At 43.4% G+C, this 141,812-nt stretch overlaps 7 protein-coding genes and 1 non-coding gene across 16 annotated transcripts; 5 read left to right on the forward strand and 3 right to left on the reverse strand.

The window, feature by feature from the left end:
• Positions 1–1,073: 1,073 nt before the first annotated feature.
• Positions 1,074–69,057, reverse strand: SLC66A2 (solute carrier family 66 member 2). 2 transcript variants are annotated; one of them, XM_049824215.1, is made up of 5 exons: positions 68,755–69,057; positions 58,844–58,977; positions 54,481–54,534; positions 24,143–24,359; positions 1,074–4,208 (listed from the first exon to the last, which is right to left on the reverse strand). In XM_049824215.1, the coding sequence occupies exons 1-5, from the start codon at positions 68,955–68,957 to the stop codon at positions 4,001–4,003; spliced, it is 816 nt and encodes a 271-aa protein (XP_049680172.1). In that variant the 5' UTR covers positions 68,958–69,057; the 3' UTR covers positions 1,074–4,000. The 2 variants fall into 2 exon arrangements, with proteins under 2 accessions (XP_049680172.1, XP_049680173.1); XM_049824216.1 differs by lacking the exon at positions 54,481–54,534.
• Positions 69,058–74,947: 5,890 nt separating this feature from the next.
• Positions 74,948–75,019, reverse strand: TRNAW-CCA (transfer RNA tryptophan (anticodon CCA)). The gene has a single exon. It is a non-coding gene; the product is annotated as a tRNA-Trp (tRNA).
• Positions 75,020–81,595: 6,576 nt separating this feature from the next.
• On the forward strand, positions 81,596–86,620 carry HSBP1L1 (heat shock factor binding protein 1 like 1). Its single transcript, XM_049824220.1, has 4 exons — positions 81,596–81,719; positions 81,962–82,028; positions 83,007–83,101; positions 84,095–86,620. Exons 1-4 carry the CDS (start codon positions 81,675–81,677, stop codon positions 84,098–84,100), a joined length of 213 nt encoding a protein of 70 aa, XP_049680177.1. The 5' UTR covers positions 81,596–81,674; the 3' UTR covers positions 84,101–86,620.
• Positions 86,621–86,710: 90 nt separating this feature from the next.
• On the reverse strand, positions 86,711–95,511 carry TXNL4A (thioredoxin like 4A). Of its 3 annotated transcripts, none has more exons than XM_049824217.1 (4): positions 95,413–95,511; positions 94,945–95,118; positions 87,980–88,083; positions 86,711–87,300 (listed from the first exon to the last, which is right to left on the reverse strand). In XM_049824217.1, the coding sequence occupies exons 2-4, from the start codon at positions 95,095–95,097 to the stop codon at positions 87,129–87,131; spliced, it is 429 nt and encodes a 142-aa protein (XP_049680174.1). In that variant the 5' UTR covers positions 95,098–95,118; positions 95,413–95,511; the 3' UTR covers positions 86,711–87,128. The 3 variants fall into 3 exon arrangements, with proteins under 3 accessions (XP_049680174.1, XP_049680175.1, XP_049680176.1); XM_049824218.1 differs by having other exon boundaries at positions 95,342–95,452; XM_049824219.1 differs by lacking the exon at positions 95,413–95,511 and adding an exon at positions 93,738–93,815 and having other exon boundaries at positions 94,945–95,059.
• A 1,865-nt stretch (positions 95,512–97,376) lies between these two features.
• LOC126048789 (probable 2-ketogluconate reductase) lies at positions 97,377–105,251 on the forward strand. 5 transcript variants are annotated; one of them, XM_049824209.1, is made up of 7 exons: positions 97,377–97,732; positions 98,384–98,631; positions 100,859–101,243; positions 102,498–102,669; positions 103,497–103,672; positions 104,415–104,511; positions 104,887–105,251. In XM_049824209.1, the coding sequence occupies exons 2-7, from the start codon at positions 98,431–98,433 to the stop codon at positions 105,041–105,043; spliced, it is 1,188 nt and encodes a 395-aa protein (XP_049680166.1). In that variant the 5' UTR covers positions 97,377–97,732; positions 98,384–98,430; the 3' UTR covers positions 105,044–105,251. The 5 variants fall into 5 exon arrangements, with proteins under 5 accessions (XP_049680166.1, XP_049680164.1, XP_049680167.1 ...); XM_049824207.1 differs by having other exon boundaries at positions 97,378–97,732; positions 103,494–103,672; XM_049824208.1 differs by lacking the exon at positions 97,377–97,732 and adding an exon at positions 97,814–97,903 and having other exon boundaries at positions 103,494–103,672.
• Positions 105,252–105,507: 256 nt separating this feature from the next.
• Positions 105,508–113,963, forward strand: LOC126048791 (probable 2-ketogluconate reductase). Of its 2 annotated transcripts, none has more exons than XM_049824212.1 (6): positions 105,508–106,642; positions 106,836–107,220; positions 108,972–109,143; positions 111,356–111,534; positions 111,751–111,847; positions 112,716–113,963. In XM_049824212.1, the coding sequence occupies exons 2-6, from the start codon at positions 106,839–106,841 to the stop codon at positions 112,870–112,872; spliced, it is 987 nt and encodes a 328-aa protein (XP_049680169.1). In that variant the 5' UTR covers positions 105,508–106,642; positions 106,836–106,838; the 3' UTR covers positions 112,873–113,963. The 2 variants fall into 2 exon arrangements, with proteins under 2 accessions (XP_049680169.1, XP_049680170.1); XM_049824213.1 differs by having other exon boundaries at positions 105,508–106,496.
• A 3,926-nt stretch (positions 113,964–117,889) lies between these two features.
• On the forward strand, positions 117,890–122,520 carry LOC126048625 (probable 2-ketogluconate reductase). The gene is made up of 6 exons (XM_049823855.1): positions 117,890–118,016; positions 118,530–118,916; positions 119,545–119,716; positions 121,076–121,254; positions 121,808–121,904; positions 122,286–122,520. The coding sequence occupies exons 2-6, from the start codon at positions 118,535–118,537 to the stop codon at positions 122,437–122,439; spliced, it is 984 nt and encodes a 327-aa protein (XP_049679812.1). The 5' UTR covers positions 117,890–118,016; positions 118,530–118,534; the 3' UTR covers positions 122,440–122,520.
• A 585-nt stretch (positions 122,521–123,105) lies between these two features.
• RBFA (ribosome binding factor A) lies at positions 123,106–133,143 on the forward strand. Its single transcript, XM_049824131.1, has 7 exons — positions 123,106–123,239; positions 123,680–123,722; positions 124,380–124,556; positions 127,056–127,168; positions 128,358–128,442; positions 130,637–130,713; positions 132,416–133,143. Exons 1-7 carry the CDS (start codon positions 123,124–123,126, stop codon positions 132,804–132,806), a joined length of 1,002 nt encoding a protein of 333 aa, XP_049680088.1. The 5' UTR covers positions 123,106–123,123; the 3' UTR covers positions 132,807–133,143.
• Positions 133,144–141,812: the final 8,669 nt, after the last annotated feature.

Here is a 141,812-nt window from a genome sequence, read left to right on the forward strand (position 1 = left end):
TATTTACTGCGGTTGGCTCAGGTATCCAGGCAGCGTACTTATTTATTGGCATATTGTTGACTTACAACTTAATGTCTTCTTTCAGTTACAGAAAGCCACCAGCAAAGCTACAGCTGTCCACCAGGTCCTTGAAGCTTTCTCGGCACTCAAGCCTAAGCCAAGGGTCACAACCAAATTCAACAAACAGCATCTGTGCGCCAACTTTTCCCTTACTACGCTGTGCTGAATCCGAGCTTTGCCTTTTGTCTTAAAATGTTTTTAATTGCATCTAACTACACGTGTAGATGCACGCACCCAAACATCTAACCATGAAATCTGTGTCCCTGGAGCCACAGAGCAGAGCGCTGCCTGCCCTGCGCTGCCACGGGAGAGCATTTCCCTGAGGCTGAGGGAGAGCTTTTCCCCCGAGGACAGGACCAGCGCTGCCCCAGCCAGCAGGACAAAGCCCTGCTGGTGCAGCATCCAGAGGTGGCTGTGAGAGCTCCCGTTTACCGAAGGGGCTTCCCTGTTGTTTCATTTAGGGCCAGTTCCTCCATCAGCTTCCCCTCCATGAGTGCCAGAGCAGCAGCCACTAACACCGGTGCTATTTGGGATAGACGGTGCAACCACGGTTGAGTAATTGAGGTCCAGACTCCTCCTGGCACTGCCGCTGGCCATGAGATGACACACTCCATTTCCTCATCTTCCATGCAGAGTCTGCGAGAGCATGTCCCTCAGCCGTGTCCCGTCTTTGACCTCATTATGCAGTTTGCATGACACAGGGTTTTTTTAAAGCTACAGAATAATGTTAGTAATTTGGTTTTACTGTGAGCATCACAAGCATAAGAGAGTTAAGCGGTCACGAGGGTAAGCTTACCCCAGGATGTATGGAAGAGCAGGGGGCAGAAAACCAGAATCCCTGTCATGCATCATGACCTCAGGACAAATTACACCTTGTGCTTCTTACCCACCCATCAGGAGGAAAAAGCATGCTAATTATTCCTACAGACAATGCTCTAGACAAGATGAGTTAGAGTAAATAAGCAACGCATCTTATATCTGAACAAAACAAGCAACACTGCAATTTATAGATAACAGGTAATATTTATTAAAAAAAAACATTGCAACTGACAGAGAAAATAAATGCCATGAAATGTGCCATACATTCAAAGAGATGTATTTAAAGTAATTGATCTCTTATTCTCTGAGGTGATCATTGATACAGATACTTCCTGACAATTAAAGAACAAAACCAAAGTTCTGTACCATCCTGTCCCTAAAGTACCTTGCAAGATGAAGTTCAAGAGTTCCTGGCCAAGAGTCCTACCTTGCTAAATGCCACATACAGAAGATGACTTCAGACATGGTTTCACTGGCTTCTCTTCCAGCATTTGCAGCTCTGGTGTGAATGAGACTGGTCTGCAGAGTTCGCTGGTTTGGGTACTGCCCAGGAAAGAGTCCCAAAAGGAAAAAAACAACAGTTGTTTTATTCTCGGTAATACCTGTAGTTCAAAGCCAAAGAGGTGGCCAAAAGTGTGCACTCCCAGGTGAAGCTATAACATACAGAAGTATATGTCTTAAGAGCCATTTATTTCTTATATCCCCATTTCATAGAATATTAGAAAAAGACCACCATATACAAAAATCTGATCATTACAAGTTATTAAAAAAACCCTTCAGACCACTAAAACACACAAGAAAGTGTTTGTTTGCATACAGTAGAAATACAATCCTCATTAAAGCAGCATACCGGAGAAGCCAGCTGTTAAGTAAGTTTTCAATTAAAAAAGACAAAAGCCCAGATGTTCCTGTAACACAACCAGAACATTGGAGAAAAGAGAGGAACAAAACATTCATAGTCTGCCATGCCGGGTACATCATCTTCGTAAGGTCACTTCAGGCCTAAGAGAGTATGGTATCAAACAAAGAGCATGGAGTCACTGCCCGGGCAGAGCATTCCGTGCCCAGCCCTCGGAAACAGCAGGTCTCCTCGGCTCCGCTTTACTCACACAGATCCGACCAGATCTGCCCGGGCAGGAGGGACATCCCGAGGATGCCCCTTCCTTCCACCGCGGGCAGGACGGCTTGGCCCCAGGGCAGGACTTCTGCCCGCAGGTTTGAGCCTGAGCCCTCCGCCACCAACACGTCAGCTCCAAAACCAAATGGCACGTGCGGTGGGAGCCCCGACGTGACCAAGAGGGGCACCAGTCTGTAAAGCAGCCCGGGGACAGCCTGCTCTTCCCTGTCCCATGACGGATGTTCCCAACCGAGCGTCATGCAACCACCGCTGCAGCCTGCTGATGCTTCCCCTCCAGAGGACAGTTTGTCACCGATGAAGACAGTCCAGATTCAAACCATGAGATGCCCAAATAAAACAGGGTAGGGGAAGTATCTGCTTTACACACTGAAGTTACTCAACCGCAGACTTGCTGCCATCCTTAAGAAAACATAAGCTCTTGGACTAATCTTGGAGAAAAAGTGATTCTCGAAAACCTGTCCCAGCTCTAACACCTTGCCTGCAGTCAGACAGGATTCACCCGGCGGCAGGGAGGAGGCCTCATGAAGAAGCAAGCAGCTCAGGCATAGCTGCTGCTGGGACTAAGCGTCTTGCTCTGGCCGCCTCACACCAAGCAGGGCGGTTTATGACAGCAACTGGCAGGAGCCCAGGGGCTCGCTCGCAGCCCCCTGCGGGTCTGCACCGCTGCAGCTGCTAGACACGTGCCGTTCTCAGAACAGGCACGGTGACCTACGCTGGCGAAGAGCCATTATAGACAACATCGACATTTATAAATAAACTCTCCGCTCTTTCAGCTTTCTCAGTCCCTCCAAGTACAGGCTGCTGATTCTTCTAAGAGCCTAGAAGATCTTAAGCAACAGAAAAAGGAAAACAGGGACTCCTTCCTTGTTGGGTCAATGCAAGAAACACCCCGAAACAGAAACTGATTCTTGTTTGGCATTAAACAACATGAACATGAATCTCAGCCTCAACAAATCAAGCTGTCAGATGCTAGTCCTACTCTGTAGGATACGGCTTTTTCTCTGTCTCAAACTTTTTCACTTCCCCTTCTGAGGCAATGGAAGTGGGAGTTGCTTCTACCTTTGTGGCTCAATCGCCATCTAGAAATACTTGCCTGGCAATACTGGCCCCATGAAAGACATCCTCCAGCCCAGCTCTGCCCTGAGCACAGCTGCAGGAGCAGTAGCTGTTCCCAAACGCCATCGTTTCAAAGCACAGCTACCTAATTTACCTGCAGTCTCCTGTTAGATCCTCCTTTTGGCTGCCCGCTTGACTGGCTGTGCCTGCTCTAAACGTGGCTCCAGCACCATCCGTACTCAGACCGACCCCCTTCGTCACCTCCTGGATGTGTCCGCCTGCCACACTGATCCCGCAGCGGGGGTGAACACCTGCCAGTCGCTCTTTGGCATGTTGATGGTTTACACTGGGTATGACTGGTTCATTTCTGGCTGCTCGCCTCTTCGCAGGGCCTCCCGCCCTCACCTCCTCTGCTCACCACGCACCCTTCTTAAAGAAAAGAGAAAGCTCCTGCCTTTGCTCTTCAATACTCCTTCCTGCATCGTGGAGATACCGAACGCTAGCATATGCCACAAAATTCCTGCCAATATACAGACTTTATATTATATAAATAAGTAAAAGTTTCAGACAAAATATCCTATAATTTCTGTGGTGTAACATTTTTAAATAGCATTAAAACCACAAACCATCCAGCCCTTGTGATTAAATATACAAACATTTGTGAATTGATAAGGCTCATAGGTACATATGCAAAAATAAAGTGCCCCTCCCCCCACCAAGAAACAGTTCTGTACAGCTAAGTCTGAAAACAGAGAGAGTAAGTTATTTAAAATAAAACCTCCCGAGCTGGAAGTGCAGCCAGATTTTCGATCCTTGTTCTCATTTCTGCTTTCAACTCGGCAACACGGGAGTATTTACAAGCGGAAGAGGAGCTGCCATGGCTGACTCCGCAGCGCCGCTGACCTGTAACCTGTCCAGCTAAACGCCTCACAGGGCCTTGGTGCTGGCTGGGTGTGCAGTGTGGGACGCGGGCTTCTGAGGGTAGTAGCTGTACAAGTAAACCTGCAAGAGGATAGCGATGTCCACGAAAACCTGCAGGAGTCCGCAGATGGAGAACTGGAACGGGGCCTGATTCAAAATGAAGTAAACAGTCTTGAACGTGTCCCCACTGGTCCACATCAGCACCATCTTGACACTAGAAGACAGAAGAGAAGGGAAGAGAATTTATTGAGAAGAACTTGGCTTTGTGATTAGACCTGCAGTGCCAGAGGATCCCACCTAGTTCAGAGAGGGTTTACAGAGTGGGTTGGGACTCCCTCGACGAGGGCAGACAGCGTGCCTAGCCAAGACGTGCAGCACTGTACTTGGAAAGGAGGATCAAATTCTCTACCCCACAAACTGCAGCATTCTTATCTCAGCAATTACAGCTCCAAATGCCTGTGGCTATGAAGGTATCCAACATTTTTAAAATATCCAGCTAGGATATTTGACTCAGCGGTGCTCTGTAAACATGACTGCCACATGCTGACAGCACTGACCATAAACCAAATACAGGGCATGGAAGACAAAGGCAATTCATCTCAGCAGTGACTTCTTGTGCGTGCAACTTTGTGCTCATGCAAGGTGAAGTAACACGTAGACTGCTCTCTCATGCGTGCGCACTTTTTTAGCATCTGCTGAAAAAACACTTCTGAAAGAGACAAGGAACCGCTTCTTATTGCAGAAAATGCAAAACCAAAAAACCAGAAAGATAGATTGTCCGGTAATACAGAAAGAGGAGAAACGACATGCCTGCAGCTGTTACGGGAAGGATGAACATCACTAGGGATTTTTAGCAAGGACACAGATCAAGAGCAACGCTCAGACTTCCTTTTAATAGCCATCCTTGCTTTCATCTCGCTGTACTGCAGTCCAGCTCCTGCTCCCCCACATCAGGAGAAACTCTGGAAACTAGAAGCAAGTTCTTCAAATCGACCAAATTTTTTTCAGTGCCCTCAACAAAATGTGAACAACCAGATCCTGAAGGCTGTTTTCGAGCTTCATGCACTTTAACAAGAGAGCTTTTTAAGCAGCTGGATAAGCGGTGGTGCACAAAAGCTTTGTAGTTCACAGCGTGAACATTGCGCATGATTTGTCATAATTATGAGCAATTACATTTTGCCAGCGCCGACTCCAATTCATCAAATGCAGTCAGGCCCATGCGGCAGGGTAGGACTTCATTCCTCAAACATTCAGGCAGGGAGCTAGCACAATTTGTATTTTGGACACAAGTACACAATGCTATTGCAAGCCAAATGCTGCAGCCCACTCTCTCCCCATACGGGAAGGGTGGCCAAGAGCATCAGTTTATACTGCCCCATCGCACTACAGAAACAGAAGCCTTTTTGTAACTCGTGTCATGGGACTAAGAGCGTAAAACAGGTTTACAATCCCACAGACCTTCCAAAGAGAGCCTCTGTGGAAGTGCAAGCAAGGACATGGGGTTGAGTAAGCAGTCATTCCCCCCCAAGGTCATTCGAAAAATGTAAATAAATAATCAGAGAAGGAAAACAACTGCTGAACCCACAGTGTCACTTGTGCTTGGCGCAAACAGCCTGCACCACCTGCCTTGTGTGTGTTCCCAGTCACACCGAGTCACCTTACATCACGCTTACGGGACGTTTACAGACGCAGCCGGTGGTGAGGATTGTTTGGGATTTTAATTAGGAAGGGCGATAAACTCTGAGGGTAATAAAACTGGCACCTTGCTTGCCTACAGCCAACATTCCTCCCCCTCTGATTTTAAGCTTATCAGTGTTTGCTGGGCAGCTGATCACAATTTAATTGTGAATCTGTCCTGGCGTGGTTGGGGACCCTCACTAAAAGCACACGCTAAACCTGGCAGATCAAACTAACTGCTCGCTCTTGACAGAAAGGCAATTCAGAGATGCCACGAAATACCTGAATAGGAGTTTAACGTGCAAAGGATATTTGCCACACATTCCCCATGGAGAAAGCTGGCTGGGTTTAAAAGTGACCACATGGTGCAGTGCAGATGTGGAGGAGAAAAGACACACTGACAGAAGATGTACAGCCTACAAAAGAGTTTACTCCCACAAAGAAAGAATAATCACTGGGGGAAACCTTACGGACACATGCAGTTCAGCAGCGTCGTAGGAGCTAAGCACTAGAAGAACACGGCTAGCTGTGTCACATGCAGTGCCGAGTTTGCCAGAGTAATTCTGGGTTTTGCTAGAAAGCCACCTGTGCACTCAACAGCCTGCAGCACTGACTGGGTAACTCGGTGCATGCTCCAAGAGCCTTTGCGTGTTCCAGAGCCTCGCTCTTCAGCTCGTACATCAGACACTCAAGGAATCGAGCATCACGCCTGGGGGTCTCACTAGGACATGACAATGCTCTGTGCACAGGAAAATCTCAACTTGTGCTTGGCAAAAATGATTTAAAAAAATGTAATGGATAGTTTAAAGAGCTAACACCACTGGTCTGCCACCGAATCAAAAAATATACATCCTTCTCTGTCCAATAACTCAGACAAAACAGCAGAGAAAACCTGCAAATCACCAAGGTACTACGAAAATGCAGAATAAAAATATAGAAAACACTTGATGTTCCAAAAAAACTTAGTACTGCAGCTGCACCGAGGTTCTCAGAGCCCAGGGTTAATACAAAGCAGCGACTGCGGGAGTGCTGGTTGCTTTCCAGAGGAGAGGCTGGGACTGGACAACAGGAGCATGTCCAACACAGACCTAAAAGGTGCATGGGGTAACTGAAAACAGCTTGGCAAGGCAACGGGGACAGTGTTACGCAGGAAGTGAGAAAAGGCAATGAAGAGCCCCAGAGGAAAGCCGAGGACACATCAGAGAAGCAAAGAGGTCCGTCAGATGAGAAGGGGGTAGGAAAAAGAGGCTGGAGCAGAACAGGGAATGACAGGAATGGAAGAGAACTGGGAACGTGGGACAGAAGTCCTTGGAAACGACCTGAATTTGGGGTGGACAGACAGAGGAATACAGCCTGGGACAAGGGCATTCAGGGTTGTATTGGGTTAGTGTGGCAAGGTTTTGGTAGCCGGCAACTACAGGGGTGGCTTCTGTGAGAAGCTGCTCGAAGCTTCCCCCATGTCCGAGCCAACACCAGCCGGCTCCAAGACGGACCCACCACTGGCCAAGGCTGAGCCCATCAGTGACAGTGGTAGCATCCCTGTCATAATATATTTAAGAAAGGGGGAAAAACGGCACAACAGCAGCAGCCAGAAGAAAGGAGTGAGAACATGTAAGAGAAACAGCCCTGCAGACCCCCAGGTCAGTGCAGAAGGAGGGGGAGGAGATGCTCCAGGCGCCGGAGCAGAGATTCCCCTGCAGCCCGTGGTGATGAAGACCACAGTGAGGCAGGCTGTCCCCCTGCAGCCCAGGGAGCTCCACAGGGGAGCAGATCTCCACCTGCAGCCTGTGGAGGACCCCACGCCGGAGCAAGGGGATGCCCGAAGGAGGCTGTGACCCCGTGGGAAGCCCGCGCTGGAGCAGGCTCCTGGCAGGACCGGCAGATCTGTGGAGAGAGGAGCCCACGCTGGAGCAGGTTTTCTGGCAGGACTTGTGACCCCGTGGGGGACCCACACTGGAGCAGTCTGTGCCTGAAGGACTGCAGCCCGGGGAAGGGACCCACGCTGGAGCAGTTCATGAAGAACTGCAGCCCATGGGAAGGACTCACATTGGAGAAGTTCATGAAGGACTGTCTCCCACGGGAGACACCCCACGGCGGAGCAGGGGCCGAGCGCGGAGTCCTCCTCCCCCTGAGGAGGAAGGAGCAGCAGAGACAAGGGGTGAGGAACCGACCCCAGGTCCCGTCCCCTGTGCCGCTGGAGGGGAGGAGGTAGGGAAGTTGGGAGTGGAGTTGAGCCCGGGAGGAAGGGAGGGGTGGGGGGAAGGTGTTTTAAGATTTGGTTTTATTTCTCATTATCCTACTCTGATTTTGATTGGCAACAAATTAAATTAACTTCCCCAAGTTAAGTCTGTTTTGCCTGTGATGGTAATTGGTGAGTGATCTCTCCCTGTTCTTATCTCAACCCATGAGCCATTTATTTTCTCTCCCCCTGTCCAGTTGAGGAGGGGAGTGATAAAGCGGCTTGGTGGGCAGCTGGTGTCCAGCCAGGGTCAACCCACCGCAAGGGTGAAGCTAGGGAATTAGCAGAAGAGGTGTGTGCTGGCCCAGGACCCCCACTTCACTGTAATGTCTGCAAGCATCTCTGAATGCCCCCAGCACCCTCTCCAGTTATGTTCGTGTCTCCCTCCACCAGTGCCCGCCCTAGGAAGGGGAAAAGCTACAACTGCTGTCAGCTCTCCCCCATCTCAACCAGCACCCGTTAGCACACACAGCCTGAAAGTTTGAGCTTGCTGAGAAACCCATCGAGTGTCTGCGTGGCATCTCAGGGGGAAATAAAGCTGCCCATGCTCCCACTACCACACAACAGGCCCATGCTTCAGGATGCTGGGAGAGGGGCTGAATGAAGTCTACATCATCAGCATGGCTTCTGCCACGTCCTAATTTCCAGACACTTGGGTACAATAGTAATGGTCCTCCTCCCTTATTTGGGCTGTGCAATTGTCCTCGCTGCATATGCAGATGCCGTTCACAATAATGCAGTGGTGCGTGCATGACCGTGCGTGACTGATTGCATGGATACACCATCACTGCTCTCATACTCCCAGCTATCGTGTCACGTCAGGATGCCACACAGGATAGAAAAGCCAATTTTTGTCTGCAGCTTCTCAACTTCACAGACTCACTCAGGAAAGGGAGGTAATTCCTGTATTTATTCTCTCTTTTGGGGCAGAAAAGATAAAAAACAAGCTATCTTGGGCAGATAGCTGCCTCTCACCTGTGCCAGAGGAGAAAAGAGCAGTGTCTGTGCAGAAAGGGAGGGTTTCATTGCCCAAAAGAAACGGGAGTTTTCAGTTAGTTGCGGGGAAAGAAGAGGAAAAAGGGGAAAGCACACCCAAGCCCTTCTTCCACTGCTCTGCTGTAACCTCCATTTGCTGAATGAAGCTCCAGTCCTTTCCTGCATCACATGTAAAGCTCATTTTTAACAAGCTACCAATACAACGAACGGGGCAACCCTCTAGTCTCCACTTTCTTCCCCTGCAGGACTCAGCAAGCCACGTGTCAAAAAATCTGTGGGACCACAGCAACAGCATGAGTCTCCCGGAGAGCCACTTGACACAGCAGCAGCTCCAACGCAGGCTGCCAATGGAGGCGAACAAGCCCTCTGCATGGCTCTGCTCCTTTGCAATGCCAGGTACCAGGTGCCACCGGCTGGCAGATCGCAGCCCACTGGCGTACATCTGGCCCTTGGCTTCACGGTGCAAGAGAAAATGCTGCGCTGTTAACGTAGATGAGGCTTTGCTGCAAGATGCGGCCGGGCCCACCGTCAGTGCTGGCCGAGACTGGACAGCACAGCACAAGGAGGCTCCGTGCAGCAAAAATTTCCCAACCTGTTTCACAAAGACCAACTTCACGCTGCACCTTCCCGACATCTGCAAAGCCACGTGAGCGAAGCTGTTCTGCGGAGCACTGGCTACACAGCAAAGCAGGATTTAGGAGTAAATAAACTGAGATCTTTCCTGAAATAGCCGAAAGCTAAGCTGGGGATATGTGGAAGGCAGGAAATGCTCACCTTGTTGATACGGAGGATACGGTCTAGTAGGACAGCACAACTGCTCTTAGCACAAATGAGTGAGCGGCTTAGGGGTGAGCAGTGCCACAGAGCAATTTGGGGAGGCAGAAATAAACAAATGGCAGCATTTGGTTGTGTGACAACAGAGATGCCAACTGGAGGGGCAGGAGGCAGGAATTGCGCTGAAATAGCTGGTATTGCCAGAGGCTGAAGCAGACTTGTGGTAAAAATAGCACTCCCAGTAATGTAAATCAGTACTGCAGTATCCAATGACAACAAACCTCCTAAAAGCAAGCACCTTCCTTACAGCTGAGCTCGTTACAAGGAGTTGCTAATGTAGTAACAGTCGGTGTCAAGTCTGTGTAAGCTGCAACTGACCACAAAGAGGAAAATCTAGTATTTTTCAACTGCTCTTAAAATCTGAAAGAGGACTTACTTATTCTGCCATTGGAATTAATTCTCAGAAAGACACCATCACTTCTGATTAGGCACCAGACTACGGGTGGGTTGCTAAATGCTATTTTTTAATATGGTAATATAAAAATGCCCTACAGTGCTGCTGTTCTCTACCACTGATAGTAGATTTCATAAAGACACTGTACCAATCTTCATTTGCTAAATAAATAAATGGCATGCTGGAGAAAACAGCATTCACTTTTCTTAAGGAACAACTTGCTTTATTCAGGTTCCTTGTATATTATGTATTAACTCTGAAGTGACAGCTCCTAGAGGTAAAAAACACCTATTAGTACACCATATCTGCAGTCAGCCAACAAGCCATAACTTTTACAGAATACTCCTGAAATTATTCAGATGTAGGAGGAACTTGTAAAGTGCATTCAGAAGAAAAAAAAAAAAAACAAACCCCAAAACTTTCTGTTGCTTCTCTTTGAGGAACTGTACTAGAGGCTAAGTAATTTACAAAACAATGAGATTAGCCAGATATTTGGGCTCAACCCCCCTTATCCAGGACTAATGCTACTCAAAACAAAGCTTTTCAGCATCTTCATTCCTTCTGCTCAGAACCTGGCTGCGACAGTCTCAAGTCTCCAATTTTCCATTGGAGTCTTTGCACACTCTGCTCAACATTAGTCACGTCTTGGTCATTATACCTTTCTTCTTTTTTCATCTAAAAGAGCAAAAACTACCAAAAAAAAAGATCTGGTAAAAAAATACGAGATGTGAAGCCCCCTCTACCTCCTTCCTGGTACACCAGTCTGTCTTAAGACTAGTTGCAACCATCCATCAAAATAACTTACAAGCAGCAGCACATTAGCAGAGCTGCAGAGCAGCAGTCTGCAGAACACGGGCTGGTACTTAGTACAAAACCTACACAAGAAGAAACACACGACAGTACTCGCTTCCCGTTTGCGCTGTAGATTTTCTCACATCAATGTTATGACTCTGCATGTTTGTAGCTTAACACACAAACCCAAAAATACCCTCCGAGCTGGAAGACACAAAGAGAATCAGACGTTAGACAGTGACTTCCGCTGAGAAATTCTGTAGTGGTTTGACCAGACATTTCAGCACAAATAGCAACAGGAGGTACGTGTTGCCCTGATGTAATTACATCCTGCTACAGTCACAAACTCAGTGCTAATTGTGCTCAGACAGTCAATGAACTCAAAAATCCTAAGTTATTTTCAATAACAGAAAAATGAGTATAATTTATTGACCTTTATCTACTTTGAAAATTGATTTTTGTTTTCTTTCTATCTCGGGCAACTGGAACTAAAAAGAGGAGAATTGGCCTGGACACTTTTTTGTTCAAGAATCAGTGAAAATTGACCACAACTTCCCCACATCATGGCCAAGTGCTAGACCAAGCCACAGGTGATGCCAGATTCAAAAATCTGACTTTTTTGAGTTGCCACAGTTTCAGACATTTCTTCATATATTAGTGCTTGACTTTCATTTATGTTAAAAAATGGTGACAGTTCTTTAAATGACTGGGGATATAAAAGCAGAATAAAATCAATTAAGAGCTGACAATCTAGTATTTCCTTCAGGAATAAGGTCCACATCGAAACAGCCTGTCAATGAGTATTTTGAATACTGCATTTGGTTTTGGGAAGCAAAGAAGAGGGTACAGAAGGTATCTTTCCTGCAACCTTTTAAGCTGTTACCTCCCACAAGCCGTTTGCATGGGAATGTCTGGAAGAAAAAGCAGATTCAGTTATAACATCCTGACTTTGGAAAACTTTCAGCTCCCATTTGCAGCTCCAAAATAGTCTGCTTAGAGAAGACAGCAAGCATCCGTAACACTGCACTTCAATCAGAGGCTGGCCTGCCTTCAACAGTGAAACACAGACCGGAAAACATGAAAGCCAAATGCCATGGTATTTTTAACACTGCACAAAACAAACAAAAACTAATAAATAAAGCATTCGCTCCTAACAAAAAGCCATATGGCTTAACAAAAAAGGAGTTCTCCTGATGAAAGCCAAACTGTTTAGCCTGTCAAAAATTATTAAAACGTGAAAAAAAAAAAAAAAAAAGAGAAGAAAACATTGGGACCAGATATCCAAAGTGTCTGAAGTTTGAAAATCTGGAAACTAAACGTGCATACCCTAAGACAGGTCCTTCTGCGTGAGCAAGCATAGATCTTGTTTTTAAATACTGCACAGCCAGCTGGGAATCCAGGCACGAAACTGTTCACCAGTCCTGCGCGTTCTGCCTCGACAAGAGCGCCTTACCTCACTTCTCAACAATTCCTCTGAGGCTGGAGCAGACTGACCATCTCCAGAGGGAGCCATTTGTCCAGCCCCACAATGCGAGCTGGAGCTCAGAGCAGCATGAAGCAAGAGAGATCCAGCATTTATTTTGGATCTCTGGAACCGAGTTAAAGCAGTTGAGTTGAAGCTGGGTCCATGAGCAATCAATACCACAGAAGGCTGCAATACAAGAGCAAACTATCTGAAAGCTCCTGTGATTTTCAAGGACTGTATATGTCACTGAGGAAAGATGAAATGGAAGATTTCACTCTGGAACACTGTCAAGCAAACAAACCCAGAAAGATGCAGTCTAAAGTGATTGTTTGTTGGCAGCTTCTTTTTTAATATTTGCATTTTATGCAGACTCACAAATAAACAACAAAGTTTTATGGAAAAATAGGGTAAACAGGTATTTGTCAATTATTTTTCTTCATTAACATCTGTTTTCTAAACCCCCAAGAGCAGCAGGGAGTCAGGCATTTTGACGCCACTTAGCACACTCACCACCCAAAAGGCAGTAGTTGTTAGAACATGTCTGTCAACGGCGAGTCAAGGGCAAACTACAAGACACGCAACGTGGGGCTGGTGGATAGCCCAGGACGACTGGTATGGCCTCTGGCTATTTCAAGCAGCTATTCCTAAAGTTTAGTCTGTACAGGTCCATGAACTGGTAACCCTTAACAGCTACAAAATATTTCTAGTACTCTACAACTTGTGCTGCAGAAAGACGGGCAGCAGGCCCTAACAGCCTCAAACACCCCAAGTCTGTGCAGTAAGTGTCAAAATAAATCTCTTCTGTGGATCCAAGGAAAGACTTGAACCACGATTCCCACCAGTGCCCTTCCTGCCAGGAGACACAAATGGATGCTGGCCAGACTGCAAAGCTCAGGTCTGCTCTGACATGTGGTACAAACACGTATGAGACTGGCTCTGCTTCTGCTGCTGAGGGATTTGGAAGTTTTGAGACCTGCTGTTATGACAGGGAGCAGCTTTCCTCAGGTGCCGGGGCAGCAAATCATGCCCTGCACTGCTCGCAGTAATACAGTCAGCTGCCAACGCACACAGTAGCGCGAGCTTGACGTAAATGGTGTGCAGCACACCTAAATTACGCCACCCTTCACAGCATCTCACTCATGAAGTTGTTCTTGAGTATCTGTCCCCCTTTCCCTGTCTCTCACCTGCTGCTCAAGGCATTACAATCAATAGCGCTGTAGGCACAGCTGCTGGCTGATGCTGCTCGAGATGCTCTCGTGCTGCCCATCTACTCTCCAGCCGCTTGGCACAGCTGGCTGAACCAGTCACCTTGCCACTCCCGGGGCCCCACACCACCCACTGAAAGGCGGGTGGTGAAAGGGCCATCCCCACGTCCCAAATGCCATGCAGCCAGCCGGCAGCAAATCCTTCCTACGGCTCGTCTCCCTGCACGGAGAATTGGTTCCCCCGTGCCCTGGCTGCTGCAGCCTGCCCACAGCCAGGAGGGACACCGCTGCTATGTCCCGCAGTGCTAGTGCTAAGAGATAGCAAAATAACATCCCTGTGTAACACCATTCAGTGTATTTCCTTCTCTAGTTCTAAATAACTTGGGACACATTTGATTTGAAAGGTAATAAAAAGATGGGAGGGAATAGAGCTTTGCTTCAGCACAGCTGCGTATCCCAAGGCTCAAATCGTAACGCTTTTAAATCTTCCTTTCTTCCTGCCCTAGACAACAAAGAAACGATCGCACTCTTCATCCAATTTAACTTGAGGTAATTGCAGCACATTTTTCTCTTCATCTTCATATGGTAACCAGTACATAGGCTGAGTGTGCTTTTAGTATTCCAATTCAATAACTGCAATTATCACTTTAGTCTACCTATACAAGATAACAGTCCTAGCTCTAGTGCCTACCTTGTCCTGGATGACTAGTGTTCAGTGGCTGTCTCCAAAGCCAGCGCCCCTGAGGACAAAATCTAATGACGTTACAGTCATTACTTTTCATAAATTAATCACATCCTTCAGCTAGTAAAATGCTTCTCATATTCTAAGAAAACACTGGAGAAATGAAAATCCCAAACACACTAGTGTGTAAAATAAGTGATCACTCAGGGACAAAGTCGTACCTTCCAGTCAGCTTACTCCCTGGAAATAAGGTAAGATTTTTGCAAGAAAAAGCTCATATTCTCCTCAAAAACACTTTACCGTTTATAAGGAAACAATTCCTTGCAAGCTCTGTATGAAGGTATGTCAGTGTCTAAGTCTTCATATGAAATACCAGGTTTTCCCCCTTCCTTCCACATGCACGCACATGCAGAGGTACAGAAGTGAAGTTCATGGCGACGGTGATGCACCATACACGTGTGCTGTTCTCAAAGCAAAGCCCGGCAGGAAGGCTGTGCTTCATCAGAAGGTGCCACCACAAACCAACACTTTCTGAGCAACTTCCCATGTGCGTGCGGCATTACCACTGACCCACAGTGGTCGCAGAGCAGTGCTTTAAAGCCCTGCTGAGGACAGAACTGAATGCTGTAGGGAGGAAACAAAAGCATCACAATCACATCCCACGCACAGTAGTGTGACACAAATCTTAACATTTCAGCCCAAGTAGGGTCTTCGCAGTTCAGAAAGGACAGACATCCCCTAGCCTATCTTCATTCCCAAACTCTTGCCATCTGCCCCTTTGCACACGATGAATCCTGTTTCAGGAAATTCTCTAACACAAGACTTAGTAACTGAAGGGAGAGGGCTTCCACCTCTACCGTGAAAGCTTACCTGACAATGCCAGGACATCTTGCTTGGCATATAATTGCATTCCCTTATGTGGACATATATCATTCCCAGCCATCCTCCCCGGAACAAATTAAAACCCTACCTTTGAGCCTTGCTGAAACACTTTTTTCTGACAAGTTTTGTTTCTTTCTACATCCTACCCAAGAATGCTATAAGCACTTCCACCCCTGTCTCAGTTTTCGGGCAGATCATCCACCATGCCGGTCACTGCACTTCCCTCTCTTCTTCTTCTGTTTGCTTGCCCCTCTGTGTCTGAGGAGCAGGGGACCAAAGGCACCATTGCAGCTCAACTTCTAGTAGAAAATCTCTTGTCTTTCTGGACCACCCTGCAAAGTCACTTCCCAGCCTAAGTTCCACCAACCTTTTTCCTGCTGTTCTAGTTCATCTATTAACCACTTAAATGACTTACCACTCTGCTCACTTTACAGATCTTCATCACAGTCAGTATTACTGCTATTTGCATCCTTGCATCTCAACCTACATTTCTCCAAACCCAAATCTCATTTTACTTCCATTCTGTACTTCTAATCCCACTCAGTCCTACTGCACTGAGGGGGATAATTCTGCAACCACAAAGTAGATAACTTATCCCACTTACACAACTGGTTGTGGTGAACTCTGGCAAAACAATACAGGCGCTGGAATTTCAAGAACTGATGCACTTTTGTTCCCAAATTTGTTAGGGAACAGAGGAAAAAGACATTTTTAGAAAACTTTCATCTCTCAGGTGGCTCTGAGCTCAATTAAGCTCAGTTCTGACCTTTTGTGACTTGGCAAGACCTGACCTTAACTATGCAAAATACCTTGCACGACACTTCCTTGCCAGCAGAAAATAAGAGCGCCCAAACTTAATGGAATGTTTTTGTTACAGAAATACAATAAATTTTCTCTTGTATTTCAAATTTTCAGGGCACAGAGAAAAGCACCAACTGAAGAGAGCACTGATTAGACATGCCTGCAGTGCTTTATTCCTATTACTGTAAAGAAGCCTTGAACTATTTGTAAAAGATGAATGCTTTTGGTTTGAAGTCATTTGCTTTGAATTTGCTTTTTGAACTGATGGGATGAGGTGCCAAGGGAAGAAAAATGAGAAAGAGGTTCAATACGTGCAAGAGCTTTAGCAGTCCACACTGTGCTACAATCTGGACGATGCTGAAAGGAACTGGATACTGCTGCTCACACTGTCGGAAGGGCTGGGAGGGTGAGGGAAGGAAGGTCTCCCATTCCCTCCTGGGTTTTTCCACCTGCCTCTGAAATCCTCAGATGTGTTGAGTGCACAGGGCACAAAGAACTGTCTTTGGAGCCTTGTGTTGTGCTACTGCAGGTCTTGAGAGAACAGCTGTGGGGAGACACAGCAGGCAAGCACGGAGGTGAGCGCGATGCTGACCCCAGCACAGCAACCTGCAGGCCACGTGTCCACAGGGAGTCAAGCAGAAAGCACAGGTCCTTGAACCTGGAGCACTGATCACAGGTCTGCTGTAACTGAAAAAAGGGTGTGGAGACGAGGACAGAATCTGTTTGCTTCCTGGGGTCAGAACAAAATGATTTCAATCTATCTGTTCACATGCTGACAGGACTCTGCCCTCATCCTGAGTGCACTGAAGAAAGACCAAGCCTGTTCACCTTCCTGATGTAGTTAAGACTTGAAAGGGAGAAGAAACCAGAAATCTTCTGAGGACTAGAGGCCACTTTCTTCAACCTCTTAACTTTAAAACAGCCAGATTCAGGAAGGGAATCTGAAGTTCCTGCTACCTATTAGAACCACAAATGAAAAGGGGAAGAGAGAAGAGAAGCTGTAAGCGGTAAGCCTTACAGTTGTACAAAAACCTGGTCCATCCAGTCATGAAAATTGTTTACTGACTGCTCCCCAAACTCCTGCAAACCTGGATGTGTATGCAAAGTCCAAAAATTAGAAACCCCGGACTATTTTATATAAAGGCCACCATAAAGGACAACAGTAACCAGCTGATCAGTGCCACAGTAGGGAAAGAAGAAATGTCACTAAAGCGAAACAATGAAATAAGTAAAACTTCCCCAGAAAATTGTATGATGCTGGCTGAAGCCTCAGAAGCAATGACAACGATTTTTGCAGACCCACAGAGAAAACTAAAGAACCGAGTAGAAAGCAAGAGCATTTAAGGAGACAAATTAATACAATCACAGAACTACAGTAAATGTTAAGAATAGTTTAACATAGGCCATTTGTAAGCACACTGACAGACAGTTTTGACTAACTTAGTGCAATAGGAAAGGCACTGAAACTAAGGAATGGCCTAAACAACATTAAGTACAAACCACTTTTAAGTAGTGCTAATAATTTTGTATTTACCCAATGTATTTCTGGCTCACACTTAAGACCTTGATTTCTTCATTTGCCAGGGTCCCAGATTTACATTTTAGTTCCTAATTATTCTCTTGAAAACTACTTTGTCTTATATGACTTAGTCCCTTATGATTGTCTGTACAATGCTTTCTGTTCTGCTTCTCATTAGGTCAGCTGATTTAAACCCCCAAAACCATTCTGCCCCCCCCCTTTTTTTTTAAACTAAATGGCCCCCACTTCCCATACCCCTATTCCACCTTCTCTGTTTTCACTGTTTAATATATAAAGCAGCTACTATTTTAAGAATAAGAGTAGACACTGCTATACACTGTTATATCAGCATCTGGAGGCTACAATTCCAAAGCCTGAGAGAAACAGTTCTCTCTCTGAAGCAGCTTCCTTGGTGTCAGTCCCGGACAGGCCGCAATATACTACTAACTCAGGTCACCACTGTACTGGCCAGTGTCTGCTTTATGTATATGGCATACTCAGAAAAAGGAAATCTGTACGCATCCATTATCCCTACTCATACTTCTTTGATTTTGCTCTCATCCATGCAATTTCTGTCAGTGAGAAACAGGAGCGGGGAGGGGGACACGAAAAAATCAATACTACCATTGCCTGCATCACCCTCTTTTAACTTTCCTTCTGTTTAGCACTTTTTAAGTCCTTTTCCAGTTAATTTTGCTTACTCTCTCACTGAAGCTCCCCAAAGAAGCACAGATATCTAACAAAGTTGCTCTAACAGATGTCAATTGCGTCTAACATCTCTTTTCAATGGAACTAAATTTATTCTTTAGTTAAGAAGCTAATGCATAGTTAGTGCCTGAGCAGAAACATCCACAACTCTTGATACTTCTCTCTAGCTTAGGGGGTTTTCTTCTTTTAAACAGCAGAACTCCAAAGGAAGTAACTCACTGGAGCTGTTTTACCTATTCACTATTCAAAAATTCCCTCAGGCTAAAAATCCCAAGAAACCACAGCAGTGGCATTTTTAGAGCACTTGCCTGATCTCCTTAAATCTAAAATCTCACTAGAGGAGGTGGCCAGACATTGGTTAGCCGGTCCTGAATAAAGCCGCCTACATCTGTTCATCACAGCACCTGGCTAATCCAATACAGGCAGAAAATCTAGCAGCTCGCATTAATCTTCACAGAGTTTGAATAAAGCCAGGATTTGTCTCTGGGACAAACACTGTCTTCAAAAATCAAAAGCTTCTCTTAAAAAATAATACAAAGAGCTGCATGTGTCAAAGGAAAAAGCTATAGAGCGATACTAAATAAAAGCACCCCACAACAAAAATTTTATCTCCCTAAGAAATACTGTCTCTTAGAATTTTTAATATTATCTAGAAGGGAAAAGAGGAAATATCATCTCAGAATATACATTTAATATAATTTCTTTCTTTCATACCTCTTTACACTGCACTTATTTCACTGGATACATTTCAGATAAATGCCTGCTCATAACTAGCTCACAGCTGCAGTGCACATCATAAAACACTTCTGAATGGAAAAGCATTCTTAAAATTTGCAACTCTTGGCTCCAGCAGCTTCTGAGACAAAAATGCCAACTGTTTCTCCTGCAGTGACTTATGGTTTTTAAAACAGGGTAATCACGGTGACTGACCCAGTACTGCCACAGGAGGGACTAAATTAATATTTTCTTTATTTCATCACACAATAATCTGATTGAATGCAATACTGGGATTTTCCCCATTCAGCCTTTTCAGGTCAGATTTATCATGACAGGCTTACATCAACACACAAGCAGAATAACTGGTTGTGCCGACTGTCTCCGGGCGGCAAAGTTTTAACCCACATCAGCCAAACGTGACAAAGATGTTGCAGAAAGGAGGACCCTTTCAAGCCGACTGAAAACTGGCCACAGGCTAGAAGAGAGACCTGGGAGACAGCTCGCAGGGGGACGACGCAGCCCTTCCCTCCGACCCTGCAGCTGCACAAGCGGCCCGGAGCCCAGCACGGGCAGCCGGGAAGAGACAACAGTGGGCACCAGGAACTCAACAACCGCTGCAAGAGAACCTTGCTTACTGGACCCAGGTGCCTCCACGCTAACCACTGATGGGCACATTTGGGTATCACCCGGACTGTGGTTCCTGAGACTTCAAGATGTACAGCCCCGCTCAGTCCTACTGCCAGACTTTTTTCTTGGACTGGAGGAGATTCTGCCATCCAGCGGCTCCGAACTCCAAGCACTGACTTGAAAAGAAACCATTGCTCCATGGGGTTGGAGCAGCAGCTGACAGTCAAAAAGGGTCACTACCAGGTGATTTTGATGAGCTTTTGTGAAAAACTTTCAACAAGGGACAGTTATTTTTTGCAGATCAGAGCAGGGCAGCGCAGCAGATAGGAATGCACTACAACAGACTGCCCTGGAGCAAATCCACTCATGTACGGTTCCCAGGGTTAACAGATCCCTGGGTAGGGCAGCACACCCACGGCTTTGTCACAGACATACAGAGGAACACCGTCCATCCTCCTCCTCTGGTGGAGGGAGGTCCTATGGGATTATGATGAGTGCAAAATAACACCAGTGCCTGCAGGAGCCCGTGCCTCCCACAGAGATGAGGTTCTCCGCAAAAGCACACACTTCCCCGCTGCAGAAGCTCTGCAAAGCTGTTGTCCCCACAAGGATGTGATTTTCCCAATGAAACGACCAGCAGGTCCCTACCTCTGCGTGCAGCGACGCTGCTGCCAGATCCAGAGCCAACCTTCCCTCCATCTGCACTGCCTCATGTTGAACACTATCCTTTCTCATGACTGCAGTTTATTAGAAGAGGAAAGTATCTTAGAAGGAATGGGGACAGAAAGATAAGTAACAGAGGAAGTTCTTGTCTGGATGGTTTTTGTCACAAAGCAAAAGCAGTTAGTAACATGCGCAGCATCTGATCCCAACTGTACCTGAGTCAGCATCTCTGCCTCCTGAAGATGGGAGAGGAGAGTTGGTTTTGGTGTCAAGATCCTGATATATTTTACCGCATAATATAAAAAAAAAGTACAAGTGATGAGCAATCTTTTAGCCTCGTAATGCCTTTTTTTCCCATATAACAGGATGCCTCCTATATTCCACAGCTCTTAAGTTTTGAGGTTGCTTTCCTCCTTTTTCTAGCCGATGCAAACATAATCATTCTTATGATTCTAATCTATCCCGATAACAATTATGTCATTAAATTACTCTTTTACTAGGTGACTGGACAGAACTAGCTTAGTTCTTGAACTGAATGGAGATTAAATTAAGTGATTATTTCCTTGATAGGTATTAACACAAGTCATTAAAAAAGCACTTCTATCAAGGTTAGTACCATAATTACTAGAACTATTCAAAAGTACTTAAACGCTTGAACAGAGCTCTAAGTTTCTATAAAGTACTAATTCCAAAAGTAATCAGGTGAATTGTCAAAGAGAACATAATGAAACTTTCTGTTCCTTTGACTGGCTTAGTTCTGTTTACTTAATCATGGGAAAACTTCCACCCTTCAATCGTCAGCCCACCAGGACTTACTACACTGTCTTCCCTCCATAAAAACTGTTACTCAGCATGCTTTCTGCTTTTATTGTTTACACCTCTTTCCAACTTCTCCTTTGGTCTCTGCTCTCTGAGAACACAGGAGGAAACTACAGAACTTAGTAGTGATATTGCTACAAAAAGAAGGAAAATGAAAGAAGTAGGGAGAAATGAAAAAGTAAATAAAAATAAGAGGAACTCTATCCAGCAGAATAGAGATATGAAAGAACTGGAAGACTCCTTCTCAGGAGCACTACAATACACGTAACAGCCATGCCCTGTTACAATAAACATAACTGACTCGCTGCAGATGTCCTCTGGATGTATACCTCAGACACTGAGCACATTTTCAGTAAGGGACTTTTCAGACAGTAGCAGATTGAAAAACCGAGGCGAGATGATGGGACTCTTTTCACAACAGACTCCCAAAGGGCATCCTGCTTGTCACCACAGCCACCTGTCCCATTTACCTCTCTCATGGCCTCTGGTCTCCAAGTTTGTTTACCGGGAAATGACTGCTACCTCAAGCATGAGATGTCCTCAACTTCTCATTTAAACAGAAAGGGGTTATTCGTGGGGGTGGGGTTTATGGGGTTATTTGTTTGCCGCCTTGTTTTAGAAACAGTACAATGTCTCAGGAGTCTGGCAGGACACCCTGATCAGATGTGGCCACATACTGGAACCTTATTCTCCATTTCTATTTTGTCAGTTTACATTTAGGAAAGGAATTATTTGCTAAAGTAGAAACAGACTTATCACCTGCTGTGCCCCATTCTGCCCCAATTCAGAGACAGATACATGTTGCTGCTTTTCTCAGCCAAGCCACGAGGACCTCCAAACAAGCTATTCTCTGGCAGTAGTAAAGGCTGTGGTGTTCATCAGGGACATAGGCTCCACTCATGCACCACAGGTGACAGAACTACTGTGGTTTAAGAAGTTACCACCTCTAACCAGGATATGATAATTGTCCACTAAATAGAACAGCTTAATTCTCATTGCTCTGAAGTAAATAACTGCACAGAGCAGTAGGCATCAAATAGCCCCCATCTGGTAAATACCCATGGAAGCTCATAAAAATAAGTCATACGAGTAGCCTGGCTGGACTGTTACATGCTCCCTTCAGTGGTTCCAGGACCGGGGTGTCTTCTGTGACGTGCTTTTAGACAGAAACAGGCACAGGAAGGGAAGTTCAGAAGCAATATTTCCAACAGTTCCTTCAACAGAAGGTAATACGCTAGCGAATGTCACTCTCACAGTACTAACAGCCCAGTAATGCTTACAGACCATCGAGTCAAATCAGGATTGCATGGTGCTAGAAAGTATGTGTTTGGGGGGTGAGTGCGTGTGTGTGTGTATATATATATATAAGCTGAAAAAAGAAAGAGTACTAACATGCATTTGCATGAACATACTCCAACTGCAGTTTAGCAGCATAAACTGTATATTGTCTCATCAGTCCCCAGACCCATCGATGTCCAATGCCGTGCAAAGTACTGCTTCAAGAGTAGAACCAGAGAGGGGAATGCATTCTGGAAAACCTGTGGGCACAACCGATATGGAGGGTGGCTGTTGCTGGATCTGGTTCTGTTTGATGGCAAGGGAATGAGAGCTTTTATGCTATTTTCTCTTGACTAAACACAGCACTCTCTTGCCAAGCAGTTTTAGATGAGAATTCTGCCATTCTGTGCTTAATGCTTTACAAAGAAACTGTTGTGAAGAACAAAGGGGTTTTTTTTCTCCTTTTGCTAAATAGCATATACAGGAAATTGGAAACCTGAAACTCAGGTCCCCAGAGAGGAGCTAAGGAAAAGCAAAACACTATCTGGCAGCAGCGATCATAATATGGCATTATGATTCACAGATAAAAAACACAAAGGGAAAAGTCAAACCAGAGCATAAAGAATGTCTAGTAGGTAAATTGCCTTCTGGATATCACAGGTACAGAATTTTCCAAGGCAACGTGTGCATGAAAAACTCCAATATTTTGGAAGTAAATCCTGACTCACTCTGTACCAAAGGGGCTCCCAATCAGAAAATGCCTTAAGCATCAAAGCAAATTTCTGAACAATTCATCAACAATATTTCAAGCTAGAAAAGAACTTAAAGTAGCTACTATAAGCATCTCCAAGCCAAACAAGTAAAAGGAACAATGTCAACAAAGGACAGAATTGCTTTGGGGTTTGGGGACAGTGGGGAGTGGTTATTTGTTTTGACCAAGGTAAAAATTATCCCAGCAAGTTTAAAAGCAATGAAAGAGAAGTCACTGCACAACAATGAAAGAGAAGACAGAGTCTGTTAGTCACAAATGATCACAGCACTCCATGAACTGAATTTGCTGCTGTACTCTTTCTACAGACCAGTGCACAGATGCACCACAGTGAACATTTTCTCTCCTAAAAAGCTTTACGAGTTGCCTTTGCAATTTGGAAATCTTAGTGTTATCATTGAGATATCCAGTAAACGGTATGAATAGATAATCCAGTTTAACGCCCCAACAATGGGCACAAGATTAAAGTTTTCTGTCCTATACTTGTTTACAGAGGGTTTTCCTAGTCATGACTGTAAACATCTCGTTTGAGCTTTTTTAGATATCAGTTACAAGCTTTGACACAAAAATAAATACTGATATCATTTGCTACATGCATAATAATGTATTACAAAAAAGTGAGGAGTAGATATGTAAAAAAAAGTGATGAGCTAGTATGTGAGTTACACTGACAGAGTTACTCGCTGCAGGCTCAAAATATTTTCTTCCTCTTTATTACTTTGGATATGCAAGATCTCTTTAGTTCATTTCTAATTACCAGCATAGCACAGCTCGAGTGGAACTGCAATATGTTGCTAATGGCAACAGCAGTAGTTTTACGTGTTTATTACGCTAAAACGTGTTTCACCTTGGAACTGTCCGGCTGGACTTGGACAATGGGTCAAACTTCAGAGGTGTAACGCAGCTCCCACTGCCTTCAGCAGTGCTGCACCAGCTCCTACTGACAGAGAATCTACTCCAACAGCTGCTGTATTTTCAAGTAAAATTTAGAAAGATGACATTGCCCTCCCTAGAAGAGTATTCCCACACTACACAAAGATTTATCTACATGCAAGTGTTTTATGCAAGACAAACACCATACCTCATTCCTTCTGTAGACCTATTCTGGTAGTTACGGTAGAGCTGGGGAACACCTAACATCGCCTCGGTGAACACTGCAAGGAAGCCCAGCGTTTCCACAAAGAGAGATGAGTCAAGCCAGAGGTAAGTGATGTAACCGGTCACACCAGTGAAGGTCAGGACACACTGCACGTAGTCTGTAAACTTGCTCCAATGCCAAAAATAGTTCAAGTCAAAATCTGCAACAGAACAGGAATGGAAGAGGAATAAATAATGTTTTCCCAACCAGACTCAAAGTTAATCAGGGTGGAATTGAGAACTGGGAAGTGTGAGGCAGCCACTGTCAGTCTTCGGAGGTAGGGGGAAGTAGAAAGCAAGGGAAAGTATTAAAAAAATAAAACCAAACCAACCAACCACACAAACCCAAAAGAACAAACAAAAAACCCATCAAACTCAAAACCAACAAGAAAAATAAAAATTAGGAGTCTTGTTTTGGAAAACATTTTGGGGGGGTTATTCAATAAAGAAGGAATAAAACAAAAAACTTGCAAACTACCTTAAAGAGAAAGCATTGACCTTCAGGTATCAAACATGAAGAAGTCTGGATATAACTCTATCAGAGTTGGCATAGGAAGTGTTTCACAATACTAAGCACAGGCCCCCACAGGTGAAGGGTAAGCTGCCATGTGCAGCTGGTACAGCTTTACTGAGATAGGTGCAAGACCTTGACAAGAATCCCCGCTGGAACAAGGCCTCCCACAGATGTCACCACTTTTCACTCCAAGGGCAAAATGCACTTCGCTCTTGCCTTTGCCAGTACCAATGAGTGCAGGGCGCACAGCCATTTCTACATCCATCAGAACAAAACACTATACCACAAAACACAATATCCTCTCTTGAGAGAAGGACAGAAAGAACAAACCAACCATGGCATTTCCTTGGCACATTAACAGCATACCACTGGAAGATATGCATCTATCTTACTGATGAATAATAAAACCCCATTAACGTTGACTGTACAGCAAAATAACAACATAATTTTGAATAAGAACTCTGAAATAACTGTTCATTAGCAGGTGCTGTTCATGTCTCCCTTTCTTAAAAGCACTTGAAGTTAAAAATACTTACATCGGACCAACTGGATTCTGTTAATTATCAAGATGATGAACCATCGTCCTAACAGGGTTATTACAACCAGCCCAAATATGTGCAACACACTGGCACATCACTAGAAGGTTTCTGTGGCTGCCTCCTCAGCAGAAGTACAGAATGCTACAAAAAAGTCCTACTGTTAACTCAGGCAAGGAAGACATTGACCTCTGCTGACTAACACTAACAACAAATTAAGTGAAATGGGAATACAGACACTTAGCTGCCTAGTGATACATCTACATGTCAAATAACAGTTTCATTTTCTGCATCTTTTCACACTTTCATAGCATCGGTTTGGCCCTCAGACACTTTTATTAACTAGTCTCCCCTTTTTAGTACTTGGCAAACCCACGCCTCAAGACAACTGCATCCAGCTGAGTCATTTTTACTTTGCCACACAAAGAGGAAGGCAAAACTGGCCAGGAGCCATACCCAACCTGTAGCATTGTCGGCTGTCACCCAGAACTGCATTAAATAATCTGTGGCAAAGCCACTGTCAATATAATGTTGACCTTCAGTATTTTATGGCAGCGGCCCCTCAGCCTCAGAATTCAGGGACACGAGACTAAATAAAAGGTAGACCCAGTGCTGGCACAGCACACGCAGCATGTGAGCATCGGGCATTTCTGGAGCTTTGTGAAGGCTTTCTTTTTTGGAGGTGAAGGAAGAACAAAACAGAATGAGGCAGAAAAGGGAAGGCACAAGACAACCACAACCCAAGTCAGGAAAAACATTATCCATTTTAATTTATCTCTAGTGCATTTTCTGGAGAGGAGCAGAGGCAACAAGAATCTCTGACAAAGTAGAAGGAATAAGACACCCAAAATTCCCATTCCTTTCACTTTGCCTGATCTACTTCTAATTTTGCCAGCTTCATGAGCAACAGCAAGCAAATGGCCTGACCCAGCATAACAAATCTGACGCTACACAACTGTTAAATTTGCAAGAGATGCTCCCTGGGACAGATGCATTTAGGCTTACAATGGGAACAGAATAAAGTACAGCAGAAGAAAAGGGGATGAAGAGAAAAGTAAAGTTGGTGAGGTTTCAGGCCATTTAGAAAAGCAACCTCCATTCTGGAAAAGGAGAGCTACTGATGGCTTTTGAGTAAGACATAACTACTGCTTTTACCAGATTATTTCTTTAAACCTTCTGAGATGTTCTCACACAGACTTTAGTTTCTTCACAGACACCTAAAGCACTGGCTTTCAATCCTCAAAAAGGCAAGTGCTTCATTTTCATTCAGAGCTCTCACATTCAAGTATGCAGGGTGCAAAACTTGCATTTACTTTCCAGCAAGGGTCATTCAACTTTGATACAGTGTTCAACAGATACTGTCTCAGACCAATACCTGAAAACTAGCAACTGGTGGCAGCCGTAGGCAAGATCACATGAAGCACACTCTTCCAGGCAGTTCCAGTCCTAGAAGAGACCATCTTGGGCTCTCAAGATAGCTATATAGTCACTACAGCTCAAATCCTGGAATGAACAGCATTAGTTTGGATCTGGTTGCCGTGCTGCCTTGGGCATGCAAGACCCTTGGCCCCTCACTCATTAAACCCTCCCACCAGCTGTCAGGGCTATTCTGCATACAGTGTTTCTCCTCCTGCGTTCTCCACATGCTCAAGGATCCTTTTAAAATACCCATCCCTGTACACCAAATCCTTATTTCCCCAAGTTCATTTTCGTAACAGAAATGAAAGAACTAAATCTACATGGGGGTGCAGAAGTTTCAGAAGTTCATGGAACAAAAAAAGTCAACATTCACACAGCTACTCTAAGGCCAGCTACAAAACCCACAGACCCATGCAAACACTTAAACACGCAATTACCTCCTGCTATGCCAGCTTTTCATGTGCGTATTCAGTACTGCTGCACTGAACTCTATTTCCATTCATATAAGTATATCTAACGTCCCTGAACCTAGTATTAGGCAGCCAAGAAATCTGGTAATGATGATAATTTACTCATCACCTTTTGTCTGATAATCTTAAGTATTATTTCTATTATAATAACATGCACAGATGAGAAAACTATCGTGAAACAGGACTTAACTGAAGCAGGAGAGTTAATTACTAGCACAGGAAAGAGACTGAGATTCTCTTTTGCTCAAAACTATCACGATGCTATATAGTCTTCATTTCACTATACTAGGTTATGAGTAAGAAACTAGAACATTTCTGGTATAGATTTTGCTTGGTAATGTTTTCAAGAAAGAAAGAACAGAAAGACAGAAAGAATGAAAGGCAAGAAAGACAGACAAAATAAGATAAGACCAATCATAACCTTGGTAATAGCCTTACAGAAAAACAGCTGAACATTTTTAAAACAATCCAATAAGCAGAGCAATTAGCAATTGTGTAACAACTGTATTTTCCAAACCCAGATGTCTTTTTCAGGACACTACGCATCACCAAACTCTGTATTACCAACCACTTCCAGGAAGAAGTAAAAGAATGATTGAACTTTAAAAAAACAAAAAAAGAAGAAAAAAAAAGTAGAGAACAGTATACCTGACCTTTCATCCAGGTCGTAGTTTCTCTGGCCCTTACTTGAACTGCTAAACTGGTTTGCCACATGATTGCTTTTTTTCAACCAAGGCTGAAGCCAATCTTCTCTGACAAATGGTTTCAAAAATTCAGAGGGAAAAAAAAAAAAAAAAAAAAAAAAAAAAATCACATACCCATCACTTCAAGATTTGGGAATAAACTGTGACTCATTTTTCCAAGTGGCTCCTTTCTCAAGGGGGTCCAAACACATTAGTTCTGTAATAGAAGCTGTATACTTTCAAAGAAAAAAAATGTTGGTTGTGCTGAGTAGTGTGACAGATACATCAAAAAAAGGCTTTTAAATGCTTAAAAACAAAAGGGAATCGTCCCTTAAAAAAAAAAAAAAAAAGGAGTTTTGAAAAAAGAACAAAATCCACGTGTGTGTGCGCAGACCAGTCCCATTCCCCTCCATACAGAGCAATCTGCAGCAGAGGGGAGAGGTAGATACAGCCACAACTGTCCCAAGAAGATAGCCAGAGGACACCAATCAGTGCCCTGGGCCCTGTCATCTGAGGTGCAGAACTGAACAATGTCATAAATAATATTGCAAACATTATTCACATTTGAAGAAAATTATGAATAATAAGGACGATATTGGGATTTCTGCCCCGCCCCACACACCCCCACAAACATCATCCCTTTTCTTTAAAAGGACAAAACAAGAAATCCCACTGCACAACGATTTTTTTCTATCAAATGTCTTAAAATCTGTCCCACGTTAAATCTGGATGCATATCCTTCTAGTGCCTGAAATGGGAAGGCACTGCTTGCACGGCTGACTCCATTCACAAGCTCCCCATCCTGCCCAGAGAGAAATTCATGACACAAGTTTATAACCATACTCAGTTGATGCGGTTCAAATGGTAACTCCCAGTCACTAACGTCCTGGATTGATCCAAACTGGCATTACTGCAGTGAAAGGTACTATATCTTATTACACATGCCTGAGCTCTTTAATCCACTCAGTGAGTTGCATTTTAAACATGTTAATCCATTGATAGATGAGAGATTTATGTTGGAAAATCCTATTGATGCTGGGGGAAGGAGCAGCTCAGTAGGTTCTTTGTGCACTGACTGGAGAAAAGTCTACACAGCTTGAGGGTGAAGAAAGATGAGATTAAAAGACCTCCTCTGGGAAACATATTGCACGTCAGATACGAAAAATGTAAAGCAGGCAGAGACAGCATTGCAAATAACCATGGTTAGCACTAGTCAGGCCAAAATGCAAGTAGTAAATTCAAGATACTGGTGTGGGACAGATGCCAAGTGACACAATGAAGAGTCCACAGTATTAACTTTCACTTAAGGATGACACAGAGGTCCAAACAGATACATTATTTTTAGTCAAGAAGCATTTTATACCAAGTCAGCTACCATGCTAGTTCCTTTTGGGAAACTGAAGCAAAGACTTTGACATCCTAAAAATTATTTACTGTAGCTCTCAATTTCTCTTGCTCATTGCATCTTATTTTGTACTTTGACCTTTCTAATTCTGTACCTGCACCCTTGTGCTACATTCACTTGTACTTGCCTTAGCCATCTGACCTAGTTCCCACTTTTTGTCTGGCTCCTTCTTGCATCTGAGGTCAATGAAGAGCTTGCTATTTACATTCCGACTTTGCAAGGTGGGAGAGTTTGCATTCGAGACCTTTGTATAGCTTCATCAAGGAAATGAACTCTTTCCTTCTTATGAAGGCTACTGGTTTTATTTTACTGTGCTCCCTCCCGCTCATAAACACCATCAATTCATAGCCATTCACCCAAATTGCCTTCCATAATCAAACTCTTGACCTCCTGTACAAAACACACTGCCCACTACCTATTCTAAGAGCTTGCTGGACAGTCTCTACTCCTGAGTGCCTTTCTAAACAGATGCCTGGGTAGTTAATCCTCACCCCCCCCAGGGTTACAGCTAAGTCTTGTGCTTTGGGAGACTGCAGTGCTGTTCAGAGAACCTCCAATTTCCATCATCTAACTCTGGACCGCAGTGCCTGCCCACCTGACCTGACCGTTCTGTCACAGCCTACTTCTGCACACAATCAACGGAGTCCAGCCCCAGCAGTCAGACGTCCAACGCCTCCCTTAACACTGGAATCCAAAACCTGAGAGCTGTGAAAGAACCTTGTAATGGCAATTCAGCCAACCTGGAACAGTTACAAAATGCAGTCATGGCTGGGAATTACTTCAGGTTATTACCCATGGTCTGTTTATTATAAAATGTACACACAGTTTGAGGCTGCAGGAGCCGGAACCTACAACCCTCTGCCCTGCCTGTGGGTCTTAAACACCAGGCTATGGCACAGCAGGCTGCCCCTCACTTGCTCTTTTTCTTGTCTCAAGAAGCTTGTGGTCTCTGCTGTAAAAGAGGTTCAGCTCTGAGCAGCAGGCAGATACAATCCCCATCCTCACCCCATCCTGGCAACAAGGGCAACTCTTTGGACAGCCGGAAGATGCAGACTTGTATCCCCAGGCTCACAAAAGAAACTAACTCAGACCTCTCACACTTTGAGTGCTCTAAGCTACACACTGGTACCACACTCAGCAGTAGCATCTTAAAGTAAATAAATTTTGCCACATCCTCTGAAGGGGACTTGGGAGGCACCTGCCACAGGACGCGGGGCCAGGGCAGTGGATTCTGAAAAGGAGACTTTTACACTTGCAGTCCTCCAGCTGCAGCAAATCCTCAGGCATTTGCCTCAGGCCTTATCTGTCTCCCTGGCAATCCTGATTTCAGATGCCTCATCTCAAAACAGCAGCAGGATTACAGAGAAGCACGCTAGCTACCACTCCCCACCTTGCTCATTCCGAGCAGCTCCCAGCCAGCCGGCGGGTTTCGCCAGTCCTCTGTTCTGAAATCCCTGCGTACTCCACAGGGCACCCAGAAATAACTGGGGTGACAAGAGCAGGAAGGCTCTACGTGACCATTACTGGGCGATCTGTAACTTACTCTCTCATCAACTACATATCCAGCTAGGCACCTTCTTTTCTTCCAGAAAGAAGGAAGCAGCATTAGAGACAGGCAGTGAGAACTGATACATTTAGATTTTCTTTCTTCCTTTTTAAGAAGTGATAGAAGCCTGCAAAATGCTGTCTGAAGCCAGCATTTCTTTTACACTCACTGGGACTTAAAAGGGACTTGTTATGTTTCACTCATGGTACAAAAGGGAAGAAATGAGAGCTTAGCACCAAAACCTTCTGGCTCTGATCCAAACCACTCTTCTTTTGAAAAAAAAAAGAAAGGAATCCACCATCTTGCATAGTCTCTATAAAGATGCTAATATCACCATTCTCCTTCTCCATTCCCTCAGGGCTGTGACCTACGGATTTCTGTATCTCTGTGTACTTTCAAGTACCTGCACAACCCTGTCACCACAGTACCTGAACATCTCTCCATGTGCCTTTACCTTACAACATTCCCATCTACAGGCCATTGTCACGTGGCCTTCACACTGGGTAGTACCCAAACACTGTCACTTCTTCCTCTCTAGCATGTCTAAGATGGGAGTAAAATATGCCAGAGGGTCTTGAACCTTCTGAAAATATCACCCCAGCCTATACTAAACAAATCACTGTAATTTAATGAAATTCATTTTTGACATCCTTTGGCCTGTACAGTGCCTTTCCTTGGCCACATCTAAACTGATGTCAGAGTTTCAATAGAGCCAATCTTCTTAGTATTTGACTCTCCTTAAAGCCCCAGTTCAAAGTCCTTTAATTAACAAAAAGTAACCAGTAGATTTTCATGTGAGAGGGGAAAAATGGCAAATCTTAATTACAGAGAAAAAGGCTGAAAGCCTGACCCAAATAAACCTTGAAGATTCATACAAAGCTCAGTGGAAGTTTTCATACTTGGTGGAGGACTGTTAAAACACCTGAGATTAGAAGCTCAAGTCTGATAAAACCTCCTCTACATCAACATTATCCCTGTCTCCCTCAGTCATCTCCTGTAGCCTGAAGGCAAGAACTTGCCTTGGTTTTCTTTGCCTCATTGTATGTGATGACACCAGCTTCTAAAATCTCTTATACTAGGTCTCCGTTTTGTCACATCAGGTTCATGTTTTTCCTCACCATCAGGGTTATTACCCACTCTTCTTCATCCTTCTCAAAAAAATTATACATTAGTGGGCTGAAATTTTTCCAGCACTGTCTCCCGCTCTGGACTTCTCACTCATCTTCCATAGTGTTCCCCAGCACAACATACCTCTAAGCACCAGCAACTGCTCTGCCCTCCCCCTTCAGGTCCTATGAGGTCCACTCTACCTCCTCACCAAAGGGAATTAGTAATTGCAAGCTTAAGAGACACATGTTAGTTACAACTACTTTAAAAAAAAAAAAAAAAAAAAAAAATCACACACAAACACTTTGGTATATATAAAAACAGTCAAACAATCCACACTCTATTTCATAACACCCTGCCTTTCCCATTAATTTGCTACTTCCCTGATTTTATAGCCTTTGGCTTAAGGGAAATCTTTGAATACCACTTCGCACAGTGGTCTTGACCAGAGATAATTAGCAATAACAGCTATATTGACCATTTTGTGAACCTTAAAGAACAGCAATTAAACAGTTATACTTAGTCTGAAAGTTTTACCCCTGCTGCTAACACCACAGAGGACAAGTAAGAATGAAAACTAAACCAAAATATTCATACCCTGGGCACCTCCTGTACAGCTGACACCCTTTGCTCTGGTATCTGCTGTGTAATTTGCTTTGTACACAGCTTCAGTTTATGGTAGTCTCACAGTAAAGAGAAAAAAACATTTAAGAGAAAACTGCAGTTCTACAAACCCGCAAAATTAGGTTGACCTTTAACTCATCTTTGACGTTTTCCATTGTCTTACAAAAGGATGCAGAATTGTTTATATCACTTGCTCTGCAGTGTTACCAGCCCTGTCAAAATTTTAATTTGTGTGTGTGTTTACATATACACCTAAATATGCTTGCATACACATACATCCCCCTTCCTCACAGTGCAACTGCTGATGTTATAAGCATTAAAAAGAAAGGAAAATTATAAAAGCAAGCAGGGGAGAACAAAGTTTTTTCGTTCTATTACAGCGGAAGTTTTAGCAAGTATGGTATCTGTGAACAAGGCTCCAACTGTTGGGCTCAGAGACTGCTGGCGAATGCCAACTGAGCTGGGAAATCCACACGCAGCAGGACAGCTCAGCTCAGCCCAGCCGTCTCTGCACATTACCACAAAACGAGTGTAACCAATTCTGGGTGAGCCAGAAGCAAACTCCTTCCCTGCTTCCCCCCCCAAAAAAAGCCTGCAGAAGTATACTCCAGACTAGTCTCTTCCAAAGCAGGGACATTTCTTGGAGTTCTCCAGATGGCAGATGCTTTCAAGGCAATCTTGCACAGGGTACACTTGCAACCCCCTACTAACTTACCTCGTGCAGCACATGCCTTCCAAGTGCTGGTTTCTTCCCAAGTCCAGCTGAGAGAAAACACCAGGTCTGTACTCTTAGAGCAGGCCAGTAAGATTAGGAGAAGAAAAAAGACAGACAACCACTACCACAGATAGGTACCAATATTGCTACTAGGGCAAGGCACTTAGCTTAAGCCTAGATATACCTAAATCAACATAGTTATAGGACTGTATTTCCTCTGTGAAGATTCACCTCCTCAGTAACATCCCTACTGAAATGATGTTACTGTGTTACTGCTACTTTTGCCTGTTCAGCACACAAGAAGTCTCTGCTCTTTCTATTCCTATGCATTGACCATTGTTCTTAGTCACTGTCTTCCAAGATGACTGATGAAGGAGAACAGCCTAATAACTAGGCAGATCTTGGGGCTAGGAAAGCCACTGCAATGAGGTAACTGTGACCCAAAGGAATTAGTGCTACAGAAAATAAGATATGTATTTGAAAGGTGGAGTGAAAGCAACACCAACAGCTTCAGAAACCACATGAGACAGAGCGAGCATGGACTTCAGGAGGAAGTCCTCTTCTCAAGACACAGCACGGGAGTGAAATGGGAAGCCCAGGGAGCACCGCAGTAGTTTTTTGATGTCTCTGGGCAGCCAATGCTTCCAATACAAACACTCCCAATTCTGCTCACCTCCTATGCCAAGAGCGTCAAAAATCCCAAAGCAAGTCAAAATAAAGAAATAAATCCCCCAAGCCCTCACCTGCAAGCACAGTTCTGAAGTAAGCCCTTTGCTACCAACTGCGCTAATGATGGAGGCGGCAGATTAGAGCCAAGCTCACTCTTCTTTTGGCTAGATACGCCTTCCTATGCTAACTATAGAAAGAGACTTCTTTTTCTGACAGTAAGCTAAGCGGGGATGATGAGAATGTCACAGCAAGAAGAACGTGTAGTACCAAGTTACTATTTTTACAATCGTTTTAACAATATTTTACACTCTCCTCAGCATGGTGTATCTAAGCTATCACCCACAGCCCTACCAGGCAGTACACAAAGGCCTCCAAACAAAAGACTAAAAAGTCTTTGGAGTAAGTTAAGCACTGCAGAGCAGGCAGCCTTGGCTCCAAATTCTTGTAGTTGGAGTTACAAACTCTCTATGAAAACAGTTTAATTTATTTTGAATAGTACTGAAACTTATTCTTTAAAGTTTAAGCCTCAGAAGATACCAAGAATACTATAATATTAGAAACAATATGCACTTACCATACTCCTTCTCATTCAAAGACTGCAATTAAAGAGATGAATAAAAGTTCCTCTAAATATTACAAAACCAAGCTGTGCATTAGCCCAGATACAGGCTGCCCAAGATACTACCACACCAGGGATGGCAATGCTAAGTTGCATGTGTAACACAGCAAGTTACTCCCAGAAACTCTGGAAGTAACTCTCAGGTAATACTTCACCCTGCTTTTGAACTGTAGATCTCTGGGGAAAATGCTAAATAGCCAGTAAGTTGCCTAAAGATAAATGATCTCTCTCTTTTTCAGCCTTTCTGAGCTTGACACACCTGAGACCCTACCTCCTCTATTGTGAAGACGCCACAAAAAGAACACATGTATGGGGTTTTTTTTTTCAGATACTGAAATCAGGCATGCATACATGCATGTGTAAGTATATACACAACACAAAGTTAAACACTCTTCTTAAAAATATAAACTTCTCTCCTCATTTAGGATTGGGAGGGGTGGGGGGAGAGTTTAATCCTTGTTTCCTAGGTAACCCACCACCAGCCAAGACAAATTCTAGCCCCCAAACTGGCCCTATTAATTTAGCATCTGAACAGAATAATGCCTTGTACAGCTACTTCCTTTGCTAAAACAATGTTATGTGGCCTGCTAAACATCTCTTGGCAATTGCCTCAGTTAACCTCAGAATGACCCATTTTAGTACCGATAGTTTAACGTTTCAAAATCATCACAAGCTTGTAAGAAATTGTAGAAAGCTTTCTGCTCTTTTTTTCCATTGCCTCTCTCCTCTGCCCAGTCCCTGCTACACACATGAAAACATCAGATGTTTTCTTTAATGATCTGAAATGCATTACAAGGTTGCTAGTATCTCAAAATGACTGCACAATCTACTCCATTTCATAGGGCTTCCCTTCAAATATGTGTTGTAGTTGAGAATAATGGGGTAGGCTGGTGAACAAGCATCCCGTTTTGAAAAAAAGAAATTGGTATTTCTGGATTTTTGTTCCATGCTGGAACAAAAACAAGACTCTGGAAAATCTGGGGGAGGATGAAGAGAGGGGCAAACATACAGAAGGGATTTGGGAAATAAGTTCAAATTTTTAACATCTCGGATTTGAATTAAGGACCTTCTGCCTATGTTTTTCCATGTCCTAAGGGAGCACCCTGTCATGAGGCTATTGCCCAGTCAGGTCAGGAAGTGCCTCCTCTCAGCATAAATTCTGTCCTTTCCAGATGAACAATTTTGACCAAATTCACTGAAATAATTTATATGCGTGTTTGTGAAGATGTGACCATTCACCAGTGACAACCCTTACCCCCAACAATCAATTCACAAATTTCTGGCCAGTAGTAGCAGAAAAATCTCAACTTATAATATCTCATTTGCTACCATAAACATCATTTAAGCATACTGACATTTGTAAAGTTGACTATGGAAATTCATCCACTTAAAAAAAAAAAGTAGGTAAATGAAGCTGGGAATAATTTAAATCTCCATATGACTTTCTAGGGAAAGGGGAAAAAACGGACTTCTGGTAGCTGAAGGTTTTCCAGAACCTACATGCCCGCAGTGTTCTCTCACAACCTTTAAACCAAACTCCCTCTATTTACAACAGCAAGTTCTAAATTGCACAGATCTAAATTGCTGTATACAGTGACCAAACAGGAGGAATTTCCATACAAATTACGTCATTCCATTAACAGGAAGAATTCACAGGGAGGGAGACCAGTACAGAGTTTCACCTGAGTGCTCGTAGACCACCTTACCGATTACAGCACTTGTAACTGGAGAAGCCAAGCGAGACAGAGCTACCCTGAAACAGAACTTCCCCTTCAACTTCTCAGCTGTTTAGTTTGACCACAGATGAATCCCTGCTTTGACACGGGCAGTGGTTGTTATACAAGATGTACTTCTGAATACCAGTTTCTGAATACCTTGAGTCTGCAGTTTAATGCTCCGTAGTCAACATATCTTCACGATCTGGAAAGAAGGTAATGGTACTAGATTTAAGAAAATTGCTCTGTCTGTTGGTGGCGATACAGGAGTGCATTCACAAATTGTTCAGATTTCCCAGCACAAGTTTAAGCCCCTCTCGTTCCCCTCAAGGTACACCAGGACAACTGTTTAGCTCCCTGAAGCATTTCTCATTGAAGCCACAAAACGTGGGCTTTTCTTTTTCTAAGATTTTCCACACAAAAAAAGAACAAGCCTGCATTTTAAGCCAGATCTGTTCAGTTATTTGCTTCAAAACATAATCCCACAAACTGTTCTGTCAGTACAACTGAGGGGGCAAGAATGAGGGGGGGGGGGGGGGTAGAGAAAAAAAGATCAGGAATATCTTAGGCTGGCATTGCTGCCAAACATCCTGGCACCAAGCCACTGCTGGAGGCAAAAGACTTTGGCTGTTATGCCCCTTTATAAATATAATTAGTTTTAAAAAGGACAACAAAAAAACTCCACACAAAAAAAACCATGCAGAAGACAGGGCACTGGCAGCGTTCATCAGTGAGATGACTTTGCCACCACAGGGTACAGTCTTTTTGTTCCTGGGTGAGCGATACAGAGACTTGCCTTCCACTGCTGTGTCCCTTGCACATCAGGAGTGCAGGGGTGAACTATAAATAACGAGCTGCTGAATAGTCCTATCTACAAATTCCTCATTAAATTTCTATGTTCTTCTGTGAAGAAACAGTAAAGTTCTTCAAAGACTGAGCAGTTCTTTGGCATCTACTGTACACAGAAATTTAACGGGGAACTTGTGGATAAGACTATTTTAAACCATTTCAATACTAAGTTTGCTCTATTTCCTCAGTGCAGTTACTTGTTCTTGTACTACAACCTACTCCCAACAGGGGGTGAAGAAAGGCACGAGGGAGTAAATAGCACCTCTGAAGACACAGTACAAAATGTAAAGCAAAAGACATCTTCTGAAATAACTGCTCCTGATTTTTACATGCCAAGGGGTGCAAAGACAAGAAAGGGAAGCAGTATAAAACCTTAATATAAGCATGGAGTCATTTCAAGTGTTTAGTGGTTTGTATAAATGGACAAAAAAAATGGGGGCGAGAGAAAACAGAGCATTTCAGGACCAGCAACCGTTTCTTTTCAAAGGCTACACAAACTGGAGATAAAAAGGGGGAAAAAAAATACCTAGCAACAACTGCACAGTTTGTGACATTTACAAAGCAGCCTACTAAAAAGTCACTTCAAGTAAGGAGCGGATGGCAAAATTTTTATTATCACGAATATAAAGATAGACTTCAAATTTTAAAGATTAGCTATGCACATACACACACAAAAAAAATGCAGTGAGCTTGCAAAGGCTACTGAAGTGTGTATAAAAACCAAAGCAGTCTATGTATTTCAGAAACAGCAGTATTGGCCCTGATTTTGATGGGAAAAAAAATCCTGAAACTCATAGACCTTGAGCTAAGAAACAGTGATGTTCTGAATACTTAGAATGTTGCATCTACCAAGTTCTCATCAGGCTTTTGAGTTGCAATGAGTAATAGTAAAAAAGTCAGCTTTAAGCAGCTATTAAAAATAAAAAATGTTTCCCTGAAATACTGAGGATCTGTCTTCCTTACACTAGTTTCTGTGTCTCCATGGAATCGTCCAGGATGAACAAGACCCGTTTTTTTAAATGTACAATGCGAGTAAAAATAAATCTGCCAGAACTGAATTCTGGGGTTTGGATTTTTTCCCCTACCCATGGGAGGGAACATAGGATCCCCATGCAGTAGATGTAATGCATACTGATCATAGAGCAAAGAGAAAGTAGGACACATAATAAATGCATATAAAAGGAGATGTTCATAACTCCAGGAATAGTGGTGATATAGTTCCCTCCACAAGGAGGGAAACATGCTGATTACTAGCAATCAGAGTGTCTGGAGGGAGACTGCGTACACCCTGACCCTCACCATAAATTCACGATTCACCAAAAAATTACACCTTTTCTGCTGTGGATTCAAGAGGATGCAGGAAGAACCTTCTCATGAACAACTAAGTTACAACCCTTCTTCCCCAGCCTCGCTCAGTATTATGTCATCTCCTCATGTAGATGGAGACCGCATATAATTCTTTTAGTAACAAGGTAAAATTTTGAAGTTAAAAAGATTTACTCTGAAAAATAAAACAAATTAATATTTAAAAATGTGATTATGCACACTAATGAGGCCCATGTTTGCCAATCTATTAATTTCATTTAAATCACTGAGCATCTACTTCATAGCTTTAACAAGTCAAATACTAAGTCTAAAGAATTACTGCCTGATGCACGGGAACCAGAGCTTAGAAAGCTTTGTCTGCTTCTGCAAGAACAATTTTTTACTTTTTCAGTTTAGCTTAATAAAAATATCTCATTTATTCAAACAATAAGAACCTGGTTGGGAGCTGAGTAGCACCTGCTTTGTTCTGTGTCTTTGAATAGTGACTGAGAGTATAAAAGGATGAGATGACCAGATAAAAAAAGGAATAAATTAATTTTACTAAAAATCTACCTTAAAATACCTGTTTTATTCGGCTTTTTTAAAAAGCATGCTTCCCAAAATGGACCTTCAGTATAAACACTGCAGTTTATTTGCATTTTTTAAATTTAAATAAGTTATTCCACATTTTTATTTGAAATCAATTTTCAACCACAACGGCTTGATGTAAGTTATAAGTAAAAGTAATATAATACATGAACATTTAATGTATTTTTAACATGATAAAAAAATGGATCACATACTATGCTGTACTTTACTACAAAAATGTATAGGTATTACATTTCCTTCATCAGCAACAGAACCTATTTTAGCATAATGACTATATTGCCACACACATCACCGTGTGAACCAAGCTTACTTTAGTAAATGAAAGATACAAAATAAATTATTCCCATAATTTTTGCTTGATAATTTAAATCATGATTTGCAAAGGCAGCTTCAAACCCAACCACCCTCACAAAGACAGAGAAAAAAAAATCTTTTACCATGTAAGACTTCCTCATCACAGCTTCAATAAACTGGAGTCTTTGGAATTCAAAGCGAGATGGCTTGAGCCTTAAAGCAGGAACAACTGTGGGACAAGACTCTGGGGTGAATTCAGGAACTGATACGGCTTGCAAAAAAATCCTTCCACCTTAATCCTGTCTCTCCCTTGACACAATGTCCTGTACAACCTCCAGCAGTGCAGGCTGTGATCTGGAACGTAGCTGTAAGCCAGCGCTGCTGAACACTCTGCATTGTCACACCACTAAATGTCTAAATAATTGGTCCCAATATCTAATGTAATCACCTCTTCTGAAATAATCTATTTAGGGTGCATGCAATAGTAAAAAGCATCAAGCTGGGGGGGGAGAGGGAGGTGATGTAATGCCTATCTTTGAAAGTTGACTACCATGTCTCAGTGAAGATGAGAGAGAGTATGGTCACAAGAAAAAGATACTTACAACATGGAGTTCAGAAGGAACAAATCTCTTGTATTGTCAAAAGTAGAGCAGGAGTGTTCAGTTATTAACTCCTATACATAGGCCAAGTCTCTGCTACTGCAGCATTCCCATCAAACAGCCTCCACACTAAATGCCAAGGTCTATGCTGTTTTCCGTAACAATGCCCATCTCCCCAACACGCTGGAACGGAACCAATGAATAATTCATAAACAAATTTCTTCAGCATTTGTAAGTCGTTCTTTGGGCACCTGTTAACTGCCAAACATCAGAAGTGACAATTTGGCATTCACACCAGAGAGCTGTTTGGTTTGGGTTTTGTTCTTCAGCATGCCTTGGGCCTGCAGGTTCATAAAAAATGACTCAAAAAAATAAACATAAAGGCAACTGTGAACCTACTGTCACTAAAGAAAATTAGTAAGCAACACTTAGGAAGGCAGAGGGAAGCTTTCCATGATGCAGTGCTGCTCTCGGCACCACAGAGAGCAGTATCCATCCCACCAGAGTCCAATCCGCTAGCCTGAGCTAGGGATTCAGGCCCTTTGCCATCAATCCACGGAGAGAGACTGGCCTGCCTTCGGCTTCTGTGGACGACTTAGGGAGTCAAGGTTAGAACCACACAGCAGACCTTTTTCTTTTAGGGGAAACACTGAGATTTCAGACGTTTCTCCGTTCCAAGTCAGGAGGAATCATACTCTTTCAGGAGGACTCACACTCTTTCAGATATGCACATTCAAAGACAGGGAACCCTAAGCAGCCCAAGGACTAGCGTGCTTGCCTCAGGCTCCCACCGGGGCCCCTCTCTCCTGCCTGGAGCCTGGCTTCCCGAGGGACCATCAGAGCAGCTTTGCTCAGACTGACACACAGAACCTCTACCTCAGTCTCTCCTGTCCCACGTGAGTGCCATGATACTGGCTTATAGCCCAACTGGATTGTTTCAGCTCCAGTCTTTAAAAAGGCTAGAAACATTCCGGGGCAGAGGCAGACACAAACTAAACAGGGGTGAGGGCAAATCAGAGCCGACCGTACGCATCCTTTTAGACAGCAACAGGGGACCACAAACAAACAGGAAAGCAGGAGCACCTAAGCCCCCTGCCCTGATTCATCCTTGCTTGGCACTCCCACGGGATACAGATACAGAGCACCGAGGTTCCACTGCTCAGTTTTCCTGCTTCAGAGCCGGGACATATAATGGAATTTCCTGCGTTGTCTCCCAAAAGCAAACAACCCACAGAGACTGGCTAACTGGAGTGTAGCAAAGCTCTTTCTTCTTTCTCACTTGAAACATCCACTTCGGGCTTGAAAACCCTTTTCCAACAAATGTTCTTTGGTGCATCGCTGCTTGCAAAGTGGGAGTGTGCAGTGGGGGGAAGGTGGGAATCTTTCAGTAAAATAAAGCTATCGCTAATTGTTTTCAGTCAAGGATGGTCAGTGTGGTGCATTACAGGTTAAAAGCATGGTATTTGCATCTAAATAGAAAAGGTTTTATTTTGTTTTCCCTTGATACAGCAATGAAAACGGCAAAACACTGATGCTTCAGCAGTAAGTGCCTTTCAATATCCAGCATAAAGAAATGTCTTGTTAACATATCATTATTTATAAATAAGAGCTTCAGAAACGTAGATTTATTAAATATATTCCCTATTTCTAGCTCAGTAGAAACAAGTAACTTCATATTCCCAGTGCACTTTAAATAAAAGAAGGCTAATAAAGCGTATAGGACATAAAATGCAGTGAAAAAATAAATGAGGCTGAGTGCAACAATCAGGTTGTACCTTGAGCATCGCCTCCACATACAGTTCCATTGAGCACGGTATGTCAGCTCAGACACCCTACTGTCACACCAGCCCCTTGTAACACCATTTTAATTGGGACCGAGCAAGAGCTGCCACCCAGCTCAGCACTTCAAAGTACTAGACTTTGGGTCACCTCATTGTCCATTCCTCCACTCCATACACTGCAGTGGGTATGGTTATCTCAGTGGGCTCATTTCTAACAGGCCAAGACAAATTGTAGACAGAAGCAAAAGCCCTAAGCGAATTATGCCCGCAGGGCCTCAAAATACAAAACAAGCAGCTTTCCAGAGTGACAGGATGTGTGTCTTTCACATGGAGCCCATGTGCAAGCTATGCCCCCACCTCCTGTACAGGACAGAGTTATCTCTTGATGTGCTGACTCCAATGATGCGTTCACGGGTTAAACTGTTGATTCTACATCACTTACATAAAGGCAAAGATAACATTCTTTAAAAACACATGAAATCTACAAAACATGGATGTGCCAGGATCTATAACAAGATCCTAAAAATGTGCTGCAGCCAGAACTGTTTTTCCCTAGCAAGCTGTCTAGACAATCCACTACGTCTGAGCAGGCAGTGCTGGGCAACAGCACTTCTTTAAGCACACACCGTGTCATCCGGCATTACAAATCACTTACAAAAGTGAGCTATCAATGCATATGTACTAACAAATAAAAGCACCTCAGCTTGAAAGTTTATTCTGAAGTCTGTGGGGAGTTGAATTACCCTTTAAATGTTTCACTACTTATACCTTTTGCATTGAACTGGCAATTTAGCCATCATCTAGAAAATCATTGTTTCTCTTCTCACTTGTTTGGCTTAAAGAAACTGAAAGATATCAGACAAGCAGCTAAGCAGGATATCACAATGAAAGCCAGACAACTAATTCTCACCATGGCTTCAAAGTTACCTATTGCCTTCTTGCATTAATAATGCTTTATTGAGCTTTCACTGGTAAGGTCTGCCCCCTACAGCTCCTGAGCCCTACTAGCAAAGTTGAAGGAGCGAAGCAGATCCCACAGAACAGGAAAGTAGTAGTTTGGGAGCATCTAAATTAATGGAGTTGTGGCACACAGACAGGAAGCATCTGAGGGTGTTGAGGGTGCGGGCTGACATCTTTGCAAGGCTGCTCTATCACCTCTGAAAGGTCATGGTGATTGGGAGAAGCTCCCGATCACTGCAGGCAGGGAAAGAAAAAAAAAAAGAAAAAAAAAAAAAAATCACACCTACCTTCAAGAAGGAGGATCCAGGGAACTACAGGCCAGTCAGCCTAACCTCATCCCTGAGATGGTTATGGAAGAAGTCCACTAGGAACAGCCAGCATGGATTTACCAAGGGCAAACTGCACCTGACCAACCTGATGGCTTTCTATTATGAGATGACTGCCTTTAGGGACAAGAGGAGACCAGTGGATACTGTTTACAGAGCCTTTAGCAAGGCTGTAGACAGTGTCCTACAGTATCCTTGGTAGCAAAAATATCAACTGGCAAGTGGACAATAAAACGGGTAGAAAATTGGCTGGATCATCAGGCTCAAAGAATTTTTCCTCTCAAAGGAAATACATACAATTTATGGCCAGTTTACAAAGCAGCTCACAGTGATCAATACTAGGGTCAACACTCTTTAACATCTTTTATTAACAACCTGGATGATGGTAAATTCATGAATGATACCAAATTAGAGTGAGCGCATGATAGACTGAGGGACAGCACTGCTATTCAGAGGGATTTTAGGCTGGAAATATGGGCTGATGGGAATACCATGAAGTTCAGGGCTATCGCTCAGTGGGAAGGAGTAACCACACACCACAGTACAGGTGCAGGGGGCTGACTGATGAGAAAGCAGCTTTGTAGACTAGTGGAGGGTAGCCTGGCAAACAATTTGAGTACGAATCAGTGGTGTGTCCTCGTGGCAAAGGCAGCTAGCCGATTACTTACTGGGCTGTACAGCTGAGCAAGTATGTGGCCAGCAGACAGAGCAAAGTGTTTATTCCTCTCTATTCAATACCCTCAAGACTGTACCTGGAGTAACGTGTTCAGTTTTGGGCTCCCAAGTACGAGAAATAAATTGATCTACTGGAATGAGCCCAGTGGTGGGCCACCAAGATGATTAAAGGGCTGAGGTACATGGTGTACATGAAGAGGCTAAGAGAACCAAGTTTGTTAAGCTTTAAGAAAAGAAAGTTTCTTGCTGCCTACAGCTATCTAAGGGGAGAGTGTAAAGAAGATGGAGGCAAGCTCTTCATGAAGGCACATGGTGACAGGACAGGAGGTAACAGACAAGAGTTACAAGGAAAATTCCAATTAGATGGAAGAAAAACTTTGTCATCGTGAAGATGGTCAGACACTGGCACAAGTGCACGACAGGTTGTGGAATGTCCATCTTTGGAGATACTCACAACTTACCTGGACAAGGCCCTGAGCAACCTCACCTAACTGGACCTGCTTCAAGCAGGGAACTGGCCCAAATAACCTCAGAGGTCCCTTCCAAGCCAAATTATTCTGTGACCTTGTTTAAAGAACAAATCTAACCATTTGGATCTAGATGTGACCAAGTATACAATGGCATGTGATGTGCTCAAGAAGTAGGCAACTGCAAAATCTTCTCACAGCTACCAAACTGAAGCAGCAGCTTTGCCACGTACGTGTTCCCTGATCTGCAGGATGGGCAGACAAATCAGTTGTATTTGAACATTTAGATGTTTTATCGCGATGTTATTAAAGCACCTAATTGTTCTGGCTCCCACCACGAAGGAAAAGGTTTTTTGCAAAAAAAACAGTTTCTACAGTTAAACCCACCCCCCCACCCCTGAAAGCAAGATCAGACTCCTCTTCCAGGTTCCAGTTGAGTGCCTCAGCAGGCAAGATTTGGAAACCCAAGAGCACCCTCATGTGGCTAGGTGTTGCTATGAGCTCTCCCTCCTCCAGTTACATTACATGTAGCACAAGCAAAATTCACATTTTATTCACAGGTTAATTTCCCCACCACACCAGCAACTAGAAGCGGTACCTGCACCAGAAGTAATATTTCTGCTGCTGCCCAGTTCTTCCAACAGACCCCGTTCAAGTCGTCTTCTTTCCACAAGACTGGGTGACAGCCGTGCAGGGACTGTCGAAGGGCTGAGCAGGGGCACCAGCAGTCAGAGCCAGCGAGAACCCCGGGCAGCCCGCTCCAGAAACACAGCGCTGAGCCTGGCCTCCTGTGATACCTCTTGGTATTACTGCTCACGCCAAGCTGGAGACTCAACTTTACCACCTCTCTCTTTTCTCCCAGTGTTAAAGGACAGTTTTCCCTCAATTTAAGATTAAAACTAGAATTTCCTGGTAGCAGATAAGGATTTTTTCTTTTCCCTGCCCACATTTTTTTAAAAACAAAACAAAACAAAACAAAAAAAAAAAAAAAAAAACAGAGAGGCTGAGAAAACAGTTGCACTCCTTCTTCCCAGATCCCCCAACCACTGCAGTGTGCACTTCATGCTGCATGGCAAAGGAAAGGTCTCCCCACCGCACAAGCCTCGCTCGCTCCGCCTGACCTGCGTCCGTGCCCTGCTCGTCCCATTCCCTTTCTCCTTGTAGCAAGTAGGCTTTCAGAATAGGCATGGGCCCTTCACACGCTACATTCAACCTGGCAGATCATTTTAAACTATAAACACAAGCACTGTAAACTGCATTAGAAGTAAATAAAAAGAATGGCCTGCTTCCATTTTCATGTCGAAGTCATTCAAATGCAGCAGCAAGGCTGGTGCAAAAGGAGTGGTCCGAAAGCCGATAACTCAGGTCTGAACATACTGTTCTACCACCAATGTCTCACTGAAACCATTCTGACCCAGAAGAGATTTTACAAATCTCTGACTGGCTGTTTTCCCTACTGCCTGTAAGCTGAAAATCTAAAGGTGGCTAAATAATAATTTTCAAATGTGGTAGCTCCAAAAACATAACCGTCCTCCAGGTTCCCTGCCCTGATCACTAGTGAACACATGTAACAACTTCTTCTCAACTCCCTGTTTTAGAGATAGAGAAGACGTGTATTGTTTGATTAGCACCAATGACAGAAGCCAAATGAATTAACGTGTGATGCAAAACATTACAACACCTGAGAAAACTAAGAACATAGTCTATTTCTGATTATTGTAGAAATACTCTTCATTAGCTAACATATATATATATCCTATGCTGAAATGGACAAGTGAGTAAAAGGAACAAAAGGACTGTATTTTCAAATTGCATGTGGTGGTCTCACCGTAAACCATAAGCAGAATATCTTATGTACAATCCCACAGTAGCTTGGATTGGAATAGCTCTCTGCAGGTCATCTAGCCCAGTCTCCTATTCAAAGCTAACCTGTTAAAATTCAAAGACAAACAAACAAACAAAATTTCACTCTACTAAGTGGTACTTTGGACCCTTCAGATCAAGAATGGGTAGATTTTTAAATTATGATGATGAACCAGCTTGACTATAAGTTACTGTGTGCACTACAATAATATATAAGCAAAATGTTATTGCCCACATTATGCATGAGATAAGGATAATCCCTTCAGCCCTTAAGGCTTTGGAGATTTCAACTTAAGAACCAAAAGAATTTGTGGGTGGCAGCTCCAGTTTCTCAAGTCTTTCGAAAACACACTTTTTACAATGACCCTTCCAATACAGCCCTCAAAGTCCAGGAATGCTACTTATACTTACCACTGAATGCAAAATATTTCATGCAGTGTATCAAATTGACATGTGGCTAATATGAAACAAGCACTATACACAAACTCCCACATACAAACTCAAAAGAGAGAAACATTACCGGCCAGGTAAGTTTTTCACTGTCAAAGATGCCATCTCTAATCTCTGAGTGGAAGCCTCAAGGAAGAAATTTTTTTCTCTCAAGTTGCCAAATGACAAGCCTAGAAACTAAAATTAATCAATGATCATCAAAAATTATAGAGATCTAGAACTGTTGGCTTCATTGCATGCCAGAAGTATTTCCTGAAATGCAACTCACCCATCCACATTCCATGGTGGGTGTTCATCCCATTCTGTCCCACAGGGGACAATGACCTGACAGGTGGCAACTATTCTTCTCACTTAACTGGTCTAACTGTTAACAAGTGGAACTTGGAGAAAAGTAGCTTCCAAACTGAATGGAGCTTGAAGCGCACTGCTTCCAGATCTGCACAAGAGCTTGCACAGCTGAAAACATTTTTTCCCCCCAAGTAGTCTGTTAAAGGACATTACATCTCTGCCTACCAATCTTAGTCTCATCTTAAAAGAAGGTAAAATATGTAAATTCCAATCCAAAGCCTGAAATCAGCAGGAACCTGGTCAACCATCATTGTGCTAACCAAAATTCTGAAAATAGGATTAAGTGCTACCACCCAAACAAGACCCCTCTCCTCCCTGAATTACGCTACCTACACAAAGAAAACAGCAGGTCAGCAGTCAAGACAGCTGTTTACCTGGCAGATACATGTCATTCCACTTTCAGATGATAGTCAGACCCAGTAAGAATTCAGCATGAACTGTGCTAAGAACCAAGACTGCAACTTGAAAAGAAGGACCCATGCGCTAGCATGAAGTAACAGGCTCTCCATAGATCACACATACTAATAAACCAGAAAGCAGGATTAAGACATGAGTCCTTAGCATTTCTCAGTCTCTGGAAAGAACCAGCCTTTTTTTTTTTTTTTTTTTTTTTTTTAATATAAACCACATTCCATCACCTTACCTTTCTCCAAGAAGAAACTCAAGACAAAACATTTGAGGCAAGAATGCCCAGACATCTAAAAACTGACTACTCAGTGTAACATTGGTATTTAATCAGTCCAGACAAATGGCGTTTATGCAGATGTTCATTGTGGGAAAATAACAGAAGATTGGCGAGGAGGACTGTAAATACGCTGAACTGACTTGCAGCTGGGGTGTCAAAAAACGCATCTATCATAGTACTCACTGTTTCATCTTGTGTGTTTGACAAGTAGAACATCTGTGTTTAGATAACATAGGCCTGTGATAGACTTAGAGGCACCCTATCAAACGTGCTTGAGATTCCTGCCCTGCTGTGGGACAGATCAAAGCACAAATTACGCCTGCCCAAATCCCTAAAATACAGGCACAAACAGCAGGTTCGGCAATCCTCTAGCACGGACCAAGCTCCATGGTGCCTGCATCCCTGCTTGTGTGCCTCTGCCTGGGTGCTGCTTCGGGGATCCCCCAGTTAGCAAGGTAACGAAAATAAATTTACTCTTTGGATTTCATCCGTGGTTTTGTGGTTGTTCCTGTGTCCTGCCTGTGCTGGCTCACACATTCATCAAGTGACCACAAGTGTAAGCAGCATGCTCAGGAGGAGGAAGGGGGGATGTTTGGAGCTACAGAGTTTGTCTTCCCAAGTAACTTTACATGTGCTGGAGCCCTGCTGTCCTGGAGATGGCTGAACACGGGCCTGCCCAGGGGAAGTGGGGAATTCATTCCTTGCTTTGCTTTGCTTGTGTGTGCAGCTTTTGCTTTACCTATTAAAGTGTCTTTATCTCAACGCACGAGTTTTCTCACTTTTACCCTTCTGATTCTCTCCCCCATCCCACCAGGGTGTGCGGGACTTCGCTGCCTATCAGGGTAAACTCACAACACAGGGACAGCGTGTTATTCCCCGTGGCTTTACTACAACTACTCACGTTACATCCGTAGTTCATGAATGGAGCAGCAAGACTTTGAAGCTGTTGCCTCATACTTTATGTATCGCTTCTGCAGGTAATGTCAGTCTCTTCCCCTTCTATTGCTGAGCTCATTCATGTCTCCCATGAAAAGAAACAGCTGGTGATCACCGTTACTCTCATGCCTCTCACCACTTGTCTCTCCTGTATAAACCTGCTACATGCCATGCATTCCCAGAGCGACCTGCCCACCTGGATCCCTCACCACAGCATCTGTAAGCCTGTGGACAAATTTCACAAGTGTCCCTCTCCCCTCCTTGCTCCACCACACAGCCAGGTGGCCCAGTTGCCTCCGGCATAGGGAAATCGGGGAATAAAAGAAAAGCCAGCACTGCACTGTGGCCAGGAATGTGCTTTCACATAGAGCTGTGTGTTCCACCCTGTAACAAGCACACAGGGCATGCAGCAGACATACTGGCCTCATCCCACCACCTCACTGCGGGGGGGTGCATGTTTCTGGGTCCCTCATGTTAGGGAAACTGCAAACCACCAGAGGCAGGGTTCATGGTTGCACAGAGGCTTCAAGAATCATAAACTATTATTTGGGTCCCTCCCTTCCCAGCTGTCTTTTCTAAAAGGAAAATGTCTCTCTGGAATATAGAATTTAAGTAAACTTATTCCTTCCTTTTATAACATCTGAATAATACTAGATAAGGCTGCAAAAAGGTATGCCCTCCTACTGAGTAACTTCTAACACTTTTCAACAGGACAGAAAAGGTCACAGTACAACTTTTCATTCGAGGCCCATTAGCCCGAGGAGCTGAAGAAAGATTTACACTAAATGGAACTTTGAAGCTTGAAAAGAGTATCTACTGAAACATAACACTAGCCCCAGAAAACAGACTGACCCAAATCCATTTTTTTCAAGTTTTCTGAAAGAAAAGTATTTTAGTATTGGTTTTGCAATGGTTCAAGAAACATAAATTCCCCATGAAAATAAAAGAACAACCTTTTTAATGAAACTACTCCCCTCTCTGTCTGCATCTGTAGTTAAAAAAAAAGTTATCCATTCAGTATGCAAAAGATTTGTAAGTTTCATTATAAAAAATTAATAGTGTTCTATTTGGACTGAATTATTCTAAAATGCCTGAATAGTAACTCCGACCTCCCACACAGACCCATGCCTGGATAGACAAATTATTTTCCAGACTTCTGTTTCTTTCATCTGCAACATCAGTTACGAAGAAACCAAAATTATATATTAAAAACCCCAAAGATTCTACAGTTTTCAACTTACGTATTTATTTATAACAAATTGAGAATTGCCACTTCATCCTTTGAATCTCTATTTCTTATTTCCTTTTGTGTCATGAAAAGGTCTAAATATTGATGCAGAGAAAGACGAGGGGAAATAACTGTTTCCACCATCCAAAGAACTACAACTGCTGATGCAGCCAGGTGCCATTTCCTCACACAAAGTGGACCTGAATTCCTCAACAACTAGAACTCCATTAATTAAAAAAAAAATAAAATAATATCCTTTTGGCATCCTGGTTTCACAGAGACACCGTTATAACCCCCTCTCCTCAATATTCTCCCCAAAAGATCAACAAAAGCACTCTGAAAGTTGTCTGTTAACAAGGATGCATATAAACCTGAAGAGAAGGGATCTAAACCCCTTCACACCCGTGCGCAGTCTTGCACAGACAGAAGTGGTGGCAGCTGAAACCCAGCAACAACTGTGCTTTTATGTATTTAACTGCACAGCAGCTGTACAGAGAATTCAACTACTAGAGAGCACAGTGCACGGTGTAAAAGTCACATACTTTCAATGAAACCAAAGTGCTGCTGCCCACAACTGGCCAAGGAAAACCACGTCTCTGCCGGGTCCTCAGCTCCGCTCAGGATGTCGAGGCCCAGACAGAGAAGCACATTGTGCACCTTATTTACAGAGCACCCGCAGAAAAATCACACCACACGCCTGCACATTTGTAAGCCGGATGCCTCTGCTGAACCCAAACAGACCAAACCCTCTGAACAGAGCGAGCCAGAGAGCCAATTAAATAAAGGTTACACCCTTCGTGGCACATGTAACATATTAGTGCTGTTCTAGAGTACACCAACACTTAATGTATCACAAGCCAACTGATGCCCTGAGTTAAGTAGAGAGTGCAGGCAAAAGAAGAGGTTAAAGTGTGAGTTATTTACCAGGCTGTCACACTGCCAGTGGAACCCCTGTAGCAGATGACTGCACCTTCACATTACTATTTTCTCTTCACGATTATGCAGATACTAACTCTGTGAAAGTAATTATACATTTTACATTTTTCCCCTAAAAAAAAGTAGCTTTAAATATTTTTGCAACAGGTGTTTGGTGAATCTAAGTTTTTATCATTTTATTACTACTATTTTAAATTGTAATGTTACATGGATAACTTTTTGTTTGGGCTCAGGATTCAGTAATATGGCAAGTTTTAAAACCAACTTCAGAGAAGGAAGGAAAACCCTTGTGATCCACCAGAAGTGTCCTTCAAAACATTTAAACACCTACTTGGAAAAAATCAAACAAGTCACATTCACTTTGAGACTTGCCTGCCACACCAATGAGACTACTCCAAACAACTTCAAAAGATATAGCCTCTTTGGAGTGATGCCTTTTTTAGTGTTTTGCTACTTCTGCCCCAACAATCTCCAACACTCAAAGGGCTCAAAAAACATATATAGGAAACTTGTATTTTAGTGTAACAGATTAAGACATTTATTCTAAAAACACTTTTTTTCTAAAACTTCTCATCAAGAGAAACAAACATCACTCAACTGCAGCTTTGCTCAGGCTCAGCGGTAGCCATCAAATGCCAGCAGGCACTAGGTAAAACTAGATACTTGCATTAGTAAACAAAGGCAATAAAGCATTATTCCTTCAGAATTGGAACTACTTAATCCTTTCTAATCCTTCCTTTGCCTAGAAAATTAGGGGAATAATTTTATGTTGTGGTTTAACCCCAGCCAGCAACTAAGCACCACCCAGCTGCTCACTCACTTCCCCCCCACCCAGTGGGATAGAGGAGACAATCAGGGGAAAAGGAAAAGAAGAAAAAAAAAAAAAAAAAAGGTAAAACTCATGGGTTGAGATAAGAACAGTTTAATAGAACAGAAAGGAAGAAAATAATAATTATAATAATAACAATAATAAAATGATAACACTAATAAAAGGATTGGAATATACAAAACAAGTGATGCACAATGCAATTGCTCACCATTCGCCAACAGATGCCCAGTTAGTTCTCAAGCAGCAATCCCCCCCACAGGCAAACTCCCTCCAGTTTATATACTGGGTATGATGTCACATTGTATGGAATACCCCTTTGGCCAGTTTGGGTCAGCTGCCCTGGCTGTGTCCCTCCAGCCTTCTTGCTGGCTGGGCAGGAGAAGCTGAAAAATCCTTGACTTTATTCTAAACACTACTTGGCAACAACTGAAACCATCAGTGTGTTATCAACATTCTTCTCATACTGAACCCAAAACATAACACTATACCAGCTACCAGAAAGAAAATTAACTCTATCCCAGCAAAAACCAGGACATTTTATTTCTGTATGAAATCAGGAAACCCTACACTCTGGGGCCCACCATACTGTAAATTACATTTATTTACTCTAGGTCAGTGAAACTGCAGCAACCTTCCCCCATACTCTCAATGCCCCTCAGCACTGACTGCTAGAAAGTCAGTTTTCAGAGTCATGTGCCAGATAAAGGCTTTTTCAGATAACGAAAAACAGTGGCATTAAGTGGTTTGTTGGATTACTGACAAACATACCTAAAAGCAATCCCAGGGAGCACAGCAGGAGCTATTCAAAAAGAGGCATCAAACAAATGTCTTGGTATTTATCTAACAAGTTCACCTGAAATTCATTGGTAGACCAGTACATTTTCAGATTAACAGTTCCACAACAAAATAGCGTTCATGTATAGCCAATCTTCAATTACAAATGCAGTATACAGAGCATTTACTAAGTAACCAGAAGAAGAAAGTAATATAATAGTTTCTGAAGTCTAAGAACATATTGAAAAACATTTTTTACACCACTGAAATAAACAGGGGAAATGAAAAAGCCAATTTGTTCTTCTTGAACCAAAGTTTAATCAAAACTCATTAAAGGACATTGTAAGAATGCACTGCCACATGAAAGTATGGCAAATACTCCCCTTACCTAATGTCTAAGTGAGCTTCCCCAGAGCTGTAGCAAAACATAGCACTGCAGGACATAACTCAGTTAAGCCCTTTGTAAATTGAAGTATGACATGCTGTGACGTAAAGCACCATGCATCCCACTCTTTAAACCACTGGGATATACTTCTGTATGTGCATTATAAACAAGCACCTCAAAACACTTCTCATTTGTTTACCCCAGCAAGAATTATCACATTCAACAGACTTGACCACGCCAGTCTTGAAACTTCTGAGCAGTAGTGTAAAACTGTCCTGTTCCTTAGTGATAATTCAATTCATCCCATTTTGCTAAGCAATTCCAAAATGAACTTCAAGTAACATTTATTAACCAAATGCTTCAGACTTAAATCAGTTGGATTAAGAGGTGTGGTGCTTTTTTTCTACAAACTCAACTTTTTAAGCTATCAAACTACCAAGGCAAATGACTTTTTAACCAAAAAAAGACAAGAAAAAAAAAAGCTGAAATGAGTAGAAGGTCACATTAAATAACTTATTTAATTTTAACCACTTGAAGCATTTTTAAATAATCCACTCAATCATAACTAGGAGCACAGACAGCTGTTTCTAGCTCTGACACTGTAAATAAAGCATTGCTGAACACTAGCAAAAGACAACAGGAATACAGGCACAAGGAAGACAGGACTGCTTGAAGTTTACATTCCCTTGGTTAGTGTTGCAAGCCAGTGAGAATGACTAAAAACCAGAATTAAAGACAAACAGAAAAACAAAATAGTTGGATACTGAGTCCAGAAAAAAAATGTTTTGAAAACACAAAAGGAAAAGGTGCTTTGCAAAATACTGGTATCAGACCAAAAAAAGGTAAATTTCCCAAAGTGTGCATTTTGTCCCTAAATCTGAAAGGGAAGATCCAGAAGATGAATCAGTAAAAGTGAATCTATTTAACCTTAGCAGGAATGGTCTTACAGCTTCAACAAAGTACTCACGTTAATATTACTCTTTGGTAGTGTTTCTCAGAACTAACTCCAGTTTAATTAACTGTGTGTTGAAAAATCTGGAAGTAGAGACTCTCCTTTTGCATGAGTAATATTCTTCTCTACCCTGTATTTTTTCAGCTGACCCCTTACTAACTCAAGAATTGCAACAGAGCATAACTAGTATCAATATGAGATTCTGTATTGGTTCAATTAAAGTCAGTCTAAAAGTTGACTGTGGGGAACTTCAGTATCTCTAGTCAGTGTAACTTCCTTAATGCGATACCCCAACTAATTTAAAAGACTAAAACTGTCTTTCCAAACTACTAAGAGTTGAAAATACTGCAAAGCTGGTTTGCACCTAATATTTCCTCTTCTTCAGGCAAATTAAAGAACAAAGATTCCAACTCTGATACTGAAGATTGGAAGCTCTCACCTTAGGTGTTACTAACTCCCAAATAATTTTGAGGCTGCTCTAATGAAAGAGAGGAACAAGCCAGAAAATTTCACAGCGATGCAGGCATTTTGCTTGAACACCAAGTGTTGTGGGAAATTTCTTATCTAGCATTCTGAACAATGCTGAAAGATACTCCTGTATTTTTCATAGTTTCCTCCTGAGTCAGAGCTGGAAGAGGAAGAACATGAGTCTGAAGAGATGGATCCTGTATCATGTAATATTTTGCTTGTCTAGCTTGGGGAAGGAAAAAGGAAGATATCACTGAAACGCACAATGCGGTGAATTCAACTGCCTTCAAAAACCTGGTTTCTGAAATACAGCTGAAAGCATCTTTTCCTCTATGAATGTTAAAAGCAGGGAGGGAAAAATAAAAATTTAAAAAAATAAAATCACGCACCAGGTTTTAGTATGTCAAGAAAAGGTAATGCAAACATTCTCTATAGAAATGATCATGCAATCATTTCTAAAAATGTTTATAAAAAGTAGTAAAGCATGAAATACGTAGTTGAGAGGATAACTTCATGCAGAATGGGTTTGCACAGTACATACCCAGATAGGATCTCTTGGGAGGTGCTTTGATTTCTTCATCCTTACTATCTGCAGCTACGTAAAAAACAGTTGAGGGGAGAAAAAAAAAAAAAAGAGGAAGGAAAGACAAACAGACTTGTATGATTAAATGCAACAGTGGGTCTTTTAGTTACAGTTTAGTCAGTTAGTACATTTGCTTATAAAAAAATAGCCAAAACAAAACATGCCAGAAATTTTAGTCTCCATGCTTTCTGTAAGGCTCCCACCCCATGACGTTAAGATAGGGTCAGGCAGTAGGAAGCCCCATAACAGTCTCAATGCACAACCCAACAGCAGTCTACCGAGAGGAAGAAAATGAAGACTTAAAAAACAGTGAAACAGACAGCTTAACTCTTACTTTATACACTTTTCATGATGAGAGAAAACAGGTTGTTACCTCAGCAACATTGAGTGTGTAGATATGTATATATAATCAACTAAGACAATACAGTTGCCTTGCCTCCTGTGGAAAATGCTGTTCTAAAATAGTTTCAAAAAGCCTGAGCTTAAACCAATCGTATCAAGGACAGAGTAGATCCCATCTGCAACCATTCTGCATGTTAAATTTTTTCACACTAGCCTTCCTTTGCCAGCTGAAAACCATGTATTATGCAAGAGTGCTTTCCGGTGCCAAAACCAGAGCTCTTCAAGGGATCAGAGTGCTATAATAAGACACAAGTTATAAAGCAGGTTAAGACAACCAGCAGTTGGAAGGAAGACCAAACGGGATCAATGACCAGAGGAAATCACCTTCATGTGAAAACAAGAGCCCATGTTCTACTTAAGGAGCCTGAACTGTACTATAATAAGAAGAGATGACTAAGAGCCCGCTCTTAACAAATTATGTCCACTGGTTTTTAGTATAGTTATACATTGAGGGTGCTCAAAATCTGCCACAATGTCTTGGGCATAACTGAAATTGAATCTTTGTGAGAAAGAGGTGGAAGGCTTGTTTGGGGAAACAAAAAGAGGACTCTTCATAAGAGTGTCTGTCTCTCCAAGAATATGAAGAGACTGCCCTGACCTGCCAGCATTTTCAAGAGTGAGGAGGTGTTTTTAGTTGTCTGTATCTGTGAGCACCTGGCTTCAGCCTCCTCTTGATTCTCAAGTCAAGACATGGCACGTGCACATTTTGCTCTTCAATATTTAACTCTCTAGCATGGTAGCACCATCGTGGCCCGGAAATACTACAACACTTTTAACAATTACAACAAAAGAAACTACCAATGAACCTTGACCCTTTCTGTACTGAGCCAACAATACAGCATACATATGGCTGCACAGACACCAATTTAAAAGTGGGAAATGAATAAGGAGAGCTGTTGTTACCACAACAATGGTACCAGGAGATCTGCATTAAAGCAGTCAAGATGCAATTAAAGTGGTGTTAAATAAGGGATAAAAGATGAGGAGGTATTGTTCATGTCTGCCGATTTCATCTGAAGACTCTTTAACACAGCTTTCAAAGTATTCATATGCAGGAGAGAGAGAGCTGTTCTGTCATGGAGGAGGTTTTAAAATAAAGTCGGGGTGTTTTGTTGTTTTCTTGTTTTGCTTGTTTTGTTGTTTGCTTTGTTTTTTTTCCAATTCAGAACAGTTAAGAAACAGGCTATACACTCCACGTTTAAAAAAATAATAAAACAGTTGGATATATAAAGAAGACTTACTCTGTTTTCAATCGGTATGTGTAATTGAAGGTTAAGGTTCTTGTATCCAGAACAAAAAGTCAGAGAAGGCAGCAGCAGCACAAGATGGGCTCCACCAATTTCAACTTACTTTCACTTTGCAAGACTAAAAGGGGGGGGGGGGGGGGGGAATGCCATAATTGAGAACTAACTGAGAGAAAAAAAATAAAATATTATATGAGTTTTCCTAACAAGTTCTCTATGTAGAGCCTAAAAGAAATAATCAAACATTACTGGAAAGCGTCCAGGGAGACTGTATTTTTCATGCTATGATAGTTACCCTACAAATAGAAGTACAAGCATTTTGACTGAATTGCTTTATGTCTACTTTCTGAATTGCTATTGATATGTATTTTAACCCAGTAACACCACAAACAGGCTACAGAATACAGAACTTGTCAGGATTAGGATAGACTGCTCCTTAATGCTTCAAGAAATTTTAAGTAGATTCCTTCTGAACTAGTTATTACTTAAGGGACTTTATTTGTGAGAATAAAAACAAAAGAAAAAAGGCAACTCCCACATAATTCAAAACACACTGGTAAACATATACTAACGTGACTCAGGGGGAAATACTGCATTTAAGAGTAATACAAGAAAATGGCAAACTCCCTTCCACAGAAATATTCTATTCTGTTCCCTTCCTAAATATTTTGGATTATTTTGCAGAAACATTCAGAGGGAGGATAGAAATTAAAGAAGAAGAATGTTTAAATTGAAGACCAGCCATCTGAGAAATAATAAATTATATTATCCTGCAGAAATGGTATACTTTTCCCTCAGGATTCTGCAAGGTTAATCAAAAACACTGGCTTCAAACCTAGCTTCTCACTGCCCTGGTAAACTATGAGGAAAGAAAGTAAGTACACAGATTTATCAGCTTGCCTAGATCACCATAAAACTTAAGAGATAAGATTAGGTGTAGGATTAGAAACACGTATCTGGCAGTGCTTGAAATACAAACCTATCCTTCTGCCTCGCTTGAAAGGAACTTTGTATGCATTTATATGCTTATTCTGAGCCATTGCATTATAGTTGGCCTTACTAAAAATGAATCATAGGTAAGAAAAAGATTTTAGCTGTTCTCAAAGCTTGTGGGAGGATGCAAGCCTTTCAATGTAAACAAATAATTAAGGTCCACAAGTAGGTAAAATCAGTCTCTCTAGCTAATTAAACCCATGACAAGCTAAGGTTCAGAAAAAAGGATCAAATGGCACAATGCAACCTTGAGGAGTTTCCATTACCTTGTAAGTGAAAGACCGATTATCCCTTAGGAGACTGTATGTCTTTCAGGGAGAGTTGTTTGAAGAGGGCTATATACTAAACTGAATAGTCTCCCTTTTTGTCCAAAGGTTACCGAAGGAGTCTGCAAGACGGCGTCTGTGTGTGTAAATGTGCATGAGGATAATTTCCCCTCAGAAAGGGCAAACAGAGAAACCTTTCTGCCACTTCACAAAACGCCAGCACAGAGAGCAAAGGAGGGAGAAAGCATACGTGCCCCTCCCAAATGCTTCCTGGATTTTAACTGCTGCTAAATCTGACTGAAAGTAGTTTTAAAGTCATTCATCCTGCCAGATTAACAACCCCTGTGAACACAGCAGCTTGTGTTTGGGAGCTGGAGTGCAGCTGCTCTTCCACATGAATTCACTTACCTGAATAGTTTCACACTACACTCCACAATGAGCAGGAATGGAAGTAGCTTCCTTAGCTATTAGATAAATTAGCCTACTGCACAGCCAGTAGCTGCTGCCTTCTACTGATGGCTGTGGATATCTGGAACTGGATCAGACCCTCAATTATTAGGGAGTGAGGGAAGAGAACAGATGGAGAGAATAAATCCTAAATCCATATTGGCAAAACAACTGACAAAAAGCTGACAGCATTAATTCTGTTCTTGTTGGTAATAAGCTGTAACATAAAATGTTGTAAGTCAAAGTCAACACACAGAAACACAAAACCTACCTCTCTCACACTTCTTATCTGGGAAAAAAAGCAGGGACTCTCCACAAAGCTTGAACATTTCATTAAATGAAGAATAATACTCTGGCCCTGACCAAAATTATCAATGCCTCAAAATTAACAAATAACCAAAATAAAAAGTATGTGAAAATTCCCACAAATCCCAATTAATCCCACACTAAAGCCCAACGAAATGGTATACAAAAAGACATAGTTTTGCGGCTATGATATGACAGCACCTCCTATTTTGACAGCCAGTAACTCAGTAAGTAGAAAATAAGTTATGTACAAAAGCAAGTGTTTGCAATTGCAAAATAAAATTTCAGATAATATTGTATGATCATACCTAAGAACTTGGTAGAAAACACCGCTGAAGAAAATAACTTCTTATTCTGGCCAAAATCTTAAAAAAAAATCCAGGCTAGCACAATGGCATAACAGCCAGCTCTATATTCAGGGCGTGGTGTGAAATATTAAGGAGAACTCTGATTTCTACACTGAACCAAGACCTGTCTGAAATAAAATGACAGGTTTATATATTTATCTGGAAAAAAGCAGTTTCAAAAGAAGTTCAGGAAATGCTATGCTGAAGTAAGCAGAAAGGAGACTGGATTGCAATTCAGACAGAACTTTTGTCCAAAACACAGCACACCATGCTTTCAAAAAGATTTATCCTGCAAAAGCCAGTTCCTGTCACTAACCTGCAAAAGAGCGGCGTTTTATGTTTAGCTCGTTGGACACACGTACTTCAGTGCACAGTTTCAGCATCAGTAACATAGTAATGATCATGATAATGCTTTGCCACAAAAGAGGGGATTCAAAACGCCTTCCAAACCTAAAAAAAAAAAAAAAAAAAAAGGAAAAGAAAATATATAAAACATCTCAAAGGTGACAAGTGTTGTACTCAGTTACTTTCATTCTTTGATCCTATCTAAGCACCTGAAAAAGGAAATCCTAGCTGTAACAGGTATGAAAGGCTCAGGAAGAAAAAGTCACCAGCCAAATTTAGATGCACATACAGTAGATCAGAGTCACAATCCCCTTGCAGGAGTATCCAAGAACCTTATTACAACATCACTGTTGACTGATCCTAGAAATTCTGAAGCCAGAAGCTTAAGTCTTTGTTTCCAAAGCCAGCAGCAAACCTACTATTTTGAAAGAAGATTCATCGAGCAGTCAAGGTAGTACAGAGAGACCAGAGAGTTATGCCACATAAATAACCAGTTATGTGTTCTCTCCACATACACACTCTGTAGATTTCACAAGGACTTCTGTGCAAAACTTACCTTTCTCAATTGTCCATTTTTAAGGTGAAGTCATAAAAACAATAGCACTTGTCCTATAAAGAAATACGTACCCACAGCTACTAGCTTGCTACATTTAATGTAATGTCTTCCAGGGGCAGGTGGAGTGGGGGGGCTGCAGTTTGCCTTCCTTTGTCTGCCTCTAGACATCTGAGTGGAAAGACTAGGTCTGCAGAACACACCAACCAGTTAATCAATTTGTGCCAAATTTGGACCAAGGTTGGGGGAAGTAAGGAAGTCCAAAAGATGTGTGAACCAAACATACATGATTTGTCCTCTCCTGCCTCCCCCCCCCCCCCCCCCCAGTTTAATTTCTGCTCGCTCACAGATGATGTTTGGTGGGAACTACTGAGCCCTTCCTGCACATAACACAGAGGTGATCTTGGATTGTGGCCAATCTTGACTTAAGAGCTTACTCTTATGTGATTGCATGACGTTCTGCCGTAGGAAAATGAGACTCTTCGGTGAAGACCGGTGATGCTCCGAGCTCCTCTTCCTACATTACTTGATGAAAGATCAGCAATCCCCACCAGACAGACTCAATAAGTGCATTAGAGGTAAAGGGTGGAGGTTTTCATATGCAGCCCTCAAAGGATATTAGATTTACAGCACGAAGGCTGCACATCATGGTGAGCTGCGTCTCTGTGCTCAGTTCTGTCAGTTTTTACACCTTGAAGACAGGGATGCTGAGGGAAGGATTTGGTGAAAACACATTGCTATGCTCCCCAACTCCTTCAGCCTGCACCGTGAGGCATACAGGCTTTCTAAATTTCCTCGCAGCACAGTTACTAAGGTCATTCTCCGAACACATCGTGCTGCCCAAGTTCTCAGCCTCACAGGCATGACAACCATTGCCCTCTTCTTGACAGCTCCTGTTTTATAGCACCCTGGCAAAATAGAATTTCTTACGCTTGGGCTACTTACATGGCCAAGCTCCATGTTAGTAAAAACCAACTAGGTTCACCATCACACTCTCTCACACAATACTGCATTTCCAGTATAGCCATTTCACCAGAGAGATATTTTTTGTTACGAGTCAACTAATAAGGATCAGGAGAGAGACTGGGAAGTCCTTAACTAGCTTCCTTGGAAATCTTTCTGTGCAGAACAGCCGAGCAGCCCACACAAACAAAAATGGCCAAGTATTTCCTGCCTAACGACATACAGCTAAGGAAAAGTACAACACCTTGAGCCTCCACACCACTGCCAAAGACACCACCAGTAGCTACTGGAAGAAGAGCAGTTTTACGTACCTTAGTCACCCCCTTCTTTCTAGCATCGATGGATTTGTGGTGGGCCACATGACGCCATTATTGTAACAAATTTGGAGGACACTCTGAGGCAGAAAACAAAGAACACAACTGATGCATGTAGGGAGATGCATGTACTCTCATAGGCAGAGTGCACTCTGGATAAGGCCTTCACTGCACCAGGAAAAAACGCAGGGGAGAACAAAAGTTTGGCCCAGCCTATGCCTGATGCCCCTGATCATTCAGCCTGTGTTGCTGACCATGAGCAAGTTCCCCTGAACTACTGGAATTCACTACTGTTACATTTGTCTCTTATTCAAGGAATGAGGAAAAAAAATGTGAAAGACTTACTCAGAATTACAGAGCAGTTAAAACTGCTTACATCAGGTTTAGAAAAACATCTCCAGTTACAAATGCATTTTCATGTAAAAATATAGTAATGCATTTAAGAGGGGCTGAGCTAGCAGCACAATAAACTAGAAGCTATTATGATGGTAAATCCAGCCACAGGTCACTGCAAGGTTAGTTTCTCCCTGCTGATATTATTGGCCATTCAGTAATGGATGCCTCACAGAAGTATTGGTTGCAGTATAAACATCCACCCACTACAAACACACCTAAGCCTGCACACCTGCTGTCTGATCATAGCAATTTGCCATCACCACAGCCTTAACTGGAAATGAGGCTGGAAGTATTACTACAGATCCTCAACCCCTTAAAAACTGGGGGGGGGTGGGGGGAGGTGGGGTGGGGGGTGGGGTGTAAAACAAAACTCACAACACAGGAGAGGTGAACTGGAAATTTAAAAATTCTTGTAGGGACTTCAAGCAACGCACAACACCTGTAGATTTTTTTACAACCCTCCAGCCAAAGACAACAACGGTTACACGACAAAACATACTTATGTGAAATACATCTCCCCAAACACCAATCCCCAAATTGAGTCTCACAGGCAACACAACCCTCTAAGCTATGTCACGTCTACAGGAGACCAAAGAGCTGCCACAGAGACCAAGAGGCAGAGCAAACAGGACATGGCCTCCACCACACTACCTGGACAACAAGACTGAAGAGAATAGCAGTGTCAAGGACCACTGTCGGGTTCTTGAAGCATTAAAAGCAAAGCCAGAACGCTCATTTTGCTCAGGACAACTGAAACAAACACCACTCCAAGCTGCTTACTCTACTTCGCACTGATATTAGGGCCTGCCAAAGCAACACTAATCTAGTTTAAGACTCCTCAAGCCAGCTTGAGCTAGGAGCACAGCAAGATGTGAGCCCTGCAGGTAGAGCGTGCTGTTCCATGTTCTGTTTACTTTCTGCCTCACAAACGCTTTTCCTATCTTTACCTAAGCAGAAGCCGGGAGGGGAGGAACATCAGGTTATGAGAGAAAGATGAAGAGCCTTAGGATACTAGAACAGGCTCACAGAAAAGAACAACTCTGAAGTCCCGGGGATGAGGGGGTCACCGTCATTATTCTGCATTTTCACCCCACTACTACAATGTTATGTGACAAAGTGAACAACAGTGACATTTGCAGTATTCAGGGAACTCAGACTTCATATGTCAGCCTACAAAGAGACAAAGAGCTTTTCACTATTTACTTAATACTGTAAAAACAAAAGAACTCTTTCTTTTTCTTGTGCTAGTCAAATGTGCCAATAAAGGGGTGGAGGTGCTTACATTTTCTTAGTGTTTCAACAGCCTTAAAACGATTAATGCATGTTCAAGGTGATAAAGACATGAGAAGTGCACATTCAAGCCAGAGGAGAGACTAACTAGTCATTGAGCAAACTACATCATTCCATCGGTACAACTCAATCCTGTTGCAGTAGTCTTGCTATTCCAGCTCTGGGCCTACTCAAAACAGCAAATGCCAGTTGTGCAAAAGAAGCCCAAACTAGACCAAACACAAAAGGCTTGCTTATCTCTTTTCCTAAGACAGCTCTGAAAAGAAACCAACTGCTGTTGGTGCAACCAGATCACCATCACCCTGACCACACTGTTCCCTCCTACGCTGCTGGACACCATTCCAGCTTCCACCCCCTGGCTGCTGTCCCAGGCGGACTCCCGTCTGGGGCAGGGACTCCGTCCCGTCCTCTGCCCGTACACTGGCAGGGCTAACACGGCACCGCTTCAGCTCACAGAGCCGGTTCCGCTTACCACAGGAGTGGAAACCACCGAAGTTCCTACAGGCCTCACTACTCTGGGTCCACTTTTCCAGCTCTTTGCGAAGTTACAAGTGCTAGGGAACACGGAGAGCATGCGGGATACCGCACACACCACCGGGCCACGACAGGTAGCCCAGGGTAGCTGTCTTGAAAGACATCCCATAAAATTACAGAATTTAATCATCAGGAAGAACAAGAAACAAATTAGTGTTACAATGGGATCTCTTGATACAAGTTTCTCCTTGACACTTAAGCTTCCAGGACTTTATGGAGCACCTGAAACAAGCTTCTCACGTGGGCATACAAAATCCTGCTTTACCTTTACTTTTTGTACAAAAGAGCAGTGCATTTTATCCTTGCTCTCTGGCATTTATAAAAAGGAGGAGGAATTGCATAACTCTCTTGCTTTCAATATCTGAGCAAGATTCCACCAGCAGGCCATATGTACCGCAATCTTTCAAAGTTGTAGTCGCTCTGTCAGCTTGGTTGACAGCATCATCCCACCTTCCCCACATGGTAAAAGCTGGCGAGATTCATTTTAGTAACACAAGTCTTCAAAGCAAAAGTTTCTCCTTCCCACAGGAAGTCCTACAAACAGGCACCACTGGCCCACCATCTGAAGCCAGAGCAACAGCTGACAGCAGGGACCCGATCCACAAGTAGCACTGTATGTGTTACAGCAAAATAAATAAATATGTAGGAATCTACCCCAGACAACAGCAAGTCCATTTTCCTATAAATTAACTCCAGCTGCATACGTCTCAGTAAACCTCTATTCATAATAGGGAGCTTATTCCACTGACTCCAGCACAGAGAGTTCCCAGTCCTACTGCTATTACAGTCTTCAGAATCTGCTTTGTTTCAGGTGAACTGATGTGGAATGCATAGAGGGTTACCTTTGCTCAAAAATAACAGACTCCATAGCTTTCACCTTTTCCCTGACTGTCTGAACTTGTTTCCACAGTTTGTCTTAAGGCAACTATTTTGTAAGAACAACTCCAAAATTGGACAGCTTTATTTTCTGTTGTTTGGATTTCTGTGGTGTTGCTGTATGAAGTTTAGGCCAGTGGCCCAAAGAATTGTATCTCAAAACCTTTGGAAAGAATATTGTCTTCCTGGAAAATATACAAACCATATTATACTACTACATAAAATATTTTACAGACTGCAAAACTGACAAAAAGTCCAAAAGCCTCTGGGAATAGCAGGGAGCATAAATACTTTTGGCTGAACTTACTCAAGATACAAATAAAAATGCCTACTCCTGACTTCTACGAAATCTGCAGTTCCCTTTCATCTACCTATTTATTCTGATTCTAATATTAAAAGAAACTATAATTTATCTCATCATAAGCTCTGTTTTTAAAAAAAATAAGAGGGGGGGAGAGAGAGAAGGGGAAGAGAAGGAGAACTCACAAGTAAATTTTTCTGCATCCTCCACCCCCAACTGATTACACAACTCTCGCCCACCTTCTTGTTCCTGTTTTGATCATGACAATGCAAAGCTAATCAGCTGGCAGATTGCAGGCCACGTGAACCAAGAAGATATGTCCATCTTGGCTGCAACTGAGTTCAAGTGCCACGGTGCACTCTGAAGCCGGCCCACTACTTCAAACCAGCCTAGGACAGCTTAACCAGATGACTGACCACCTCAGAGCTCAAGCATCAGTAAGACTCACGGTATCCCTTCGATATTTTAACCAGTCTTGAACAAGAAATCAGAGCTAACTCTAGCAAGAACAGTAAGACATTAGCTAACAAAAATGTTAATGAAGTGTCTTACTAGAAATGCAGAGGGGAAGAAAATTGCTATCAGATTTTTTTGGCGCATGCCAAGCATCTTCATATGTACCAGAATTACAAAGGCGTTGAGTTTTGCACTGCCTCTTCCTCTTTACCCACAGCGCAGACCTTCTCCAGGCTGATCAGTCCAGAAGTTGAACCAAGTGGAGAGTGAGAAACAACGACCTATGGCATCTGGAGAAGACAGACAGGAGAAGCAGTACGGACAATGGCAGAAGGACTAGAACAAAGGAGTAGCTGATACCAATCATAAATGACAACCAACAGCTACACTGCCACCCCAAAATAAATGCTGCTTTGGAGTGTTATATAAAATTACAACAATAGATTATTATTAAAGTAAAGCTAACTTGATATCAAGTCTAGTCACAGCACAAAATCTGCTTTTCACACTGGTAAGCAGAAACCCCATTGTGTGATACTGTGAGTACAGACTGTCTACTTTTCAAAAACTTTTTTTTTTTTGTCAGAGTCCTCTTTAAAAGGGCCAAAGACTTCACATACAGTCAACACACTGAACCACAAGTTTGCATGGTCAAACTTCTACTTTCTTTTTCCTCAACAAAAGCCATCTGTGCATAAACAAAACAAAGTGGAATCATGCCTGTTGATATCCATATGCAGTTTTCATTCTTGCAGACCAGTCCTCTCCCACTGCTTTTCCACAAAGTTCTGGCATATTGTTGGAACAGAGCAAGGCCAAACACACATAAGTGAAAGCAGAAATGTCTCTTTAGAGGTCACATTTTGAGACATTGTGAAACAGAGAAGCGTGAAAAATGGCTTAATAGATAATGTGTTACTGTCATCACTAGCAAACAGAAGTTCTTTGAGCACACCCTGAAACTAAGGGATTAGGTGGGAGGAAGACAAGGAGGAGAGGCATTGCACTGAGTCCTCCTGACTTTAAAAGACGGCTTACCATAGGAGACAGTCTTATTGGAGGAAGAGAAACTGTGAAAACAGGTAACTGGAAACAGGATTGTTGTCCTTGATCTCAGTAGTATTTTGTTCATTGGCTACTGTCACAGTGCAATACACCAGCTGCAACTCTATTGACACATAAAACATGCCAAGGAGATTAGGAAGTAAATACTCTATTTGGAGGGGAGGTGAAAGGTCAAACTTCACCCTCTGCAAAACCAAATGTCAAAAAAAAAAAAAAAAGAAAGGAAAAAAACCCCTCAGAGATAACCAAGTACAGTTCTACGAACACATGGAATCTGCCAATTCACAAAGAGGAAATGAGGGAATTGCCCCCAGCGCTGAGGTGAACAAAGTATAGTAGAGCCATAGGGGAGTAGTGGGACTGGGTCTGTTTTGAGTGACAGATACAGAAAGGCCAGCACTACTCAGGAGTGAAAATACAGACAAAACATGGCATAAAAGGCAGGAACTGTCTCTTCCTGTTGCCTATGCACCTGAAACAGGTAATATTCCACTCTGTGAGTCTCAAATTCAAGAATATATGAACTTCAGGGAAAATCTGGAAGTAACAACAGAAATGAATTACAGAAATGTCTTTTAAGTTAAAAGAAAGAAAAAAAACCAACCATGAGCCATCCTAAGAAACAATTAAGGCCTGAAAAGCAACACTGACAGTTTTTTAAGGCCTATCACTTTATGTACTTATTTTTGGAGCAGGGTGGAGGGGAAGTCGGGAGGGATGAATCTGGCACAAATCATATGCTTATTAACCAGGGGTAATGAAGAAAAACTAAAACCAGTTGAAAACAGCAGCTACATGTCAGTAAAGTTTTCTGAAGAGAGACTTGGGAGTAAGGCCTGGGCTGGTGTGCTAAAGGGAAGGAGGAGTAATCTTACCAACTGGTACATTGAAAGTCAGATTGGGGAAAAAATTTACACAAAACAAAATTACTTGTAGGAACAGTTCTGTTCCAGCACAAGAATGGATCAAATTACTTAATAAATTGAAAACAAAATAAACAAAAACCTTCTAATTCCCTCCAATGAATACTACATACACAATTAAAATAATTCTGCTGTTTACGTCAAATTATTTGGAGTGCTGTGTCCCAGATAATACATCAGCCATAGGTGACATTAAACAACTAAAGCAAAAATTGAACTGCCAAGATGCTCCATGGCTGCATTTTAAACATGTTCACAGAAATCAGAGGCTCTTGCTCTGCTATCTTCCTTTAATCATCCATATGCCCAAGGATAATATCCACTCTCAATGCTGCTTTCATGACTTACTGGTGTTTATAACGAACTACCAGGGATGCCTAACCTTTGTAAGTAGAGAAGCAAAATATTCTCTCTCAGGGAACACTGAATTATCATTATGCGAGTCATCTTTTCTGTCTTTTAGTTCAACAGAACTAGAAAGAGAGGATTCATTGTAAGTACAGGCAGAAAGGTTTCTGCAACAACCCTTCCCCATAGAAGCGGCTGCACCACGAGCCAGCAGCACACCTTACACTCCCACTGTAGCCAGACACACCTATGCACGTGCTGTGTGAAGCCATTCTGTGCCATCACCGAGCTCCAAGATGACCAGACCCTACGCAGAGCTAGTATGTGTCAGGGTCAGGGAGTGTTAACTATTACGTGGCTTAAACACTCACAGTAAAAAATTACATAATCTTATCAACGTAACTGCATTCTCTCTCTTTTGAGGTGTTGACAAATCTTTTAACATCGACATAAATTACAACTTTTCATTACTCGTAGTACTTATTCTTCTGCACATCTCCTAACTAGATATACTTAAAATCAATTCAAATTAAAGAGCTTTCAGTTCTTCCATAGTCCAAGTCTTATTTGACAGATGTGCTCGCCTGGGTTACCTAGAAACTGCCAGCATCTCCATTCAGGTGCAAGTCATTTGTACATTTCAACTACCTCCAGTGAAACAAAAAACTAGACAATTTCTATTTATCAAACTGTCAACTCAGGGTTTTCACTTCTCCTCCCCCTGCCTGTTCTACTTCCCTTCTGCTCTATGCTTTCTCCAACAGCTGCTCCATACACTTCTCCCCAGGAAAACATAGGTCCAATGCAACAAGTAGCTCTGATCTAGTGATGACCCCTCAGTTTGACTGCCAGCTGTGGTGCCAAGAGAGGGTCCCCCATTTTCTCCACTCCAGCACAGCACTTGCATGTTACATTTTGCTGTGGAAGAATCCAGGAATCTCCTTACACTTAAAGAGTCAGAGGAGCTTTAAAAAGAAACTGGAAACCAACCAAAGGATGTAGCCTGCTGTCTATCAGTTCTTTGTGGACTACAAAGCAGTATTTTGTAGTCAAAATATTCTTGGAGTAACTGTTCTTAGTTGCAGTAATTTCCCAGACTATTTCACCTTTGGTTTCTCAAGTACATTCCCAGTGTTGTAGCATCTATATTATACGAAGCAATGAGGAATGTAAGTTACTAAAATTCACTCACAGCAATCACGCCCTAATAACATTTTCTTTGTCCAGCAGCACAAGACCTAAATATGGAAACAAACTTGCTTTTAAATATTTAAAGTGGTGCTGAAAACAAAAAGCATTTGCTTTGAAAGGTAGCTCACCTATCGAGGAATTAATCACAGAATTATCAAAGAATGAATATTTTCATCTGTAGTTGTGCATGGAGCTCTAAAAGTGGGCCCCCTCTGAAGCCAGTCAGCATCCTGGGAAAATGCAAGAACATATGCAAGTGTCCCAGTGATGTTAATACCAACTAGATGCTAGAGTACGCATGTGGGACTGGGGCCTTCACGCTGAGAACGGTGCTAAAGGGGCAAAGGGAAATGTAAAATACAGTCAACAAGAAAAAGAGATCCGACTTAGAATAAACCTCTTTTCTTTACCAGCGAGTTAAAAAGTTGCATCTCGGGACATCAGAGCACTGATAATCGGATCTGGCAAGGGTAACAGACAGCGCTCCTGAGCCCAGTTCATTGATGCAGATTCTCCTGCTTGCGGAAAGAGCATGCTGATCTTCAAGAGAGGAGAAAAAGCACGCAAAACGTATTACTTCCTCAAATACTCCGAATCAAAGCTTTACAACCAGCAACCAAGCAAGAACCTTTAGGGCCGGGCAGGCACAGCACGCAGGCAAAACCAACTTACCAAAAAAGTATCCGCAAAATGTTCGCGACCAGCAACACCAGGCAGACGTAGGTGGAAAAGCCCTCGGCGTTCTGCGTCCGGCGGATGTCCCTGTACTGGGGAATGTAGGGCACCACGCCGCCGAACACCATGGCCCCCGCCGCACCCCACGACACCAGCTGCTGCATGGGGACCAGCAGCCACTCCAACCCACTCGCCTCCATGACGGGGAGCGATGGGGTGGGAGTAGGGGGGTGGGTGGGGGGGTCTCCCCCGGGTGGGGGGCGGTCAGGCTGAGGGATCGCCTTCCGCTGCAAGTTCTCCCGGCGGAGAGAAGGGCGGCTTTAGCCACGCAGGGGCTCCTGGACGGGATGCGGCACCACGACTGCGCCCGCTCTCGCCGAGCCGGCACCTGGGGACACGGACGGGGCGTCAGCCTGGCTCTGCCGCCGGCCACCGGCGAAACCTAAACCGCAACAACCCCCCGCGACCCTCCCGCCCTCACACGGGGAAGCGAAGAACCCCGGCTCCGGCGGACACCCCCCCCCCTCGCCCCAGCCGCTGAGGAGACGACAGACCCCCCGCCACAGCCGCTGAGGAGACGACAGACCCCCCCGCCCCAGCCGCTGAGGAGACGACAGACCTCCCGCCCCAGCCGCTGAGGCGCGGAGGAGAGCGCGGACACAGGCCGCCCCCGGGTCGTTTCTCTGAGGGAACCTCCCTCACCCGCCCGCGGTTCCCCGCCGCGCCCCGCTCATCCGGAGCCACGCGAGTCTCTGTCTCCCTCCCCACCTGCTCCCCGAGCTCCGGCCGCCGCCATTCCCCCTCCTCCGCCCGCCGCCGCCGCTCCGCAACTGGCGGGGAGGGGAGGCGGAGGAACGGGCCGGCGGCAGCGGCGGGCCCCGGGCGGGCCGTGACGCCACCGATGACCAACGGCGCCTTCGCCAATGAGCGACGGGGCCGCCCCGCCGGCGCCGCCGCTGGGTCTTAGCGCCCGACCCCGCGGCGGCAGCCCACGCCGTGTCACCCACGCCGTGTCAGTGTCACCGGGGAGGCCGCCCGCGGGTGGGACCGGCCCCGCCGCTGCTGCTGCTAACCTGGGGCATTACTGCCTGGCCGCCGCCCGGGTGCGCTTTGCCAGACACGTACCGTCCTGGTTTGCGTGGGCTCCCGCTGCTCACGCAACAGGGGAGAAAATCGCGACTGGAGGTGATGTATGGCTTCGTGTCGCGGATCAGCAAGTGTAAATGGGTTGCTCTGAGTCTTGAAAGGGGATGAAGTGAAACTGGAAAGAAATGTTCGCTTCGGGGCTTCTGCAGCCTTTTGTTTATTTCCCGCACGGCGGCACCTTAGGCAGCTGCGACCGTTCCTCCCACCTGGCGAGTTTTTGCCGCGTACACGCAGCACGTGAACCTGCCCCGTCGCTGCAGAGAGTATTTTTCAAAGAGCATTTTTGGGGAACCGTCACGCGAACATCCAAAACACTCTCCTACGTAGATGAGGTGACCGGTGACAACATTGGGACTCGCCTTTCCCACAGGGAACTTAGTAGCTCTGCTACTCGAAGGAAGCTCTGCTTCGTTCCAGAGACCTGAAAGTTTCGTTGTCGAAGCTCAAAATACACAGTGGAAATCTTTAATTCCGGTTTTTGGATGAGGAGCATGAAGTTCTTGCTTTCAGAGCATCTGACTCATTCAGAGACAGCGTAACAATCAAATCGTGTATAAACTGCATAATTTAAAACCTGTTCTATTATTTAATGGCTCATATTCCATATATCACTTGTGCATTGTTATACTCGTGCAGTTACGCCAACTTCTTTCCAAACTTTTCTTGGGAGCCCTCGCCACGTTATTTTTCCTTAAGCACAAAGGTCTAAACAAGCCTTAGGCTGAAACTAAGAATAGCCCAGATTAGGAAGCCAACTTTTGTTCGTGTAAGTACAAGCGTTTTGAGAAATTATCTGGAGAAAATAGATATTTTGAAGTAACGGTGACCTACATCATAGAATAAACTGCCCAGGCTGACACCAGTTCTCCAGGTTAGCTTCCAGCGTAATTCCAGGACACTTTTAAGTCTATGCGATAACAAATTTCATACGATATTAAGATTCTAAAGGACTCAACTGGAAACAGACAACTGCCTTAACATAGGTTCTTTACCCTTACTTGAAACTGTAAGGGGTATAAATGCTGAATTGCAGCATGTTGCTGTGTGAATGTAGTTCAGTTTTGGTCACTGAAAAATGTCCTAGTTGTTCTGGAGTTAATCCCCTGATGTAAGCTAAACTGACTAGTAATGCCAGGCGCTGGGTAAGGGGAGGAATGACAGGGTGGCTTGAACTCCTCCGGCTGAGCAGCTGCACGAAAACTCGTGCCAGCACCAGGGAGGGACCGTTCAGGTCTTGGAATATTCTAAGCAGCCAAGGGCAACTTTCTTTGGTGGCAGTGCCAGCCGAAGGCACTCGCTGACTCCAGCATGGCACACAGCCCAGCACGCAGAATATCCAACCACAACAGACCCGGCAGGACTCCAGTAGGAGAGTCCCCTGCAGAAAATTTATCTAAAGCTTGGGTGATAACAGGTGATTGAAGAGAGTCTTGCCTCATCGAGGAAAGGTTCCGCAACCTGCAGCTCTGAGTGCAGCCGGAGGAGAATGCTCAGCCTTGTGAGGCTTTACATCAAACTAGTTTTCTTTGTCCAGTAGGTAGTAACTGAGAGGGAGCTCAGAAAGACCGCTTCCTTGGTGTAAAAGCAGAGCCTACCGTAGAAACAGCAGTACTGCTTCACTGCCAGACAGCAATCCTCTGTTTCTGAGTGAGGAGGTGCATTTATTTTTCCATATGGACTGGCAAAATTCCCCATTTTAAAAAAAAATAAATAATCTCCATTTGCTGGAACTGCATTACCCGTTCAGAAAACAGAAGCAGGCGGTATGTTTCACACCAGGTCTTTGAAGACATGTTAATCTTTTAATGACAACTGCTGTAAGAGAATTGAAATTGAGTATGTGAGCAGCTCTAGCCACCTAGTTACGAACTAGCTCCTAGCAGTTAACATGTTGGTGACAGAGTAGTCCCTAAACCTCCAACTGTAACGAGAACTTTGATTTATTCCAGATTAAGAAATCTGATAGAGGTTATACTTGTAAAGAAATGTTCCTATGGTGTCTGTGGATACAGTTTAAGGAAGCTGAAAGTGGTGAACAGACATGGGATGTTTTCAAAGGGATTTTAACATTGGTAGAGGTCATAAAAATTATTATATAAGGTCTTGTTTTGCAAATAGGTCCACTGAATTAGAAGAATAAGCAGAGGCTCATTTCAAGAATTGGCTCCATGTAGTCATATTCCTAGCAGAAGGACACTAGGGCCCATAGGACACAGGAATCAACTGCCCAAGTGGGACCAGTTTCAAGACTGAAGCCTTAGCTCCTTCTTTGCGGTTTTTTATAGGAGGAAGGTGGCTGTTGATGCTTCACTTGTAGTTACTGCAGTAGCAAAAATAGCAGATTGTTGCAAGTCTTCAAACCAGTCTGTTGTTCTGTCAATTGATTTTGAAAGATGACTATTAAAATTATTTTGTATTCTACGTTAGAGAAATGCTGTTGCACTGCAGCAAGCCTAGGAAGTCCCTGCAAGGCATAGGCTAAAGACTCAGTGCAGATAAGCTGTAGGTCACTCCTTGAACACATTGCACAATGAGTGTTGTCATAAGGATTACATGAATTCCTACGGTAGCCAAATTCCCTTCAATTATCACATTATATCTCATTCTACAACTATAGCCACAGCAAGATTAAAAAGAAATATTCACTGTACTGTTCATAAAGCAAGTAAATGGGTCTTGAGTACCTTGAAATTTGTCCATTTCTGCCCAGATGTATTATCACTAGATCAGTTGTCCTCTCCACTTTTGATTTTCTAAAGCAACCCCACTGCAACTGGTCGCAGTAGCTACCTCCTGGCCCCTTCAAACACTGGTGAGCCCTGGGTTTTGCCGCTGATGCACAGAATCAAGCAAGCGTTAACAGGAGATACTGTTCTATTGCACATCTTCACCGCTTTTGCTTTCTCCTTCTGCACTGGTCTTTGTAAACGGAGCAGTGAGTATAAGCACGGGTGGAGCACCCGCCGACGTGCCAAGGAACTCCCTCGCCACTTCCAAGGAGGACCTCTGACCAACATGCCCAGCCCACAAGCACACCTCCAGGCAGCAGCGGCATGCTCTGCACCAGGGAGTGGGAACCAGGACCCCTTCTCCAAACCATTCCAGCTTTGAAACGACGGGCAAAGTTCAGGCGAGGGGAGAAAATAACAAACAACAACATATCACACCGGCACGAAGTTGAACCAGGACCGCTTAACTCACAGCCTATTCTTCTGTCAAAGGGGTCCAGCTGACTGTGACCGTTTCTTCCACAGATGGTCTTCGTGTGCCGTTGCCTGTGTCCCCTGGCCACGGGGTCACCTCAGCTGGTTGGTTGCAGCAGAGGAGCCCACAGGCAGCTCCCGCTCAACATCAGCCGCTGCACCACCTGCGCATCCTTGCCCGCATCTAACAGTGCAGCCAGAAGTTCTCACATCAACAACCTTTGGAAGTAGAGTTGTTTTCTCATAAGAAAATATGCAATAACTCGAAGGACCAGAAACGAGGAACATCTCCACAGATGGGACCTGCACAGCGTGCCATGGGAGAATCCATACAGGCTCCGTCTAGTGCTGAACCATGGTGCCTAGGACCAGAAGGGACATAAGGTTTACTCACTATCTATATTCCTCTTTTTATTCTGTCTTACTAAAATGGTTATTTTATGAAGCCATTTTTTGTTGGACCTTTCTTGCTGAGGTGCAGAAAGAGCCCTGCACCATCTCCCTCTCTCCCACACTTCACCCCTCCCTGGGGTGGAATACTTACTAATTACAGGATCATTGCATTCAGCAAGAAGCTGCTGATACTGGGGAGTGAGATGGGAAAGAGGGAGTGTGGTGGGTTGATGCCAGCCAGCAGCGAAGCCCCAGTGCAGTCACTCATGCTCCCCCTCAGCAGGATGAGAGAGAGAATCAGAAGGGTGAAACCAAGAAAAAAAACCCCTCATGGGTTGAGATAATAAGTGAAGAAAAAGAATAAAAATAAGTGATGCGAAGGCAATCACTCACCACCTCCCACCAGCAGACCAATGCCCAGCCAGTCTCCAGGCAACAGCTACTTTGGAAGAAACTACCCCCTCCCAAACCCATTTTTATTGCTGAGTGTGATGCTGCAAGTCCGATATGTCCCTTTGGTCAGTTGGGGTCAGCTGTCCTGGCTGTTTCCCCTCTCACCCTCTTGCCCACCCCCAGCCTATTTTTGGGGGGAGAGGGCAGAGTGAGAAGCAGAGGAAGCCTTCATGCTGTGTAAGCACTGTTCAGCGATAGTGAAAACACTGGTGTGCTATCAACACGGTTTTGGTCACAAATCAAACATAGCACCATACAGGCTGCTATGGAGAAAGTTAGCTCCATCCCAGCCAGACACAGCACCGGGAGTGAAATGCAACTGGGGAAATCCTTAAACTGTCTTTATCTCTGAAGAATGAGTGAAGGTGCAAGTGCAGCGTCTTAAGTCTCACCAGAACTATCCTTAGCCGCCTCTGACTCATTTTCTTTCCCTCTTGGTGAAGCTGTGGAGTGGCTTGGAAGCACAGAGAGAAAAGAAAAATGACAGAGAAACTATAGCTTCAGCATGATTCAAAATACCACCATATGATCTGGAGTCAGTAGCATTACAAACTACTTTTTCTTTCTCTGTTCCAGGACAAGAACAAAGCGCTTCTGGTGGCATTTACACACTGTAGCACACTCCTGTTTTGCTTCTGTTGAGATAAGCTCAGCATCTGTTGTACACATAAGAACGTCTTCTACACAGAAGGACAAAACAAAACAAATTTACGCTGCCCTTACTGGGGGGGGGGGGGCAACCAAAACACAATTTTATTGTGTGAGTAACAACGGAGTCCAAGACCATTGATAACCCAGATGAGACAGCTACAAAAGTTGCAGTCTCATTTTTCTGAAACCCCAAAGAGCTGCAGTTATAAGTCCTTTTCAACTAACACAGCATTTATCCCAGAGAGAAGCTGAACGTCCTCACGTGTCCTCTGAGCCTCTCCGGCCAGCACCAAAAACAGGAGCAGCCTTGAGAGGCGGGGGGCTGACCCCAGTGTGACCGGACCTGACCCCAGTGTGATTCGAACACACAACCTTCTGATCTGGAGTCAGACGCGCTGCCGTTGCGCCATGAGGCCATGCTGCTGCCCCCACTGCCCCCCCCCAGAGGACCCAGTCCCCAGAGCTGCTCAGCCTGGGGGACACTTGTGGCAGCCCACCCTGGCAGAGACCCTCGGCCGGTCCCTCTACGTCCTTGTCACTTCAGACGCCTTTTACCAGGCACGCTCGGAACGTGCACCCACAAGACTCCTGCTGCCGAACGCCGTGGGAAGCGCTCGCTGGAGTTTGAGGTGGGAAGGTGTCCTTGAGCAGCCCAGCTCCACGAAAGACTTGTCCTACCCTCAGCACTCCCCTCTGCCGCAAACATCTCGCAGAAGAAAGGGAGCAAAGTAGGCCAGGCCACCGTCAGTAAAGGTTTTGGTCTTAAAAGCATGTTTGCAAAAGATCTTTGTTTCGGAGAAGGAAGCGCAAGCTTTTTCTCCTGACAAAAATAGCCAAAGGATCAGATTTCCACACCCTTGGATTTTGATATCATGCTCCTTGCTCACTGATTCAAACTTTGTTGTTAGAGCACATAGCGTTTATCCTATGGCTGACATTGCCCAGTGTTATTCTCCATATTTGCCCAAATCCACCCATGTTTTCTGCAACCGTAGTAAGTGCTTTCCACAAATTCAAGGTGAATTTAAACTGCCTGTACCAGGAAAACATTCCAATTGTCTTCTCTGGGATAAATTACCTCCAAAGCTGCAAGGAAACATGAACATAGCTGCAGTTTGCTCACAGGAAACTTTAGCCATGGTTCTTTACAGCTTCTGGAAAAGCAAAATGTGCATCTTCAAATGAACCATTCCCTCATTCACCCAGCTTCCAGCCTTTTCAGCACAGGCTCCTGTCATAAATTGCGACCACAAGGGATCATAATCCAATTAAAATTTTATTAATTATAGCAAGTAGAATATGAGCAAATACAGCGCTGGACGGCAGGGGAGTCTGCGCTCCACCAACTGCCGTACTGAGCAGTTTAAACAGTCCCTTTTTATACACCTTTATTTCCGTGTTCGTGAAGTTAGTGGAGATACTCTGGGCATGTTTCAGTTGTTGTTGGGGGGTCGTTGTCTGTCTCTTTGAGGCCGAAGTAAGAAGTCTTTCTCCTTTGTCTCATAGTTAATCCCTTACTCATATGTCCTTATATGGGGTTGTCTGTCCTGTTTCTGTCGGTTCCTGGATACCTGGCGGTTATCTTGCATAATGGTAAAGGATTGTGGTTATCTTATCTTATCTTACACAGGTGGTGTCTGGTAGCTGCTTGCATGAGCGATTTCCTGACCTTTACATTGAGCTTTACATAAATCCTAATAACAATACCCTAGTCCATAGTTTCTCACACTCCTTTACCAAATTTTGTAGAAAAATACTCTTCCCATCACACACCCCGCCACATGCCACGTTTAATCTCTGTGTACAAAACACACGCTCTGCTCTGGACCATGAGGTACCTGGAAGAGAGCCACACAAGGCTGCGGGATCCGAACACGTGGGGTCGGATCACTGTCCTTGTGCTGCAGAGGCTGCCTCGTCTTGCCCTCACAGTGGATGCTGGCAGAGCCTTGCCTGCTACACACTACATTTTCTTCAGGAAAACTCCACTATGCACGTATGACACCCAACATAAGGAGCAAGGCTGCGGAGTGATTTCAATGCAGCCTCCAGATCCAACCAGGCATGCCACCAGGCCAGAGAAACAGACCCTGCTGCCTTTTCCAGTGGGGACAAACACCTCCAGCTCCCTCCTGCAGCCTTTCAGGAGAGAAACTACTCAATGAACACTCCTCCACCTTCATTGTCCAAAGACCCCGTAGGAACAAGGCTGGAGCAGCCATGCCCAGGAAACATAGCTAGAGATTTCTGGATTGCCACATAATAATTCAGTCAACAGCAGCTAGATGGGTGATTTCACACAGCCACAAATTACACACAACCCTTTGCAGAGCCAAAGGATGCCACCACACCAGCTTCTGTAGTCAAACCATCTGCAGCGGCTTTTCTGCTGCTCCTACATTTATCCCCCAATGCAGAACACTTACAGGGAAAACTATCCCATTTTCTGTTACAGCTACTTAGCGATACATGATGTCCATAGTACACACAAGGAACTTCTGATAAAGAATATTCTTAACCGTGTCAGTTTGCTTTCTGGAGAAACTTGCAGAAAGGGGCTGACTGAACAAGTTTCACAATAAGGGGATTTGTGAGCAGCAGTCCCAAGCAGCAACACTTTGACTGAAAGCAGAGCACCTCCATCAGGGATCGGGTTTCCCGACGGCTGGAATTACCCTTTTCTCTTCAAAGACACAGAACCTGAAATTCGAACCATGCACAAACACCCAAGCTTTTAGTATTCACCTCAAATGACTTGTCTTTCAAAGAAGCACTACAGTTGTCAGACACCATTGACCCGAATGCCTTTTCCCCACGCCTGAAGCATTTGCATTTCACTCACCACATCTTTCCATGCTTTTAAATAACAGCAACTTGTTACTTCTACTGATGTTACCCGATGAAAGGAAAATGATGTCTTCACCAGTAAGTATTCCAGCGGAACAAGCTTTCAGTGAACTACACTGTGCTGAGTCAAGAGAAACAGGTAAATGTTAATAGTTTGCTTGCAAGAACCATTCAGCACCATTTAGGATTTCAGCATACAAAAGCTGATGACCTAGCAAAGCCAGACGCTTTCTCTGCACATTGTGTCCCTCTGAACAACGATTGCAAAGTGACACAAGAGAAAATTCCTAAGAGAGAGGGAAAGACCAAGCACAGCATGACTCAAAGACCCAACCCTACAATTTGGTAGCAGAAATACCATGACTGTGGTGCAAGAACTATCTTGTACCTAGTCCTTTTTCTCTTCAGAGAAAACTTTACAATTGGCCATGCCTCTGCCAGCGGGGGGGGGTGGGGGGGTGGGGTGGGGGAACAAAACCCCAAAATTTGCAGTTTGATTTGCATCCTGCCTTCTGATCTACAGCCAGACAAGCTGTCATGGTGGCCCAGGAATACTTGCCTTCTTGTCTCCTCCCAGGACTAAATTTCCTGTTTTCTTTCTTACCACACATGTAATATTAGGCTTTTTTTTGAGACACCCTCTCTCTGTTCTCACCTCCATTCTAAAACAGCCCTGAGCCAGACAGGCATGGAGAATGTGACTGGAGGATTCCTGACCCCTGGTATATAAAATCTCATTTGTCAGCAGAGAGGAGAGGGAAGGGGCTTTAAGTAACATCCAAAGAACAAGAGTAATGCATTTCTACAAAAAAATTCCTTTATCGCTCCACACCACAGGCTCTTACAGCACGGCGTCATATAGTAGTGGCATTGAACTTGGAGCTTAGGACTATAAATGTTTAAACATACTCTTATTTCCTATCCTACTACCCAGATTTCTCCTTCCAACATTGGAGGGACTGGAATTTCCCTAGGAAAGAGCAAGAGAAATAGGCTTTGGATACCATTTAAGCATAAAAGCACAATGGGAAGTGTTCACAGCACAGAACTGCAATTCTGAAATAGGATGGAAGCAGATGGCTATCCAGCCTCCAGGTCGCCCTGTTTTTTTATTTTTACTTCACGTGATTTATACCAAGAGGCCATATTTAAATTGAAAGTGACTAAAGTCTAAGCTTTTAAGTGAAAGGAAGTAGCACAGAGCATATTTGGCATGGAAAAGGAATTTCTATTGTCAAATCTTCTCTTTTGTTCCTTTCTCTAACCCTCTCAAGACCTGTTTTTGTATTCATTGCCAATAGGAACTTCTTGGTACCCTTTTAGTAAATGAAGTATTCTTTACTTACTGCAGTAAATACTGTTATGAGCACTGGTAGCACTGGTTGTTTACTGGTTCTCAGCTAAACCTCTGCTTTTGAAACCACCAAGAAAAAAAAAAAAATTTTGCCTAGCTTCCCTTAGTCCATGGACACATGCCTAACATGGATTACTGCTTTTAAAATATGGCTTATCTTACATTCCCAGATTTCAGACCCTAGAAATGTATGTAACAGCTCAACTCTGAAAAACTGAGCCCTCTGAGGCGGGAGAGAATAGAGGAAAGCAGGGCAAAGCTGAGAGCAGCAGTTCTATTTTAAATAAATTCATTGTTAAGCAAAGTAGTTCTGTTGTTTGTCTCTTCTATCCTTAGGTTTTCTGAACTTTGGAACTTTTCCATGACAATTTTTGGATTTACAGACAGTTCCATTTTTACTCCATAAACCCAGCTGTGGACTATTGGCCTAATTCAGCTCCAGAGTTGAACCAGGAGGGCCATTCAAATTAGCTGTGGAGGCCACGAAGTAAAAGAACCAGACCTTTGGAGGCAGAAATATACAGTAAAATATTTCCTTCAGTCTCCTTCACACTTTTAATTGCCCTTCCTCCATTGCTATGCTGGCTGGATACCATGGGGGTTTTTTTCTGACTCCACTGACCTGCCTCGCAAACAAGAGAAGCTAATTACAAAAAAACTTTACCTAGTCATGCTTGGTTTCAGTTGAACTGTAACCTAGCCATTGCTAAAATGTGGCGCTACAAAGATTTAGTGCAATTCTTGCAAACTTGTTGGCTGTATAATGTTTGCAGCTCCACATTTCCAGCTGTTTCTTTACCCCTGCAAGCCCTTGAGTGCAAATAGGACTCTCTGACTTTGTTCAAGATATCTGGACACAAGCAGCCAGAGCCACCTCAACTGCCTCCACGGGAAAATACTGCTGCCTTAGTGGGAAGCTTATGTAGCTGTTCTGGCAGGAGGGAAAACAAGGAAGACTATGTCTGTTACCAGGAGTAAAAATGCAAATAGTACAGCTATACTATCTAGCCCAAAGGGAAAGGAGATTTATTAGCAAACAGGTAAGAAGGAACAATTGTTTCTTATTATTTATGCAGCAGAACAAAAAAAGCTATGTGGTTACAGCTAGTGGCTATGTACAAATGCAAAGCATATCTATATGCATATCATTGTTCAAATTGTTTTATCTAGAAACTTTCTAGAGCGGTAACACTACTAGAGCACTCAAGCTTTGCAAAACTTGCTTGGTTTTTCTTTTTACAAGGAGAAAGGCTGTCCTGGATTTGGCTGGAATAGAGTTAATTTTCTTCTTAGTAGCTGGTACAGTGTTATGTTTTGGGTTCAGTATGAGAAGAATGTTGATAACACACTGATGTTTTCTGTTGTTGCCAAGTAGTGTTTAGACTAAAGTAAAGGATTTTTCAGCTTCTCCTGCCCAGCCAGCAAGAAGGCTGGAAGGGCACAAGAAGTTGGGAGGGGATGCAGCTGGGACAGCTGACCCAAACTGGCCAAAGGGGTATTCCATACCATGTGATGTCATGTCCAGTATACAAACTGGCGGGAGTTGGCCTGGGGGTGATTGCTGCTTGGGAACTAACTGGGCATGGGTCAGCAGATGGTGAGCAATTGCATTGTGCATCACTTGTTTTGTATATTCCAATCCTTTTATCAGTATTGTCATTTTATTATTGTTATTATTATTATTTTCTTCCTTTCTGTTCTATTAAACTGTTCTTATCTCTACCCATGAGTTTTACCTTTTTTTTTTTTCCTGATTCTCTCCCCCATCCCACTGGGTGGGGGGGAAGTGAGTGAGCAGCTGGGTAGTGCTTAGTTACCTGCTGGGGTTAAACCACAACAAAGGCAAAGAAGAGAATCTACAAGAGTGGAAAGATCAGGATGTACAGAGGAGAAGCTGTGATTATGGGAAGCAGGCAGCAATGTGGAGGTTTGCTTTGATGCCAGCATCTCACCACAGAGATTTAACATGCTGTCCCAAATGAGGCGGGGAAGGTCAAGAAGGAAAACAATTAAGTTTATTACGAAAGATTGTAAGTGGTAGGCTTACAGGAGATAATCTTTCCAGCACATGAAGTCACTACTAACTCAGGAGAAAAACTTTTTGTGGATGAAGGCACTGTTACGTGTTTGGCCTATCTCTAAAGTAATAGGCTAAGGAAAGCTATTGCCCAACAGTGATATTCTCCTAAACGTACAGGCACAGTAGATTGAAAACCTCGTCATTTACATCAGGCAAAAGTTACAGCACCCAGGACATCTGCGTGGGCAACAAGACACCTCTGCGATAGATGCACCAGGAGCTTTTTGTGCTCTGAAGCTGAAAACCGCAGGGATGACCTACATGCTAGCACGACTGCAGAAGCCACGGCCCAGCTCTTGCTGATGCCTTCGGTCCTGCCTCCTTAGACATGCCGGTGCAAGGAACATCAGCAAGCACGGTATTTTTACCACTCTGTGTCAGAAAACTAATTACATGGGGAAAAGGAGACAAACCTTATAAAGTAAACCAACCCCAAACTTGGGCCTTTTTGGTCGACGAGCATCTTTCTGCGTTTAATTTGTCCCTTCCATCCTACGAAATCGTAAGGCCTCTTGCAGGTCGACCCTTGACATCCTTCTGTAGTCACCGCCCCGCAGAGTTACGATTTCTCTGGAAAACAGAGGGAGAGGCACCGCGCCCTTTAACGACTCACCCCGCTCCCTTCAGAGCGCCCAGCCCAACCTCACCCCCACACACACCACCACCACCACCATTATCCTCCCTTTCCCGCTGCCGAGCCCGCCGGCGGGGCGGAGCAGGCGGCTCCGGGGGAGCGGGCGGGCCGCTCACCTGCCCGCCCAGCCCCGCCGCGGCCGGGGAGCCGGAGCCGATGGCGGCCGCCGACCCGCCGGGCGCCGGGGACCTCTCACAGCTGGTGAGCGGCGGGGACGGGTGTTTTTTTGGGGGGGGAAGGAGGAGGGGTGTGTGTGTGTGGGGGGGCCCTGGCTGCGGGCGGGCGCTTGCCCGGTCCCGGTCCCGCCTCGGCGGCGGGTCGCCCCTCAGGGCTGAGGGGAGAAGGGCGGGAAAACGCCGGCCTGGGCCGCAGCTGCCCTCCGGCCGCCGCCCGGGGCTCCTGCTTTTTCTCTTTAATTCCTCTTCCCCCCCTACCCCCGCCAGGCGGAAAATCTGCTGTATCAGCTGCAGGAGAATTTTCAAGCCCTGACTGAGAAGATAACGCTGAGGAATATCCTCTTTCGAAGGCGGGTTAGGAGCTGCGCGGGAGAGGCGGCCTGCGCCGGCGGTTCCTCCCCCGGACCGGGCTCGGGGGGTGTGTGTGTGTGTGTCCCCTCGGGCGTCGATGTAAAGAGGGGGTTTTGCTTTTTAACATCAAATTCAGATACAGTGACTGACGTTGCTGCACCCCTATGAAGTAAAGACAGCTGAATGGCACCCCCTTCCCCCCCCCAGTTTGTTTTTCCCCTCACCAAGAAGGAAATGCTAAAAAAAGGTTTTACTAAAAGTCCTGTCAGCTCCCAGGGAGCTGGTCTCTGTGCGGCAATTCTGGCTTTCAAGTAAAAGAAGCATTAAATTGTGTGTAAAGATTTTGAAGGTATATTAAAAAAGCAACCGTCTTCCAAAATGCCACTTAAATCTGCATATTGCCGCACATTGTTGGTTTAAAACCAGCTGTTGGCTGGGCGGCAAGCCCTCAAAAAGAGAAGTTGAGACCTGAAGGGGCTCTAAGCTTTCTCATTAGATGTACTGACAGAAACTAGCTCTGCTCTCTGAAACTGCGAATGTATTACACTTTCCATTTTTTATGAAACTCTACCTTTCAGGAAGCGGCTGCTTTAGTGTCAGAGAATAATGTTTTAGCAGCATTCGTATTCTGATTGTTTAGGTTGACTATATGGTATCACCTAAAATAGTCCCTCAGAAAGAAAGCAATCTCTCATGCAGAAAATACTCTAGTTCACTCATGGGCATACAGGAAGGCATTTGAAAATATTTAGAACTTGAATGCTTATCTGTTGCAAGAGACAGCGGGGTTGTCTTGTGATAATGCAACTTTGTGCATGTTTCATCCTGCATTAAACATGAATAAGTAAGAGGCTGAGACATCTGGAAGAAAGCTGCTTGTTTTTCTCACAGAAGAAAAAAACCTCCCACCTATAGAATTCTAGAATTCTTATTTATAAATAAGTTATCTTTAACTTTTTACTGGAAGAAATGGGTGAGCGCATCGATGACCTCGAGAAGCATGTTGCTGACCTGATGACAGAGGCTGGGATAGAAAACACCGACGAAGAGTTGAGAGTAAACAAACTTAATTTTTACTGTATTTTATGTACTTCCACTTAGTTTTGAACTATGGGCAGCACCTAGCATGAAAATATTGTTTATGTATTTATCATACCTGCATTCACTTGGATTTTAAAGTATACTGAGATTTAAAAAAAAAAAAAAGTAAAACTACCTTGGCTTTCTTTTTGCCAAGAGCCAAAGAATGCTACCACTTTGAAAAACTGTAGCTTGCTACATCTCTTCCAGCTGAGTGCCACTACAAGGGGTAGCGCAAACTAATCCCAAACATAAACCGAGGCTGGACATTTGTAATAAAACGTGTGTGGCTTAAAGCACTCCCACCCACCATTCCTGTCCCTCAAGTATGCTAACCTAGCTGATTGAGGATTCCTGCTGGTCTAAATTTATGTACATCTGCTTTTAAACCTGCTTCAGCTTCCCAATGTGGCTCAGAGCACACCTCTTAAATACATTCACCCCACCACAGCAGTAGTTCGTTCTCACAGCACTAAGATGGGGGATGGAAGGAACAAGGATAACTTTAGTATTATTGTCAAACACTCTGTAATATAAAATCATGCTACAGTTCAGGATTGCGTGCTAGATTTTAAGTCGCTATCTGTTGAAACTGCTACCTGTCCCATGAATGCCTTAGTGTTCTTGGTATTTAGGAGACAGGATTACTTCCCTGTTCTTGGGTGCAAGTGATGTAATCTTCCTGTTGTTTTGCATTTTCCTGATTCAAACTGAGACACACCAATTATTCTTGTCATTTGGAGACTGCTCACACAGTGAAAAACAGGAGTATCTGTAAATATATTGAGCTAATGTAGGCATCCATTCATTCAGATGCCTTTTTCATGATAAACTATGAAACAATTTTCAGAAGTATAGAAGTACAATCCATGAAAATGTATTTAACTGCAGAGATCGTCCTACTTTTATGCTGAATCACATTCATGAATAATTAAACCACTAACCTACTTACGCACTGTTTCTTTGCAGCACTGAAATGAGGGTGTGATCAAGAAAGATAAAGGGAGAACAGCACTGCACTGAATCTGGGAGTTTACAATCAGCGTCACTAGTCACAAAAGCATTAGTGAAAACAAACATGCTTGCATCATGTCACGATAAAATCTAAAATTTTATTATTATTATTATTGCCCCAGGGAAAAAGGAGCAAGCTGGGTTTATTCATCTAAATGGGACACTATTTCCTGTAACTGGAAAAGAACTGTTAGTTTCAGGGAAGGCAAAACCCACTGTTTTGGATAGAAAACTATATCCTATATAGTGAACTTAGGCAGTCACAAACTTTTTCAATGTATGAAAATGTATTTAATTTATTTCAGCAATATTAAATTTTTCATCATATTTCTTTGTTGCGTTTTTAACTTAAATGTTCTCAAATAACAAGAGCCTTCTATGACAAAACTTTTCCATTTGTATGTGCCATTTTGATGCTTCTTTAAATGTTTTACGTTACAAAATGCACCTTACCTTATTTGATGTTATTACAAAGGTGCCTTTGCAAAATTTCATAGGTCCAATGAATATAAAATGTTCTGCACTAAAAGAAATAGCAGTATTTGCACAGATCACAGCTATTCAGTTGTTAATCTTTCCACAAGTCCACCCAAAGCTGTGCACACCTGTGCAGGTAACATCAAAGTTTGCACAGTGCACCAATTTCAGTTCTTTAACATTAGTCATTGATGAAAGAGCCTATTTTAAAGACTTGGAGATAGATGAGGAATTCCAGTTACTAAACATGACCTAAGCAAGACATGGTAGAGTCAAAGAAAACCGGACATCTGCACCAACTTTAAGGTTCTTGTACACCAAAACATTGGAGCTTTTCACAGGAAAGATTTTGTTTGAAACTTAATGGAAACCTCTTGCAACAAATGGAAAAACTGAGGCACTACCAGGTAAATACCTCCGCTAATGAAGGATATATATGCTGTTTAAAACTTTGGCAGGTGTTAATACTTCACATCTATTACAGAGTCTTCATTAATATCAAGAAATCATTCTCATCAATGCTTTAATCAGTGTAGATCTGCAATGTCAAACTGCAGGGAGAGGTTGATATGCTAGAGGACAGGCTGGAGAAATGGGCCAACAGGTACCTCATGAAGTTCAAAGAGGCGAGTGCCAAGCCCCCTCTCTGGGACAGGGTCAGCATACGCTGCAGGGCAGTTGCGGGGGGCTGGCTGGCACGCAGCTTTGTGGGAAAGGAGCAGGGGCCTGGTGGGCAAGCTGAACCTGAGTCAGCAGGGTGTCCTGGCAACAAAGGCTGCAGCCACATACTGGTCAGTATTAGCACAAGTAGAGCCAGCAGGTCAGTCCCCTCTATTCAGCTCCTGTGAGACCACACCCAGAATACTGTGTCAATTTTGGGGCTCCCAAGTTCAAAAAATACATAGTTATGAGGATGTTAAAACAAAGCCACCAAGATAGGGTGGAGTACAAAGCATACAAGGGTTTGAGAAACTTCTGTTAGTTCAGACTATGGCTTCTTGCTGGCAACAACTACCCCCATGGTAGAGCATGGGTAAGAGTCAGACTCTTCTTGGAGGTGTTTTACACAAGGGAGTTAATAGACACAAGCTGGAACACAGGAAATTCCAGCTAGATGCAAGGAAGACTTTTTTCAACTACAAAGGTGCTCAAGCAGCAGAAGAGGCTTTCCAGAAAGGCTGAGGAATCTCCATCCTTAGAGATACTCAAGACTGGACACAATCCTGGGTAACCTCATCAAGTGGGACCTACTTTGACTGGGAGGTTGGTAGTCCCTTCCAACATAAATGATTCTGTAAGTAATAATCACTGTAAACCAGATTAATTCAAGCAGAAATTAGGACCCTGTGTTTTACTTCCTTAACTCATTCTAAACCTTCTAAAACACACTTGACAGTAAAAAAAGCCATATTCTACTTTGTCTTGTGACAAACAGGACTAAAAATACAGGTATCTCCTTTCTGCATAGCCCGGCTTGGTTTTTTTTAATCCTGTAAATATGCATGTATCAGTTTAAAAAAAAAACAAACAAAAAACCAAACCAACCCAACCAAAAAACCACACAAAACACTGGCTCCATTACCACAAAACAAAAGTTGTCAGAAATGCAAATGGAAACTTCAAAAGCCATGCCACAGTGGAATCCAATCCAAGTCTCAGGAGTATACACCCATTTTTTGTATACCATTAGACAAACTGGAAGTCAAATGAGAGAAAGCACAACTCATCCTTTCTTCAACTGTTGACTATGCAGCCAGCTCCAGAACTGCGATTACCCTGTGGCACTGCAGAATCTTGAGTACTTCAAACTTAACTACTGTATGCATAATCACCATGAAAAAGAAGTCCATCACCAGAAGTCAATTAAGTTTGGGGAGGGGCATATGCACAAAATCATGGAAGATGTTTTCTCTGAGTTTTGCTAAATATTGATAAATGCACCTTAGCGTTTTGTTCCTATTTTTAGTGGATACAGAAGACCAAGATACTATGCAAGAAAATCCTGACAGAAGTGATAAGCCTTCATCTTCAACATTATGACTTTGCATCCAATTACATTTGTTTTCATTCTCAAATTTAATGAGCTAGAGAAAATTAAGGTGAATAAGTGGAACTCACTTTATTCTTTTAAAAAAGCTATAGTATAGTTTTCCCAGTTATTTGTGTAACAAAAGCAAACAAAACCAGTCTAAATGTTTTTCTGCACATGGGCTTTCGGTGTACAAAAATACATAGTACCAAAAGGACAACACAGAGTAAAGTCTTTAAAATAATTAAAATAAAAAAAACAACCCAAAATTCAGCTACAGTATTACTGCAGTCAGACAGTTCCAGGCTTCGTGTCTTCTACTTTTCCAAACAGAATTCAAACCTTTTAAATAATTCAAAATATGCTCAAAGTTGAAGGATTTGTAGGGTTTTTTTTTCTTTTAATATATATATATGTACACACATACACAATAATAAATTTAAGTGGATGTAGGGTTAAAAAAAAGGCATCTGCAAAGAAACGTCAGTATCTGTATTTAGTGGAATAATCTTTTGGCGATACCACCAAACCTCGACCTTTGCGGGCTCCTCTGTAAACAGTTTCTATAATGTCAATCATCTCTTGCTTATCTTCCATTGCCCAGTTGATCTTGTTGTTATTACCTGTACCCAAATCAATCATGATGTGTTTGTTCCTTTAAAGGGAGAGAAAAAACAGACAAGTTAATATGGTATTTTAATTCAGAAAGAAACTTTATATCCCCCACAAGAATGGTTTGTAGGATTCAAAAAAAAGCTCTTACAACAAACAAGCTTGCAAAATAAGCCTCAAAGAAAAGAGGTTGTCTGTCACTCAAGTTGGCATTTTACTGCTCATTTCTTAAGCTAGAATAAAAATTGCAAACATGCCCCCAAGACTGCTACTCAGTGCAATTATCCTTCAGCATATTCCTCATTGTTGGTATTTCTTTCCTACTACTGTCTTAACACCAAGAGAGAGTTCCACACTTGTCAGCAGCACATTTTATCTCATCAGTGTAGATGCCTTGGCTCCAAAAAACCGTAATACTTTGGGTATATCTTTAAAAAAAGTTTGACAAGCTTGGCTGCCGTATTACTGCAGTATTCTATACAGGGAGTTTCAGATTTAAAACTAAAACCAATGGATAATAAAAACAGTTTCCACTATCACTAATTTGTACTCTATTATATTGGCAAACAAGCCATTTTCCTATTTAATTAGTTTACTCTTGTAGAACAATGAAAATATAAGCATCACTATGCTAATATGCATTTAGAAATAATCTACCTAGACACTGTATTTGACACACACAAAAAAATTTAACTGAGTTACATTCTAGAACCATCACGTACCTGAAGAAAAACATGACGGTACAGGGATCGTACAACTCGTACATCTTGTTGAAGTCTGGTACTTCAGTGATATCCACAAGATAAATAACAGCAAAGTTTTTTACCTAGACAGAAGAAAACAGGAAATATAAAAGCAATATATATTACCAAGCCTTTGATTATTTGCATTACCAATTAAAAGACATAAGCTTTCATTATTGCAACATTTATTTTCCAAAATATTAACTCATAAAATCCCAGTATAGCTGCTATACAGTATAGCTGCTATTTTCAACCACAACCACCAATTAACATGGAAAATATTTTTAAATATAGCCAAGATGCTCATTTCACATCCAGTATCAACTGGAAAGATACGATGCTAAATCAACATCCAGAGAAACAAATGCCCTTTATATACAACTGAGACCTCACAGTGACACGCACAGCTCTAAACAAGTAGAGTAACTGCTTTGTGCAAGCCAAGCTGACACATGTTGCCTCTGTTGTCAGCTGCTTATAGACTTCAGAAAATTAATGATCTAAAATGCCCTGGTGCCTGCCTCCAAGCATTTTTTTCCTCTCTAAACCATCCGATTTGTTTAACAAGGCTCATTAAATGAAAGTAAAACTGATAATTTAATAATAAAACCTGATAGCTTTTTTGAGAGGTGTAAAGCTAAAACAGGAACTTAAAAACTTAATTGATGATAAAAAAAAGACCTTGATGAGAAGCTATTCCCTGGGCAATTCTGGTAAAACAGGCTTTCATTTTGCAGAGTTACTGAGTTAAATGCACAAGAATCCTTCCCCTTTAATGTCACAGTTAATGTCTTCATTCCCAAAAGAAAACCATGTCACATTTTTATTTCCTAGATGTAGCATATTTGGCCTCAAGTGGAATTAGGGGAAGTTTTAGTTTCTAAACTTAGCTTATGCACGGACAGTAGAAATTAACACACACACACACAAAAATATAAGTCAGCAGACATCTAAATTACACAAACCTTTAACTGTAAGGTGTATTATCAAGTACTCCGGCATTATACCATGAACACACAACCTTGCATCCCCCGTCCTTCCTTAAATACAAATACGATTTCGGTCCTTCCTATGTGACTGTGCAGAATTGCCAGTCTGAGGTTAACGCGTGGTCTAAGATTTATGACACCTTACTGTTTGTCACAGTACTTCCCACATGTTAATTTTGCTATCAAGGTCTGGAAATGCTATGATGAGTATAAACTTCTGCGTGAGGTAAAGATATTTTATTTTAGTCCACAAAACAGTATTAGACTGTACCAGAAAAATGTTATATATGGTGTACCCTGTAATTAAACATCCTAGCAGGCACTCTAGTTGAGAAAGAATGGAGATGTTTGTTTACAAAAAAACAGAAGCGCACAGTAAATAAATTTTGATGGACTACTGCTTCAAGACAGTTTCTAAATTACAAAAAAAAAAAAATCCACACTTCAAAGATGTAAATAAGTATTACTAGTGAAGAAAGGAAAAACTCTTCTGGAGTAAAACAGCATTTAAATAGTTTTTACTGTGCTTTTATGGATCCAGTTATAATCCTAGACTCTGTCAATAATCTAATGAAAACATCCCATTTAAGCCATGTTCCAAAACAAGCAAGACGTAAAGCCTTGAAAACCCACGTTAGTCATGATACCAAACTCTACCACCCTCTGAAGTCTTCATTCATGCCCATTTCAGTTTTATATGAAAGATTTCTAAGAAATTTAATGAGTCAACAATTTAGCTGAAAAGTGGCTGAAGTTACTCCCTGGTTAGCCTTAGGAGGCAAAAGACAGTTGTGTTTTTCTGTTTGGTGTTTTTTTGGTTGTTTTTTTTTAAAACACAAAATCCGAAGGGCCATTTTCATTTTCTCCTATCATTTCTTCTTCCATCCTGCTGGCATTTTGAGCATCAGCAGTACAGCTTTGCTACACGGGGAAATTTCTGCAACACATTTGGCAATTCCGACAAACTAAACATAATCTTTGAACAATTATTTAATTTGGAGATTAGAAAATAATTTTAAGTTAAACCAAGCATTAATACAACATTCTTAGGACCTGCTTTGTTCACTGAAAGATTAGTCCAAGGAGGTTATATGTTGCACCAGAAGACCACTATGAAAGCACTGCTAAACCAAAATTTTACTTCCAAGACCTGTGTACTCCACATAGTACTGGAACAACAAAACTTTTAAATGAGCTTTACACTATATACATTTAATTTAGTTGAGCTGTTGCAGAACCAGAAACGCTTGTCACTAGCAATGAACATCAACAGCCTGAGATTTTAGAAAAGAGAACCAGACTATTCAAGTCTTAAATAAGTTATTACATAAATCTTACTCAAAAGGACTGGATCATTCAAATCACCTTTGCACAGCACATCCACAAGTTACCACTGTTATCCATGTATCTCAGACATTAACTGAATCTTCCTTCTCTCCTACCTACTTTTATAGAAGTGAAACTGATGACAGTCACCTGCTCAAAAGCTTGTATGAAGTCTAAAGCAGACCTCAAAGCTAGACACGGACTCTGAAATTTGAATACAGAACTTTGAAAGTGGGTCTATTCTTTCCCCCTTGCTTTCTTAATTTCAAACGTGACCACATTACCACTCTACAACCACTCAGCTTGCAAGCGCATTGAATAAGGATGTGTTTTGCTGAGTCTGGATGCTGGCTGCTGAAGTAACTCCGATATATGTAGCAGCAGGAGGTTGGGATTCAGGCCTAAGAATAAGCTAGATAAAAACATGGGTAAGAGGCTAAATATGGAAAGGGTGATGCAGAAGCGCTGCAGTGGCCGTAATACCTACTGTTTAGTGGCCATGGCAGGCTGGGCAGGCTTGTCACCAATAGGCATTTTATTTCAACGCAAGACAAGCCCTGCAGAACTACTCAAATGTGTCTCTCTGCACAGTATTGACCAGTTTTACAGTCTGAAGCAGCACTTGCCGTCTCAGGTAGAATACTGGAGCCAAGATGCAGTACAGGGCCAGCTTCACAGCACTACAGAGCAGCACCTGAGTCAGCTTCACACACAGCCGGTTCTAATTCACAAGGCTTTAGCTTCTTTTGAAGCAAAAGCAATTGAAGTATTTCTGGATTCAGGCTGGTATGGATGCAGCAATTGATCTGTACTTGAGCTAGTAAGTCTGTGGAGACAAACCAAAGCTTAACCTCTCGCCATCCATTGGGACATGAATCCATTCCCCAGACAGAGCTGTCAGTTCAAAAAGCACATTCCTATATAGAACAAGCTTCACTATCATTGGAAGGCAGTGGTTGCTGAGCAGTTCTCTTCCTAACTTTTGAGTTATAGCTGGGCTTACAGTATGGAGACCTCAGAACAAGAATTAAATACAACTCTGAGCAAGCAAACCACACTAAATAAAAGCAGTTGCAGCTGCTGAGGTTGCAGCTGCAACAGTTGAGACTACACTGAGGTTGTTAGTGTAAACCAAAATTTTACCATCCAGACAATATGCAAAAAACCTTGTGGTATTTTATAAGTTGAACACATAATAACACAAGTTTATTCTGAAAGTACTTAACCTCATAACATACACTAAAATATAGTAAATTTGTTGCAGTAAGTCAGCTGCTTTCTGGAAAAAAAACCCAAACAACCAACAAACTCTAGTGATAGACCTCCTTTTGGACAGCTTGCTCAACACCTGAAGATAAAAACATTTTCAGCAGAAAAACAAGACAGGTATTAACTTTCAAATGTATTTATTTCTGACACTCTGACTTCCTTTAGCCATCTTTCAATTCAAAACTTTCTCTGTCTTACCGGGCCATTGTAGCTGCTGTCCATGGGGACAGGATGAGGATGAGCAGGAAACTAAAAATCAAACAGCAGCATGAATTCAGAATTTTGGCCTCAATTTTGATTGGGGTTTTTTATTCTTAATTACTGTAGCTTCACAGATTAGTCTACGTTACTCAACACGCATATACAAAACCCAAAAGTACAATATTGCCTAGCCACAGTTACAGACTATTTTAATACCTGACAGACCTGTATCTGCTTGGGTAGACTACTATTAAATCTTTAAACTGAATGGCTCAATATAAAGCAGAGGAATCTATGGGACCCTTGACATCAGATAGAGATTCTGTATCCTATCTTGATGAAGACCATACACTTAGCTGGTAAATAGGAAACACAGATGTAGGAAAAATCATATGCCAGGTGAAATAAATCTCATTTGTCCTGCGAAGTTCTCCCTCCTGACCTTCTTCATTAACAATGTCATTCCAAAAAAATTAATGCATTCCTACAACATAAGATTGCCACAGAATATGATCAATAACTAGGAAGAATGGCAACCATCGTGAAGTTTCTTTATACTTCTTGTAGGGGTAAGGAATACTCTTCTTTTGTTAAGATTTCAGCTCCCTTTACGCAGCAAATCTCACAGCCATACGTTACCTTGTGGCCCAAAGCTCATACAGCAAATACCTAAGGAAATCTGAGACAAGATCTTACAGACTATCTTCTCAACTTCCTAACCAGTCTCTAGACAATGTTTTTTTATGTTTAGAAGTTTTTACGGACATGGAAATCACAGGAAAAAAACCAAACAGGAACTAAGACTAGGTTTTGCAACACATCATTCAAGCTGAAGGCGGCTAGCAGACTTGCATTACTGACCTGAAAGAGGCTGCACACACAGTAAGTGCAAACTTGAAAGTCTGTGCTGTCAATGTTTATTTGAATTTTTTTTCTTGCTAATTATGCTGTAAGTTTAAGTGATAAATTTCTAGGGGAAAAGAGAATGACATAGTGCCGAGAGCAATGCTTACAGCTAATAATTTTGAAAATACCATAGACTAAATGGATGAGTAAATGGATTAGCTTTGCTCAGCTTTAATTACAAACACCAGTAACTATAATACCAATACATTTCTTATAGCTCCCTCTTTCCCTGCCCCCCCTTCTTTTCCTCTCTCACTTTTCATGTAACCTTAACAGAAAGGCAGAGGCACAACTAATGTTTGAGTGAAAGCCACAGCTATTCACACTTCTGATTATGGTTAAACAAATGCAAAATATTTGAACAATCCTTCCTAAACCCACATTGACCCAATACAACCTATTGGTTAAAGTGACCTGGCTTCACAAGAGGTTATCTGATTTACAGTATCCAGTCCTACATAAATCATGGTTTTAACATATTTCTTTAAAAAGGGGGCATTAAAGTAATTTAGCAGCCAAACCCCTGTATTTCAGGGTATGGGTTTTTATATTTGTGAGCCTCCTTTAAAAAAAAAAAAGTGTATTTTTAAAAAAGGTGTTCCAGAGGAATTTTGTGAAACTCAATCCTTAGATGTTTGGCTGAAACCCTGACAAAGCAAGAATCTAACATCTTACAATTATAATTAGTTTTGAAACTCAGTGAAACATTGCTTCTTTTTCATGTAACATTGGGAAAAAAACCCACCAGTCAACTGTAAGTGGAGTACATTTCAGTAAAAATAATCTGCTTTGTATTGTCATATAGTGTTCTAGTTTATTTTCCCCCAAAAGGATTCAAACGGAAAAAATCCTGTTTTCCTATTATAAAGTACAGATAAACATTACTGCTACCCAAAAATATACTGCAGACTAAAAGAATATTGCACCATGGTAACAAATGTAAAACGCGGCTACATTTTCTTCAGATGTAGCATGCAATTACAGCATGTTAACATTCTGTATTATTCTCTAGTAAAAACACCTGTACAATTGGAACTTTTACTCACTCTTTAAAACAGCAGAGATCCAAACATGGCTTGTAAGCAAGAGGATGAGGAAGGATTTCCCCCTTTAATATGCCATTTCTGCAGAGGGAGATTTTTAAATAAGAAGTTACATTGTTCTTTCTTCCCCCAGTCACCCCTAACTGCCAATATGTCTGCCAAATTGCCAAGCATCCTGCCAAAAGTTGATACTAACAGTATCTGAGCATAAGACACTCCCACCACGTTAAACACAAAACAACTACATTAAACCATGTCACAACTCCTTACTGTATTCCATTATGTCTTAGCTTTTGGCTATGGGTATAAATCTTTCATTGTAAGGGTTTTAGAGACAGAAGTTTGTTTATTTAAAAACAACTTTAAAAGAGAAAGGAGTCCACCAAAAAAAGAACTCTGTACGCATACAATTTTACATGAAGATAGCAGACTCCTTTTCCTACCCAAGTTACCTTTTCTGGTTCAGATTTTTTTGCTTCATTTTCTACGTGGTTCAGTTAAAGAAGAGCTGTCAATTTTCTTTGTCTATCGCTATGCAAGACCTCTACCAAATATAAGAACAGGTAAATCATAGCTGTTCATAAACAGCCCAGTTTTTCTTCAATATCTGTCTGTCTTGAGTGAGTGACCAGCCATCAGCAGGCATTCAGTTTCCATCTGAACACAGCTTCAGAGTTTGGCTCCTAAAATTTAATTGAGCCCATGCCACTCAAGGGAATGCCATCTGCCTCCACGAATAATATCGCCGATAGATTAATCAAAACCACCCTGTATATTTTAGGATGTCGGCATTTTTAAGAGTCAAAATGAAAGCAACTTTTCAAGTTATTCAAATGGAAACCTGAAGCTACTATACATTCTGATTGTGAAGTGACAGTGCTGCACTTCCTACGGCTACAGCAGTCCTACTACCAAGTGCTTTTTTTCTGCTTGAATGCTGACGTTCGTTAAGCAACGGATTACTAACCAGCAGCGATTCTACCTTCAGAACTTGCAACGCTCTTTTCCCCCCCATTAAATACTACAAACATCAGAGCAGTGGATGACTTTAGGAGATGCTCACGAAAGCAAACCAAACAGCTCTCTCGCTGCCTCCTAAAGCAGGAATACCTCTCCAGAAACCGAGTTATAACCTGCCTCAGGCTTCGTGTCAGCCGTTTGAAACGCTGAGCGCAGAAAGCAACCGTCCCAGGTTACCGCTCCGCTTTACCTTCTCGGCGATGCTGTATAAGACTTCATCCATTTTCATGCAGGTGGGGTCCCAGTCGTGCCCGAAGCGGATGACCACGACTCGGTCCTCTTCCGAGAGGATGGCCTGGTCCACCTGCCAACCGTTGTGCAAGTGCGGTAACATGTACGACATCCTGAAGGCGGGGAGGCGGGCCTGCGGGACGACAGCAACCACCCGGCAGCTGACAGCCCGGCCTACCTTCGCACGGCCCCGACAGACCCCACGACGGCACCCTCGCCCCGCAGGCCCAGGCCCGCCTTCAGCGGCCGCGGCCTCCCGGGGCCCAGCCGCGATGCCACCTCGCCGGGCTCTACGGTCGGACCGGGCCAAGTTCCCCCCTCCCCTCCCCTCCCCTCCTCTCCTCTCCTCTCCCCACCCTGTCCTGTCCTGTCCTGTCCTGTCCTGTCCTGTCCTGTCCCGTCCCGTCCCGTCCCGTCCCCGCCGCACCCCGTGGGCGTCCTTCTTCTCAGCGAAACGGGGCGACGGAACCACAGCGGGAGCGGAAGCGGAAGTGAGGACAGACGTTCGTACGCTGGAAAACGCGCTTCCGCCCTGCAGAGGGGGGCGGGGTTTCCCTTCAGTGGGCGGGACGGAGCGGAGAGCGCCGAAAGGGCGGGGAGGGGGGAGAAGGGGAGGCCGCTTGGAGCATACCAAGTGTGAAGGCGGGCGTGGAGGGGCGGAAGAACAGCTTGGATCGTACCAAGCGGGGAAAGGGGGGGGGGGGCGAGGTAGCGGAGGCCCGAGTGGGACGTCACCGCTCATCGCCGCGGGTGTGACGTAGCAGAGGCCTGCGAGAGCCCTTTGCGTCACAGCCCTGCCCAGGGCCAGGCACAGGCGATGTCCTCTCAGGGGTCTCCGTGCCCCCATCCCACCCGCTGCGGAGCCAGGCCCAAAGCGAGGGGGAGGCCCTGGGCTGGGGCCTGGGGCCTGGGCGACGGCCAAGAGGGCAAACCAAAATGGCGGGTGGGCCTGTGGGGGTGTCCCCGCTGCCCGAGAACCTGGCTGCACCCAAACGGGTGGGCAGGTTGTGCTCCCCGTCTGCTGCCTGGGGCCTCGGGCCTCTCCCCTCAGGAGCAGGATGTGGAGCCGTGCGGCGGTGGTTGGCGCAGGTGGGCCGAGGGGTGCTGCTGGGTGGCACCGGGAGGATGGAACGGAGGTCACCGCAGCCTAAATCTCCAAAATGTCTGCTGCTGACCGCTCTGGGGATGTTAAAACACTTCCTGTGCCTCCGTTGGAGTTGATCAAGGGGATCCTGCGACAGAGTGAGCGGCTGCATGCATCTCCTGGTTATGGAAAATTCTGTCACTGTATTAACCCGCAGCAATGAACATTTTCATGCTTGAGCCGGTGCTAGTTGTGGCTTGAGTGCTGTGTCAAAATGCAGGTATGTTTGAACCTGCTGGGTCACAACTGCATGTCCATCTTCTGTGTTCCTTCCTGATGCTGTGTCGTGGTTTAACCCCAGCCAGCAACTAAGCACCACACAGCTGCTCACTCACTTACCCTCCACCCAGTGGGATGAGGGAGAGAATCGGGAGAAGCAGTAAAACTTGTGGTTTGAGATAAGAATGGTTTAATAGAATGGAAAAGAAGAAACTAATAATGATAATGATAACACTAATAAAATGACAATACTAATAATAAAAGGATTGGAATATACAAGTGATGTACAATGCAGTTGCTCACCACTCGCCAACAGATGCCCAGTTAGTTCCCAAGCAGAGACTTCCCCCCGGGCCAACTCCCCCCAGTTTGTATACTGGGCATGACATCACATGGTATGGAACACCCCTTTGGCCAGTTTGGGTCAGCTGTCCTGGCTGTGTCCCCTCCCGAATTCTTGTGCCCCTCTTGCTGACTGGGCACGAGAAGTTGCAAAGTGCTTGACTTGGTCTAAACACTACTCAGCAACAACTGAAAGCATCAGCGTGTTATCAACATGCTTCTCATACTGAACCCAAAACATAACACTGTACCAGCTACTAGGAAGAAAATTAACTCTATCCCAGCTGAAACCAGGACATGCACCCAGCACCCAGAGCTAACCCTGCCCGTGGGAGCTGCACTGCACAGCCCTGGGCTGTTCTCGCGCCTTGGTACCATTACGCTCTCTCATCCCTCGCAGTCAAAATCCCAGTGCTTGGAACACGCTGGGTAAATGGTTTTGGTTGTTTTGAAACTAGGACATTTCAGCATTATGTTTCAGAATCGAGCTGGCCATGGAGATAGGGCATCCCAGGCCAGTCTTCCTGCTTCCTGAAAGGCATTATGTGTTCTCCACAGGACGCTCGTTTAACGGGCTAGCTTGCAGCAGACAGGGAGAAAAGCATAGTTCCCACTCCAAAAAAGTCCCCACCGGCTTGAGCTGGGGCTGTGGGGAGCAGTCGTGGAACAGCAGCCTGAATTTGCACCACACTACTTTCCCCTAGAATTGCGGAGCTCCCCCCCAAAAAACTACCAAACCCCTCCTTTTGCACTATCTCCTTTCTGGAAAATTCAGTGCCGGGAGAAAAGAAGAAGGTAGCCATTTCGGACCAAAACACTCCGCCTTCAGCCGTCCCCGCAGAAGCGGGCGGTGACACCCGGGCACACCCCCCTCTCCCCGGCGGACCGCAGCCCGGACATGCCGCTGCTTCCCTGGAAGCGTTCACCGGTGTTACCGGAGACCTTCCCCCCGCAGCTGGCAGGGCAGGAGTTAAACCCGGGTCCGTAGCAGGGTGCCGGACCCCCCCACACACCCCCAGTTCGCCGCTGGAGCTGGGCAGAGGTAGCCCGGGGCCGGGGGGGGGGGGGAGGTTGCAGGGGGGGCTGGAGCGGGTACACCCGGGTGGGAGCAGGACCCGTGAGCTGAAGGCTTTTCCAGCTGAGCTAGGATGGAGCTGTGAAAAACATCGTCAGAAAGAAACCAGCCCTGGTTAATTCTTTGGTTGTTATTCAGGTAATTCGTTTTTCTTAATAGAGAAGTTAGTGGGATGAACTAATTCTGGGTAACGCGTGCTATTCGTTTGAAAGAGAGCTCGGAAAAAGGACGTGGGTTTGTTTTGCTATGATTTGGCTAAGTCCAAAGTCGTACAGCGGTGCCAGTCTGCCAGGAAGCAGTGAGTCAAGCTCCACAGAAGAAATAAGGCCAGCTTCAGTTAGCGCTGAAGTTAATACTTCAATGTGGTCCTTTATTTGCCCACTTGTCTCAATCTGAGTCATATTTTCCAAGTTTTCTCTGCAATGCAAGGACCAGAACTTAGTACAGATACATTATGTCGATGTGTTACATATGATTATAGATGTGTACATACACAGAAGCAGATAATCTTAGGCAAGTAGAAAATGTGAGGAGACGCAGCTTTAAAAAAAAAGAGAGAGAGCTAGCGACACTGCAGATGATACTAGTCCAAAACCAAAATTGTCGTATCCTTAACAGGTGTCACATTTAGCACACTGGACAAGACATCTGATAACTGAAGAATTATGCTCAGGAGGAAAGCATTCAGTTTGTTAAAACCGATTCCCTTGATGTCTGGCCAGTCAAATTTGGCTTATAAATTTATTCATCCAGCTATTGCTTCTCATGGACATTGCTGTCACAGGAGAAGTGTGGATTATAGACAGAGGTACAAGACACACCCCGGTAGTGCTGGAGGACGAACAATAAGTGCTCCTCAGACCAAGGTTGGTATCTGGAGAGCCCCCTTCCCTCTGCAAGGTTCCTTGAAGTGTTTTTAGTTTACTGCTATCAATGTAATTTTTTAAGATTGTACCTGGTACTAGCAGAACCCCAGTTCTTGAACCAAAGCTGCAGTCTGTTAGGGGTTCACGTGCGCATCAAACGTGGCTGAAATTGTGGCGCACTCAGCATATCCACGCTAATGAAAGGATTAATTACATGCGCCTAGCCTGTCTGTAGTGCACCAGCTGGTTTGTTTAAAGCTAAACCAGCTCTGCTGCGCTGCACTGTACTGTGGCTTCCTCACGGATCACCTTTCTGCTTGTGAAGTTCAGGAGGTGCTTCTGAAATGAACGCAGGTCTCACTCTGACCTTCGTGAGTGGTGTTTTGTAATGGAGGAGGAAGCAGTGATGAAGGCAAATAATGTAATACAGTGCCACCTTACTGGTTTCTCCCAGTCAATTAATCTTATCTGGTGCCCAGTCTTCCATCACTTAACAGCATAAGGTTTAGTTGCCATCCAGTCTCAGTAAGTTGCTGCAGGAGCATCAAGTTGTGACCATCAAGAAGCTGGACAATGCTATCACAATATGACGTCAAATCTTGTCTTTTGTTCTATGCCTCATTCCATCTGGAGGACGAATCTAGTTCATCCTTCTAAGGTCACGTTTTGTAATACTCTAAGCAATATACAGACTACAGCTGGGGAAATTTGCACAATTTTCACAACCATATGGGGCTGGCAGGGTTCAAAACACTTCAGTTGGCAAGAAGTAGATTAGATATATTTAAGAACATGGTATTCTTTTGCAATATGGTTCCACTATTCATCTCATTTCGTTGTTTGCTGCTGTTCAGAACCAGTTATCAGAGACACTGTTCGTGGTGAACTGCAGACCTGTCCTAACACGAAAGCTCCTTCTAGCCCGTGTAGAGCAGCAGACTGGAACTGAGGCAGAAATGCAGGTCAAGGCCAGGATAAAGCAGTATTACTGGTGTTGAGATTGAAGGCATTTAATAGATGCAGTTGGCATAAGCCTGAGTTTGCTCAGGATGAGGGTAAATACGGTTTAACAGAAACTACCAATCTGCATTGACACCTTTTTGTCACCGGTTTGAATTCTGGTTACTTGCTGAAAGCTTGTGTGAGAGGACTGAAGCAGCAGGAAATCTCTGCCCAGCACTGTGTGCCCAGAATAAATCAGCGTACTGCTGTGGAAAATTGTTCTGATTCAGTTACCACAACGTCAGGTTTCCTGGACCCAAGCCTAGGACACAGTATGGGATAGAGACCTAAAGCGAGTGGAGCACAGCAAACAGAATTGTAGGAAATTGGGCACGACTGTTGTTAAGACATGCAGCAAATCTTCAGCTGCCATTTTTGTCAATAAGCGCTGCCTCTAATTAGGCGTGTGGCTATCTGTGGAGCCCCTGTCTTATTGCAGGATACAATACATTGGCATGAGTGTTGCAGAAAGGACTGGGCTCAGAACTGTCTGGGCAGGGGAAAAGTTCTAGTATGAAGGACCGTGTTGTCAGTGGGACTTACAGTATCACCTCCAGTGCTCTTCCCCACTGGTTCAGCTTCTAGGCATGGGTGTGCTAAATTTTGCGGGAAGTAAGTTCCAGTACAGATCTGGATGTTTAAAACACTGAAGGCAAGTAGTGTTGGAGCTGTCCAAAGATAGCCCTTCATCGTGCAAATTTGTTAGACCTAAACCATTCCTGACGGATGTTTGTCAGACCCATCTGAGCCTCAGTGCCTCCCTACACTACCTGTGGCTTCACCAACCGTAATCAATAGGCAAGAAACTTTGAGTAACTTTCTAGCAGCCGCTGTTTCATACCACTGCTTACAGAAGTTAATTTGTGAATGAAGTTGAGAAGCTACCAGATTTGTATGAAATCGATATTGATTCAGGACTAAATTGAAACTATTTGAGAAGAACACCTTGTAGGACTGGATTTAGATCTAAGGGGGTGGACATTCCTTGGTGCTATAGTCTAGGTGCTGTGATAGTAAATCAGCACTTAGTGAAAATACTGGGAAGTTGTCTAACGCACCACGCTAGTACCAAGTGACTGTGGATTCATTCTGTATCGTTAAAAGCAGTATTGAGTTCCATCAGTTTCCTCTTTTACAGGTGTGAATTTAAATGATCACTACAGCATCACTCCTTTAAAGGTGTTCTCCTAAACAAAGGAGTATTTCTTCTATTCCCCTGTTGCAGGTCATGGCAGAAGAAGAGTTACCAGGGGTTTTGATTCTGGATATAGGAGGAGCTTATGGTGTGCTAGAAAACCTTGCAGCACTTTTGAAGAAACACTTTCACCTTATCACCATGAAGGAATTTCTTCAAAACAAAAAAGAAATGAGCAAAAAAATCCAATCTATTTTCGTGTTTGAGTGCAGGCCGACTATTGACCGAGAGCTTCTAGAAAGCCTGCCTAATTTAAAGGTAATTGGAAACTCTGGGGTTGGAGTCGATCACTTAGACTTGAAAATGATTTCTAGCTTTGGGGTAAAAGTGACCAACACCCCACATGCCGTGGCGGACCCAACAGCAGACATAGGAATGGCCTTGATGCTGGCCTCTGCCAGAAGACTAGTGGAAGGTAATGTTTTAAATTTTCCTGGATCTTAGCTACTTCTCTGGCATATCTCACTTTTACTGTGATACAGATGATCTGTCTGAATCAATACTTGGGATGCTTTCATGGGGAAAAAAATTCTGAGGACTCCGTTTTCAGAAGCCTCTGCTTTTCCTATGTCCTGCTTCTTCATAAGGCGATGGTGACAAGAATAAGGGCTTTGTCTAAATTATGCACTTTAAATTCACTTGTGATAGCCTGTTCGGAATGAAGTCTGGGGCATAATTCTCCTCTGGCTGTTTGCTGGGTGGGTTGTTTATAGCTGTAAAAACTGAATACAAAATGCATCCAAATCAAATGTCACCACTTCTCCATTTCCCTTGGAACAAGTGTTAGGAGCTACAGGAAGGTACAAAGCATTAATGGCCATGTCCCCATCTCTAGAGCAGTAATTAGTGTAACTCTTCTTTTTTTTTCCTGCTTCTGTGAAGAGTTTTTCTAAACCAATGAGCTGTACTTCTAGAAGAGCATCATCACTATTATTAAAATAGCTGATAATCCTTTTGACAAAGTTATTCCAAACTGTACCACCAACATTAGCTTGTGTCCTTAAAGGTAGGTCCTTTTCCCACATACCCTTGCTACGCGATGCCTTTCAGGGGAAGGAAGGTGTCAGTAGAGCCTGTCACAAGAAGTTGCCTCCATCTTGAGGGACTCATGGTCTTTCTGTCACTGCTGCTGCACCACTGAGCATGAAATAACACCTCTTTCCCCGTGATGTTTTCTCACTGTTGCATCTTGCCGGACCTCAAATTCTTTGTATAAAAGCTCATAGAGATCTGTGGCTGAGCTGGAAATTGCAGCTGTCACCCCCATTCAAGCAGTGTGGGTGCTTTGGGTTGTGGTCCAGGAGAGAAAGGGTGAGATTTACCCCAGCTAAAAAAAAAAAGTGAATTCAACGCTTGCGGGGTGGTAAGTGTGAAAGAAGCTATTTTTAAACTTTCAAGAAAATGCTCCAACCGTGGAAGAGTTAATTCCCTGAGGAGCCATTCTTCCCAGCACAGTACCTGCCTGGCAGCCCTCCTGTGCTTCTGGCTCCAGCCCTGGCTGCAGGGAATGGCACCATCCAGGCCCTTCCATAAACTGGTCAAAATTAGCAAGGATGTTGTTTAAGGGGTGCTCCAGAGCCCCACCACTGTGACAGTGAGAAACTTTTTCTTTCTCCCAAACCGATGTTTATGGTCGGTTTGTACCCATTTAGCATGTATTTACATTCAGGCTGCCAGATTGCAGTTTCTCCAGACACGAAGTATTTTGCTGTTGACTGGCTGGGAGTGGAAGTAACCAGAGCGACGCTTGGGATCATCGGGATGGGCAGCATTGGTTATAGAGTGGCTCAGAGAGCCAGAGCCTTCGATATGAGGATCCTGTACCATAATAGGAACCGGAGGTAAAAACATTTGGATTCTGCGTGTAATGAGTCAGGGGGCCGTGACGGAAACCACAGCTCTGCTGTGTCCCCAGTCTTCCTAGGCACTCGTGACAGTTGTGAGCAGCGTGAGGAGCACCAGCGTGCCGCTGCTTCTTCCCTTGGGCTCCCTACTGCTCCCTTCCCCCTCGCCTCCGGCGCTCGCTGTGCCCTGGTTAGCTACTAGCAGTTTGGAACAAGGGCCGCGTAACCTCTCTGAAGATGTTGTCCAAGCAAACGAGGCCTTGTGCCCTCATTGTGCCCCCTGTCCTGCCAGACTCTTCTTACGGCTTCTGGCAGCATCCCCGGCCCACCCAGCCAGTCACCCCTCTCCTCAGCCCAGCCAGATCACTCATCACACTGGCATCGATGACAAGGGTCTTAACTTCTGTTAGTTTTATAGTTCCCTTTCTTTCAGACTTCGCTTCCCCTTCATTCCTTTTCCACCCCAAGTCCTAACTTACATGTCAGGGAAGGAAAGGCTCTACAGGGATTGGCATAGACGGAGGAGAGGAGCGTGGGGTCTGACTGCATCCCCAACCTCCTATACCTAATATTGCCTACGTGCTTTGCTTTCACACATACATCACGCCTTCAGTGTCCCACCACTCCTAGCCTCTTGCTCCCTCTAGCCCACATGCTTCCTGCCTCCTTCCAACATCTGTACCTATCAATGACTTTTCCTTTACTTTGGCCTCAAACCTCTCGGTCTCTGTGCTGTTCCCGATCTCTCCTAGGGTTGATTGATTGTTAAAGCCAGTTAGAAATAGTTGTGTCAGTTTGGGGGGGGTGTATTTTTCCTTCAGAAGAAAGGAGGAAGAAGAGGCAGTTGGTGCCCACTACTGTGAGAAGATGGAAGACTTGCTGCAGCAATCTGACTTCGTTATGGTGGTTGTGAACTTGACTCCTGAGACTCACAAACTGATTGGGAAAAAGGAGCTTGGGCTGATGAAACCCACAGCTACTCTTATAAACATCAGCCGAGGTAGGATGATCTAAAAAGACTGACTGTGGCTCCACAGTTAAGGTTGTGTTTTGTCTGATTGCGTTGACATTCCCCCCTCCAACCTGAGTCTGTGATATCCCTGTATTGTTTGAGTCATGAAGTAGCTGGCAGTCTACAAATGAATGACTTATCATAGATCAGATGCTATGTGTTCAAAGGTCCTATGGAATTTAGGGATGCTCAGCAGATGTTCTGTTCTTTTTAGCCTTATCCTAAAGACAGCTTTTTTTAGTGGGAATAACTGAAAGGTTTATCATCACCGATGATGAATGAGGTGCAAGGAGAAAGCTAAGTTTCATTTGGAACAGCTATGTAGAAAAGAAACTTCACGTGGGATTACAGATCTGTTGGCACTGAAGAAGCATACGAGAGAGATTATAGTTTCAGTAAAGAAAGCAGAGATTAAAGAGTGGAAGCCTTGAAGAGATTAAATGATTTGTCTATAATAATACACGAAGTCAGTGTCAAAATGAGGAAAAGACTGAAACTGGTCACATCACAGGAAAAGCCTTACACAGTGGACCATAATCCTCCTCTAACTAAAGATTAATAAGTAAAATCTCGGTTTTGTTTGGTTAATGGTTATTAGAAAGACATTCTATTTTCTAACAAGATGAAGATCCTGTAATTTTTCTCACTAGACCCTTAAGACCTTTCCCCACTGCCAGGTAAAAACATGTTCATTAACTCATCACAATAGCAAGATTTCATTTCCATGCAGGTGCAGTTATTGATCAAGGTGCATTGGTAGAAGCTCTCCAGAATAAGGTTATTAGGGCTGCTGCTCTGGATGTGACATACCCTGAGCCTCTGCCAAGGTAAAGAAACCTGTTTTCCATTCTATTAATCTGAAATGTCTTAAACTGCGTGCAAAAGTGTGCTCATAATCTTGGTCTCCATGGGGAGTCTCTCTCACTGTTTAAGGGCAAAACCTCAGCCTGTCTCACACAGTCATAAGTAAATGACAGACTATTAGCCTTTCCCACATCTGTCAGTTCTTTGCCAGCCTAACTGACAGGCAAGGCAACGAGACCAATAGAGACAAAGAAGAAATGGGTAAGCAAGCTTCCCACAGCTTTCTGCTGGTTCTGTGCTTGTGGCCCTTTTATCTCAACAGTTCTTAACAACTAACATGGGATAACTGCAGAGTAAATTCCCTGTGTAAAACATTCTGTTCTTTCTGTTTCTTACAGAGATCATCCTTTGTTAAAATTAAGTAACATCATCATAACCCCTCACATCGGAACTGCAACAGTCCAAGCTATCCATATGATGGCAGAAGAAGCAATAACAAATATGCTGGCTGTTCTTAATGGCCAGCCCATTCCAAGTGAAGTGTTTCCCAAATGATGTGTGCCAGATGATATCAGTAAATCTCATATGTGTGGGAAGGCGCTATTTCTTACAGTAGCACTTCTAAACTAAAAAACCCCAACCTGTTCCTGCACTGCTCTTGTCGTGATACTGCAAAGCTGTCATCTCACTAGACTTGATCTGTACTGTTATTTACAATTCTGAAAAATAAAGTGGAACTAATAAAAGGGACTTGTTGGAAGATTTTAAACTGAGCAGTGATGCACTTCGATATCTTCAGTCCATTATTTCAATGAATACCTGTATTCTCTTCCCAGTACTGGCTGCTACATAATGATAAGCAAGTACACCAAGCAGTTTGTGTAACACTCTCAAATATACTAAGGGTGAATTGAGCAGTAATTGCCTGCAGAAATTTGGCTGTATCCTGAAACACTTTTCAGCCAATATTGCAATATTCTGTTTTTATATATATGAAGAAAGCAGTCTCCTTTGAAATGATTGTAGGCCTAAGGTTTTCTAATGTAAGAAGAGCTTTGCTTCATCTACATGTTAAAGCAAAGCAAGGCCACTCACTGAAGCAGTATCTTTGATTTTCCTGAGGGGATCCTTTGAAAACCAAAGTAAATACCAAGAGATTTAGTTCTTCCATGCAGACATGATGCTTTTATCTTGACTGGCCATGAAACAGTGGTAGATCTACTACTGAAATCACATTGGGTGAGGGCACAGCCTAAAGCAAAATTCGTGGTCAGTCCTAACTTGCAGCCCAAGGCCAAGCTTTTTCTTACACTCTCTTTACTCAGAAAATTCAGCAAAATGTCTGTCACCTCTATAAAATCAGGAAGCCTTTCCATTATTTTGCAGTATGGTTAGGCTTCTTGAAGGGATGGTCAAACGAAGTTTTAGTACAGGAAGTGTAGACAGGCCAAGAGTTAGACATTCAGATGCAAATAATGAAATACTACTAACAAGACAACAGCAAGTATTGCGATAACAAGACTACAAGTATTGCAATAACAAGACAACAGCAAGTATTGCTATAGGGGGTTCCAAGATCTTCAGCCCTTAAACAGCTCTCTCTGCAGCTCTTCCCAAAATTCCTATGGAAAATCAATGGTAGCTGTAAATAGTCTATTAAAAAAACCCAAACTTGTCAATTCACAGACCCTCTGGGAACCACAAACAGATGGTCAGCGATTCCTGCAAAAAAACCCATGTTTTAATTTGAGTGCATAAGTCCTTGGAAAACACTTGCCTAAGCATCCATTAATTTGTTAACTGATGATAGCCTCAGCAGAAGGCACTGCAGTTAAGAATTCACTGGTGTCTCTTCAGGACAAGAGGCTGCAAAAGTCTCTGCAATGAAGCATTTAAAAATTAACCTGGTAACAAAGTTCATGGTGAAGCTGTGCAATTTGTTTTCCTGAACTAGATTTGGTCCAACATTTTTCTTAACTACTTAAACACAGCAGTTTGTGATTTCAGGGTAAGCAAGGAGATTTATTGCACCAGACTATGGATGGTCTAAAACTAAGTCATTAATGAGAAATCATTGTGTGTTGTGAGCCTTGTGATACGAGACCTTACAGACCACGAGGGACAGAACTTGTTCAGACTTGATCATGTGAATATGTATGTGTGTAATTGGTAGTATACCTAAAAGAGCTGCTTTCTTGCCTCGGTTTATCTCTCTAGCTAAATATGTGGTTTATAGGATCTTTTGTCATAGATGTCATAAAACAGGACATGAAAGTGATTCTTCTTTAAAATGTCTGGAAATAATTATACGTCTTTCTTCTGACACTTTGTGTCTTTCTTTGTGCAGATCATGGGAGAAGGAGAGCTACCTGGGCTTTTGGTAAACGAAATCGGTGGCAAACATGGGATATTGCATGGCCATGTGGCATTCCTGAAGAAACATTTCTACCTCATCACCATGAAGGAATTTCTTGAAGACAGAAAGCGTCTGAGTAAAAAGGTCCAAGCGATCTATTTGTGGTGGCACAAACCAGTCATTGACCAAGAGCTCCTCCAGAGCCTACCAAACTTGAAAGTGATTGCGAATTCAGGAGTAGGGATGGATCACCTGGATCTGAAGCTTGTCGCTAGCTTCGGTGTGAAGATGGCTAACGCCCCACGTGCTGTTTCCAGCAGCACAGCAGATACTGGGATGGCTTTGCTGCTGGCATCTGCTAGAAGACTAGTGGAAGGTAACATCTTCATTCTTTTGTGGCTTCTAAAAATTATACAAGATTTACCTACCGTTATTAATTTGACTTTTTCTATGGTTATCTGTAGGGCACATAGTTTCACATAAAATGTGAAAATCTAAATATGTTGGGTTGGCAAACAGAATAATCAGTATTTTCATATATTTTATATATCATAAATATATCTAAATTATTACATTATACACAAACATACAAAACATATATTTCAACCAGGTATAAATAAGATCATATAAGTTTAGTTTTCACAGGTCACCAGCCTGGGTTGAAAATATTTGAGCAGAATCTAATCACATTTGATTCAAATACAGCTTTTTGCTTTATGGACCAAGCGGGTTTTGAAGCTGGAATTTAGGTTTTAGAATAAATACGGCAGTAGCCTTTAGTTTAACAGTTTCAGATGAACAATACACTGAAGTGTACTTCCTACATATGAAAACTTTAAATGTCATTACCTTCTTCAGCAGCACATATTCGGTGACTATGACATTTGGCTGACATAGGACGTGCTTCTTGATGTGATAGCGTTACAGTGCTATTGACCAAAAGTGAGGGATGCCAAAGATCAGACAAACGCTGCAGTCACAGGCTGGCAGCAGAAATTAGAGTGTGGGAGGCAACAATGGAGCAGAATAAGGGTATATGCTGAAAGCTGGGGCTGACACAGGCATGGGCATATTCTCAGGGACTGAAAGGGATGGATGCAGAATTGGGGAATTTAAGGGGCATTAGAGAGCAACAAGGCAGCCTGCTCCAGCTTCTGCTAGTAGCATCCTTTCTAGTTTCTTCCACAATTTTTTCTTGCCATTTCTCCAAATAGACCTACCCTTGGCTTGGTTAGAATGCCTCCTGCTTCAGGAGAAGATCCTCCAGATTTTTGCTATTAAATTTACCTGCCTTTGATTCGTCTCTACCACAGGATTCATAGAAACTCAAAGGAGACTTGTTTCCCCCTAAATCTGTTTCTACCTCACAAGGAGGAGACAGATTAAAAGTGAGATTAATTTCTTGTTCCCATCTACAGAAACTATGCCTGGTGGCATTTCTGTTAGCTGTGCCTTGGCAGAGTGTTTTACCCTGAGGCATTTTTTGATACTTTCACAATATTCTGCTTATGTTTTAGAAGAGCTGGCAGTATCAGAAGACTGAAATATCAGAAGCCTGTCACCTTGCTAGCAGACTATTAAGTGCCATCTCCGTGCATATATTTTCTGTGTTGTCAAACTATCCAAAATCTTGTAGGTTTAACAGATAATTATGAAAATTAGTGACTAGTGAATTTTAAACAAGTCACACTTTTCTTTCCAAGAGAGTGGCAGAGGTGAACAGGAAACCAGTTCTTATTATTCTAAATAGCAAAACCAACATCTGGTGTTATTCTCCACATGACATTTCCAAACTCTGCAGTGTTACTGGCAATAATTACTTTGACTGGTGATGCAGAACATGGCAATGTTTTTATGAGTCTAAAGCGGTAAAAGGATTTTTAGGGGAGATTACATCAAAAGGCTTTTTGTAGTATGGTGAGAATAAATGGGAATGTCACATACAGGTGGCAGGGAAAGACGGTATGTTAGGGAGTCACCTAGGACATTACAAAACCCATTGCTATTTAAAATTGTGTGTAACCGTTAAAAGTGCGCTATAGTAGCGCAGCAAGCCCAGACTGTTTCGCCTTGTTCCCCTCGTGTGGGACCCAATTAATTTCTCATATTGGAGTGTTTTTCTTGCAGGCTGTCACATTGCAATGTCTTCAGGTGTGGAGTACTGTGAAGCCGATATTCTGGGAGTTGAAGTTACTGGAGCTACTCTAGGGATTATTGGCATGGGCAGCATCGGATATAAGATTGCTCTGAGAGCCAAAGCGTTTGAAATGAACATTTTGTACCACAACAGGACACGGAGGTAAAGATATGTCTTCACCCTAATTACAGCAGAAAATCCCTTTTAGATAGTCAGTATTTCCTTTTCAAGGAGTTATGTCAGGAATATAACAAGAAATGAGAGCATAGGGCCAAGATTAAAACAAAAGGGGAAAAAAGAGCAGTTGCCTCAAATCAGTCTTGTAAGGAATTACTTGGTGATTAAACATTTGGAAACATAAATTAAGTTTTATATTAGAAATTCCAAGGTTTCCTGGAGATGTGAACAGAAAAAGGAAAATCAAGCTTATACCTTTTTTGTTCTTATCATATCTTACTATAGTGACACATAACTCTAGCTTTTGTTTATTTTTCCCCCATCTTTCAAAGTTCAGGCATGATCTTGTTGAAACTGAATGACTGGAGAACTAGGAAATGTATACCTTGCTCAATATTAAAACTGATTAACTTGATAGTGACACATAACTCTAGCTTTTGTTTATTTTTCCCCCATCTTTCAAAGTTCAGGCATGATCTTGTTGGAACTGAATGACTGGAGAACTAGGAAATGTATACCTTGCTCAATATTAAAACCAATTAACTTGAGAGCTGCTCTTGAGAAAACCTTGTTTCTCTTCAAACCAGTAGGAATTTTGCCAAGTCTTTAACTGGATTTCACCCTTTCTTTCTAGCCCCTCCTAACTTGTGTACCTGGGAATATGATCCTTGTTAGAGATGCAGCACAGGGGCTTTTCTAATATAAAGGTGAGCAAGATCCCCATGTACAATTCGAGGCTGTTGCAATCAGGCAAGGTGCAGCCAACGAGCAGAACAAATTTTTACTGCTATAAACCACAATCTACCCTGAGAGAACTTTCCTCCTCCCCGACTGAAGGGAGAAGCTGCAGCGCTTAGTACATGTGGCTTTCAGTGATTTTCTCTGCAAGCAGACTGCAGAAGGAGGGTGGCAGCTCTAGCTAGCCCTAACCAAATCGCAAGGCTGGATGAGGCCAGAAATTTCTAGCCTTGCTTGGCATTCCTGCTACTTCAGAAATTACAAAAACAGCTGAGCAAACTCACATTAAAAAAAGTACTAGTGAACACCCTCCTTAAGATCTTTCAGAATTTCCTCATAAACCACAAAAAAGAGAAAATAAGGCAGAAATCCTTTTCTTTTTTCCTGCGGATCATCACTAACTCCCTCTGTTTAATATTTTTCAGTCTTTAAAGTAATATTTATGCAAGTGCTGTGATGAATAACCAATGCACAGTGCAACAGAAATTAAAAACCCACTTATTTTAAAGTACATTTGTACTTCAAGCTTATGTGCTGAAGCGAGGTGCACTCTGCATGCTGCAAAACTGGCTGTAGTTCCAGCCTGTTCTTTACCCACTTAATCTTTGGTTGTTGACCTGGACACTGAACGAAAACAACGAAATGCATGTGTTAGGAGGCACATGCTCCAAAGTCACACTGAAGTTATTTTCTTAGTGTGACTTCTGTCTTTATTTCTAGATTAGGGAGGAGATAATTAAAGCCATTCTCTTGCAATCAGGAGCAGAGGATTGTACGCACGATCGCCTGTCATTGCTTCTTTAGTTCCTGAAGTTCAGGCAGCTAAATGTACAAAGAACAGGAGAAATGGCAAGTATTCTTTTTTATGGTGAAAAGTTCAAACTAAAAATCTCTCTCTACTTTGGTAACTTTTTGTGTTGAACACTTTATTTTGTGAAAGTCCTGGGGCAGCCGGCAGCCTGCCAAAGAGCTGCCTTGCTGATCCACTCATCAGAAAATGCCAGGCTGACTGGAGGATGCCAATGGGGTGAGGAGCACCAGCACACCCAGAGCTCACAGCGATGAGTTCTGGTGAATACCACTGCTCCGGTTAGAGCGATTACTGCATCCTGTGAGGTGCGCTTTCCCCACGGGGGATCCTGGAGAACGGACCGTGTGCTGCCATCGGTGCTGGTGCTTGGCCTTAGTCCACCTGCAGACTTTAAAAGAAGCCCCTGGACCCTGCATTGCGGCGGCCGAGAGGCAGGCATGCAATCCATCCCCTGCTGTAGGGCTCGAAGCCTTCCAGAAGGACCCAAACAGCCAGCTGAGACTAACTTCACCTTTGTCTGCCACCTGTTTGCTACACGAATGGGATAATCAGATCCTTTAGTTTGTATACCAGTGACATCATTGAAGAAAATATTTTCGTGACTGATGCCCTGAAATACAGCGTGATGCTTTTTTTTTTCCCCACCAGGAAAGAGCAAGAGGAGCAAGCTGTTGGTGCCACTTACTGCGAAAAGATAGACGGCTTGCTCCAGCGAGCAGATTTTGTGATGGTGGTGGTGAGCCTGACACCTCAGACGCACAAGCTGATCGGGAAAAGAGAGATGGAGCTGATGAAGCCCACGGCTACTCTCATTAACATCAGCCGAGGTACCATCCACAACCGTTGACTGGCCTGACGAGAAAGTACGAGCCAGCTCCCGGTGCGTTACCCGCAGCGCCATGCTGCTTCCACCGCACAGCTGGCGCACGCAGCGAGGACAGATCAGGGGTGGCAAAAATTCTCCTCTCTCCCCTTCTGTTCTCTTTCCACTCTCAGAACGTTACCTGTAAATGGCACTCAGAGACACTCTTATTCCAAACCAGGTGCAGTAGTCGACCAAGAGGCGCTGGTGACAGCTCTGCAGACCGGTGTTATCAGGGCCGCAGCTTTGGGTGTCACCTACCCCGAGCCACTGCCCAGGTTTGCCATCTCTGCTTATTTCTCAGAAAGGATGGGTGAGCCCAGCCAGAGGCAGGCAGCATCCCTGCAGCAGGCAGGCATCTGGCAGAGGCATCCTCACCCTCCCCTAGGGTGGAGGTTTGCCTAAAAGCACCATGAATACGAATGGGATGCAAGCCCAGATGTTGGGTCTGATAACAGGGCAAAGGGCAGCCTGGGCGCCGGGAAACAGCAGGAGGGGGCTTGTGTGCCCAGGGGAGCATTAACCCCCCTCCCAGAATCACCGTGGGGAGCTGCAGCAGTGCTTTGCTTACAAATTGCTTTACCTGAATGGGTGGCAGCCTTTTGAGTCATCCCTCCCAAGGTGTCCCTCCCGGCAGGCTTGTTTCCCCAGCACAAGGCTGAAGTGCTGCAGATCTCTTGGCTACTCAGCTTCTGTAAAAAAACACCTCTTTTTACCAGCATGGTGCCTCATGGATTTAGCTGGGCTGGCTGCTTTGTGGGTCGGGGCGGGGAGTTTGGTCTTGGTGTGCCAGGACATCACTCTCCATTATCTGACTCTACAAATGTAACTACAGCTCAGAGCCTTGTGTAGGGTTAATGTGTCAGGAGGGCTTAATCCTCTCTCCTGACATAGTTCAAATTGCTGCCTAATGGCAAAGGGCTGTTTTCCGACAAAAGAGCACAGTATAAACTCTTCACTTGTCCTTTTAACGTCCAAAATTACTTGAACACAGACGATCAGGTTCTGTGGATGTAAGTGGGACTTGTAAAGTTATATTAAATTAACTTTCTGTTTAAATACAGTGCAAAAGCCAAAGTAGGACTCCTCTTTATTGGGATGAACTACAGTAGGTAACTTAACTATCTCTGTTTTCCTTTCTTCCAGAGATCATACGTTGTTAAAATTAAAGAACGTCATTATAACGCCTCACCTCGGCATCAAAACAGACAAAGCCACCTACATGATAACAGAGGAAGCAGTTGAAAACATACTAGCGGCTCTTAATGGTCTCCCCATACCCAGTGAAGTGCTCCCTAGCTGATGGGCAAAAGGATATCACAGCTCTCTTTTTATTCTTGTTTCCTCCCATCAGCTCTTAAGGTTTTTATCCTTAGATTTTCTCCATTAAGAGAAACCTGTTCCAAGTGGACAGGGAAAGCGCTGGCTTGGTCTCACATGTCATTAAAAAAACAGCTTTTACATTTGCATTTCCTTGCAAATTGGAGGAATACATTACTTTTCACTTCCAACCATAGATAGATGCATGCAGGTTTTAAGTGGCTCCGGGAAAAACAACTTCTGATTGCCAATGCACTTCTTGCTAGGCTCCCTAGTCCTAAAGAAAATGTCATTTTTAGATCACATAATTCACTTTGTTCCCATTCTACTAACTATCAAAAACAACAAAGTAAGCTACCTGGCTAGAAAAATGACCAACTTTCCATATGGATGCCTGCATTTAAACTAGCTCCTGAGACACAAAATGCTGAGGCAAAAGTCAGTTTTCAGAAATGTACTCAGAATCACTTATTTAAAGCAGACTGGATTTTAGAAGACAATTTAAAGTACTAGCACTAAGGAAAATTAGTCTTCAAGATGAACATGCTACTATGTTTGTAATACCAAACTTATGTGCAGTCTACCTCCAGATTTTCATCTTTGTGCAAATATTTGCAAGAACGGTTGGAGCCCTCTAAGCCTCCAGCACCATCCTGTAAATTAGTGGGAACACAATATATTTTTTTTAACACATGCAGCATTAAAATCCAAATCTATACACTTTCCTTTGTATCACTGCTTCTGGACATTCGCAAGAATAATTATATTTGTAACAAGATAAAACAAGGAAGCTTTACAGTATCTTCACTACTGTAAAGAGAAGGAAAATACTTTGACAAATGGGTTTTGTTACTGCAATTACTATTATGGAAGAAAAAAATCAAAATCCCATGGCTTTCCTCCACTAGAAATAGCACCTATATTACAATTAATCATACCAATTCCACAGGAAAAGGATCTCTTTAAATAGAAGAATGCTCATTCACCTCACTAAAGCTTTGTGGGAAACAGTTTGCTATCCTCTCAGTTGTCTTTATGTACTCTCTGTTGTCTTAATACAAGTCCAAAAGACAAATAAACCAATACGCAACTCAAAGTGGCAGTGCTATGCCTTTTATTACGTAGTATGACTTTATGAATAGTACCATTATTTACTCTATCAGCGAAATTTATAGCAAAGTTGCCATTAAGTGCAGCTAAGATTTTGCCTGTAGTCTCATGCATCTTTACAGAGCCATTTCCACTTCCTTTTTTTTTGCAGAAGGGTGTCACTGGTGCTTGCCAGAAGACACTTCCTTCCACCAGTTTAACATACGATGATGTTACCAGCTCTTGCAGCTCAGGGAGTCAAGACATTGCAGCTTTCTGGGAGCAGCAAGCTGGCTGGCAAGAATTTCAAGACTGTCCCAGGGACCTCCCTGTTCTCTGAGGTCCAGGTGCCCAGTATGCCTTTCATTGTCACCTGTATAACGTTGACAAAAATAAGTTGAGCTTATTCTTTCAAAGTAAAAGGCTATGCAATAAATTACAGAGCTGAAAACAAAGCTACAAGAAGCTAAAATAGCAGAAAAAACAAAACACCTTTTATCAGATCAATATCCTAAAACTGGAAAAACCACAGAAGGTTTTGCACATGCAAACTTTTCTCCAGACGTGAAGCAGCAAACATAAAATCAGTACTTCATTTCACTTCTATGTAAAACAACAGAACACGCTTGGCATTTTCTTGGAGTTTCACCTGTACATCTGCAGATATTTCATGAATCTGTGAGGATTAGTTACAGAAGTGTCCTGCCAGTGGGTGCTTTAGACAGGAAGACACAGCGCTAGACAACAGGATACCTGTCAGTCACTGGAGCTGTGGGTTCACTCACACACGCCTAACTGGAAATGGTCACTTGAAGGACAGCTTCCCAAAATGTCTTCAGGAAGCAGCTACCTCTCTTTTGGCCCTTTGTTTCCTGCCTTTCCTTAATTTATAAATATTCATTGAATAGTATTGAATTAACTGACATACAGTTAAGGAAACCTTCCTGTGCTTACTAGATGCTGTTTCCCATCTCTGCTGTTCTACTTGGATTGTGCTTGGAAAACACAATACATCCAATCTTAAGATTACTAAAAATGGATCAAAAAATGCAGTGGCCACATGAGCAAAGAGATGATCCATTACGGTTCACTCCGTTGATTCAGATTTGTTTGAAACATTTTGACGGGCAAACAGCACACCATCTGGATTACAGTGCTGCTACAGTAGTCTTCTGGGAAAGCCGGCCTTACCTACGGCAAGCAGACGGTTAGTGATAACACTTTATGGTGGTTTAGAGTCAGTGAAAACAAATGCATCACTTGGGTTGGCCTTGCCTGAAACAACAAACTCGCGAATACAGATTTCCTGCCTCTGCTTTTTTTGTCCTATGAATCCTGGTCACGTATGACATTGCTTTATAACATATAATGTAGACATGGGAAACATATGTCCTCATCCAGTTTCAAGTTTAAGCTACTCTATACATCCCAGCTGGGAAATGTATTATATTACATTATACGAAAGTCTTTTAGGCTAACGCAACACTTCAAAAGTCTAGTCCTAAGAAACAATTATTATGCAAGCGCCTTATTAACACTGCAGGCATCAGCTTGCCCTGCAGCATTACATGGACACCAACGGCAATATTTAATAATGGGAATGAAGTCCACAGGCTGTGCAATACCTCCCTCCTCATACCCACAGACATTAGTAATTTCAAGGAACTTTGTCACAATGCTGGCATAATAGATCCCTTTCTACCACAGAAAACCAAAAGCACACTGCAACACTAAGTAATTCAGCTTAACACACTACATGGAGGTCTAAAAGGTACTCTGCAAATTAAATCTACTTAGAACATGATAGTGCGCTGGTGCAACACTCTCATCTTGTTTTACCTTCATCAGACTTAGTTTATGGTAACTGTTGTTTGGTTGCTGTCCACACCCTTACTCTGTGACATTCTGTGTCCTAGTAATTCGAACAGCTCTTCAATCACTCAAAATATAAATGGTTTCTTGACCTCTTCTGCACATATGTTGCTATAGAGATATATCATAACTTGAAAATCAGATGTTCAAGTTACACGAAAAAACTTTGAAGCCGCCTGATTCTCTCCACATCTAACCACATAACACACCCATTTTCTGAACATTTGATATGTATGTCCTGGATTTTTGCTTGAAAAAGAGTAACATTCCTTTGACTATTATTTTTTTGACTCCTCTGACTAATTGCTCCTTCATTGTGTTCATTTGAATTTGTTGATTTGATATGCAAAGGAAAAAACTACCGTATTTTCCTTCCAAAGTTGTTTTTTTTTTTTTACCTTCACTACTAAAATGTGGTAGACCTCCTTCCTCAGTTCACAGCGAGGCAGAATGACTTGTGTCTTTGAGAGGGGCTTTACAATGGTCCTTTGATCTCAGGTATTGTAATGTAAGCAGTAAGTTAAAAGATCACCCATTATTTCTTATCAGCAAACTTGGAAGCAGTTGATGTGAAACAGGGAATGTGTAAGCATTTTAGGGTTTGTTGCTTTCTTTTGAAAGAAGAAAATTCAAGTAGACTTAACTAAGAATCCAGCTAATATGCTGCAACTCCATCTTGCTAGTTAATGAATTTTTGCTTTAAAGTTTAACTGTCTGAACTTGAAATCCATGTAAGCAAATGATACTCAGAAATCATCACCAGGATAACAAGAACTATTTACGGTTTCATGTAATCATTACAACATTTTATTATACTTTACCTTTTTATTAGTCATTTTATAGAGGATTCGCTGTTAAACTTGACTGCCTTAATTGTTCAGCATAGCAAAATGCCTTTGGTAGAATTGAAGACGACATGATTTTGTAACCCATTCTTTTGCAAGGCGCTACAGTAGTCAGGCGAGATCCAGCAGTTCCCAATTGCTGGTTATTCCGTAGGGTGGAAGGAGAGAGATGCCCGGTGCCCGCAGCAGCGGCGTTCCCCGGCTCCCGAGCTGTTCTCGCCGCAGCAGCCAGGCACCTTTTCCAGCATTCTGCTGGCCACTTGCCCAGTAAAGGGGACGGCTCCAGCACAGCTTGAGCGAGCAGAGTACTGAAGCTGTACTCCGTGTCCTCCATCACCGGGGATTCACGGTCTCAAGTAACCTCGTCAGGAAAATTTTCAAGCGTTTCTCAGCTGGGATAGGCCCAGGAATGCCTGTAGCCAGGCTAACAGCCGCAGGGAGTGAGCTACCTGAGCCTGCCCCAGTGGCTTAGCTCTCGAAGAGAGGTTTTGAGGGAATTCATAGAATCCTTTAGGTTGGAAAAGACACTTGGTGCGTGCAATGAGATCTGTCACTGGTGCCTGTTGGCCAGAGACAACGCTTTGTGCCATGTTAACGTACGTGCAAATATTGCAATGACCAACAGAGAGACCGGACCGTAGCTGGTATTCAAAGACAGGATAGAAAAAAACAGCGTGCTTGACGTTAATGCAAAATCCCAATTATTTTCAAATTCCTACCAGCTCAGAAACATCGTACGTTTAAAAAAAACCCCACAACTATTTGTGAACACCTGTCGCTCTCTCCCGGCTCCCCTGAGGGGACTGGGGCTCCTGGGGTCTCCATGCCCCTGGCTGGGAGCAGGAGCCAGAGCTAGAGCCAGAGCCAGAGCCAGAGCCAGAGGCAATCTCTCCCGTTCCCTGCCCTCCTTCACGGCCAGCCCAGCTCCCTCCCATCCATAAGTCCCACCCGCAGAGAACTGCAAACGCCTTCAGAAAGGGCTGGAAAAGCAGACAGCACACCGCGCTCCGGCAGCTGGAGATTTGGGCAGGGAGGACGGACGGATCCCAGCCCTGTGGAGCAGGCGGTGTGAGAGCAGTGGGGCCTCGTTCCAGCAGCCCTGGAGCTGGGGATCCCGTCTGTGCTGCTGAGCCTGGTACAGATTTTGTGAGTTTTGGTTTTTTTGTGTGTGTGCCTCTGACACGAGGGCTGTGATTTCCGAGTGGCTGAGGGGCAGCGTGCAGGTCTCCTGGCTTCAGCCTGGGGTAACAGGCTTGGTTCGTCCCAGAGTTGGCAGGGTGAAGAGTTGTCGGGACGCTGGAGGAGGCGGAGGAAAAAAAAGGTAAACTTGTGTTCAGGAAGTAAATTGATTTAACTCCAAAGTTCATAGTTGTGAAATTATAGCTCTGTTATAGTAAACAAGATTTTTTCCCAAGATAAGCTCGTTAATTACTAATTACTTAATATGGTTGCATAGGTGGCAATCAAAGGCAGAACTTGGGGGCTAAAAGACACCCTTCCACTCACATGGCCTCATTCTTAAACTATCAAGACTTTGGCCTTTGAATATTGAACAGGAGTAACACCTGGTAGCTCTTTTGTTTAAGAGTTTGCAGAGCTGCTGTGCCAGAAACAAGGTTTTCTTGTCCTATTGACAAGAATATATCGAAATTGAAATTCTGAGTAACACAGAAAACACAAGACAGGTTCTGCATGTGGGACTGACTAACTTCAGCCAACTCTGTCATCGAGTGGGAAAATAGCATGTAATGGAGCCAATCAATTCCTGTTTTTTAAAAAAGGTATAATGGGTCACTTGAGGACATACCCTTTTGGTTTCTCATTGCTTTTGTAGAGGGCATGGAGGGTCAGGACCTGCCTTATGTGCTAATTGACCATATAGGAGGGAAGCATGGAGTATATGAAGACCATGTTGAATTTCTGGAGAAACATTTTCATCTCATCACCATGACAGAATATCTTGAAAACAAGAAATTTCTCAGCAAAAAGATCAGAGCTATTTATATGTGGTATCACAGACCGGTTATTAACGAAGAGCTGCTCCAGAGTTTGCCTAACTTGAAGATAGTTGCAAGCTCTGGAGTGGGAATAGATCACTTGGACCTGAAACTTATCTCCAGCTATGGTGTGAAAGTGTCCAACACTCCGTTTGTCGTTTCCACTGACACTGCAGACTTGGGGATGGCTTTGATGCTGGCATCTTCCAGGAGACTTGTGGAAGGTAATAACTGAAATGGTTTTAGTCTTTTTATAGAAAAGGTGACTTCAAAATATGCAGTTAGAAAGTGTGTGCTCATGCAAAGGTAAGCTTAAAAGTAGAAAAACAGGAAAATACAGGGATGAGGAAAAATTTAAGACAAATCTGTCATGTTGACAGTAGCTTGTACGCAACGCATACTGTTTGCAAACAGGCATATCAGCAAGGTGATGTGTTCCTTCTTCAGACAGCCCTAAATTCAGGCCTCTTCTCCCTCAGCCCACATCCACTTACTTGTTATACTTGTTCACTGCAGTCTCGCTTAGCAACTTGTAATAAAAGGTATTAAAAGAAGGTATTTTGAAGGAGGCTTGAAACCTGTCCTTGCCAAGCTGACATGTATCTAAGTCATTATGAGCAAGCCCTCCAGAAATCTGTCCACCGTGCTCTGTCTTTCTTTTCCCTGTCAACTTTGGTGTATGGCAAGACAGATGTCACGTTGACAGTGCAGCATTATTGTCCAGAAACACAGTAACGTGATGTTACTGCTCCTGTGCTTCTGCCTTGTCTTATGATAAAAAGTGGGGAAAAAAGTAACCAGATGGCAGGACATCCTTTACGTGACGTATTTCCTTCTTTTCCCTCCTCCAAGGTTATCAGATTGCGGTCTCCCCCGACACAGAGTATTTCCCCGCTGACTGGCTGGGGGCTGAGGTTTCTGGAGCCACCCTGGGGATCGTGGGAATGGGCACCATCGGCTACAAAGTGGCTGAGAGAGCCAAAGCCTTTGAAATGAAGATTTTGTACCACAACCGGAATCAGAGGTAAAGCTGTTCACAGCTCCATGGCAAGTCTATTTTGCCACTGCTTTTAAACATTATTTGTACCTTTCGCTGTCAAACTGATCTCCTCTTCTCTCCGTGTTAGGATGGGACGCTGTGCTCTCTGCACTATTGTTATTAAATATCGTGCCAGGAAGCCGCGAGGCCAGGTTCACCCAAAAGTCCAAATCATCAGGCGAATTCATGGTGATAAGGCAGGGCAGGGGCCAGATGGGTGCTGAGGGGAGCTGCACCGGCCTACCCCGGCCCTGCTGCAGCATCGCGGGGGTAGGGACTGACGGCCCCTGGGGGAGCTGCCACGGGGTCCTGGGATTTGGGGAAGCGCCAGGGTGCTGGACTGGGACAGCCAGGGCTGGTGGTGCCCTCGGGGCCGTGACAATAAGTCACTGCCTTATTAGTGGCTCTTTATTTTGAGTGGCAAAGTACATACACTTGCTTCAAGGTGGTCATTCATTTCCCGATTTATAGAGAAACAAAGTCAGGACAGAATGGGAGAGACACATCTTACTGGTCTCCCCGTCTGTCCAGGGCTCCCTGGGCCTTTCTGTCATGTTGGTGACATTGCAATAGACTGGGGAAAGGAGAAATAGCCTGGGAGGACATAACTCCCGTGACTTAGGCAAGGCAGGGACGCAGGCAGAGATATCTCACCCTTTCAGAGCCAGCTGACAATGAAAAGCTGGGCTTGCCAGCCCGTTTGCTGTCTTCTACATGAGGTGTCTGTGCTCTTCACATATGCCGTGACTCCTGCCAGGTCCATCCCATCCTCTTCTTTTGTGGGGATCCGATGGGAGCCGGGCAGTACGTGCCCCGACCTTGTCCTGATAGGGATCGAATGCACCGGCAGGTCCTGCAGCATGTGGTTTCAGTGAACCAGCACTGATGCGCAGAGCAAGCAGACTGCTGCTGACTCAGATTTCTGCAGGTTTAATCCCTGCCCTGTCTTGTGTGGGTTTCCTCAGTAATTTTCAGACAAGTTACTTTTCACAGGGAAGGGAATTCATGTCAAACATCAGTCTCGCTTTTGGGTTGGAAAAGAATCCCCATTACAACCAGGAGCTGTGACACAAATGCATTTATTGTATTATTTATTCAGTGCATTTACATGATACTCATTTCTTACTTTCCATCCCCACAGGTATAGTACAGCACATTTGTGTATAGTGCACTTGGTATTCTGGGAAACAGCCTAACATTTTTCTTTACTGCCTGTCAGATAACTGGCTAACTGCTTTGCACTACGGAGTGAAGAAAACTATTAAGAAACCTTTTGTCTAATGGTGATTTGAACTTTTTCTTGTTGCTTACTACCGGAGTTGAATTTTGGGTTTTTCCCCTCAGAAACAAGGAAGAAGAAAGTGCCGTTGGAGCTATTTACTGTAAGAAGATAGAAGATCTGCTCCAGCAGTCCGATTTTGTGTTGCTGTCTGTGAACCTGACTCCACAGACACACAAACTGATTGGGAAGAGGGAGCTGGAGCTGATGAAACCCACAGCTACTCTCATTAATACCAGCAGAGGTAGGGTGCAGAATAAACAAAACTGTGTTACGGTTTGCTGGCATAAAAAGTCCTGGGAAAACCCAACCCTAATATAGAGTCACTCTGAAATTTTCAGTAAATTCTCTGATTACTAGATTATTTAGGTGTCCGTGGTCATATCTCAGCTAAACATTTAAGCATTTCTGTAATTATGAGCAAGTAGGTCTCTAAAATGTTAGTGAGCGTGGAGGGTTAGAAGCCCATGTGTATTTGCATAACCTCCTACTGAAGCTTTTTACTTATTTAGTGCAGTCTTGTTGCTAACATGCATCAGGGTGGCACAGCCCGTTCTGAAGTCTGGCACTGTACTTTGTTTTACGGTGCTACGTACTGCCTTCTAAAATTCCTGACTGTCCAACTCTGACGCACGTATCCAAGGTTCTTCCTCCCACTTCACCACGGGATCTCTGCTGCCACTGCTGCTTTGTGAACATCTCCAGCCAGGCTGTTAGACTCACCGCCATGCCTAAAAGGATGGTGAGAGAACGGTGCGGAATATGAAAATAAGAGTATCCTTCTTACTGTAACCCAGGTCTGGTTGTGGATCAGGATGCTTTGGTGGAAGCCCTTCAAAACAAAGTTATTAAGGCAGCTGCTCTGGATGTGACGTATCCTGAACCTTTGCCAAGGTAGGACATGTATTTCAGTTAAATGTAAGTGAGTTTATGTGTGCGGTTCAAACTAAGTACAAGTTTGTGAGCACGTGAGAAGTCGGATAATACTTTGTTAGTAGGAGTACATGATGTATGTGCGCTAGTCCTACTGAAACGATGTCCCCAATCCTTCCGTCCTAGCCAAACAAAATTCACAGTGACTCATTTGGACGATTTGTTGCACAAAAAAACCGCACGCTAGGCAGCAGTCTGAACTCCTCTGAGTAGGCTTGAGTCACGCAGTTAGTTTTTATTCTTAATTATTATTTTAGATATTTCCCTGGCTCCTGTCAGGTGATGAAATAACAGGTTAATGCTCTGTGAGTGGCTAGCTCAGCGCTTCTTTTCCGTTCCCAGGGATCACCCTTTGTTAAAGCTGAAGAATGTTATAATAACTCCTCACATTGGAAGTGCCACCAAAAAGACACGCCGCCTTATGATGGAAAACATGATGGAGAGCATACAAGCTGGTCTTGCGGGTCTTCCTATCCCTAACCAAGTATTACTGTAAAGCGGCCTGCGTTTAATGTTAATGCCATTAGTGTTTATCCCGGTGTGAGAACAGTAATTTGATCGCTCTTCGTGTAACTATCCTGTGTGTGTTAAACACATAAAATCAATAATGCGTGCCTCCGATTTGCTTAAATAACCAAAAGCGATTTTGTGTGGAGAACTGCCGTTTTTCTCCCGTGAACTCCAGTGAGAAACGCCGGAGGGCCCAGAGCCTCGCACCGGTGTCATTTTATTTTGCTCGCACCCTCTTAAAACGGCCCATCCACTTCACACCGGATCGGCGGGGGCCGAAGTCGTCCCCCGGTGCCACCAAAGCACCGCAGCCTTCCCGAGCCTCCGGCGTGCCCCATCTTGGGGGACGGGGACGGGGACGGGGACGTTGTCCACGGCCATTTTTTCCTGGGGCAGCCCCCAGGTTTGTCTTCGCTTCCCGGCCAACTCCCGTACCCCCACACGACCGGAGCCCGGGGCTCGGCTCTGGCGCTGAGGCGCGGGGGGTGAGCTTTCCCTCAGCTCGGCGCCCCGCCGCTCGCCTGTGCCCGAAGCCACCTCAGGCTCTTCCCGCCTTCCCTCCCCGGGGCCTCCCGCCGGAGGCCGCCGCTCCGCCAGGGGGAGCCCGCACCGCCGCCGCTACCGGCGACCTCCGGGCCGGGCCGGGCCGGGCCGGGCGGCTGCGGCGGTTATGTGGAGCGGACGGGCGGCGGCGGCGGCGGTGCCGCGGTGGTGGCGGGCGTTGCGCAGCTCCGCCGCCCTGAGCGGTTCCAGGAACCTGCTGAGGAAAATGCTCCGCAAAAAGAAGTAGGTGCCGGGCGGAGAGAGGGAGGGAGGGAGGGAGGGAGGGAGGGCCGGGGGTGGTTTGTGTGAGAGGATTTGGTTTGTGTGAGAGGATTTGGCGGGTCTCGGGGAGCTGCCGTGCTGCCGGTAGCGTGGGGGAGAACCACCCGCGCCGGGGCGGCCTTGGAGCAGCAACCCCGGTGCCCCGTGGGGCTCCGCTGACGGTTTTGTGCCACGTTACACCGATCTCTGAGGAAAGCGTGGGGTTGTTCTTCCACCCGGCCCAGCCCGGCCCGGCCCGGCCCGCCACGCAGCCGCTGGTGGGGAGAACGGCTTGGGGGGTGTGTGACACACGGGTGCCGTCGTGTGCCTTCAGGCGGGCGGCCTTCTCCTGACACGGGGAAGCCCGTTGTTTCTCTGAGCTGCTGAAAGGTAAAGCTGACTTCCTTTCCTCTTCCCAAAAGAAAGAAGTTTTGGTACGAGAGCCCGACCCTGGGATCTAAAATGGTAAGTGAAAGCTTTTGAGGCGTTGCGTTTATCCGTGCCGGGAGGAGCAAGCTTGGGCTTCTGCTGTTGTGTCCCAATTTTGGGAAAAACGTTTTCTGTAGGAGAAGGAGCACAATTTTGTGAATGAACACTAGGGCTCCGGTTTCACTATGACACGCCAGGATTGCTGTGGAGAGAAGCCCTTCGGCTCCCCGTGGCCGTTTCGCTCTTCTGTGCTGATCTTTGGTCTGCGCCAGCAGCAACACCAACACTCTCTTGCACGCTCTTGAACCCACAGCAGAGAACTGATCCAGGTTAAAACTTCTGGATACCAGCTCAGTTTTACAGAAAACAAGTTTTCCTGTTTGTTTTTCAAACAAGCAATGCTTTTCAGTTAATACGTGCCATATTTTAGAAAACAGATTTATTGAGCTATATAACTTGCTACAAAATAATGAAGAAACTAAGAAACCTTGACTGTAATACATGATGGTCAAAGATTTAGTGAACAGAAATACTCTTTATGGAAACACCTGATACATAAGACCTATATAAAGCCATCGCAGCTGCAGTAATGGCATTCTGAGAGTGTACTTAGTAGAGTGCACAAGACTGTATATAATTGCCTAATACAAGTTCGTAACTACTGATTAATGTGTTGTTGTTTTCTTTTTAAAGATGTATAAACAAACCAAGTTGGCCTCTGTAATGAAAGATGACCAGAGAAAAACTAGGAAAGAAGATAACATACGCTGCAGAGTCTTGAATAGTCTTATTCATAAAGCTGTGACAGAGATGATGGCTACCTCTGAAGTTAATCAAGAACTTTATGATCTCAAGCTGGAAATCTGCAAGGCAAGTGCCAAAGCTACAGCTCGTGTTGAGCCGCTTTGACTACACCCTGAGGTCAGCATGGCGTGCCAAAGAAGCTCCCCTGGGTGTTGTGATGTGTGTGTGCAGGAGGAGTTTTACTGCATTGCTTCTGATGTGGCAGGGCACAGCAAGGTCTGGATTCACCTTGCGCGCTAGGAGAACTTTGCCACTGTTGTACCTGGCTTAGTAGACCTTTGCCACTATGGTGCAAATGCAACTTAGGCCAACTAAATGGTGATTCTCCCGATATGACTTATTTTCTGTTACTCAGACATGTATTATTTGCCTTGCCCTTTCAGAAGGAGCCTGGTTTTGCCAATGTAAGTGTATCTTTCCAAGAGTTTTTTCTTCTTGCAGCTGTGTGAGAGTTGATACCTCCTTGTGTCCCTCACCGGCATCATTACACAGGTAGAAGACCTAAGTGAGGCATGAGCTTAGTTCAAAAAAAAAAAAGGCAAGCTGAAGAAAATGACATTGGCAAGCACGGTTCCAGAAAGAATTGGAATTTGTACCTAACTGTAGCTAACGTTGTCATAGTTCACTGGTTTGAAAGGGATGTTAAAGCTCTGGTTCAGGAACTAAGTCAGTCTCCACATTCTTGTTTGTTGTCTGTAGTTTTTTCTTCTACATTTGCTGTTTTGCCAAGATTAAATGATACCCATGTTTGCCTTAAAAGCTTGATGGACTTAGTTTTGTTAGTTAGAAGCATGGAAAAATACTTGCACCTCATAGCTGCATCTGGTACGAGGAGTTTGGCATTTGTGGTTCAGACAGACATTTTTGCCAGCTGAATTCATTCTGTCTTCAAGCAAGTGATTAAAATTACATGGGCAAGATGAATTGGCTCTATATGTGCAGTAGCCTTCATATAGTATTTCTGTCTCTCTCAGGCTTTGAGGATTGCTCGTCTAACTTAGATGGCATGTCTGCACATAAAAATACTAGCTGGTGTAGGCAAGCCACAGCACTTTCAGGAGGCATTGCTGTAAATGAAACAACTTATAACGTGAGAGAGGGAAAGAAACAGCCTTCTTCCAAATATAGTACAGCTTTTACTGTAACTGTGTAGTGCTTAGTGTTCGTGCTGCACTCGGACATGGCTGAGACTCAGTCCCGATTTACTCTTGAGCTGATTCTGGTCTGATACCATTACTTCTGTTATCAAAAGAAATCTTCTAGCAGGCTTTCTGAAATCCATGAGAATTTGGTTTTTTTCGGTATCAAAAGTTAAAATTACATAATAGTGATACAGATAAGAATTGTGCTTCAGGCCTGATATATCAAACTTTTATCTGCTCAATGATATTATTCATGTGATGATGAAGAAATGGCTTGTGTTAGATAGGGTTGTTATGTGCTTACATCTGACTCAGTGTGGGAGATGGGGAGGGTTGATCCTGCAGTAGAAACAGCTGGTTAATGATCACGGTGGGTTTTTTATAGAGTGGTGGGTTTCCTGAGGGAGGAGTTAGTTAGTGGTGGAAAAAATCAGTATCTACTTTGGTTGTTGGGGACAGTCCATTCTGCCCTAGGAAAGAGTAGCACTGCCAACAGCAGACTGTGATGCAGTTTTTACTCCTGGGAATACTCTGACAGAGTTGTCTTTTCCTGCTGATGTATGTAGACACCTGTTTGTTTGAAGAGTTGGTTTCTGGACTAGATGATCTCTGAACTGTGCCTTCCAATGGGTGGTTTATGCTTTCTCTTCCCTCTTCCCCTGCTTCTTCCTTCGGTTGAGCCAGATCGGTTATTAGAAGTTTGCTGAGTGTGCTCTCATAGTGAGAACCTGTTCTATAAGAGGCTGCTGTGGATGCGATGAATGACAGTTACAGAAATCTTTCAGAATCCTTTGGCCCCTGCACACCATGCGTTTTCAATTGCATGCATGACAGCTATGAATAGTAGCTGTTAGTGAGCTAGGGGTTCAGGCACTGGAGGTTGCCAGCAGGCCTTAGAACTGGAGAGACTCTTACATTGCAGTGGTATGGAGGGCGTCCTCTTTTCTGTCAATATCAAAACCAAACACTGGGTGACAACAAACCAGGCAATGTCACAAGTCCTTCTGTAGCGGAAACTTGCACTTTCAACTGTATTCCAAAACAGCATGCCATAAATTGTCATTCTGGACTATTGGTGGTGGTAGCACCATTGCATTGACTAAATGCAGCACTGTCAGTAATGTTGCAGGTGTTGACAGACTTCTCCTCTGTTTAATCTCGTTGAAGGGGAGATTAGGCAGTGACTTGCCTAAATAAAAAAAGTTCTTTCAGGTACTGACTGTGAATCTTACTTGGTGTTAAACTCTACCTCTATAAAGGCACCATGTAATTACGGTTCTTAAGAGCAGAGATGGAAGAGGTTCTCCTGAGAATTTACATATCCAGTTTGGGTCACTGTATGCTTATTCATGAATCAGAGACTTTGTTGTGTAAGAAGTGTGTGTGTACCTACAATTTAAAAGAAACGTTTGTCTTTTTGCAGGTGTCCCTGGCATCAAACTTTTCAGCCTGTCGTGTGTACTGGAATCCTGCTGCCACTACGGAGAAAGAAAGTTACGTTGAAAGTGTACTGCAGAAGAGTGCTCCGCGTATACGGTACTGCTATGGGATAAACAGACCACTTCATATATTCATAGCCATGTACCATTCCATGTGCCATTTCTTAAGTATTCCTAACAATCTATATCTGACCTGTTAGGATGCTTTAGTTTTTTAGATGTTTGGAGTCAGAGCATCTCCTGTGATGAGCCTCCCAGGGAAGGATGGCTGCATCAGACCAGCTGTGTATTCTCCTGCTGGAGCACAGCTGCCTTACTTGGCTTCTGTGCTTTCCTAGGATTGGACTGGGCTGAGCAGAAAGAAAGAGGAGTCTGGATGAAGTTTCACTTCATTGTACTAGTGGTGGTGGACAGGACATGCTATGCACCACAGTAGGCCAGAATATGATGCTGCACAAGAGGACTGGCAATTACAAGTTTCTCCTTGCAGATTCACTGAGCAGTTCTGATTGCTATGGACAATTTGGACCACCAGAAGGGATGACTGATGTTACAGAAATCCTTTGCAATACTGAGACCAAAAAATAAATGTTGGGATGCTACTGTGTATTGTAATGCTTTTACCCATTTTTGGCAGAGGGTCTAGTGAGTTTTCAGGATATTGCAGAGATTTTTGTCTCTCCCTCTTTCCTTGGCTTACCCTCTGCTATCCAGCCAGTCTGTTGGAGGATCAGGACTTCACCCCATGGGGAAGGCAGCACTGAAGCACACCCATAGGGCCATCTCCTTTCCCCCGTTTCCCTAAGCTGTGTAATTCCTGCTCCACCACAGTCCTCTCTTCTACTCCCAACAGTTTCTACTCTTTGACAAGGAATGTTGCTGGCTGGGAAGAATACAAGGGGAGCCCTGTCAGTCCTTCCTGCAGCTCGCATGTAGGACTAGTTGTCGTGCCCTGCTGTAAGGGCTCTGTCCCCCACTGCTCTCACCCCTACAGTGGGGATAAGGAAGCCAAATGAAGTGGGGAAAGACCTGCGCCAGCCTGTGTATGTAGGAGACAAATACTCGGTGGGATCTGCAGCTAGTAGTTATTGTGTTATACATTTGGAGTTGGGATTCTGCAGTGATGTATTGCTTAGCACTAGCCTGAATGGATACCCATCAGACTGTAAGTTTTGCAAACCATTATCTTTAAATTTGCAGTACTGCTGGAATTAATTTAATATATTTTATCTGTACTGGAGGTGCTGTATTGTTACTCATACTGGTGAATGCTGTATTTTTGCCAGGTATCTTCTGACAAGTCAGCAGATTCTAGGAAATGTACCTCCAATAGTATTTTTAAAAGACAAAGAAGCTGCAGCTGTAAAAGAGGTAATTGTAATCTTTGACTTGGTGTACAAATATAATGATATGCAAACATGGTGACTTAGTATACCATAATGCTTAGGAACATGGAGAGAATGATCATTCAATTGCTCTACCAATCAACATTAAAAATCAGTCTTTGTCTATACCCTTTCCTCTTCACGTTCCAAAGCTTTTTAGCAAAGAATCTTGAGTAGGACTGATGCTTATATACAAGGTAAAAGAATTCTTGTAGGTATTGCCTTCTGAATTTTTTCTGATGTTACTATTAAAATTTCTGAAGTGAAGTGTTCAAAGAAGCTTGTAGGCCAGACCATTAGGCCAAAAAAGAAATCCTAAAAAATGAAATTATGATTTTAAGGAATAATATAGGGTAGGCAGTTGTCTATTGCCTGGTATACAGATTATAGAAATGAGGTCTGAGGAGCTGTCTTCCACATTTTAAATGTTATGTTTTTTTTTTTTTAAATTCCATTGAATCTAATCAGTGATGTTTAATTTTTTTTTACCCCAATCTTTTTCCATCTGTGAATTGTTAAAATGTTTCTAGGGAAGTGCAGATCTTTGCATAGAGGATGTGAGCTCACTCATACTATTTTTTTTTTTTTTTTTTAATTTTTAAAATCATCTTTACTATTTCACATTTTCTGTCAAGGTGTTGATAGTTTTAACTAGTTGAAATATTGCTAGAATATGATGTTTTCTAGGAATTTGCTGTCATTAGGACTGTAAAGTGAGATCTTTTCAATAGTGAGATATTCAGAAGAGAAAGGTGACACCGAGTGGAATTTCCTGAAAAACGTCTCCTCAAGCTGTTGATGTGAATGTGAGGAACATTAGTTGAAAAGAGCACGTTCACATTTCTGTGCCCTGAGGCGTCTTGTTCTTAGATGTGTTACAGTTACAACCAATTACTGTTGGTGACTTACAGGTTTGTGCAGTGTGTATTAGCAGAGCTGGAAGGGATAACAAGAACTTCAGATTCTTTAGAAATAGAGTGAATTGTTTGAACTTTCTGTGGTCAGAAAAATTCTGAGTTTCATGCCAATATACTGATCCACAGTGCAAATGTTTTTCACCTGCATTAGCATTAACAAAAAGCACAAGAATAGGAATGGACTAAACACTTCCGGAAGCCGTTTATATTCATTATTATGCTCCCCCTAATTGACGCAAGGAATTCTGCACAACAGGTAACAAGTGATTATGGAAGCACTTTGTCGTTACTGTTACTCTATTATTAACATACCTAGATGGAGCTACAAATATCTACTCCTGCAGGTCCTGCCTTTCAGGTCTGTTACTGTGGAACCTGTTCCATTCATCACTGTTTCTCAAACTTTGTTAAATGACGACTTACTCTTTTTGAAGAAGAAAACGCCTGGACTACCTTACCTTCAAGTTCAGTGCATAGGCACCAAGAAAGTTAACCACACAAGACAAGAAAAACCCTCCTTGTATAGCTTCTGTCAGTGAATGGCACTGGGAAGCACTTAGGTGTATCATCTTTTCACACTTTGCAGATCATCAGATTTATGTAATCCACAGATTTGAAAAACAGGGCTTGAAATAACGTAGCTGAACCTAATTTTTAAGTATTGGAAGACAGGGAAGGACCATCCAATCCAGCTCCTAGAATACGCTGAATTAGAAGGGAAGTAATGTAAAGAAAAGTAGGAATGAAAGTTTCAAATAAGATAAAATTTTCACAATTAGGTACAGTCTATAAGCACTGAATATACTAGTTTTGTAGCATTTACTGGTAAGGTGCCATGTTAAAAGGGAGTTGGGAACTCAATATTTACATGTACTAGAAATACAAACTTGCAGAAAGGGGGAAGAAGTGAAAAAAATCTCAGTGCAAGGATGTTATAAAAAAGGATTTGCAAGACATAAGACCAAATAAAAAATATATATGTCACACAGTCCCTAGCCAACTGTTCAGAATGTACGTGAGGCAAAAAACTTTGTAGGAATCCCTGGATCGGGTACGCTATTTGACACAAACTTCCAGGCAACAAATATAAGCAGTTCCATGTAAATGGAGGAAAAGGCTATTTTGAAATGGTTTTGCTAAATATTCCAAACATGTAGAAAATAAAATATTTGCCATTAGGTACTTGTCTGTTTCTTGCGTAGGTGTCAACAAAGTAAATTTAGTACGGGACCTTTAACATGTATTGTCTTCATGTGTTAACAGATTGAGGAATTATTGTCAATTGCTGATTTTGGACCTCCGGAAGAAGAAGAAGAAATATTATCTCAAAATGATTCTAGGTGGGTTTTTTGAGTTGGAATTGTACAAATATCCATTTTCATCTCTGTTGGCGCACTTAAATTGGGTATTATTTGACATGACAGAAAGTATATTTTAGTTAGATGTGTACGTTGTTGTTATCTCAGAGTTCAGCAAATGGCGGTACAAGGAAATAGGAAGTAGAAGAGAGAGACTTTTTGGAAGACCTTACTGAAAAGGCATCTCGGCTTTTAAAGAGATCAGTTTGGCCCTTATATCAACAGAAGAGGCTAACAGAATAGCCTAGGACCAAACTAATTTGTAATCATCCCAGCAATTAGATGTAGAGGATGGCATTTTATTTTGTAGCTTAAGCTTTCTTTACTGAAGTTACACCCATTTATTAAAATAAAGGGAAAATATTTCTTAGTATATATGCTCTGGTTTACTTTCATATTTTAGTGCAGACACATTTTCGTAGGCTATTTTGTTGTCGGTTCTTGTGCACAGGTACCTTGCTGCAGACCACAGGTTTGCAAATATGTAAAGTCTATTTTTTATATACGTGGACCTCTGTTAAGCTGCGGAGAATGACTGAATTGTCACTTGTAACAGCATAGTGTATATGCTTTCAGAGGCAACTAGCCCATAAGGTGATACCAGAACACAGTCTTAGAAGTCAGTTGTGTTTGATGCCTGTACTCTGAGTGACAGAGTCATCAGACTTGTCACATGCAGACCCAATACTTGTTCTGGTATTAGTATCTTTACTTTTATGAGGGAAATATTTTTAGGATTTCTAAGAATTCAAGACTCAATGTGTTCGTGATAATTAAATTAAAAAAATACCGCTTTGCAGCAGTAATATTTGTTTCTTGCTGGTAACTTTCTCATGAGGATAAAAGCTCTACTTTTACCAGTACTCCTCTACTTGGCTACTTTTTTTCCTGGTATAAGTTTGGTTTGTTATACACGAGTTACAAGTTTACTGACAGATCTCCCTAAGTTAACAAAAAGTAAGTTAATTTAGCATTCTTCTGTGAGGGATTTTTGGCTATTGAGGGATAGGACTGAACAGTCTATTGGAATAATGGTTCTGTGGACTGGATGCTCTCAAAGCCAACAGCCTCACACTTGTGGGCTGCAGTCTGTTGGTGGAAATGCCTTGTGTGCCTTAATGTCTCACAGGACGGTCATCAGGTGCAAGTCAGAAATAGCTTGTTGGGGAAAATCATTGTTGTGACAGACTTTCCCACAGGGTACCTAACCTCTTCCTCTGTTTGTGTCTTGTGGAAATACTTGAGTCCAGCTCAAGGTGCCATATACTGCCACTCATACATCTGTCTGACGTGTTTTGGGCACAGGCTGCTGCTTCTCACTCCTTGGAAATGCTGGGAGAAGTCTAACTTCCTTGGGGCTCCCAGGTCCGGTGCTCATGCTGTTACCTATGCACAGCTTTTCCCAGAAACAAGCAGTTTTATCTGGAATGTAGTTGCTTTATTGGCTTCCTCCCATTAAATCTGTTGACACGCTGGCAGGCTTATGCACAGCTTGTCCTTGGACACATAGTCTGGTGGTATCTCTTCCTTCTTAACATAGGGTGCACAATGCGGAACACAGTGCATTAATAAAGTCAAACTGAAGACTCCAGTTTATTTCTGTGTTACTCAAGTTGTCACAGTTAGCATTGCCCCTTAAAATATACACGGGGAAAAAAACCCATATTTGTTTTCCTTTCCACAGTGAACTGTTCTCTTCAGCAACTCAATCTTCAGATTCACCCATGCTGTCTAATCTTTTTGGTATTGATCATGAACTGCTGAATAAGCAGATAATGGACTACAAAAGACTGAAAGTGTCAAGAGATATAGGAAGCATTGCCTGGACAGAAGAGCAGGAGCAGCAGCTTTCTAAGATTCAAAAGAAAATGAAAAAGAAAAAAACAAGGAATCCTCCTGATGATGACATTACACCACAGAAATACTTACTGGACAGATGCGAAGCTGATGACTGGGATGATGACACTGAATTGGTCTTGAACTGTGAGCTGGAGGATGAATTACAGGAAGAGGTAGACGAATTGGAGACAGATGATGGCAGAACTCTAAGTCAGCCTACGGATAAACTGAAATGAAGTGAAAAAGCCACTCCCTTTAAAATGGAGGCTGCCAATACTGAAAAAAAGACTGCTATACATACTGAAAGATTAGTTTTGTACAGCCTGTTTACCACTTCCTCTTTTGAACTAATAGGTTTGCCACATGTGGGGAGGTTTGCTAGCACAAAGTATGGAAGATAAACAAAAATGCTATTTGTGACATTCTGTTAAGCAGCTTTCAAGCTGCTGCAGTTGTAGGACTTTCAACCAGAGAGCAGTTTTGTAATAACAAAATATACATAGTGAGCACCGAGTTAAAAATTCTTGCAGTTCTGTCAATTATTTCCAATAAAATTATGGTGTCTCTGTTGAAATAAAATGTCTTCTTTTTTGAGTGATCTGGATAAAAATAATCACAAAGTGATGGTATCTGTTATTCTAAGGTCAGGAAGGAAGAGGGAAGCAAAATAATGACAGTGGCATTCAAAGAGCAGCCTTCAGTGCACAAAGACCAGGACGGGGTATTCTCTAGAGGACCTAGTCTAATGGGGGAACTCTTTCCACAAGAAGGTGAAACTCACTGAAATTATGGCCAATAAAGTTACAACCCTGAAAGAAAATAAATTTATTTATTTATTTTAATATTTAGAAATTTACAGTTGTGCAAGGGGAACTGCAGCCAGAAAAGGATAGAGAACTGCTCATCTGTTGGATAAAATTGGGTAAAGCATTGACCCTGACTGAAAAAAAAAGTATTAAAAACTCAAAAGCAGAGACAAAACAGCAGGGAAGAATGCCCCAGTAACGTTTGAGATTTGGAAATGGATGGTGAATCGTATAAAAAGTGAGAATAAAGCTTTCTGGCTCAAAGCAAGTAAAAAATAATAGCATGCGTGTATAAAGTCGGAAGGGCTGAAGCTTCAAAATAAGTTACAACTAACAAGGTAGTAAAAAGAAATTCTACCAGAAGTAAGGAACGTTTAACTCCATTAGTTAATGGGGAAGTAAAGAAAGGCAATGCAGGGGAGGTTGGACTACAGTATGTTGCTCTAGTTTTTCAAAAAGATTTTAAAAGACAGCAAGTATAAGCTCCAGAATATAAAAGATAGTCTAAAGGATTTTTAGGTTGAAGAGAGGAGTTCAGGTCAGCAAAGAGCGCTGAAATTCACTGTAGGTTATTTAATAATCCCCTTGAAGTATAATCTGAAGATTGATTGCCTGTAAAAATACGGAGAGGATATGGGCTACGAATGTCCATAGGCTATTCTATAAGCTGTTCAGAGCTTGTATTGAATAAGGGTCAGGATCTTATAAATGTATCTATCACTTTTATTAGGGTACATACCGAAGCTGTAGCTCACATTAGTACTTGCCTAACTTGAAGTAGGTGAACAATCCCACAAATTTCAGCGTGCCTTGTTGGGGCTTTCCAGGAGTTCTTCCTAAATTCCACAGGACAGACACTTTGAAGTAGATGCTTTAGTTTTCCAGTGAGTGAAGGTATTTACCATATCAGAAACTGTTCACGTGCAGTATCACTGTCAATCAAAGCTAGCTATGATTTTGTTGCAACTTGGCAACAAAGCTCTTAACTTTCTGAATGAACGACAGGAACCTGTTAATTGGTACTTGCTAAATGAATCCACCAACTACTAGCGTTTCCATCTTCAGTTTCTGCTATATGTGGGACTGTCCTGCCTCTACTGAAAGGTCAAAAAAAGCAAAAAAACCCCCAACACCCAAACAACCTCTTTTGAAAGAACAAAGAGAACAAAGTTGATTACCTCTGCTGCTTGTTTAGTTCAGACATCTATAAGCTAGGTTTGCAGTTCATAGCTTAGATTTCATCTAAACCCAACCAAAACCATTCCCGCCGTCAGCCCTGACGCCTTCGCTCCCTTGTTAAGCAAGGGAGGGCAGTTGACCTCTTCTGCTTGCCACAGCTAACGTCACAGAAACCAGGCTCTGTTCGAGAAGAGAGACGGCCAAGCGCTTGACGCAGGGCATCCAGAGATGGGACAGCCATTCCGAACCTGGTGATGAGGAAAACGAAGCAAACCCCACCAGCTTTAGAAGAGATGGATATCTTAAAGCAGGACGGGCTGGAAGGAAGAAGTGGCCCAGGGGATACCTGGAGAATGGCACCAGAGTAGGGGGGTGGGAGCAGCTCCCCAGCCTCCCCCCTCGTAGCTCTGCCCCAGCCTCGCCGGCATCCCGGGGAAGCGCGGGGTGGGCAGCTTTCTCTGCTGTGCTACCCGCGTAATAGTAACCTCGAGGCTTTTATAGCTGCAAAAGGCAATAAATGAATGTTACGCTCTATCTGAGCAAAATGAACTATAACTGCTTGCAGAGTGCCTTGATTTAGTTTTTATGTATTCTTTAAGCACAGATGGGGAAGGAGCTTTTGGGGTCCCCTACCTTTAATGGCAGCCACTTGCTGCAGTCCTGTCTTCAGCTGTTAATCCTCATTAGGAATATGCAGCTGTGAGTAATTGTTATTTAACATTGGCAGAATCAGACCTGCAGCTGAATTTAAGCAATTGGTGCCCCTGTGAGCATGGGCTACACCACTCGTGTTTGAATTAATGGGATTAGTCACTGCCAGTTTTAAAAAGCACAAGAGCTTTCATTGCTTCCTGTCGTTGTCAATCCAAACCTTCCCGAACACCCTGGGACCCCACAAGTGTATTGTTCAGATCTAAGTTTCAGCCTAAAAGTAAAGAAATACCTCTGTTATCCCTCCAGGCTGGTTATTTTCCTGAAGACCTGGTCCTATAGGGTGCTAATTTTGAAGGGAACAAGAGAGCATATAGTTCCTCTGCTTCGTTTTAGCCAAGCAGTCTGATATCTCTGACCCCTCTAAGACCTTGCCATGAAAACGTTTAAGCATTTTGTGTCTTTCCAAAACAGAAGCGTCTCTCCAGCGGAGTTGCTGAGTAACACTGCTGTGCTGCAGGCAGGTTGACAGCAAGAAGTTTACTAACCCTCTCCAAAACATATGACTCAGGGAGGGCAACAGTCTCCTTACTCAGGTGAGTCAGAAAAGCCACTGACAAAAATGGCATCATGCCAGGGAAATTAGAAAACCAAGACACACATCTCATCGAAATCTTATTTTCTGTCCAATCAATTACTTATTTGTCATGAAAGCCAATCTACCCTTAAGCCTTGCTTGCACATGTAAAGCCAAGAAATGTAGAATAAAAGCTTGGCAAAGAGAAAGAAATTAGTATATTGTGCAATGCTTCGCCATTTTGTCTTGCATCTAACTCTCTAAGAGGACAAGTGAAGACAAAAAGGCTTAGTTTTAAAGATTTCAAAGCGCTATAGAATGTGCCCTATCACACCAGAAGAAAATCTTCATTATCAAGGAATAATGAGTTGCACACATGTTTTTCTTGCATTCAATCACTGCTGATAGCACATTGCTGCACTGCACTTGTTTGTACTTTAAAATCTGCTATGGTGAAAGACCAGGCATCCTAAACACCTAACCAACAAAACATCACACTTCAAACTGTAAGAATAACAATACAGAAAGGTTTGTCTATTGTGGTAATTACTTCTGACTTTTTTTGGCAGTATGTTCTTCAGGTAGTCCATCTTACCTGGTGGGCTTTGCTCAAACTTACTGAAAAACAAATTCTAATGGAGAACACTTGTAGTTAATTTCAGTTAATTACTCTCTCTTTGGCTCCAAGGAATAGGTAAGGAAAGCAAGAGGGAGAAAACAAAGCCATGGGAATGGGTGTAGGAAAATGGCAGTGTGTTGGGGTTTAACCCCAGCCAGCAGCTCAGCCTCACGCAGCCGCTCGCTCACTCCCCCGGGTAGGATGGGAGAGGATCAGAAGGGTAAAAGTGAGAAAACTCATGGGTTGAGATAAAGACGGTTTAATAGGTAAAGCAAAAGCTGTGTGTGCAAGCAAAGCAAAACCAGGAATTCATTCCCCATTTCCCATGGGCAGGCAGGTGTTCAGCCATCTCCAGGACAGCAGGGCTCCAGCACATGTAAAGTTACTTGGGAAGACAAACACCATCACTCCCAATGTCCCCCCCTTCCTCCTTCTCCCCCCAGCTTTACATGCCGAGCATGACGTCCTACGGTCTGGAACATCCCTTGGGTCCGTCGGGGTCAGCTGTCCCGGCTGTGTCCCCTCCCGACTCCTTGTGCTCCCCCCAGCCTCCTCGCTGGTAGGTTGGGGGGAGAAGCAGAAAAGCCCTTGGCTCTGGGTAAGCACTGCTCAGCAGTAACAAAAACATCCCAGTGTTATTAACACTGCTTCCAGCACAAATCCAAACCGTAGCCCCACGCCAGCTACTGTGAAGAAAATTAATTCCATCCTGGCCCAAACCAGCACACAGTGCTACAGCAGATGTGTTGAGATTGGTGGTGTCTCGTAAAGTAGACAAGTTCTGCGGCTGGGATCCATGGGCTGCCAGATTCAGCAAGTTACCGGGGACAACCTGGCATCGTTTCAAGTGATCATTATTTTATTCTGCAGGTTCAAGCAATATTTATAGCCTTTCGTTGAACCACGTGCAGTTGCAGGATTTATACACTTTCTGTTATTGCTGGGGTGTAAGTGGCTTTCCAAATAAAGCAATGTGTATATGTCTATTCCTGGCTCCCACACTATAGCCAGAAGTTGGTATTTACTCTCTTTGACATGAGGGTTTCAAGGGTGCTAGACCAAGAAGCCTGTGAGTGTCTCCACTGGTGTGTGTCTCGGGAGAAGGAGGCTTCTCTATTTGTACTGTTTACTTCTTCAGTGGAAAACTTCGGTTCAGGATTTTGCAGCAGTCCACAGCTGTGCTTCATGAGACCTTACTGACTTTATTGACATTGCTAACTTGTAATTGAAAATCATCCCCTGATTCTGAGGAGAGGCTTCAAACAAACAGCGAGGAAGGAGAAGCTGCTTCTGCTGGACTCTAAGCAGCTTTATACACCTTTGGCTGCAATCAGACCAAAAAGAGTCTCCTAGGAACACAGGGTGGCTCCTGACAAAAGAAAACATGGTACAACGGAGCTTGGGTTCTTCTCTTGTTGGCCTGATGACAAGCTGCAATAGCAACCACAAAATCACAGAACGGTTGAGGCGGGAAGGGACCTCCATGGACTCTCCAATCCAGCCCTCCTGTGCAAAGCAAGGGCAGCTACAGCAGGTTGCCCAGGGCCACGTCCAGTTGGGCTTCCAATATCTCCAAAGACGCCTCCAAAACCTCTCTCAGCAACTTGCTCCAGTGTTCAACCACCCCCACAGTAGAAAAGTGTTTTCTTTTGTTCAGACAAAATCTCCTGTGTTTCAGTTTCTGCTTGTTGCCTTCTCTGTCACTTGGCAGCACTAAGAGTGCCTCCTGCCAGATATTTATTAACATTGCTGAGTCCCCCTAAGCCCCCTCTTCTTGAGGCCGAACAATCCCAGCTCTCTGTCTCCCATTGTATGAGAGATGCTCCGTGTCCTATACTGTGAACAATTAATAACACTGAAATAAATTATCACCTTAATATTAAGCCTATGTTTAAGCTAAGCTAAATGAGGAGGCGAGACTCGCTAAATATGTGCAGCTTTTCTAGAGCATGGTGTTCCCAAAGAGGGAGCAGACAATTCAAAACAAAAATGCTGCAATGCAGAAGCACCTAACCCAGTCCTCCATCAACTCCTGAACTCCAGGGAACACCCGGACATATAACAAAATTCCCCATCCACTGCAAACTTATGGCTAGAAAATATCTGGAACTAAAGCAATAAAATACCTATCCAGCCTAAGTCCCATGGTGCGGAAAGAAAATCGTGTCTCTCATTTGACAGGCTAATGGAAAGAAAGGATCGGTTGTGCTAGAGAAATCTCAAACCTTCTTAAAATGCTGAACTGAGCACCAAAGGGAGTGCCTGACATTTTTGTCCTAGCCTGAGGTTTTTAAACAGGCAAAAATCAATGAGAAAAGTATGTTGAAGATGAGGCAGCTTCATTCACAGAGCCGAGTGCTGCTCACACAGTAAATCTATTTTGCCCAAGTGCTTGGCTGGGGACCATGTCATTTTCCTGAGTAACAGTCAAGCCAGGCTTTAATGATTACCCCCAAAACACAAAGATGGAATTTGTCAGTTAATGGACTCCAAACAGCTGCATCAATGGCCAGTTTTTCTGGGGAGGAAGCTGAACTCTCTCAAAATAAACACTATATTTCTCCATCTAACTTTTCACAGTTCATATATAAAGAAAGAGCCACCAAAATGCTTACTTCACATATTTTCTTTCCCTAGGCAGCACAAGAGATTTGAAGAGCTGACATGCAGACTGGTATGTCTGGTATGCTTGGTAGATTCCACATGGTTATTATAGCCCACAGAGCGTGCGCCTCCTTAAAGAAATATCGAAAAATGAATATTCGAAAGCAAAACAGTCAGCAGTGATACGCTCAGATACAGTCTCCTCATTAAGAGGCCCTGAGAGTCAAATCGTTCGTCATTGCTGCTGACTCACATCGCGTGGTCGTGACTTTGAACACAGTGAAAGAAGCTTGGTAGGAGCCCAAGTGGTGGAAGTGGATGGCGGAGCTCGGAGCAGACACGCAAAAACAGTTATGCCAGGCTGCAAGGTGCTGCGCCAAGCACCCACGTGCCACCACACGCGTGGGCAAGCCCTGAACAGGAGATCCACGTGGGCTTTCTCACCTTCGTGGCCCTGCTCCCCTCCTGGTGGCAGTCACTGGAGCTGTCAAGAGGGACTCGACATCTTCCCAGCAAGTAGGTATTGGGCCCAAAACAGCTGAAACCGAGAGCAACACCGCTGCGTGCCCCTGTAGTATGTTACGAAGGCTTACAGCACAAATGGGAGCCCTTTCTGCCTACCATCAAAATAATGAGGTTTGCTACAGAAGAGAGGAAATACTGCCTAGAGCACGGTTCCATTACAGAGGATTTTGGGGTAGAAACAAGAAAGTCCTGCAGAAAATGCACGAGCATGTTCTCCAGGCTGGACGCAATTATTCACCTTACTTGCACTCAGATTTCACCCCTGTCTGAGAACTACGACTACACTGAAGCTCCCCTTTCCCAGGTGGGAATGGGATCCGGCTCCCGGCTTGCGGGAGACCCCCTCCTCTGCTGGGGGAAGGGAGGCGAGGGGGGGACGACAGGCTGCGGGGCTGCTGCAGACCTACTGCATCCTGCTAACGAGGCCTTGCTGCAAAACTGACATCTAAATTTGGCAGTTTAGTTAGTTCAAAGAGCCTTTGTTGAACAACATGATTCCAGCAGCTGATAAGCAGCAAAATTGTGCATATTTGGTCAATGGAAAGTCAGTTCAACTATTTTTCTTCTGGTCGCCACTGAAATGTATTGCAAGAAAAGGGGAAATGTCTTTCAGTCTTTCTTCTCCCAAACTCTCATCTGTTTGCAAAGTTTCCACTGGAAATCAGGCTTAAAAAAAAAATAAAAATTGCATTTTTGGCAGTTCGTAACAAAGAATGGCAGAAAAACCTGTGAGGGAGCAGGCTGGGACAAGCTCTATGCCCTCACCAGCATTCGAAGGCTAAGAGAAGACAGCCAGCTGCTCTCTGTGCGTCACTCCGATCTGGATGCTTGAACTTTAACTTCCTCATTGGTACCTCTGACTGCTTTGTTTAAGAGCTTGACATTTTGTGCATTTCTATTTCTGTCACAGTGGCAGCAGTTAGTGGGAGTCAACACTTCTGTTAGAATAAAAATGAATGCCTATCCCTTGGTCAGTCCCAGCCAGGCTGCCATTTACCCTTTGGTGTACGACTTCTGGTAGTTGTTTTCCTCTTGTGTTAGATCTGTAGGATAGAAATCTTTAAAAATCATTATTCTGAGTGCATCCCTTATCAAATTTTTGCTTTTTATTTACATCGATAGGCTGTTCTTGGGCAGATTCATAAGACGCTTGTCATGGTAAATAAACATCACCATTTGCAAACACAAGCGGTCAGACTTGCTTCTCATTTTCCCCATAGGTTTTGCCTTTGAGTTTTATGAACTATGCCATCACTTTGGCTTTTTGATCTTTCTGGGGAAATTTCCAGTAGGGTCAAGAGTGGGATGGGATGTTGCAGTCCCAATGAATTGAGATGAGATGAGCAGAGGCAGAACAGAACTGGTCTGTAAAACAACACTGTCTCTGGTGCTGTTGTGTTCATCTCTGATCTCCAGGTCCTAGCATTTTTTGAATATGTGCCATCACCTGGATGATTCTTAGCTGTAACAAAGTTTTGTTTGATAGTACCCAAATAGCGTTGTTTCACACATTTCACACAACTGTTTTTTCCACCTTTTTGCTTTTGAGGCTACATTCCCACCCTACCTTATCTTTACAGATGACTGGCTTTGACAGTATTTATTTTTCTTTTCTCTCCTCAGACAGGTCAGCAATTTCAAGGGAAGCCAGACGTTATGGAAGAGTTGATGATATATGGCTGTATACTAGAAAAGAAAAAGGAGAATGCGCTTCAAATCACTGCTTTCATTCTCCTGCCATGCAGCCTCTTTAAAAAACTGAGAAAGTTCTCTGAGTAACTGCAGCTCACAGAGAGTTCACATTAGGTTGGTACAGATTATTTTGTCCATGCTTATTGCTGTGGTATTGGATAACAAGTTCAAGATGGGTTTAATCTACAGAGGCTCTGTTTCAGATCCCTGGCACAGGGAGAGGCTTCCCTGTTCCCTGAGGTTGTGCTCAGGCCCCTGTGGCATCTGTGAGACCTGCTGCTGCTGCAAGAAATGCATCAGTGAAGCAGCGTGGGATGTGCTTGACTTAGCTGTGACTGCTTTGCAGACCGGAGTTAGATATAGTAAACATACCATGAAATTTTACAAGTACGATTCTGAAAACCTATGAGAGGATTGGGGAGAGAGTGAGAAAAGAGGTGCCATTTCTGCATTAGACTGTTGTTTAATTTTTACAGGGGCATACGCCTGTCCACTAGCACATTAAATCAAACTGGTAGAATTTTAAAAGTTTTTCTAATACCTCTGTCTATATTATAGCAGTAGGCAGTGTATATTTAGAGAACTATGT

This window comes from Accipiter gentilis, chromosome 20 (assembly GCF_929443795.1).
Source record: "Accipiter gentilis chromosome 20, bAccGen1.1, whole genome shotgun sequence".
NCBI classification, from domain to species: domain Eukaryota; kingdom Metazoa; phylum Chordata; class Aves; order Accipitriformes; family Accipitridae; genus Astur; species Astur gentilis.

Bases quoted from the DNA above. Each gene is read 5' to 3' on its own strand.
- SLC66A2 (XM_049824215.1), bottom strand. From the start codon at position 68,957: ATGGAGGCGAGTGGGTTGGAGTGGCTGCTGGTCCCCATGCAGCAGCTG. The intron at 24,360-54,480 runs GTATGTACTGTG...GTTCTGTTGCAG, and splicing joins TCCCAAGAGATCCTATCTGG to ATTTTGACTTGAACTATTTT. The intron at 4,209-24,142 runs GTATGGTGTTTG...TCTGTCTTCTAG, and splicing joins AGGTCTACAGAAGGAATGAG to TGTCAAGATGGTGCTGATGT.
- HSBP1L1 (XM_049824220.1), top strand. From the start codon at position 81,675: ATGGCGGCCGCCGACCCGCCGGGCGCCGGGGACCTCTCACAGCTG. The intron at 81,720-81,961 runs GTGAGCGGCGGG...TACCCCCGCCAG, and splicing joins CCGGGGACCTCTCACAGCTG to GCGGAAAATCTGCTGTATCA. The intron at 82,029-83,006 runs ATATCCTCTTTC...TTAACTTTTTAC, and splicing joins TGAGAAGATAACGCTGAGGA to TGGAAGAAATGGGTGAGCGC.
- TXNL4A (XM_049824217.1), bottom strand. From the start codon at position 95,097: ATGTCGTACATGTTACCGCACTTGCACAACGGTTGGCAGGTGGACCAG. The intron at 88,084-94,944 runs GTAAAGCGGAGC...TCTTCTGTCTAG, and splicing joins TATACAGCATCGCCGAGAAG to GTAAAAAACTTTGCTGTTAT. The intron at 87,301-87,979 runs GTACGTGATGGT...CTCCCTTTAAAG, and splicing joins ACCGTCATGTTTTTCTTCAG to GAACAAACACATCATGATTG.
- LOC126048789 (XM_049824207.1), top strand. From the start codon at position 98,431: ATGCTCAGGAGGAAAGCATTCAGTTTGTTAAAACCGATTCCCTTGATG. The intron at 103,673-104,414 runs GTAGGATGATCT...ATTTCCATGCAG, and splicing joins TCTTATAAACATCAGCCGAG to GTGCAGTTATTGATCAAGGT. The intron at 104,512-104,886 runs GTAAAGAAACCT...TGTTTCTTACAG, and splicing joins TACCCTGAGCCTCTGCCAAG to AGATCATCCTTTGTTAAAAT.
- LOC126048791 (XM_049824212.1), top strand. From the start codon at position 106,839: ATGGGAGAAGGAGAGCTACCTGGGCTTTTGGTAAACGAAATCGGTGGC. The intron at 111,535-111,750 runs GTACCATCCACA...ATTCCAAACCAG, and splicing joins TCTCATTAACATCAGCCGAG to GTGCAGTAGTCGACCAAGAG. The intron at 111,848-112,715 runs GTTTGCCATCTC...CCTTTCTTCCAG, and splicing joins TACCCCGAGCCACTGCCCAG to AGATCATACGTTGTTAAAAT.
- LOC126048625 (XM_049823855.1), top strand. From the start codon at position 118,535: ATGGAGGGTCAGGACCTGCCTTATGTGCTAATTGACCATATAGGAGGG. The intron at 118,917-119,544 runs GTAATAACTGAA...CCCTCCTCCAAG, and splicing joins TTCCAGGAGACTTGTGGAAG to GTTATCAGATTGCGGTCTCC. The intron at 119,717-121,075 runs GTAAAGCTGTTC...TTTTCCCCTCAG, and splicing joins TACCACAACCGGAATCAGAG to AAACAAGGAAGAAGAAAGTG.
- RBFA (XM_049824131.1), top strand. From the start codon at position 123,124: ATGTGGAGCGGACGGGCGGCGGCGGCGGCGGTGCCGCGGTGGTGGCGG. The intron at 123,723-124,379 runs GTAAGTGAAAGC...TTCTTTTTAAAG, and splicing joins CGACCCTGGGATCTAAAATG to ATGTATAAACAAACCAAGTT. The intron at 124,557-127,055 runs GCAAGTGCCAAA...GTCTTTTTGCAG, and splicing joins TCAAGCTGGAAATCTGCAAG to GTGTCCCTGGCATCAAACTT.